Source organism: Cyclopterus lumpus, chromosome 3, assembly GCF_009769545.1.
Source record: "Cyclopterus lumpus isolate fCycLum1 chromosome 3, fCycLum1.pri, whole genome shotgun sequence".
NCBI lineage: Eukaryota > Metazoa > Chordata > Actinopteri > Perciformes > Cyclopteridae > Cyclopterus > Cyclopterus lumpus.
In genome coordinates this window covers 17,744,205-17,846,666 of record NC_046968.1, presented here as the reverse complement: position 1 = coordinate 17,846,666, position 102,462 = coordinate 17,744,205, and the positions used below count along the sequence as shown (strand labels likewise).

Sequence of the window (102,462 nt, the reverse complement as noted above, 5' to 3'; positions counted from 1 at the left end):
CATTATGTGTAGGCCATTCCAACAGAGATACTAGCCAGTTTATTTTTACGTTTTGTGGATATTAACTTTGCATTTTAAATGAAAAAAGTTTAAAAGCCAGAAACTGGAACACATTCAGGACTGTTTTATGCTGTGCTAACACCTGATGGCCCACCAAATTGCCTTGGCTAGAATAAAACATATTTGAGGTTGTTGACCAGAAGACGACCAGGTAAACCTATAAGTGACTGCTGCACCTTCATTTGACACTTTAAAATGCCAACACTGTTATTATTGTGAATTATATTTGCTTCAATCAAAGTGCCGATACTCTATCAGATCTGTCAGGATACATTGTGTTAAAAAAACAAAAACACGGTAGGATAGGTTAACAATAACTGACACTTTCAGTAACTGGATTGTTACAGACTTCATTTTCCTTTCATCGGTGTTCGTTTGTCTCTTCATGTTCCCTCTCAATCCCCAAATGGTAAAACTTGTCAACCTGCTTCAACAAAACAAATGGGTTGATCCACTCGAACCTGACCCAAACCGTCATTTAGGTTCAGTCTTCTGCACTTTTGATGATTATCTTTTAAGCTAAAAAGTTGACCTGATTGATTTCTGAAAAGGCTTTCTTTCATAAATCCATGCTATCCAAGATATTTAACAGACACATTGTTATTAATGATTCATTACTTATAATTGATTTCTGCTTCTTTATTATTACAAAATATTTTATTGTATTATATTTGTGTACACTTTATGTTTTACAATATTTTTCTTTTAGCTTGTTCTCTTGTGTCTCAGCCCGGCTTTTGAAAAAAAAACAGAGATACCATTGTATCTCTGTTTTTTTTATTGTTAGTTTAGACGTGAGGATTTAGGTCCTCTGTTTCTGTGTGGTCAGTCAGGCAATAACATACCAGTGGGGGCCCCCGCACACACACACACACACACACACACACACACACACACACACACCTACACACACCTACACACACACACACGCACACACACACACACACACACACAGATAAGATCATCCATCATATAAACTTTACAGGCCAACGTGACAAATGCTTCCATACCAGCTCGTTCTGCACAGACCCCACACCTTCATCTATCTACTCTTAAAGTCCAGCTGAAATTAAAATGTTTTTTATGAAATGTCTATGCTCACAGTTGGCTCTCTTGTGAATATTGCTGGTATATGCACATTCTGTAACTGGGTCCTGTGTGTTTACACTGTATAAGCAAGTGCAAAAGAGTTCCCAGAAAGAAAGTCGGACTAAAAATAAAGATGATACTCCAGGGTTGCATCATCTTTTCGATAATATAAGTAAGGTTTTGGGGACCCAGATCTACGCAACAAAATAAATAAATAAAGTTGGTCAACTGGAAGAATAACTCTTGATGAAATGAAGTATACCCGTTTGCTCTGCCTCTGTAATACCACCACTACCAAAACACTGTGACATTACTTGTAAACTACAGTAACCAGAGCATTTTCTTTATTGCCTTGCTTTCTCCTTGGAGGTCCAGCTGTCACTCAAACATGCAGAGCAGTAACATAAGGGTTTACTTTGCTTTCATGCTTCCTACCAGTTTGTTGTATTATCGTTAACATGAGAAAGACAAAAAGACACATTTTAGTGTCATTCATTTATTAAGCATTTCAAGTGTTCAATCTCTGCACACAGGGAATCATTAGTGATACTAAGAAGGACTGATGTATCATATTTTTTTGAGTACAGTTCAGGAGTTCAATTACAGTTCCCAATATTATTCTGGAACTAATAGCAGCTCAGCCGTGGTCATTTTATTCTGCAGCGATTTTTGCCAAAGAGCTCTAATTGTTCTCACAGCATATTAATCTCCCAAAACGTAACAGTACAACTGTATCACATATTATCACTTCAAGCTATTACAAGACTGTAAAAGTGTTACTCCAAAAAAGGACACAGATTAGTCCATTTACTGACAATGAAGCCGAAGCCTAATTCTAAATATCACCATCTCCTATTATCTGTATTTCTACTATTAACTTCTTGGATGTTAACTGCAAAACGGTACACAATGCAGTAGTTTATAGTGTATGATAACATACTTGACTTGTTTGTAGCAGATGAGTAACTGTGCTCTGATGAGGTGACTCAGCTGCCACATTGAGAGGGACTTATCAACATGGAAGATGATAATGGTGCTAACATAGATGTCATAGAGATGCTAACGATGAAGATTCTTGTTTGTCTTTGTCTCAAATTACCCCAATTATTTAATGGAGATATGAAATAAATGATAATTGTCCATTCTATTTCTAATGCTCCAATCACAGCAATTAAATAATTATGCACTTCTAGTCACAGTACTAATGTAGAGTTTGACTTATAGGTCACACATTTTAAATCTATTGATAAGAATTTGCTGCATAGCTGTCACTGTTGATGGAACCTTTATCTTGTCAAATCGTGAGAGAAGCAGCACGAGTCTCTGCTCTAAGCCGGCTTTAAACCTCCTCATGCATTAACCAACGAGCTGCAGCCTTGTGCACGCTGAGGAGCACCGTCAGTAGACGCTGGTGCCAACTGCGTATTTACACATTCTGATCCAGTCAGTCCATGGACTCATTCATTCATAAGGGCTGAATCAGGTTTGCCCTGGTCCAGCCCCTAGATATGCTGCTATAGGCTTATAGGCTGCTGGGGGATGTTTTTAGGAGACACTGAGCACCTATCTCCTCTTCTCTCTCTCTTTATGGATGAATTTACATCTCTTTATTGCACATTACTAACTCTACTTCCTCCCCGGAGTCTTTATGACTCCACGTCTCATAGGGTCCATTGGACCTGGCTGTGTCTGATGCCTCCTGCCATGGCCCTACTGATACACCCCCCCCCCCCCCCCCCCCCCCCATTCCCTCTCTTCCTCCTTCTGTTTCATGGATTGTGGAGGTCTGGATCGTGGTCCATGCCTACTACTCATTATTCATACATTTCTGTCATATTCATTGAATGTGTTGTAACTCTGTAACTCTGTTCATTCTGTACACATGACATCTATTGCTTCTGTCCATCCGGGGAGAGGGATCCTCCTCTGTTGCTCTCCTGAAGGTTTCTTCTTTTTTTTTCCCCCGTGAAAGGTTTTTTTTCTATTATTTGGGAGTTTTTCCTGATCCGATGTGAGGTCCTGGGACAGGGATGTCGTAAGTGTACAGATTGTAAAGCCCTCTGAGACAAATTTGTAATTTGTGATATTGGGCTATATAAAATAAACTGAATTGAATTGAATTCATTCATGCACATATATCACTTGTTCGTACTGTTTCATTACGTCTTCATTACAGGCCGTAAACATTTCTCTGCCTCCACAACACCTTTTACAAAGGTCAAAGCCAAATCTAGAGAAAGAAAGAAAGAGATGCATGGAGGACAGAAAAGGATAGAGAGATAATTAGATAATAGGCTCATTAGCATCATACATTTAACAAAGCATCCGCATACCTGAATTGACCTTTGGATCTGAGTTTTATTAAAGGTGTAGTGTGTAGCATTTGGGGGAATCCATTGGCAGAAATGTAATATCACATTCGAAAGTAGGTTTTATTTAGTGTATAATTACCTGAAAAATCCCCTGTTTTTGTTACCTGAGATAGGGCAGAGGAAGGGGTAGATGACCTTCAGGATTAGACCACATTTAATTAACCTTACATTTAAACACAGGTGAAAGCAGATCATATGCAGATTTAAGTGTAATCACCCAGAAAGCAAATACATTGAAATCTACCCAGATATGTGTGTGTGGGGGGAGGTGAGGCAGGGTGTAGGAATTATGTATAATTAATGAGCTAATTATGTCATCACATATTACACAAGTTAGCACACACACAAAACACACAACATGGGGGAAACCAATGCACACATACTGTACAACAACACACCCACACAGAAATATTCAGAGACACACCTCCACGCTCTACCAGGGCGGCCTACAGTCAGATATTGTGTTCAGACTGGACGTGCCACCTTTAATCTTTTTGTTCTGGAGTAATTGCACCTTTACTGCACAGGCTGCATGGATTTAAGACACTCCACACATTTGCAAAATATAGATCATAAGTTGTATGTTTCTACCACTTATCTGTCACTTTAAGCTATTTCAACTCGCTAGCTAACTTTTCATGAGCTTTCAAATATGATCCATGTTCAGGTGTTGCAAATGGCTCAGGTTGATGGGAGGCAGTTTGCAGTCAGTTTACAGCAGCTAGGTTTATTTAATTATTTTCTTTGTGACAATTGATACCTGGAATTCATCCAAATATTGCAGATTTTTAAGCCAATCCCAACAAGTTGGAAAAGGAAAATATGAAGCATGTGTTTCCACCGTTTAGTGTTTTCCAATTACTTTTCTGTGAAGCATAGTATTTCATGTCTCCTTTACTCATATCTATCATATCTATTTGACTTTGATGAAGGACGCTGACTCCTTTGTCCATGGCTACACTTTTAATCTTTTTCTCTGGAGTTTTCTGGTGAAGTCGATGTATCTGGTTCAACCTTTGCTGCATTGTATATTCATATTGAAGACAAATTGCTAAAAGAAAAATAGACTGATTAATTATTTTAATTTTTTTATTCTTTAGTATTATTTGTATTAAAGTGCATATAGTTCTACCTCTTCACATTTATTTACCACCACCACCATGAATAGTTGGTCGCTGAGCAGCTCCACCAGTAGAGGTGGAGGCTGACATAATCTTTCAAGGGATCTGGATAGAAGTTATAAAAGGAGAGGGAGGTTTTTGTCAGGCAAGGTCACAGGTCTTTCTTCTTCTTCACTGTTATTGCCAAACACTACAGATTTACTGCTTCAGTATTCATGAACTGTTTGTAGCATGATCCTTGATCTTTGCCATGCATCTGACCCAGTAATCACTGTTTCACAGACACTGCACTCTATGTGATGCTGAAAATGGGATTCAATTTATGAAACTGATGTGCGATAACAATCCTGTGATGACATTTTAATGGAATTCTACACTGTAATCCATGCAACCTTCACCCCACCTCTTATAAATACAATCAGCAACAACTATATTGTTTTATAAAACTAAGCTGAGGACTTATTTTATATTAAACTACATCAACACCATAAAGCCACATTCTGCACTGAAGCAAATGATCAGACATGAAACTCAGTATATTAACACAATCCTAATGTGTTTCGGTTGTTTAAAAGAATTATGCTTTCAGTAGCTTCATGAGCACAGAAAGAAGTTTACTCAACCGGGACATTTTATTAATGACTTGTGCAGACTCTTTTGAGACCTCAAAGACAACAACTTTGCCTTTGCAGTCATAGCAACACAACATTTACCCTTAAGTATATCACACCGGTGAAATTGTATTTTCAAATCAACTCTAATACAGCATGAGGCATTTACGATGGTAAATAACATTCATAAAACGAATGAACAAAAGCAAAAACATAATGCTTTAACAAGTGTGCAGCTGTTGCTTTCAAACTTCAACAAAGATAGATGAACAGTTTTGTCTGTCCTTGTGTAAAATGATCATACACTGTGTAATGAATCCCACTTTTCACCGTCTTTATTTCATGTTTCATTCAACGTTAACACCTGCAAAGACAATAGAACATTCAAGCTGCTTTTGGTGTTGTATATGACTACAGTTACAATCAGCACAATTAGCCAACATTCTCCTGCAATTGAGAACTGCTTTCTTTCTGGTTGCACTGTTGACACAAAGAACTCTGGTGGAGAGTGAGGGCTAAAAAAGCACTTTAAATTCCCAAAACAAGACAAAGGCAGCTGGACATATCTCATCAATGTGTATTCTGTCTGTCAAGTGAAATGTGTTTATGATCTGTTTTGTTGTACGGTGTACTTTCCATCCATCCATCCATCCATTTTCAATACCGCTTATCCTCATTAGGGTCGCGGGGGCGCTGGAGCCTATCCCAGCTGACATAGGGCGAAGGCAGGGGACACCCTGGACAGGCCGCCAGTCCATCGAGGGCACATGTAGTGACATACAACCATTCACTCTCACATTCACACCTATGGGCAATTTAGAGATCAATTAACCTGCAGCATGTCTTTGGACTGTGGGAGGAAGCCGGAGAGCCCGGAGAGAACCCACGCTGCCACAATTTCAGATTGTGGGTCACACTTTGGTCCAAACTGAAACATCTCTATAACTATAAAACTATTGGATGGATTACCATGAAATGTTTCACAGATAGTCTTGGTGCCCTGAGGATGAAGCCATACGGTTTTAGTGATCGACCAGACTTTTCCTCTACGAGAGGAAACAATGACCTATTTGTGCTTTTGAGTGAAATGCCTCCACAACTATTACATGTATCCCCAGGAAATGTGGTAAACACATAAATAATATATCATCACTTTGTTTGTTCTTTTAGATTCGGACCATTATTTCGTTTCTCTAGGTGAGCTATTCATTTTTAAGCTCATTGATTCATGTTAATTTACGAGTAACCCAAACAGAGTAGAGATAATGTCACCTGAGGCTAAATTTCATAAAAAGAAAAAAGCACACACTCTTTATTTGCGGTCTCACCAGAAAACTGCTTGAATCCAGATCTATAAAACTACTTTTCAGTGTCCCTTACTGCATGACAATTATTATTATTTCAATTATTGTGCGTACATAAGAGGAAAAAACTGAGATGGTGTACGGACAATAGATTATTAAGTGTTAACGACATGTTTACATGTTAAGTAAAGTAATATCTCTCATGTTATCTGGATGATTAAATCTTTGTTGTGCTGTTGTGGTTGGTTCTATTCATGTTGTTAGTTTATTGAGAGTTGTCATCAGTGTTAAATGCCAGCATCGGATTAGACTGATTACCAGACTAATACATTAATTTCACATAATACTGGCTGTCATGGTGTGGTCATTTGGTTGACATATTTAAAACAGTGCGTCTGCACTGATGAATAAATATCTAATTTCTAAGCAGTCAGTATATGAATGTGGCATATAGGTGTAGACACACATCTCCATCAGTGTTCCTGCTGCTGTCTACACTAACTGATTAACTTGGTTTGTTATGTTGTGCACAGCTAAATGTCAGCACCAGACACAGGGCTATCCAGACTAATAAATGACCAGCACCCTCCCACACATAATTGGACACAGTATCAGTGTGGGTGTTTGTGTGTCTACAAAGTGGCACAAAATAAAAGAATATATCTGTTTAGGCAAAATTATATTAATAGATTTAATAATAAGCCAAATTCTGATTTCCTACAAGAAAAATATGCAAAATGGTGAATGGAAATGTATACGCAATGGATCCACTAGACCTGAGCAGGGTTTCTCTTAATAATGAACTTTTTTTGAATTTATGAAGAAAAAAAAGTCCTTCCTTTAGCTAAATTGATTAGAACAAGATCTATCGTTCTTTTATGTCCTCATTAGCTCATATTGAACTTATCAGACACACACTAATAGCAGAATATCTATGTTATAGGCAGTTAAATGGAATTTAAATGCACATGAACAACTTGCTTAGATTTAAGGAGGGGTTGATGCAGCCAAATGGGTAAAAGGAACTTTAAAAAAAAAAAGATGATCTTTTTGACAAACATCAAACGTTTAATGGAAGCTTTCACAGTCTTCAAAATATATTGCAGTGATGTGTTTTTGACCCATTTCAGGGTGTCTACTGATAACTACTGAGCTCATGCTCAATTTTAATGTGTAAAATATGGTGTTAAGTGCTTCACTCCTATTCAATTGGCTCTGATTTCAAATGAGCTTATTGGCATTACAATTAATTGTGTAGTTATGCTCGGACCATTAACTTCATGCAAGCACTCCGTCAGTCCATTAGTAGAGCTGGAATGGGTGGGAGAACAATGTGTGTGTGTGTGTGTGTGTGTGTATGGCTTGTGTGACAGTTATGGTTTCTCTGTGTATGCTGGGTTAACTATTGACAGTGATGATAAATGACACTGCTGGAGCTGCTGTCCTCTCCAGACTCCAAGTGCTGCAGTGCTGAGAAAAAGCTAAGAGTTTGAACTCTTCTCCAGATTAGTTTGTTTATATGTATTTGCTGATGTACCTTTTGCTTCCAGCACTTTTCTATGAGATAACTATTGAGTTTTAGAGAGATAAATAAAATCAAACAGGAACAAATTATCAAACTAGACCTAAAAATTCAACTAGACCTAAAAATCACCTAGCTGTCACCTTCTGTCAGTCATATAGTCATATAAGACAGTATCTCCTCTGCTGCCTGGACATCTGTCTGCTCATGTGTTTCAGGGTGAACAGCTGAATAGGAGAAGTGAAAGTCAAAGGATCGACAGATTGAGTGAAATGGGAAGAGATGAGAGCCAGTCACACACATCCACTTAGACTCACATGCAGGAGAGACAGAAAGGGGAACAAACACCGTCAGCGGCGGCCTATACTGTGGTAGATGCAGTGAAGAAAAATAATGCAGGAGAAAAGACAACTGTGATATATATATTTTTTTCCAACACTAATGAAAGCTACTTCTGCGTAAGAATGTAAATGCATACAAATAGAAAAACATTTCCTTTAAAAAAACAAAACATAGATTGACTATATTTGACTGATTTTGTGCAGTGTGAGAGACCGATGATGGTTTAGTGATGAAAGTATCTTGGTTTTCACCTCCAAGTGTTGCTTGACCTAATTGGACTTATTTTTGTTTTTTTCAATGATGCTTCATCTACAGATTTTAAAATTAGGTGATTGGAATGACAGACAAAACAAACTACACATTAGTCCTGTCCAGTATAATAGGAATAATAATAGATATTGGATGATGCAGCTCACAATTTACCTCCACTGCCAACATTAGCGCTAATGCATGAAATAGTGAGCCTCTTATGTAGTGAGGTAGAGGTGGGGTGGTGTTGCTGGTGGATGGGTGTTCGGCATGTCAGACTCTAACCTTAACAAGTTTAGATGTCTTAACAGACAATATATCAAGACACATCTGGTCTCCTTAGGAGGCGTTAAACCAGGCAGGGTGATCTATGGTTTAGGATGTTGATTTATCAGATGCAATACACTGGAAATATAAGTAACACAGGTGTTGGTGGAGTGTGGCAGTATTAGATAAATACTGGAAGATTTCAGAATGGTGTCAAACGCACTGTATTTGAGGATCTGTTACATCTCATGTCTGCACACTCCCCACCATAGCGCCAGAGCTCCCACTCACTTTCCACACAGGCTTCTCCAATGTGTAAAGAAGAACCACAGCTAAGTCATGCTGAGATGACACTCAGATAAATCCTGTGAACAATAAGCAAATGTTTTGCAAGTTAATGCTTCTTAAGGAATCAAATTCTGCATAATGGATTCATTATTGATTAGTCATTTAAGTTAACGTAAACTAATAATTACATTTTGTTCTGATTTAAACTCTGACAAATGTCTGGAGTACATATTTCATTTGTATATTTTTTTGCGGGATTTGTTTATTCTTAAACTAATGTTTTCTATTTCCCAACCTTTGTCTTTCTTTTTAAGTCACTTGCCATCACTGAAATATGTTCCTCTTAAAAACAAGAGCAGATTTATAGACACCATGTGAACAAATGAATTCCCTTTCTCTAATGTTTCATCTATGTTGTAATTTTACTTCTACCTTTCACAAACAAATTTGAATACTGTATATTGCATGAAATATTTGGATTATGTTTGTGACTCAGGGTGAAGCATGCTCTAGAAAATACACAGTGGGATACCGTATCAGCCATCATTTATTTAACAGCTCCCCAACCCCCAAATATCCCTTTACAGAATGATCCATTCAGTGCTACAGTCAATTAAAAGATCAAGCACCAACCAGCAATAAATCATTTTATTTTCCACTCGTAACCAGCTAAAACCACTTGACAACACACTTCTTTCAATACATGTGGTTTTGTGCAACTCAATGAGATGACACTAACTTTTTAAACAGATGATGCAAATTCCCAGTAAGGCCATCCACGTACTGAATGTATGCACTCGTAGAAAGTACATGACACACAATGTGCACACAGTACATGGAATACATAGGAGTGGTGTGCCGAAGGTCCTCGCAACTACAAAATAAGATAACTTTGGATGTTCATCTGTGTATCATCTTATTCCTTTAAATTGACAGCACCGCAGAGTCTTGTGATTGTAGCTTATAGAAATAATAGTTAGAGAAAGGTCATCATTACAATCATTCAAATATTCTTTATGTCATGTAATATGTTAGCATTCATCTTATAAATCAACATAAAACTGATCATTTTGATATGTATTATTTGATATATATATTTGACTCAGGCTCTGCATGCAGGTCAGCCTCTTTCCCCTTCATGTTCTCAATTCTACCTGTAAGTTGACTGAAGATGAAGATGAAATATATTTTGGAGGTTAAGTTAAGCCTTTTCAGAAGAACATTAGGGACAATACTTGATGGACACATCATGAAGGTTCAGTTTGTTCTTGTGGTCATAATGTGCAGGGCACTGTTTCAAAGTACCAGTCCTATAAACAAATAAGGCTAAAATGGCCAGCTTCAGATGAGATAAATAGTGTATCAGCCTACAATATCTTGCATTTTAGTTGTTGACAATAGTAGTGGTTTGATGACAGGAGCTGCTTCACCGGTGGTTGGACAGAGCAATATTTCAATTGGTGGCAAAAAACAAGTAATGAATGAACACAGGTATAAACGTATACAACAAAGTCAGTGCTGTATATTGTGGTTGTGTGATTGAACTGAACAGACCAATTTTATGTAATATTCTAAAAAAAGAAGCAAAAGTGGTTGTATTGGTTTCTGCGTTTATCCCTGAGACTCTCTTGAGCACAATACAGCTAAAATATATATATAAATGAGCCATAATTTTCCATTCGTACACTGTATGTTAACACAGTAATTAATAATTAATACATCAATGGGCCCTACAAACATGTTTGTGTTGGATACATCCAAGTATACAGTAAAATTGAAGGAACACAAGATGCCCTTCTAGTCAAAGGTAGTCTCCTACAGTGGCTGCAGCAGTATCTGGATCAACTTTTAATCAACTGTGAGTGTTGACTGGAGTCCATTTGCTGCTTATTGTTTGTAATCTCCATCAGATCTCCGGCATACACCTGAACCATTTTGCCACATGGCCCTGCCTCTTGGCAACTCTTTCATTCTCATTTGAGTTCAGTAGGTCCATGTAGTGACCGTACTCACTGATGGCATCTTGAACACGAGTCATGTACAGCCAGCTGATTATCACACCAAAGAACTGGAAAAAAAGAGAAAGGGAAGCTCAGTATAAGAAGGCGGGTCACCATTGAGTGCTTCTCATTCACTTAAATAAACAGCATCTGCACAACCATTAAAAAAACAGCGTTTTGTATTCATATTGAAAATAATATTTATATTCCTAGAATAGATCCATCAAATCACATTTTGTAAATATACTGTGAAATATATCATATACCTGACTTTTTGCCAGCTGTTCAATTAAAATGTTTTCACCATTAAAGGAGAGCATATTATTATCCATAAAAGACCGAAAATTAAAAGAAAAAAAACGTTCTGATGAATGTTGACTTCATTGGTGAGTGTGAGTGTGTGTGTGTGTGTGTGTGTGTACCTGAGGCAGTAAGATCCCCAATAGCAGTCCAGCCATGATCTTGTAGTTGTCCGTCAGCCAGATGAAGAAAGCATCAGTGCAGCCTCGGATATGGATGATTTTGATCAAGTCCAAACGCTGCGAGACACAAATAGCTTGTTACTGTAATTAGTTTTCAGTTAGTTAATACACTTGGTTATTAAGTTGCATTGCAAGTTTAGTCAATTATATGCATCCAAGACCAGCACCACATCATTCAACATTGTGACTAATAATCTTACATTTCAAAATAAACATGTCATGATTCACTTTATAAAATAACTGAAGATGATCTCTACAATATCCTGGACCTGTAGGGCCACTAAATATAAAAAACTGACATTAAAGAAGTCATGAAAGTCAATCTTTGAGATCTTACCTCATATTCCAACACCTTGTACCCACACATAGTGTTGGCCACTTCATTAGGCTGGAGAGAAGAGATGAAGTTAAGAGGTAGAAACAGTATGTTAGATACACACAGAAGTCTGTGAAGAGGAATCCACAACAGATAGAAAAAGGCAAGTTTGTAGACAACCTTTAACATTAGTGATAAAAACATAAAAAAGACCCACAATTACACACTTGGTAACTACCTCATGCACACACTAAAGACAGTCCTGAACCACAAGACTGCTGAAGACGTCACCAGAGACGCAAGTGTGTGTGTGTGTGTGGGGGACATTGAACTGCACATTGACCACAAAACATTTTATTGTAATGTGTGTGTGTGTGTGTACAAACTAAAATGTGTAAATGCGAGCATGTCCCTCATGACTGAGCTTGTGGTTTTCCATATTCAAATATTCAGATGGATTCATATATTCAAATGAGATGAGACAAACTGCCAATCTCTCGTGGCCGTCTGGCAGAGGAAGAAAAGGGCTGCTAAAATGTGAATGTTGACTTTTTAAGCTAGTTTGTGTGAGAAGAAACACGATGCTCGATCAGGTTGGAGGTAATTGCGGCTTTGTGTTAATATGAACATACAGGCCTGCAATCAAAGATACATCCATCCATCCATTTTTACCTTACATTTGAACCAAATAGATTACATTCCAGGAAATGGCAAAATTATATCCAACTGAGTTCTTTGTTATAATGTATATTGTAATGCCTCTAGAGTTTCCCTGATGATATCTCTTCCGGTTAATGTCGCCTGGTACTTAACACGTCCAAGAATTATTCTAAATGCATCTCAATAACTGTACTTCTAGTTTGTTTCTAGGGCAACAGTTCTCAATCTGACAATCTGAGCTTTTATCACCTGCCATGTGTCGTCTCTGGCACACTTTTCTTATTCTTCATTTAAACACATGTCAAATTGAATTAATTAATTCTTAAAAGAGCCTAATCATATTGATGATAATGACAGACCATAAACCATAGTGACAGTGGCTTCAGCTGTTGCCGAGCATCGTCTTTTAACAGTTCTGGAAAGAAAATACACAATTCTGAATACAGCAACAAACCAAATTGAGAATAAATCAATTATTATTTTATAATTCTATCATATATAATAGACGAGTATAAAGCAGCAGTAGTTTTATGAGTCCAGTAATGAGACGCAGTCCATCAAACTGTTGTCTATCTCAGTAAAAAGTGTGTTTGTTCTCTCTTTCCTTGTAAACTCTCGGGAGTGTAGGTGTAGAAATTATACGGTGCACACATGCTGTTTTGTGCAGGAGAAAATTGCCTGCTCGCCTGTCTGGCATGAAAAAGGCTTAATCACCATTATAAAAGGTAATGAGAAGTATTTTAAAACATAACTCCACACTATTACAGCTATTATTGTAACGATATACAAACTGTTCAGGGATTCACCATAAATAGAGAGTCACAAACAAGAGAATGTTTGCTGTTGGCAATCAGTTCTAGGTAATGTTAAAGATGATAGGATCTAACGCTGATCTTCGAAACTAATTAACACTGAGGGGTCTTTCTCAGCTCAGGGTGGTACTGCCAGTTATAGTTAGCAGGGATTGAAAGGAAATTCTGATGTTTCCAGCATTTAACATACTAGAACATTTTATGGTACGCACATTTTTAAAGCAATGGCGAACCTCAGATACATTTTGTGCGTCCCCTGAACGTGACATGAAATGCATGCAGAATATCTTAGCAACAAGTGGCACTTATTGCATTACTCATTCTGTCATCAATGCTAGTGCTGTGAGCTAACAGGAGTGATTTTGATGTACAACTCAGTTTAAAGTGAACATGAGATGGAAAAAGCCACCACGGGAAAAAAAAGGGGATTTCAGGAACAATTATAAATCTTTTAGCTGCTGGGAAAATCTTAAAGTTGAAAAAGTAAATTATTGGTTTTGGAAGTACTTTGTTTTATTAGGTATATTCTTCCTGTATGGCCAGTCCTATCTCTATCAGATGCTAGCTCCCTGAAATGGCCCATAATGAGATGAGGACAGTGCCTGTAAACCATTTGAGCTTATGACGGAACTGCTTTTTGTTTTATATTTTGTGGTGGTGTATGTTATATACAGAACAAAATCAGACAGAAACAAACTGCAATACATCTTTCTTTGAGAAGAATTTCTACAACTTCATGAAATATGCCACAAACTAATTTTCAACGCATACAAATCATGGCACCGGTGACCGTATTAGGAGCAGTAGTGCACAGGGGTAGAAATGGTGGTAATATTACCTGATGCAACAGGAAACCCATAACAGACCGCCAGTATAACAGTTTATACGGCACTAAAAGTAATGAAAAAAAACTATACCCACCTTAGTAGTAATGCAGCAGGTATATGGGACACCGCAGGCCGATGGACTAGTTGCAGAACAGTTGTGGTACATGTTGACCGACCAGTCTGTATACTCTTGACCTCCACAACACTTAAACTGCCACAGATAAGAAAGATGGCGGAAATTGGAAGGAGGAGGAAAGACAAAAAGCAAGCGATTAGGAGAGTGATGGGAGAGGATATCAGTAGAATAAGAGATAAAGAGAGTGGCATAGATGAGGGAGAGAAAAAAACAATTAAAAAAGTAAACAACTTGATAAACAACCTTTTCTCTGACGCTTGTAATGCCACAAACATTTTGGGATGAAATGAGCCATAATTAACAACAATTTGCATGTAATTATGGGACTGTTTTATATATGCATGTCTCTCTATTTTTCTAACTTTGCCACAATAAGTGTAAAGCTGGTAGTAGGGCTTGGCAATATAGTTGAAATTAATATTATGATACTATAAATTTTTTTTATATTATATCACAATATTATGTTAACTTTTTTCTGATGTCTCAATCAATCACAAACCAGAGTTAAAACTCTGAACCATCAATGTGGACGACATAAACAAAAATACATAAAAAAAAAAGATTACATAGAAATAAATCAATGCCGTTGCAATTCAAGAACCTAAAGCTCTATTTGTCCTCTCACTCACGTTAGAAATTATTATTATTAATTAAAATCAAAAAATTCATATTGTGACATCTTTCTTCTAAAAAGCCTCTGCTACCTATCCAGTCAGTGTCTGACAGCAGCCGCCTCACAGACTGAACTGTTTTCTCCTGAATCGTTAACACTTACATGCTCATAATAGTGTGACACCAATTCAGCCATTACTAATAAACCCTGAAGAAAAGAAAATATTATTACTTAACGGGGACAAAACCAACAAGCTTTGATAATAAATCTAGAGCACATTAATAATTGGTTTTGGCTGAGACCTCTTAAGTCAGATTGATATAAGGCTTCAAAAATCTTCCTTATCAGAGTGTTACATGGTTTGAAGGGTGTTTAGGCGACCCCACTGCAGGGCATCCACGCTGATGAAAATATTCATTTAATAACCAACAAAATATAACATTATCATCGCAGCAGAAGAAAAGGTGTAACAAATAATGAAAAGTGTATTTTCTAGCATAGATATGACCAAATGTGTGAGGACTAAATGCTTTACAAAATTGTAATAAAAGAATTGACTACCCCAGTTGTTTGCACACAAAATGGATTACATCAAGTCCTGTAATGCCTCCATTCAGTAAATTATATTTGAGTGATACTTTCACCTGGTAGCTGTGGCTGCACAGATACCCTCAGAGCGTTAACACACCTGAAACCACACTAGCTCTGCTTTGTAGTCAGTAAGACAAATAGTTTATTGGGGAGTCAGAAAGACAGTAAGAGAGAGAACAAATAGGACAAAAGGTCAGACAGTAAGAGAGGAGACAAGAGATGAAGAGACAGATTGAATAAATGAATACATATGAAGCTGCTCTTTGCCAGGAAGTGTGATCAGCATGCTGACATTATACAAGTGTGCCAGGAAGTTACTCCCTCTTCTCGTTGGCGTGGCTCCACAGAGCGCCAATTATCCAGCAGCGGGTCAAGGGTCACAGGAAGGCAAAGCAATTGTGATGTGATTAATGTCTGCAAGTGTCAGGTTTAAGTTAACTTCTGGCTGAGTAACGAGTTTAGTAAATACATTCCAAAAGCTTCTGCAGGAAATCTTTGGGAACATTGTTCAGGAGGTTTTGTGTCTTCACGAGACAAACCGAAGAGAGGAAGAGACTATAGCGACTCTCTTCGTCACTTTCAGATTCATGACTGGATCACACATCAATTTGTTTACTGTAGTTACAGTATAATACAACACAAATTATACAAATAACATGCTTTGTATTCATCTCCGTCTCAATCAAATACTCTCTGTTCAATCCCAATCTGGTGTCATGATGAACCCCACTTTATTCTTCATTTTCCGGTAGTTTTCTAGTTTTTCACTGTTGGATGGCAATTACTCTGAGACAGTAATGAGAGTCAGTTGTGTCTGAAGCAGTGACTAACTGCCTACCTGACTGATGAAGGTGGTTCACTGGCTGACTGAGTGACTAACTGGGTGGCTAATTGAACAGCTGCTCAAAGTGTGGGTGCTCACTGCATTCAATTGCATTTAATTAATACTATGATGGCATCCATGCAGAAATGTGCCAGATTGGCACTGCAGTGCTCAATAAGAACAAATATAGCATATATGCACTTTTGCCTGTCATGGTTCTCAGTTAAAATTAAACTCCACTATAGCCACTATATACATTTTGTTTTTAATCAGACACCTGAATATTTCTTCAACTAAGTACAAAACACATGCAACAGACATAACCACCACACAAGGAATGCTAACTCAAGTCACTTGATACCTTCAACCCCAAGAACAAAATCTCCTTAAATGCATGTTACCATTCAATAATAGCTTGGAACTCACTACCTCCTCATTTAAAAGGCTCACCTCAGGCCACTGACCAGATGACTAGAGCTCCATAATGCACCATGTATATGGTTGGTTCTGATACTACACATCCTAGTCTCTGACTGTACTGGCTGTATTTTAACTATTGTGACTGTACTGTTTTAACTGTTTTACGTCATGTATTGTATTTTTTAAGTTTAGTCCTTTCTGTGGACCCCAGAAAGATTAGCAGCCACCAAGGCGTCAGCCAATGTGAATCCATGAAATAAACAATAAACATTCATATCATGATTGCACAGATGGCATTGTGTTGTTAAACAAATTAAAGTTTGTTGTTTGATAGTCTGGACTCCTTACTCACGACTGACCTTCCATTCTTAGCTAAATACTTGATAGTCATGGACGTCTTGATGTGAACCACAAAATTCTGATGCGATGGCTGTGACAACACAGCACGCTGTGACTGCAGTGTGAACTCTGAGACATTTGAGCTGTGTGGTGTTTATGTGGTGGCTTTCTTGAGTTGCTTGGATTCCCTCTGATGAAAATGGCAGCTTCTTGCTATAACACTGCAGCACCTAATATTATTACTCTTTTGATTAATGTGAGCAGTTTATGCAAATTGTGAAAGCAAAAATGGCCTTCACTCTCTTTCCCGGTGTTCAAGACACATCTATTAGTAGTAAATGTCACATTTACATTAGAATACGCAACAGAAAGGTCAGCTTGAAATTCACTTTATACAGGATATAATAGGACCTGCCACGAAACCATACATTTATGTAATTGCTCTAGGATGAGATGTTTGCTATTTAGAGCTTAGCAATTGTACTACTGGAACAAAGAGCTTAACAACTGAAAATCACCGTGGGTTTATATGTCTGTTATACATCTGAACGCATCTGAAGGCAGAAGGTTTCAAACGTGCTCAGAAAGGCTCCACTCGAAGGCGATCATAAATTCTAAAGATTGGTGAGATGAACACACTCTCTCAATCAGTCGCTCCTCAGAGGCATTCATGTTGCGATTCAAGTGATGAAATTATTGGGAAAAATACAACAAGTTTAAATCCTGCCTACTTTCCCCTTCTGCACACCTGGCTAACTCCTGCATTAGGACGAGGTGCTTGTCAGATTGTCAATTAAGGAAAGTTTCACGCTCCAGGTTGCTTGATTGGCATTTTGTTGAGACCAATATCAATGAGACGTAATGGATGATAACACTCATCCTCTGAGTCATTTGTTTTTTTTCTGTCTGCATCTGTTTGTTTTCCTAAATGAAGTGAAATCGACACAAGAGGAGAACTGGCTGGATGAGAAATGCTTTGTTGACAAGTGGAGCGATTGCAGAAGTAGAGGCTAACTGACCCAGGTTCAGTTAAAGCCTGCGTCCTTTTCTTGTTAGTGGCAACCAAGGTATGTTGTAGCATATTAGAAGCTGTTATAGCCAAAAGGCTTAGTAGCAATTACATTACATTACATGCCATTTAGCTGACGCTTTTATCCAAAACGACTTACAATAAGTGCATTAAACCATGAGTCAAAACTCAGAACAACAAGAATCAAGCAAGTACAATTTCTTCAATAAAGTTAAACTACAAAGTGCTATCAGTAAGAGCCATTTAAGTGCTACTAAAGTGCTACTACGGCGCTGCCTTCCCTATTCAAGGTATAGTCGAAAAATATGTGTTTTTAGTTTGCAACGGAAGATGTAGAGACTTTCTGCTGTCCTGATGTCAATGGGGAGCACGTTCCACCATTGAGGAGCCAGGACAGTGAACCGTCGTGACTTCGTAGAGTGTTTAGCTCGAAGTGACGGAGCTACAAGCCGATTGGCAGAAGCAGAGTGAAGTGAACGGGCTGGGGTGTACGGTTTGACCATGTCCTGGATGTAGACCGGACCCGATCTGTTCGCAGCACGGTACGCAAGTACCAATGTTTTGAAGCGGATGCGGGCGGCCACCGCTAACCAGTGAAGGTCGTGGAGGAGCGGAGTAGTGTGGGTACATTTCGGGAGGTTGAAGACCAGTCGAGCAGCTGCATTCTGGATGAGCTGCAGAGGTCGAATGGCATTAGCAGGTAGACCTGCCAGGAGGGAGTTACAGTAGTCTAGCCGTGAGATGACCAGAGCCTGGACCAGAACCTGTGCCGCATTCTGAGAGAGAAGAGGTCGTATTCTCCTGATGTTGTACAGCATGTACCTACAGGACCGTGTTATTGCGGTAATGTTGGCAGTCAGGGAGAGTTGACTGTCGAGTGTCACACCGAGGTCCCTGGCAGTCGGATTCGGGGCCAACACTGAGTTGTTGAAGTTAAGTTACAGAAATTGTCAAACTTAGCCCCTTCCAAATTCTCATTGGTCGAACAATTGCTGTTTTTTCAATAGATTAGTAATATTAGGAGAAAAGCACTATTTAATCTGTTATATCGACCAATCAGTTTAAGATTCTGTAGAATTTTGTCCACGTCCTCCAGGAAAACACTTAAAACTCTCCTATTATGCGAGACATTTAAGTGTTTTTTTAAGCTGGTTGGCTTTCCTTAAACTGGAGCCAACCAGCAGCTTTACACCGTGACAGGAAAAATATACTCTGAAAAAAGATTCACGTTGCTGCTGCCAAATGGTTTTCTACCATCACTGCGGCACTGTTTGTTGGGCTATACCCAAAGCTGTCAATTGAACCCTGGTGCAGACCAAACAACCAAACCCAGACTGCTTAAAAAGGTGGGTCTCTGGTGTGGTCTGTTTGTGGTGTGAAAGTAATGTCTATTAAATCTATATTACATCTCAAAAACACATACATAGAATCTGTAGACAAAATGTTGGTATCGCAAGCATTTTGGGTTTCCGTTTGTATTGACTAATCATGTTCGAGCAGGCTTTGGTTCACTGCAGGTAATTAGGAGAGCAAAGAGGCAAAGGGCATTTGTCTGACGGTGATTTAGCTTTTTATTAGTTTAATATTGGCTTGTAAACTGGCTTATTTGTGAAACTTCTGGTTGTACATGCTGTCTCTCAACTCCAGTCTTGCATCCTCCCAGAGGATTTTCTGTTGTCCGACCAATAGCCGATAGCTTTCAAGATTGTGTGTGAAAGCAAACGAACCAAGAATTTTATCAGATAATTAATTTTTCAAAAGCTGAATTACTAATAATTCAATCTGCTGATCATGAAATATGTTACGGAAGCAATCGTATAATTGATCTATATAAATGGCCATGTATATACCATTTGGTAACCCATACGCATTATGACAAATTTAAAAAGCTCACATGAAAGAAAATATCCAGTGACATAACCTTACCCTCTTCTGGACAAAGTCCATGATGTTTTTGAAGTCCAGGTCATCATAGTAGTTCACTATGCCTTTTCGGATGTTCTTGTTTAGCAAACCCAAAGTCTGTAAGAGGGAGAAACAAACAAAAGAGACAGTTTGTGTGTGTTAATGGGATAAAGGATGTCATGTTACCACATTTGTTTCGTTTCCACAACACAGCTGATCTTAAATCAATGCATCCGAAAGGCAGCTCTGCAGAGGAAATGCTGTCACAGTCAAGGTGACTGATCCACTGAACTGGAATATTAAAATATGACCGTTTGACAGCTCACATCTGTCAGTCACAATCTGGTGCAGCAGGGTCACGTCAGGTTAATGCATTAGTCTTTTTGGACACTACAATAAATATTTGAAACTCCACTAAGTATGTTCATGAAGAGCTTTTCTTTTAGGGAACTAATCGTTTCTTCCACTAATTCTACTTCACTCTTTGTTTGGGATACATTAGTCTTATTTATACTTCATAAAGAGGGGTTGGGCTATTTACTCCAGTCAGGCCCGTCGATGCTCCGTCATTTCTCTCTTTTAACAACCATAAAGGCTTGAGACTTCTCCCCTTACGAGAATCTCAGAGATTAAAAATAAATTAATTGAAAGGCTCAGTGCCTTTCAATTAATTTATTTTCCTCGTTCCCTGAACATATCAGGTCTCACAGTGTATAGGGCCAAGGCCGCCATATTTAAATCACATTACAATAATTCCTTTTGAGAACTGGACCATTACTAAATAACGCGCTACGAGCTCATATGTCATTAGAATTGTGAACGTGTTCATGAAAATGAGGTGTCGGAGACAAACAGCCATCTTTCATAAATTCTACTTCTTGAGGAAATAACTGAAATCTTATTCAAATGCACTGCAATAACTTTCTTATCTCAATGTAAATGAGATTAAAAAGAACAGTAAAATAAAGAAACTCAGATTGTAATATATTTGAAAATAATTGCCATTAACACACTGAAATGTACAATCATTATGTAGATTTTTTTTTTTTTACAAACTGGCATGGACATTAAAATGCACCACACAATATTATTGAAAAAAGTCATGTAAATGAGATGATTGAGAGCATTAAAAAGTGGAAACAAGACTCAACCGTTTCCCCACAGAGCCACATTAAGATATTCACCATTGGCAAGAAGACAGATAATAAATGTAATGAACATCTCAGTAGTGGACTGTCATAATTATACCCATTCAGGTCTGTAATCATGGATCATGATCACATGGTCACATGATCACATTAGCACTTCCTCAACTCTCAAGAGGTTTTTTTTAACTCAGTTAACTCGATCTACATGTAAATGAGATGCAATTATGTTCACTACTTCTTCAAATTACTTTCATAAAATCCCACAAATTCAATTACCTGATTTCCCTTCCTATAAATAATCTACATAAGTAGGTCAGCACATTGTAGGCACAGTAAGTATTTCTTACGTGCTTGCTAATGTTTATGGCAGCTGATGATAAACATATAATACTGAAATGGTGTATTGAGAATTTTGGTGGCAAAGTTTGAAGTAAATGACAGTAAGTTAGAGTCTGTATCACTCATGTTTGTTGTTTTTTGCTTTTCAATAAAAGTTTAATTATATTATATTATATTATATTATTATAATGAGAATATTTAGACGTGGAAGATGGTCATTTTAAAACGTTGAATGAATTAATAACGTCCGGTCTTTACATGTCAGGTCTCTAGGTCACGTTGAAGTCTATCCTTCTTGGCTATTTTTCTACAAGGCATTTTTCATGACTGCAACCAGAGGAAGCTGCTCGTCTAGTCACCACTTCATAAAAACAACCGATCACGCGGTTTATGAATGCATGGAAACGTTATTGGATTTTATTGCAGGGAGAGAAAATTTGATAAAAAAACTAGACAGAGATAGTCAGTAATACATTGGGAGAAACAAAGAAAGGATATAAGAAAAAGGTATTAGAAGTGAAATAGAGAAAGAGAAGAAAGGAAGATACAGAAACACCAAAACAAGTCAGGGAAGCAGAACGTTTCATCAGCATACTGATATCATTAAAATGATAATCATATCTCCTATTTAAACAGATCAATTCTGATTATACTGTCCCTGGGCAATTCCTGACTAGAAATTTCAATGTGGTCTCAGTGAAGTCTCCTTTTAATAACAGATATTATAGGATATAAATTAATTAACCTGCATTGTTTCTGCATTTGGTTTTGATGAATAAAAATCATCTTGACATTACATTACTGTATCATGGCTCATTTATTAGTATTACATTGTGCAGTTAAAAGATGCATGCAGTGTTTGGTGCATGTCAATCATACCAAGGTCAACCAAAAGCTATATTAAACAATTAAAATCCAATTAATTTCATCTTGGTTTGTATTATTTCCTCATGATAAACGTTCTTTCAATAACAGTTTATTGCTGCATGAAGTGTTGGTTGTTAACCAGTTCCCCCACTCTGCGTTTCTAAATGTCAGGTTATTGATCAACACCGTGGACGGCTCACCTGATGGCGGAACCCCAGTGACAATATTCCTCCAAGCAGCTCCAGGATCAGACACACAGCCAGAGTGTACATGAACTGTCACCAAACGGACAAGAGAAAGGAAGAGTCATTATACACTTACGCACTTCCAATTTCAATAATCATTTTTTGATCAGTTATTAAAGTAATCAACAATTTTAGATACAATGAAATCAGGTTTTTCACTACTGCCACAAACAGCTGTATTTGTTTAGTCCTGCATAGTCGTGCTCCCATGCACAATGTTAACTGCTGTTTAACATGACATTACTGTTGGAGGCAAAAAATAAACAAGCTATACCTGTAAAAACAATTAATAATCATATTAACCTGTGTACCATCAAAATGCACTTCAGGATATTATTGAAGGAAATCATTTAAGACACGCCATAATTATGTTTAATGGTCATGATTATCATTAAAGTTGAATTAATGCCTCATGTGTGTTTGCCTCCGCCAACCAGTCATGTTGCTGTCTACATCCATGTCTGTCCAAAATGTGTGCACTTCATCATTTTATCTTATAAGACATTTGTGTGACGTTGTCATAATTTGCATGTGAATGATTGAGTTACAAACGTGTTTCGTGAGGTCACAGTGACCTTCGACCACCAAATTCTAATCAGTTCGACCTTGAGTGCAAGTGGATGTTGTTCCAAATTTGAAGAAATTTGCTCAAGGCTTTTTGAGATATCACGTTCACTAGAGTGGGCGAACGGACAACATGAAGAAATAATGTCTCGGCCCACAGCTGTCGTGGAGGCATAAAAAAAGACAAATTGCCAAGTTTATGTACCTAAAATCACAAACGCAAAGACAAAAAAAGACAACGTTTTTAGAGTAGATTATTTTTAGAAGAGAAATCAGGTAATGGTTTCTTGTTATGATCCTCTAACACACATAACTGCATGAACTTGCTTTATATTTGCATCTAAACGAGTAGCTGCTAAACATCATAGCTGCTAAATATGGTATGTGCCTGCTGTGGCTGGAATTAGTATAGCTAGTAGTTCAATCATGCTGTATTACCAACAACAAGCATCACTGATTATCATTTATATTCAAACGAGGAGGAATGCCACTTATAGTGCACCTAACACCATTTACGGTCTAACTACAGGAACAGAGCAGAACTCACTGTAGAACCCCAGTCACACTCAACGTCCCTAACATTTCAGAAAAATGCATCAACATGAGACTTGGGTCCATGAGCACATCACCCTGTTTACCAGTTGGCTGCACCTAATGCCCACATCTCTCACCTGAAAACATATTAAATCTCAATAAAAGTGACATATTAACAGCTTTTAGCTTGGCTCAAAATCTCACAAGCTAACGCTGCATACTCTAATACTGCTAATGAAGTATACATTTGGCCATTTCTCATGTCCACAGAATCCACATATTATGCTTTTTGAATGCATTACATACTTTTACACAATTAAAGCATGCATTGTTCTCAAAGTGTTATAAAACAAAGAATAAAAGCATCCAGGCAGCAACTTTACTTTAAAAAAAAAGAAGATAAAATACTTGGTTCTCAGTACACCACTCACCACTTTCAGGAGGGTTAGATTATCCCTCAGTGAACCCAAGACTCCAATGAGTGAAACAATAAACATGATGATTCCCAGGAGGATCAGGATTATAGCGGGGGCCAAAAACACTCCCTCCAACGTCTTGTAGCGTTGTCTCTCCACCTCAGCATAGATGCCAATGCCCAGGATAAAGCCACCTATCAACTGGAAACAAAACAAAAAGCAGTAAGGATGGGTTACTCGTCATCAGCTTGAACAAGTAGTCATCCGATTAATATAATTTCAGCCGATTTAAATATGACTAAAGGAAGAAAACACTCTTTATGATTTACTTTGATTAGATGCTACTTTTACAGCTGGGGATGTGAGTAGTGTGTATAAAGAACCCATGGCAGTTCTTGAAATAGTTATAAAATGGTATTTATTGGTTTTGTGTACAATGACACTAACTGTCGCTCTTACAATACCTTACGAAACGAAAGTTAGTCTCAGGCAAAAAACAGTTAGGTTTAGGAAAACCGTCATGAACGTTCGGTTTAGGCCTTTGAGCCTGCAACTAAAAACATCTAAACTCTCTACACCACAACCATGGAGCTACATACGTATTTAACTAACTGAAGGATATATCACATCAAAACTCATTTACATAGAAATTAAAATAGTTAATTTGATCCTTCCTCAAAAGGTCAGTTTAATTAGATTAGAATAAACCTTCATTTAAGGACCACCGAATGTAATAATTGTGTCGCACTGACCTTGTTAACACTAACAAGACAGATTGAGACAGAGGCTTGATTCTCCAGTCAAATAAAAACTATCCAGTTCAGTGTTTTGTGTCTTCCTTGCCCCATCTCCAGTGTGACATTAGCATACATCAAAGCATCTGGATGCAGATAATTATGCCACGGCAACTTCACAGCCTACGAGGGACATCATGAGAGTCCGTAAAAGCTTAAAAGGGGCAGTTATGCCACATTACAGCCCCAATATTATCACTGTGAACAGAATTGCTTTTTACTAAAGACAATAGATTAGATGATGATTGCATCATTGATAAAACATCAATCTGCAGCAAGTGACATGCTGTCTGCTAAAATGCTGTTGAGTCCTATGTGAAGCCCTTTATCAACAGACGCTGCAATCATACACTCAAGTTTCCGCTTGCTTCATTGACTATCGTGGATGATGACTGTGTTACTATTCTTGATCTGAACGGAGTCACGAGGGCCGAAATGTTAACTGTCAAAAAAGAAAGATTCTGGAGAAGAAGGATGTTTGTGAAAGCTTTGTCTTCTACCTGTTAATATATACTATACATTTAAATAAAAACTGAATAGATGACAACAAAGTAAAATGACTAAGTGTTTTCCTACAATGAGCTCCGGGCAAATCTAAATTTAAAAAGGCCAATTACATTACACAGATTCAATTACAGCCAAATGGCACATGAGCCAATGTAGGACTGTAATGTGATCAGACAGCCAAACACCAATGACCCATTTATAGCACTGCAACTTAAATTATCCTTGTATCCAGAGAGGGGCGAGAAACTCTTAAATTTGAAACATCCGCCTTTCATTTACAAACACACGTCTAAAAATGCACCTGTAAGCTGTTAAACACAATACATCACTCACACACGATAACAGGAAAAAACACTTTATTCAAATGAAAACTGGTATCTAACAAATTCCGACTTATGATAATATTTTAAGCACAAAAGTAGAATTGGCATTCTAAAATGTGCTAATTAACATTAGCAAACACGTTGGTGAAGAAGAGGAGAGGAGGAAGGAGAGGTGTTTATACATTTGTAGTCATCTGAAAGTTCTGAAGGTCCAGGCTCTGTTTATAATCCACCATAATGTATTTTCCTTACATGTCCCTGCTTGCTGTCTGTTATGAAATCTCGCTGCTGGCTCACTTAAATTCAGCCAAGGGGGGGACTTTGAGCCATAAACAAAGCCACTTTAAATTTCTGCAGATGACTGTGACAATATCAGGGCATCAGGCCAAGGTTAAGTTGTATTATATAACCGACTACACTCTCCTACAACAATGCCACAGTGCCATTAGTGAGCTCGACTCACTTCTATGGGGCATACAGTCGGTGGTGCTGATACTCAGATGAAGCTCTGAAAGCAACCAGGCTAAAACCAGGCTAAAAGCTGCAGACATGAGACAAACATCTGGACACATGACCCCTAATGGGAGGGGGGGGGGGGGGTTAAGACAGAAAATAGACACGGTTGTCTCAATACATGTTGTAGGACAACAATGCATCTTGGACTTCTCTGAAGACAAACACTGTGATTTTCACATGAAGCAAACAAGGACATGTCATTTGTAATGATTCTCTCACACAACTGTTTTTTTTCAGTCAGTAAGGTGCAATTACAACTGTTGAGCAGGAAAAAGTCTGACTTTAAAACATGACCGTTGAAATATTAATTTGAGTGTTTCATGCTTTGTTTTAGTTTTGGTTTTAGTCTTTGTTAGCTGCACAACCTTTGATCGTTCAGTATAAGGCTGGATTTGATGAAGTCATTGACCTTTTACAACGTATATTTCACACAGTGAACAATAAAAAACTCCTGTATTGTTCCTTCAATATATGCAGTTTTGCTTGGCTGTTTGTCATTTAATAATAAAAAAGTCGAAAAGCATGACAGTAAGAGCTAATTATACTCTTACATATGACTTTTTAGGTAGTTTAAAAAATCTGTTGATTAATGAGAAAGCAAAGGTCTGAGGTTGAAACCATGTCACGAAAACGTGTATGGTAGAAGTACTGTGTGTGCATATTACAGAACTTGGCCACTGCTGTCCATAAAACTGCCTGCTGTATCGGCATTTGTTGTTTTCATCACTAATAACAAGACAAGTGGGAACAACATGCAGTCAATTAAAAATAAGTTTCAATTACTATCAACACTTGTTTCATCAAACATTATGGCACAAAGCTGTTGATGTTGATGTTGATTTTAATAAAAGAGCAACAGCTTTTAATGCAGTGTGTATATTTGGTACTGTCAACGTTTCCTGGAGGAATATGACCCAGAATACTCTTTATTCTTGACTGTATCACGCTTAGATTAGCCACATTCCTCAGAGACGGCGTCTGGTGAGAATATCTCTCTACCATCATGACTGAATCAACAAGCTGTGTGAGCAAAGTAAATATAAACTTGTTAATCTGATTCACCTTTCCTATCAAGGCGGCATTCATTCTCCATAATAAACCCATTACTGACTCCATCTGCCTCCCCATCCCACTCTCTGGCCCCCTTTCTGTCCATGAATAAACGTTTCAGAAATGTACCATGGAGAAAACTAATAACTGATTTTCTTTCTATAGTAAGTGTTATGTCACTCAGCCATCTGTCTGCGCAAATATACAATCTGTCAGGTTTTGTATGACAGATGCAGGGTTTGGATGTCGCACAGAAACCTTTATTTCTTTAAAAAAAACGTTGAAACACATCATCATAAGAAGGCTGCCATCCTGATGAAAACATCCACATCGGATTTAAAAACATTACCCCTATTAATTGTCAACAATCTTGTTATCAGAAATAAACTTTAGAAATTCTGGAAACAAGAGAACTAATATTAGCCAATCAAAGGCAGAGTAAGGCTGGTCTATGCAGTTATGGGAAATAAAATAAATCAAACTACTGTAAACTACAGGCCACGCAACTACTAACAGCTGTGAAATAGTTCATTAAGCATGCAGATGAGAGGGCACAAGTACAGTGTACTCCTGCCATGGTCGAGATTAAAGTGCAGTTCTATAAAAATATTTAATTAGTATTTGAACAGGAGCCATTTCACTCGAGACACTTTCCTTTTTCCATTTTGTTCTCCCCTTTTCCCCATTAAACTGTCCATCTGGCAGATTTAAAAGAAAAACTCCTTTTGATCTTAATTAATACAAACCCTTTACTTTGGGAGTGTAACTGTACTTAGATTTAAAGATCAAGCATCTATTGGCAGAAATGAAATAAAATATTAATAAGTACATTTTCTTCATTGAATAACCATATGAAAGTAAGAACATTATGTTTTTGTTACCTTAGATTGAGCTGTTTATACATAGGGAGTGAGTCCTCTTCACTGAGTCCGCCATGTGTTTACAGAAACCCATGTCAGATAAGCACAACATCAGCTCTAGCAGGAGCTTTTCGCATTTTTAAATTCAGCCACTGAAGTTTGCCACAATGCACCTTTAATCATAGTAATTGTATTACTTTTTTTTTATCGCTTTGAATGTAAACCACACACTGTTCAAGTCTGATGTGTTAATGTTGTGTCTTTAAAGAAAAAGAAAGAGGAAGCCAATTAAATATTTCAAAATGTAAGTGAATATTCTGAATATCCTCAATTTGATGCCAACATGCGGATTATGTTACTTGGTAAACTGAAAAATAGACCTACAATTACTAAACCAACTCTGTCATTTAGAGCAATTGAATACTGTGATGTCACTTTCTTAAATGTTGTGAAAACATTAGTGCCTGTCAGTCATCTGGTGACTCTCACGTGACTCATGTCTGACCACAGCAGGACACGACTAAATGTGCGCAAGCGGCTTGTTGAATCTCCCAGAAAAGAAGCCTGCATACAGCCTATACTGTTCCTCTTTATCGGCTCCCTCGTTGTGTTTACCAAGTGCAGATCGGGCAGGCAAGAGCAGGGTAAAGGTGCACAGAGGAGGGCGTGGCCACATGGTAGCAGACAAACGGCTATCCAACCCAAAGCCTGTGGAATAACTCCAGAGGTACCTGTCGCTTTAAAACGGTTGATCACAACGATTTGAAAATGGGATACGTTGGGAAATGTTGAACACCGATCCCTCTCTAGCAAGAAACACCATTTATTAGTATTCCTCTCCATGGAAGTGAAACCAGTTGAACCAAACACACACCCCGTCTGTCTGCGCACGGGATATGTGTGCAAACACAGCGCACTCCTCTTCAACAAATGATTAGAATTATGTTACTCACCCACCAGATGATGGAATAAGCGAACAGGATAAATTTGAGGAAAATGTATGAGCATCGATGACAGTATCGGACATCGTCGTTGTCGGACATCGTGTCTGTCTGAGGACAGTTGATTCCTGCGATGTTTACAACTCACTTCCGCCTTGTCATCGTCACCACACCTGCACGAGGGACAGATGGATGGGAGGTTTCTGGGATAAAGTGAATTGGAAATGATATCTAGGGGAGTGTTACGCCGTTAAAACATGTATATGTTCACTGAGATTGCGAATGATCGATGAGTTTGATAAAATATAATTGTTTTTTGACCGCCAAACCACACAATGTATCTGAATGCTTCAGGGGGGTATCCAATAATGATGGGCTCATTGCACTTCCTCCTCCTTTCCTTTATTTAAAAAAAGAAAATCTCACTAAATGTTGGTTATAAACCCCCTTTTTTAAAGTGGTTTGACACGGAAGATAGTTTAAAACAGTACAACAACACTATGCAACACTGACTTCCCCCCTACAGGCAGTAATGTCCACAATGCCAGCAGGAATTACCTATTGTATTGATCTGTGAATTCAGGAATTTGTCAAAGAAATTATAAATAATAAGCACAAAAAGGCTGCCCTTTGTACACATATATACCAAGTTGTGATAATGTGTATATGTATACAACTACCAACTGACTTGCATTGCTAATGAATGTGAGACAATGATATATCAATTTAAAGCTGGCTCTCAAAGATAGGTTGTCTGTGGCCAACCATCGCTCATGTTTTCAGTGCTTTAGGCACAATTGTCTCTGGTCGCCTTTATCAGCAGCCATTCAGCCAATAAAGTGTGTTGAGACAAGGGAGCTGTCTGTGTGTTCAGTCAAGTAAATCATTATTTGCACCCTGTTAGTTTAGGCTATTATCTATCTTATCTTATTCATCACCTCAACCTTTCCTTCCATTCTTGCTTCACCAAAAGACCTTTGGCTGACAAAGTAAAGCAAACCTAAACATTTTCAGAGATGTAGCTCAGGTGCAACATTTAACAGAAGATGAGAGGAAGTGTCTTTGTTTGAGCTATCAGGGTAGTGTTTCATCCCGTCCTCATTAATGTTACAGTCACTACTGTTATTCATCCCTTACAGTACCTCAGGCTTAGATTCACTCAGGAGTATATGTACACTTACACTGCTAAACACTTTTCATTCCCCTGCCTGCATGTGCCCTTCAACATGCCCTTGAGGCTCTGCTGGCCAGGAAGGATTTTTGAGCATGTGAAAGTACACACATGCAGTGCATACTGTACACACAAAACAGAGAAAAGAACTGTGAGTTCAGCTGAAGTCAGCAGGCTTTACATCTATCTGTTCTTCATGTGCAAACACAACACACAGATTATTTTTCCCTGAGAGGGAGGAAGAGTCACAGAAAGCAGGATAGAGGAGAGCCGCAAAAAGAGCACAAATGTGAGGAGGAATGTCACACAACCAAATGCTAGTTGCTGAGAATAAAAGCAACAGAAAGCACAAGAAGATATAACAGTAAGACACAGAATAGAATACGGAATAGAAGCCATGGCATATCAAAAGTAGGACATTTGCTTATCACAGAGTGTATTGAACACACAAATAAGGCTACTGCCACACATCACTGCTATGGTACGTTATAGATATGTAAACATTGTCTAAGTACAGCAAGTGTACATGCGAGTGCACTGAGTGGGGACTAATGATGATACTGAGTTAAAAAGTACATATTAATAATGTATATCTCTTTTTAAACACACATGCATTAATGCAACACAGGAGTTTCAAGAAATACCAGGACAATGTCATCACTAGTGCTCTATGCCCACTAAAATGTTAACGCTTATATTTATTTTCACAGTTTTAAACCAGCAGAACATAAACACTGACTCATTCGATCACTAGGGAGACATTTAAGAGTTTTGTCATGTTTCAGATGCCACAGCTCTAACAAAAAGTAGAAAGCAGCATTTCTTTCGAAATGTGTGACCGTTAATAACTGCAAACACAGAGCTGTACTTTAAAAGTACTTTGGAATTATCGATCCCATTTTCAACTCTGTAAGTTCATCTCTGATCTCAACTTGTGAGGAGTACTTCACAGTAATCCAGATATCAACAAGATCCCTCGAGGGAGCACCTCCTTGCTCCATAGCATGTATTGGCCATCCATGCCTTCAATTGATGCCACTCCTCCTCTTTCTGTTTCAATATTTTTATTTGTTATTTTCTCAAAGACAATAGATTGAGGAAATCAGAGTGTAGAACAACAGAGAAGTTGATTTATTCTGCTTTTCAATCATACTCTCTCTCTCTCTCTCTCTCTCTCTCTCTCTCTCTCTCTCTCTCTCGTTGTTGCAGCTCTACGCGCACAGTCGCGTGCCTGCCTGTCAGTGCGTCCCTCAGCAGCTTGTAGCGTAATCAGCTAGTTACACATTCCAGGAGAGAGGGAAAGAGTGTGTGCATGTGTGTGTCAGACGTCTTGATGGATTATTGGATGTACCTGATTGTCCATTACGCACGAGTCTAATTTACGGACCTTGTTTACTATGGATTGGACAAACTGATGTTAAAACTGACAACTCAACCGCGTAATCAGAGAGGTAAACCAGATGAAAGTAATATATATTTAGTCTTATAATTTGTGCAGAACAAGTGATGAATTCATGCTTGGACTGCAGCAATGCATGAATTCATCACTTGTGGCTGTTGCGCCGATATGCTGCGGTCAAAGAAAATGTCTGTGAGCCAAATGCCCAGAATGCACGTTGGCGGATGAATGTATTTGTAGTAACAGTTAAACATATTTAACACATTAAAACATCGACGCATCGATGTTTAGAGGGTCAAAATACTTGAATTAAATATGATTAAATATCTTGAAATATCTATTAATACATATCTATAAATACAGTATCTTAAAATCAAAGGGAAATTACAGCTATTATTGTACAACAGCAAGTTATATTTGAGATGACACGAGAAGAACATGAGACGGTAGCATATTACACAAGGCTAAATGACCTCCTGTAAATCTCTCAGTGTGCCCCATTACGCATGACGCACCTACAGTTAAACATAACGTTTCTGTCACCAGAAGAGGGAGAAGAATGGACGCCGCGGGTCTGATTCAACACATTGAACGAGACATGGAGGCCACTTCTTTGCCGTATTCATTGACCACCGACTGGCTGGAGGACGGGAACGAGACAATTGGGAATCAGTTCCAGCAGCCGGACTGGCAGGTGGAGAATAAAGATCAGAGATGAAACCTTGAGGCATTTTGGGAATACTTTATCCAAAATGTTTTACATATCTGACAAAAAAAGTATTTTGAGGCAGAATGTTAGGCTATCTGTTCATTTTTAAATTGTTTACTATACATTTTTATTGTTCTGCTTCCATTTGAATTGCTCACTGTAGCGACACACTGTATATTTTGTGTGTTTTTTTACAATCCTTTCTTCTTCTTTTCCCTATCTCTCCTCTCCTCTCCTCTCGTCTCCTCTCCTCTCCTCTCCTCTCCTCTCCTCTCCTCTCCTCTCTCAGGTGGCTCTGTGGGCTATAGCCTACTCCCTCATCATCCTGGTGTCCATCACTGGCAATGTAACAGTGATCTGGATTATTCTTGCTCACAGACGCATGAGGACCGTTACCAACTACTTCATCGTAAACCTGGCCTTCTCTGACGTTTCTATGGCAACTTTCAACACTCTTTTTAACTTTGTCTATGCGATTCACAATGACTGGTACTTTGGCCTCGGCTACTGCCGATTTCAGAACTTCTTCCCCATCACGGCAATGTTTTCATCAATATACTCGATGGCAGCCATCGCAGTGGACAGGTAAGAAAGCTCTCTTACAAAACATGCTAAGACCACATCAATTTTATTTTGAACATTTTAACGTAATGTTTCTCAAAGTTGAATTACAGTTAAGTATATGCTCTCATCCAAACTGACAAAAATGAACCTGAGCACCTCAGAAACTTTATGGATTTTAATTATGGTGAATAAATGTGCTTAACATACTGGTTGAAAAACTATGTGTACAACCATATTTTGGTCTTTTAATGGCACAGGATGGCCTAGTACAATATTTTTCATCAGTTAATTCTTCACTGCAGTTTTCCAGAGCCTCTTTTTCAGTCAGGGGTTTGTCATTTGAGGTCATTATACGGATATCACTCGATATCAGAAGCAGCAGGAACGTTTAACCCAGTTCAAAGGAAAATACTGCATGAAGGAGAAATTGGTCAACAAGCAGCAGAGATACATATGTCATTAATGCCTACTGGAGCATGATCAATCTGTTAAGTCTTTAGTCATACATACATAATATACGCTGGGATCAGACCAGTTGTTACATCTACTTATAGATCAATAATTTCTCCTCAGTACTCTCCAATTTCTAAAATGGTCAGCCTTTGTGGTTTTATTCAGGCATTTTCTTTGCTGTCAACAGCTGCAGCAGCAAGCAGAAAACACTTAATTACATGTTTAACATATTAACCGTGGAACATAATCTACACAAGATGATAAATGTGTTACCTTTACAGGTGGGTTTGACATGACTTGTGAAAACCAAAAGTGAACGGAAAATAAAAATGAAGGTTTTCCCTTTTCATTCATGCTCCACTGACTGCAACACATTAAAATAAAAATATATTAATTAAATTGTATATTTTAATGCGAGATCACGCAGTTTTGATCTATAAAGCAAAGAAATAGGGGAAATAGCAGAAACCATTTAAATAAATATACACTGTTGGTCCTGAATAATTCAAAGCGATCAATCATTTGATTATGATAGTAATCCAACTGAGTAATATTGTTAAGCAAATTAATACAACTGTACTGCACTTGCCATGGCTGTCAGTGGCAGACTGGGTTGATACACCAGAGTGCACTGTTTCTCTTCAATATGGTATGTTTTGCATCTTCATGCAAAGGTTCTTGTTCTAGCACATCAGATCTGCAAATACACACAGTAGCTTTCATCTGTGTTCAGTGAAATTGCATACTCACAGTTAATACATCTCTGTTTCATTATTCAATCAGTCAGGTCAGGTAAAAAAACATTCTTTTAAATCTATAAAATCATTACAACAGATATACATACATACGGTATATTTTAAGCTTGATGATAAATGGCAATTATCATACTGTTTGTCTGTATATTTAGTTTTTGTCACACAGACATGCAGGGAGTAATAAAATATTGTGATTTTAACCAGACCTCTCTTTCATTAAGCTGATCACCTGTGCTAAAGTTGACAGAATCAGTGTAGTCATTTTAATAACATTTCACTCAGAGACATGGCTTAAATGTTTAAGTAAAAGCACTAATTGATTTAAAGGGGATGGAGCCTTTATTCATTCTAATTCTTTTTAAATTACAGGATATTCAGATCATAAAGCTTTTTAGGTTAAGAATAACATGTTGTCACGATGATGGATGACAAGGAAAGGCAACACGTGGAAGAACACATTTTCTCGTTCAAACTATTATTTAATATAAATTCGGTGTATTGATAAATCATTTTGTGAGAGAACTTAATTACCTTGAGTGACGAGATGTACAATCATTATCAATTGATAGATGAGTGGGTGGATTTTCTAATCAAATTAAATCTTTAGTTTGAACAATCTGTGGCACAGATTCCCACCCACAGAAGATCCTTCATAACGTTACTCTGAGAGTTAAACATCAGATTTATGTGTAAAAGATGGATATGCATGAATAAACCTTTTTATGTTCTTCCAGGTACATGGCCATCATCCACCCTCTGAAGCCCCGCCTCTCGTCCACCTCTACAAAGGTTGTAATTGCCCTGATTTGGATTGTAGCAATATTACTGGCTTTCCCTCAGTGCTACTACAGCGTGACAATATTTTACTACCCCAGAACCGTGTGCATGGTCGACTGGCCGGACGACTATGGAGGAACACATCAACTTAGGTGAAAGAACAACATTGATGATAAAAAACACAGACAGTGGCATTTACAACAAATCAGATCTGTCATATAAAACAACACAAAGATAGTGTCTGTATGATTGATACACTCAATGCTAAGGGATTTATATGGGGATGCAAATCAGTACACAAGAAGTTATTATAAAATATTGGCCTGTGAGCATTATGTGCATGGTGCAGACAGATGGTTTGTCTTCGTACCTTCTGTATGAAAAACATCTGGACCAAAATGTATTTACTCATGACTTACCAGCAGTTGTAATCACAGGCTTTGTTATATCAAGCAGAGGAACCCTGCAAAGAAATGTGAGCTTAACTAACTTCACATCACCTGAAACCATTAAACAATCAGCTTCACTTTCTCTCCCTCTGCAGTTACCAGTTTGCAGTGATATTGCTGATCTACCTGTTCCCTCTACTGGTGATGCTGGTCACCTACAGTTTTGTTGGCCAATCGCTGTGGGGTGGGCACATCCCTGGAGAGGCGACAGACCATTACCACAGCCAGATAACAGCCAAGAGAAAGGTCGCACACTTGTAATCGTCTACTGTTGTAAACTATAAGTCCGGGCTTTTGACGTGTCACCACATTATTCTCAAAATGCTCAGATCACCTGGGCTAAGTTTGTCATCGCTGGACTGAACTAGGAATTTAAAATATGGCAACATTGACTTTCTTCTCGCTGTGATTTTTCATAGGTGGTGAAGATGATGGTTGTTGTTGTGGTGACCTTTGCCCTTTGCTGGTTGCCCTACCACATCTACTTCATATTAGGATCATTTAACAGAGACATTTATAAACAACATTACATCCAACAGGTTAGCAGCTGCTCTTATGTCTGTCATTAATTATTTTTAGTCTGATGTATTTATTTACTGGGGCATCATGTTTACTTTCTTTTTCAGGTGTATCTGACCATATTCTGGTTGGCGATGAGTTCGACTATGTACAATCCCATCATCTATTGCTGTCTAAACCAAAGGTAAAATATATATTCACACACAGAAGCTCCTCAGGTTCCAGTATCCTAAGAAAAAAAGGCAGAAAATCAATTTTCCTCCCTTTCTGAAGGTTTCGTGCTGGTTTCCGTCACGCGTTTGTGTGGTGTCCCTTCATCAAAGTGTCGGAGGAGGACAGAATGGAGCTGCAGCACACCAACACCTTCAGAGTCACCATGACACGCAGCCACCGCAAAGACAGTACATACAGACACTCCTCCATCAAAACAAACAACACCTTCAACGCAAACGTGGCTGTCAACACTGAGCTAAACACAGAGAGAGATCCTTGCATGCAGCTAAAAAAACAGATACCAACAAAAACATAAAGCGTACACAACACACATGCAGAGAGGAGGCCGAACAACACAAAATCCCCAGCTGCCAAACTTGTGGAGCACAACCCGTGACTACTGAATCAAATCATGAAGAGAACATCGATGAGAAGGTAACAGGGTTTTTCTATAGCAACAGAGATGATAATAAATACTGCAACCAATAAAGACAGACGAGAGCCTGCCGACTGAGATGAGCAAACTATGGTAAAATTCATCATCGTGGAAGACCTTATAATGAAGAGTTGTTCATTGGACCTGACTTGGGACCAATAGGGTTCTTTGTTAAAGAGGAATGGTCATATGAGCATGTTGAAATATAGGTATATATGAAGTAACAACACCTGCGTAATGGACACCAAGATAGGCTTATTGTTGCATTAATAGGAAAGTCTGTAGATAACTCCCTCCATCATTCATGACTTTCTCTGAAGCTCATTCTCCTTCCTTGTCCCTCTATCAGCTACACTCTTTCTGCTATCACTGACTTTTTCTCTATTTTTGAGAAAAAGTTTGAGTATCTTTGTGTAGTTACTGGTTTTCAACAGCATGGAATGGATGAGCAATCCACTGGCATCAGCACCAAGCCTTAATAATGTTGTTTTAGTGTGTTTAGTCTTTTTATTTACTTTAATAATGTTGTTTTAGTGTGTTTAGTCTTTTTATTGCCACAGACAAGGGACTTTAAAGATAATGCATTTTTATTATAGGGACCATTTCTATTTAATTAATTCATAATCATATATATATACCTGTATATATATTCAGCATTCAAAATTAACAAGTGATGGGATCAACCGTTTTGATGACCTTTGGTGAAAGAAAAACTTGCTGCTTTTAGACCGGAAAGTCAACTTACAGTTTAATTACATCCTCATCTAATAGCTACATAATTAGCTATTTATAGCTATGGAGTATAGATGTACTCAACATTTGAACATCTAAACACAAGATAGAACTTCCTGTGTCAAAGTATAATCTAAATCAAATCTACGTTTATTGTCACACGTGTACACAGCACAGCAAAGTAAAATATAGCCTCTGCATTTAACTCCTCCTGGTATTAGGAACAGTGGGCAGCTACTATACAGCACCCTGAATAAACAAAGACTCAGTACCAGTAAGGGAACCACATCCTGTGTCCAAAATACATACAATACCAACTGATTATTATCCATTTTAGAAGGAACATTGGCCTTCAATCTCACTTATTTCATAGACTTTGCTGGATCTCCCTCATCATTAGTTATATGATGAGCACGTACCTGTTACTGTGCAGCACTATTATTTTTACAAATCTGTCACATGGTGTGCATTTAATCAGCATGTTGCTCATATATTGTGAGTTCATTGGATCATACAACTGTATTTATTATTATCAGTGCACAGTAGAGCCCAGATTAAAAAGTCAAAGTGCTGCCACTTAGAAGAATGTGATGTAAAATGTAATCTATTGAGTATATCAATGTAAAACATGCAGATGAAGTGGAAATGGAAATATGGGACTTATCAAGTAGGAAAATGATGCTGTAAATACTGTAGCCTGTTAGCTGTGACATTTTGCGAATGTAGAAAAAAACCTTTGATTCCTTGTCACAACTTTTAACTTTAAACAGTGACAAAGTGAAACATCTGTATTGGTTTTTCACACAAACATGCAGGGTAGTTGTTTGTGGCTTAAATCAATGTTATTATTAACAAATGTGACAGTATAAGTATGTGTTGTCAGTTGTCTTCATAGCAGGTTTGGAGCTAGTTTAGATTTATTAAGCATGACCTCTGAACACACCAATAACACAATTAAACATAATCTGCAAAAAAACACAACTCTGGATTGACACAGGTTTGTCTTTATTAAGTGACTGATTGATTGACAGTGTTGGACAGATACAGTCTGGGTTTTGTGAACAGAAGCAGAGTTTAAAGTGTCTGTGTGATGTGGGGCTGTCTTTTAGACATGTATACTACTTTGGAGAACATCTGAAGGCAGAGTAGTTCAGGACCTGCAGTAGAGGCTAGCCCTCTTCCTCATGGCAGTAATGAGTAGTACGTAGGAATGGAAATTAATATATATTTCTACTGTAATAGTTTTGGACTGGTATTAATATGTCAAAAGCCAGAATGTAACTGTGGTTAACAAATATGGCTGTAAAATGTAGCATCTCACATCACAATAATTAAAAAGGTCAACCTCTACAATGAAAAAATGCTTTATTTCCAAAAATCTTTAAATTCCCCTTAATAGTAGTTTCAGCTACTGTAATATTATTCTTATTCCAAGTTCAGTCTTTGTTGTTCCAATGGCATCTATGTTAGCACCACATTCCTGTATGATGGCTGTTGCTAAGTAACTTGTAAGTCTCACTGTGATGAGGGTACCCAGAACATCTTAAGACGACGACAACAACAACTTATCAATAGTTGTGATAGAACCAACAACATGATTTCTACTTAGTATACAAGTGCGCATTAGATTATAGGATTGCTGTCATAATTTTGTCCAAATCTGTACATTTAGCAAGCATGTGACGGCTGATGTCCCTCTTGTCACCTGTCTGCCCTGACGTGGTTTAATAAATCCTTCACTACAGAACAGGTGATGGCTGTTGGGGCTTTAAAAGATGGCTTCCACTGTGAGCCTCATTATTGCAACAGCAATATTTTTCAACATCGCCCAATACAAAAATAAAATAAATAGCAACAATCTATGTATAGCATATTGTATCATATCTGGGTAAGATATTACACATTTTAAAGCAAAAATATTCCCTTTCATCTCATTACACATTCATATTTAACCGCGTATCCCTTTTACATCTTAATGTAAAGACAGTCAGTATCTAAAGCTGTGTTTTTATGTCCCTGCATTTACTGAACATGTTGCAAGGAAAATATTTCACTGCAAAGCTTTTGGAAATTGTCTTTCAACTATTGTACTTGGTACATTGTAACAGACTGCAATTATCAGAGGACTCCTCCGTATGACGATGATAAACATTCTCATGTGTGGAACGTGTGTCTTATCTATAGAGATAAGTTTAACCTAACTACAAACAATCTTTAGAGTCTGGGTATTGTTACATGGGTTATTATAAGATAATCTAACTACAACATAGTGCCAGACTCTGCTACCTAACACAGCAGAGAAAGCGATCTTCTTCTCTCTGGATCATGTAGACGGGCTAAAGCAGCTAGAGGAGCGTTATACGTTGACAGGACAGGTTGGAGGGGAGGAGACAAGGGGAGGAGGCAAGGGAAACTCAGAAAAGTGGGGAGATAACAGCAAGACAGAAGAGATATTTTCTATTTATTGTTTAGCTCCTGTCTCAGGCGGCAGCCCACCGCTGTGATGAGGGCGGCCCCTTTCCCACTGCCGTCCTCTGACAGCAGGAAGTTGACGTTACACTGAGGAGCCAGTTCCTTTACTGTCTGGTGCATGAACTTAGAGAAACTAGACGGAGACAAAAGATTTGACAACATGTTAAACAGTGAAGTGATGAAGATCGTACAAAATAGGAAAAAACAGAGCAGTGAGAGCAGCATGTTACATGTTTGACAAGGTAAACAACAACTTGCAGGTTCCAGAAAGCGACAGACTTTTCTAGTTGTTAGCCTCACATGTATGATATTGCCAGTGATGGTAAAATGATAGGATTGGACATTTTATGTATATTTATGGCCTCCTATCTCTGTTTCTTAGACACTTGAGTGGCCAGTGAATAGTTTTCTCTGCTTCACTCACTGTGGATGTAGTTTGTAGAGTGTCCCGTCCACCCCTACAGTGATGTTCAGATGGTCCAGTCCTCGGTTCTCTCTGATCTTATCGACCACAGCCGCCATTCCTGCCCCACACAGCTGAGCTGCACGACGTGACACTGCCCCACATACCTGTACAACAATGAAAACCATTATCGAGACTAAAACACTTAACAGACTGTACCTGAAACAGTTTGCACGGCCAGAAAATATCATATCCCTCCACAAACATTGGAAATAAATCTTAACGTCTGTTTTCTGCTGACACTTGTATGGTCACATATGCCTGCGTGATAACAATGTATAGTTCCTTTCCTTCACAATGTCCACTGTCTACACTCAGTTTCCAGTTTATTAAGTACACCTAGCTAAAACAAATGCAGTCTAATAAAACATTAATGCAATAAATCATACTTTCATAAAGGATGTTGTGTTTATTTGTGTTGAAACTGTATTAGAAAGTTGTTGATTTAACTGTATGGGCAGTTTATAGATAGCTACAGTATGTGTAACCAATAAACTCAACTGGGTGTTTATTCTCTTCATAATCCATCTGAGGTGCAATATGGGTCATGAGTTTGTGATGATAACTTGAAACTAATTAGATATTAAACATGCTTGCGTGCTATTGTTTTGAAATTTGAAAAACACATAATATAATGGATAGTTATGCGCACACATATGTATCTCGCTATAGCGTACCTCTTTAACTATGATACTGTCCTCACAGGTGCTGTCCAGCCCTAAGTGTTGCAGGATGGATCTCACTTGCAGTAAAGCCAATCTGTCACTGGAGAAAGACGACATAAAGACTGAGCCATTAGCAAAAGAGAAGTTTAACTCAATTCAAGAACAACTTTAAAAAGGAAAAGAACATGAGTATCCAAACAGTGAAATAAGAAAAGATAATTAGTTGCAGATGGTGTTTTACAAACTGTGCTAATGAGCTGCAATCGACTGGGACAGCTTTTTGCCTCCTTGAGTAGGCACAAATAATGTGCTCATTATTCTTACCTCTCTATATGTGAGAGGAACTTTGTCTCGAAGATGCCTCTGGTCTTCAGTGTTTCAGAAATCTGTCCTCTGAACAGGAATCCCCGTTTGGTCATATCTATTAGGATGTTTCGCACAATTTCACCAAGATACATGCCGCTGCACATTTTCTCATATCTGTTAAAACACATGCAAGCACAAGACATGCACATGAATCCACAGATATTGGAAGTTATTTATGAGTCAAGGATATAAAGGGTTTCTGTCGTATTAAAGATGGACGTGTGTGTGTGTGTGTGTGTGTGTGTGTGGGGGGGATTTGAACCTTTGTTTGCCAGAATTGAGGGAGAAGTCATCCACAGCGCGATCATACTCGGTCCTAATGTCGTCAAGACATCCGTTGTCTCCGAAAGCCCCCCACTCCATGTTGACACACATCTGGCCCTCATCTCCATCTATCATCTCAATGTTCCTCATCTCCTCCATGTAACATGCATTGCTGCCAGTGCCTATAAACCAGAGAAATGTTAGCAATCAGCAAACTGAATATTTATCAAAAAAGAGTGAATATAAAAAAGGTAAACTAACCAGCAATGAGTCCAATCTCACAGGTGGGTTCTTCGTAGGCACAGGTAATCATGGTTCCCACTGTGTCATTCACTATGGCCACAACATCCAGGTCAAATTCCTAAAGAAGCAACACATGATATGACAGAATTCCACAGTCCACACATGTTGAACTGAATGATGCTGCTCCTCATATCCTACCTCTCTCCTCTTGATGGCCTCCCTCAACAGACCAACCACATCTTCTCCTTCACAGTCTGTCGCCTTGAAGCCCTTGGTCCATGTCACCAGGATGCCCTACACACACACACACACACACACACACACACACACACACACACACACACACACACACACACACACACACACACACACACACACACACACACACACACACACACACACACACACACACACACACACACACACACACACACACACACACACACACACACACACACACACACACACACACACACACACACACACACACACACACACTGCATTAGTTTCAAGAATGTCACGGTCTGCTCAGGGCTCATAAAACTCTACTTTTGGGCTCATGAAACACAGTGGTGCTAACTGCTTCAAAACAAAACAGTGGTTTGGACTTTCCTCTTGGCGCTGGTAATATGAGTGTTTAACATTTTGCAGACACAGCTGATTGATGAAAGAGGCAGTTCAGCATATCAGAGAGGAAAGAAGAGCTGTACACTCACAGCATCCAGGCTGGTCTGTCGGCAGGGGAACGAGAAGGTGAAGCCCAGAGGAAGACGAGTGTTCTTCATTCCCATGTAGTCCAGGAAGTCACTTATGCACTGCACAATGTGATCAAACAACTGGAAGAAAGATATGACAATATATGAAACTACAGTATTTATTTATTCAAAATACTTCTGCTCCATTTTTCCAGTGATTATTATTTTACTGATAAAGTCCGATAATGATTACTCGCCAGATTAATCAGATTAGATCGGTCTGGAAATACAGTAGCAACACAGATTATTAAACCTATAAATAAAAAAACTAATAATCCCTTTTGTGGTTTTGTTGGATTTTATAAACACATTAATTAAATGTTGCATGTGGATGCTGCCTTGTACTTTACATATTTTATTAATTATACAGAGCTGTTATATAATTTGACTAGTCTGCAGTACAGACCCGTGAATGGCAAAGGTGGAATTAAATCTGTTGTTTACGTGTTTCATTTACGTAACCAGGCCAGTTAATGCATATATCCAGAGTAGTTGTTATCACAGACAAAATGCTGAATGACACGTTTTCCAACAGTCCTTTCACACCGACCATTATTATTAAGCAGGTAATCAACATAGATAAGAAAAGTGCTGCTCCCCTGATCAGTATGGATTAAGCCTTTTAGGCATATTGTACTTCTGATCACACCCCGATCAGTTACGTCACAGAAGATATTTTACCCTAGACAGCGAATGCATAAATTATGTTATGAGATCACAGCCATATGCTTGACCTTGATGCATTGCGAAATAATGTGTCCTCTTCATAGAATATAGTGGATCTTATCTGACAACACTACCATCTAGAGGACACTATATCATGCAATGTATAGTAGTACATAGTGAACAGTTTTGGATGCATCATTGCAGAGGTCAAATGTAGACTAAACTTGACAAAATCAAAAAAGACTTGACACTTTAACACCCATAAATTGTGACTTCACTTGGAGTTGAGCCTTTTGACTTGACAATACTTAAAACCTTCCCCCAAGCCCAAAGATTAAAAAGTATGTTATTTAAATAGTGCCACACATCAATTAGTAGACCTTAATAATAACCCAGATCCATTTTCAACAACGTCCAATCAAGATGCAGGAGAGAACCATGAAATAACGAACATTACCTGAAAGAGCAACAGGTGATTTTTCAGCATGATGTCAAAGTTTAGGACTTTGGACTTGACTCGGAACTTTAGGCCTGGGCAATAATTAAATAATATATTGTGTTTATATATCAATATATATTATGATACAATTGCGAATTGATTAAAACAAGCACACACTTACTCAAATTTCGTACTTTTCAAGAATTAATTCGCACAACGTAAATAAATACGGATTACCATGTGGTTATTTCATATAGAATATTAATTTATTTAAAGCATTACCAGAAAACATGCATATTTTGAGATATTCTTATCAAGATTTTGGCCATATCACCCAGCCTTATGGTTGGGATACCTTAGGGGTAAGAGAAACACATGGAGGAGTGAGATGAGGATGAAAAGGCCAAAAGGTGACGTACAGGATTAGCCTCAACTGGTGAACAAGTTCAAGTCTACGTTTTAAAGATTGTCAACTCAGTGCTAATCACGAAAAGTCTTTCTCTGACCTATCGACCTTCTTCTCTGCGTCCATCCTATCCACTTAGCACTGAGCGTCACAACCCTGACCTCCTCCCGAACGCTGATCTTTACAGTACCAACAAGCCAACAGGAGGTTGAGGTTAAGTTCAAAGTCCCCCCCACCCCCCATTGAACACAGATCAACGGATGAGATGACCGATGGATCTCACCTCCTCTCCTGTGCCCTGCATCACTTCTTGAGGAATTGAGTAGATCTTGTTGTGCATCTCCACTGTTCTCCTCTTGCCAGAGCGAATCTTGACTAAAAGAACCCTGAAGTTGGTTCCTCCCAAATCCAAAGCCAGGAAATCGCCATGTTCTGAAAAAAGAAGCAGGCAGACAAACGGATACATAAATTAAACAGGAACCAGAGATATGCCTTGTACAATGATACAAAAGTATAGCTTAGGATGTCAATGTGAAAATCCAAATTCTTGTCTGCATTTGAGAGGCCTTTTCCATACGAGTCCTATGCTAAAACTTTCAATAGCGTTCCCTGCTTAGTTTGTTTGTTTGTTCATCCTCTAGAATGTTACTATTGTTGTTATTGTTGGCCAGGTTTGTATTCTATTAAAAACAAAATAGAAAGCTCAGGTTTTGAATGGGCCAATAGTTTGCATGTATGTATGTATGAATGAATGAATGTCTTTATATGCTTCTGTATGTGTGTGCGTGTGTCACCTGAGCCATCAGGAGTGCTGTGTACAAAAGTTGGCAGCATTTTGACAGTAGCTGCTTCCTGAGTGCTCTTTGAAAGGCCATTTTGGATCTCTATCCTCATTCTCTTCTTTACCTGGAGGAATTTAGGAATATCTTGAATAGTAATATAACACACAGTGAATGGTGCACACAAACAAACACATACAAATACAAACACTACTTTATCCCTCTGTCCTCACCTCCAGCAGTTGTTCAATCGTTAGGCGGAATTCGGACAACGTTTGGGCAATTTCTCGTGAGTGTTCAGCGAGTCGGGAGGCCACAGCTGTCACCATCGCTGCTCCTTTTGCACTGCCGCTCTCTGACAGGAGGAATCGAATATCAGCGTCTGGTACTAAACGACGGACTGTCTTATGAAGACGACGTGCATATCTGAAATACATATAAGAGAGTTTACTTAGGAGAGAACATTTTAAAATCAGAAATGGTTAGAACCTCCAAATGCAACTCCCCTTGACATCAAAAAAGTAATACAACATAAATGTAAATATCTTTAATCAGAATGTTACTCACTGTGGGTGCATCTTGTATAGCGAGCCATCGATCCCCACAGTGGTTCGGAGACGTGCCACGCTTTTGTTCTCCTTTAGCCTCAGCAGGATGCCTGCCAGCACGGCAGATATCAGGTTGGCAGAGCGGAAAGACACAATGGCACAAACCTGGAGGAGAGAAAGTCATCAGCCAGCAAACCAAACTTAATGTACTGCAGAATAAGAATATTTTACCCCTTTTCCGATACTGCAACATAGATCTGAGATACATGTTGACAAAATATATGGCAATATAAATTGACATTATCGTGTTTGCAATTACAAAAATAGAAATGCAGAAATACACAAATACTGTGTAATTCCGTCTTCCTATTTACTTTAAAATAGTTTGTTTGATAACTACATTAATCGGCATCTCTGAAAAGAGGGATTCACAAGATTCAAATGCTATTTCAGCAACAATACACACATGCTGCACAGCGATGCAGTCGTCGTTTGAGGGCTCCACTCCAAGTCTGATTAAAGTCTCTCTGGCCTTGTTCAACCCCTCCTTACTCCTAAACAGGAAAGACACATAATAAATGATGGGCTGGAAATATATATAATTTAAAGTGTTGTGGTGTAGTTTTATCTAATCTACTCAGTTAAGAAGATGCATGTTGTTTACATGTAGTGTGACTTACTTCTCTATGGCTGAGATGTGTTTGGTCTCAAACTTCCCCTTAGTAAGAAGCTCGGGGGTGATCTTTCCCTCGAACAGCATGCCTTCTCTGGCCATCTTCACCAGGATGAGACGAACCAGCTCCCCCATGTACATGCCACTGACCATCTTTTCAAATCTATATGGTGAGAGAAAAAAAATTAAAGGTGGGTAAAACAAACTCTCAAAAATGCTCTCAAAAACGTTTTGGATTTATTTTGGTAACCTAATTACCAATTAATTACTGTTTCTAATAGTTAAAGATGCCACTAGATGGGTTTTTAGCAACTGAACCTTTTCTACCCATTGCAATTTCATAAAAATAATTTAATATGCTGATTCAGATGCTGCTATTCTCATGGTGAGGCTGTTCAGACTTTGGCTCCCGGGGGGGCATTTACACTGAGGAATATGGGGTTCAGTATCTTGCCGGAGGATATTTTTGACATGTAGACTGCAGGGGCCATGGATCAAAAGCACCAACCTTCCTAGTGGACAACCACTCTACCTCCTGAGTTATGTTACATTTTTGGTAACCCTTAAACTGCATGTGGCCCCATCAGTGGAAACAGCTGATGGAGTTACTGACAGCTAATCATCTGCCAGTTCTGTGGTTCCTTCGCAGCTTAAAAAGATGAACATGAATAAGACTGGAATAAAAACTGTCACTGTAATAGTTGTGGTTTGACATACAGCTGTTGGCCGGGGTTGAGAGAGCCTCGGTCTATCTCTCTGTCAAACTCTGTCCTGATGTCCTCCAGCCTGCCGTCGTCTCCGAAGGCTCCCCACTCAGTGTTCACACACATCCTTCCCTCGTCTCCCTCCACCAGGTCAATGTGACGCAGCTCCTCCATGTAGCACGCATTGGTACCCGTACCTAATCAAAGAGAAATACATACATCCTGACAGTTTAATCTCATCTATATTCTGGAGCACTGAATTCCATTTTACTTGAACAATGCCAAATACACTCTTGACTATTGTATTGCACATTGTTGTCGTACCGATGATAATGCCAACTTCACAGCGCTGGTCATCGAAACCACAGGTCATCATTGTTCCCACAGTGTCGTTCACTACTGCCATGATGTCAGCTTCATAGTCCTGAAACAAATGAAATCATCTGTGCCATTCTGCATCCCAGTTTGAATTAAATAAGTTGATAACTTTGTCAAATGAGACAAAAGATAAGACTCACTCCTCGCTTCTTAATAGCTTTGTTGAGCAGTTTGACAACATCCATTCCCTCCACTCCGCTGGCCTTGAAACGCTTTGACCATGTGATCAGAATGCCCTGAAAACAATAGAGAGACAGAAGTGAGAAAAGGAAAGAGACAGACGTGGTACTTAATGGAGACTTGGTTTTGTTGGTCAGAGCCTGGAATACACACTATTGTGGATCAGGCCTCCATTACAACTGTGGCAACTTAGAATGCTAATAGTCTGCATGGCAATTGTCACATATTTGACTAAAAGATGATAATATTATTATTAATAATAATAATAATAATAATACATGGTAAGTATTTGTTTCACCTCATCTAGTTTAGTCTGCTGGCAGGGGAAGGAGAAGGTTAACCCAACCGGGAGTTTCTTGTCTTTGATCTTGTGTTTTTCCATGAAGTCACCGAGACACTCTGCAACATGGTCGAACAGCTGAATCACAGGTAGAGAGAGGGAGAGGTTGTCTCAGGTTGAGCTGGAGTGTGTGAGTGTGTGTGTGTGTGTCTGTGTATTTCAGTATAAACCTACTCTTGTTCCGCTGCCGTGAATGATGTCTTCTGGTGTGTCATAGATCTGACTCTCCATCTGAACAGTTTGTTTCTTCTCATGACTCACTCTGACGCGGAGGATCCTGAAGTTACTGCCACCCAAATCCAACGCAATGAAGTCTCCCTTCTCTGTAGAGTCAGAAAACATGGGAAGATGAGAAGAGGAAAGATAGAGAGAGAGTGTGTGTGTGTGTGTGTGTGTGTGTGTGTGTGTGTATGTGTGTGTGTGTGTGTGTGTGAGACCAATTTAATTTTGTAGTTAGGAACATAAGAAAGGGTTGTTGACATTCACTTATGAACACACATTTAAAACAGCCAGAGACTGGGAGACATGAATTATCAGTACTTCTCCCTTCTGTTAGCTTGGCAAACAAAATACAGCTCTCACTATTACTCTTCAATAAAACAACGTCACACATTGTATGGTCTATAAGCAACACAGGGAAGAAGCAATGTATGGAAAGATAAAGCTGTTTCAGAAGTTATGTCTTGTCTTCGGGCTAAAGCCTTCACCTACCAACTCGTACAAATACAATATAGAAGAGAGTAAATACGAAGAAACTAAGGTTTGCAGTGTCTGTATTATTATATGCATGTATTTTGTGTTTATCTTTGTATGCTGGTGTGTATACCATTTGTTTGCATATACATATATATATATATATATATATATATATATACTGTACATCATTTTATTGTTGATCATTATGATTTATTTTATTCTAGGATATTTTATTAACATTGTACTACTTGTAAAGCCCTTTGCAGTGCATTTGAATTCTTAGAAAGGTGCTATATAAATAATGATGATCCGTATAGTTGTTGGTTAATGAGTTATATAATGATTCAATGTTTCATGGCAGCCATTTCACCTGGTCAAGAACTTATCCAAACAAGTTTTTCTGACCAAAAAAAGATAGTGTGTACTAACTAGTGTGTTAAAATAAATATGTTTGAAAGTGGTGTGGTGGCAGAGAGAAACCTCTGTTGTGTAGCAAGGATGCAGTGTTGCTCTTAATGGTGTCAGTACCCTGTGATTAGTTCAATCCTATGAAATGCTGGTGTATAGGTGTATATGTAGTCCGCGTCACTTGGCAGTCAGAAGTGAAGGTAGTTTAATCTTCCTGTCTGAATTGGGAACATAATTGGTCTGAAACTGTCTGATAGAGACAAACTGTTTCACTGCTTTTCATACCTCATTATAGTAATGTGCCCCTTGACAAGAGATGATAAAGCAGGCAGTAACTCATTGCATATACAGCCTGTTTCCTTCTTATTACCGTGTATCCATCCAATTCTTATTCCTTGATGATCCAGTAACAAATCAAACTGTAACTCAAGTAGAGCCATTTAGAAGGTATTAGATTACCTAAACATCAGATCATTCTTGGTGTTGCTGCAGCCGAGAGAGTTCAGAGTAGAGAACCCATTTATTTGACTATACCTTGAATAGGGAGGGTAGAGCCGTAGTAGCACTTAAATGTCCCTTACCGATAGCACTTTGTTGTTTAGCACTTTAGTAGCACTTAAATGGCACTTACGGATAGTACTTTGTAGTTTAACGTTATTGAAGAAATTGTACTTGCTTGATTCTTGTTGTTCTGAGTTTGGACTCATGGTTTAATGCACTTATTGTAAGTCGCTTTGGATAAAAGCATCAGCTAAATGACATGTAATGTAATGTAATGTAATTTGTGCATCAACCAATTTACAAGTAGTGCAGTCTAAACGTGATTTTCTAAAATTGTTGGAAATGATGATTGTAAACAGTAATTACAAATGTAGATATGCCACAGTATGTTGATTCTGAGTAAATGTTCTAATAGTATCAGAAACATTTAAACTTAAACCAACAGTGCTTTTTCACATTACTGCAATCGTGTCGTCCCACAACTTTTTGTGCAGATCAGAATGCAAGGTCAGCTCAATGGTGCCGACGGTGTATTAGTATACATTTCCAGCTTTGATGTAGAATTACACATACTGATATTCACAGATGAACTCTGTGTGACTAGACACATACTAGTTAAACAGGTGTAGCTGGTTGACCAGTGGGGTCAACTCTTTTCTATTTAGAGATCAATGTCTTGCATGCCTATGTTCTGACCATCTCTATATGGACTTATGTTTTGTATGCCTGTGCTCAGCATCTCTCCCTGAAATGCAAATAACTGACCTCTAGGTTAAAACCTAAGTTTAAGCTGGTTAACATCCATACAGGGACATAAAGATGACACCCACGTATGTCTCACCCCCACTTCGATGTGGCGGGTTAGGGTATAAAGGTATTGTGGTTTCTTCAGAGAGTTGATGAAATTCTGCAGTCCAGTAAACTGTGCTTTTCCTCCCATGATTCATGCTCAATAAAGAATTTTACTAAATTGATCTTTGACTCCAACCTCATCTGTGACCGGTCTGTTTAACGAAAATCAACTACCACAGTTTCAAGCAATTGTGTTGAATTATTTTCTTCTAATTTTAAATGATCTTCTGGTCAGGAGCAGTGAGGACAGAGCAATGGAATAACACTGCCAATGCTATTTTCCACGGATGTTCATTGATATCTGTGCACATTTGACAGGATAGTTGATAATGAAACATGTTGTCGTGGATCACAGTAAGAAGATGCCGAGACATTTCCTGTCTTTATCAGCGATGTCAGTTGAACAGAACCCAGACTAATTCCTGCTTCCTCTGCTCTTTTTAATTTACGCTAACACTGATGAGAGGTATGAGGATTAAGTGGGAATAAGCTACCAGTAAGAATACATTTTTCCCCGTATCATTTGTATTTCTTGAAAAAAAAAAATACATATACACAATGATTCAAAATTATTTTGTAATATAATTCAGACTTAACGTATCATGTTCAACCGTTTGAACCATTAAGACTTTGATTTTATTGTCAATTTCTTCTCTAACAATGGCAGCAGGATTAGTGCTGAGCTATGTGTGTTTGTGTGTGTGTGTCTGTGTGTGTGTGCACTCTCACGTTGTGGACGAAAGTAGATACAAGTTTTTGTTCCAACCTTTGTTTGGAGCTTTGCCCCCATTATTATTCATCTTACTAAGATAATACAATCTGTACCTCAGTCTAAGTAGACTGACACTTTCTTCCCAAAGTACAAGAAATGAACAAATCCATCTGAGTTACAAGGGCACAACGTCTGCAGTAAATCAGGATTAGACAGCATGCCGCAGTCAATGACATAATAGGCTCGTTCAAGATGAGCTGCTTCTCGCATGAAGGAGCAGGCGGCAGCAGCAGGGGGTGTAAAGAAAAAGAAAATAAACTGCGGTCAAGTTGGACAGTTTTTAGCTACCTTCAAAGAATAAACAGGAAGTTGAGGAAACAGTTACATCATGTTAAATCTGACTTGTAGGCCATTTGTAATTAGCAAACCTCGTTGGGATTTATTCATACATTTGTAAATGTACATTTATGTGGAAATGTGCTCATATCTGGCATTGTGTTCTATCCGTTTTTTTTTTGTCTGCCTGTGAAACTCTTTGCTGCTAGTTTGGATATGCGTTGTATAAATAAGCTTTATTATTAGCAATCACACAAGATATGTCTTTAGATTAAATCTTCATTGCACAACATGCGATTAACAGCCAACAATCTAACGTTGAGTATTACAATTCCACAGAAAAATAGGACAAATCTAAGTTGCCTGATCGGCAACAGACAGGCGTTTCCCATCATGCCTTGGGTCATGCAGTTGGTGGAGATCAACTGCGGCGCCTGGTTTTAAAAACTGCAGCAGCCTCGCTCTCATGTTCATGACGTCAGAGGATATCGGGATCAAGTCGGACACAAATCTAACCGGCATGCATTGTGCGGTGATCGCCAGTGATTTCTTCGTATTGGAATGTGCAGCCTTACCTTTTGTTGTCACTCATTCATACAGAGATAAAATAGCCAAACTTGCTTTGATACTGATTTCATATAAGTGCTTGACTTGATGGAGTTCAGATAATCCAACCATGGTTAAAATGTGGGTTGGAGTTACTAACCTGAGCCATCAGGGATTGACTGCACAAAGGTTGGCAGCATTTTCAACACGGCAGTGGGATTGGTGTCCCGGCCCAGTCCTTTGACCAGCTCCCTCCGAAACCGCTGCGTGATTTCCTTTAACGTCTCATCAGAGAAACGCATGGAGTACAGGTACTTATCGATCTGAAAATAATCAGACAAAATAATAGAGCCATTAATCTTTCTAATCTTAAAAAAAATTCTCAGAAATATGTGACCACAGCAATACTGTAATTAATATCAATCTATACACACATCACTATCCCCTTTGGTAATGACAGTCTTTATTATCTGTAACTATGATGATGCAGAAAATAGAGTACAACCAACTGTTTATAGTCATCTATGACGATAATCCACTCCCTGAACTAATTGATCCCAGCTTTGCTTAACAGGAATGAACCAGAGCCACAACACAACATAAGTATATTTATATAGCTGTGAAACTCTGGGCAGTTCTTTGATTCATACTGTGGTGATATTGCACAGTCAATATCTAATGAAAAGCATAGCTTCATCAATGTGACACACGGCGAGTCCAGAAAGTACAGGATACTCCCTCGGTGCTGTTATCAAGGCCTCCTTGTGACTTTATTATGGGTATGACAATGATGAGGCCAATAGAAACAAAATAGGTGTGCCTTAAAGTTATCAGCAGCACTTCTAGCACATACATCTTGCTCACTCTGTAAACTGTCTGGCCTTTCAGGAACAGGATGTTAAACAATCCAGGTGAAATCCATTGTTGCATCACACTCTAAAATGAAGCAAAGACCTACTTTATCACACAGAGAGTCACTCTGGTCAAATGCCATGTTCATTACAACTTGCTTTGTAAAATGACAGTGTAGTAACTGGATTATTATCAGTTTCCTAACAATGACTACCAGAATATGTGAGATATATTAAATAATAGTTCACACAAACATGCTCACATGACTCATTAGTCACACACAACCAATGTTTGTATGCATCTGTGATAACTATGTGATCATTTACTAGTATAACATTGTAGATAGGAATGTTATAACTTCCTGTTTTAGTAATCACAGATGCATCACATTAATTTCCTATACAGCTCTGGTCTTTGGTAACTGGTTCAGGAAAATGCCAGTTTGGGTGTGAGTGTACTTAACATCGGCTGACCATAGAAATAGATGCCATTAAGAAAATGTGTGCCGACACTAAAGAAAAAAGTGTTTTCGACAAAGATTACCATCAGCAGATTTCACTGATCATAAAATCAAATTTGGATTTTGTTGTCAGAAAATGAACACAAAAGATATCTATTCAAAATAAAAATGAAAAAGGCAATGACATATACTCAGTTTTTTCTGCCGTTGTAAGGGGTACATTTTGCTTTCATCATACATTAAATAGGATCTAACATGGAGAAAGACCTTATTGATCTGCTGTTCAACCATGCAGTCGCACTGTCCAACTGCTAATGTGTTACATTCCCTATATTCTGGCTAAATGTGGAGTCTGCGTCTGGGATGAAAGCTCATTAGTCCTCTTGTCACATAGGAGCCCACAGCTGACTAAATGTAAGCTATCACCTTGATAGAATCAGTAAAATACATTGTAAACCTGCTGGACAGGTCCACAACCCGAGTTAAGGTCCAATTGGTGGTTTGAAGAGATATTTTACCAGCACTGACATGTTGGTGCTTAACAACGCCTCACCCTCATGACACAACAGCGTGCCCTTAGCATCTGATTATTCAATTACACCATAAAAACACCTTTCTCCATTCTTTCTTTCGCGATGCATAGAAATACAGCACCTTCATCCTGTCACTACCACACACTAAATGCATTCAGAATGTGATAGTATTTAGGAGAACTATTCTGATAAAAATTTAGAATGGATTTTGGTAGAAAATATACCATTTGTAATATATACATATATGCACGACAAACAAACAGATTTGAATAATTGTATCCATTTTAAAAACGGCTTCCGTCTTGTAAAATACTGGATGAATAGAGATTATGTTTTAAAGTATGCTGCGTTGTCCTTATGTGACACTGTGCCCCTATGGTAAGGCACCAAACAGGTTAACACTGCAAACACAGAGCCGGTTGCATTTGTATATGCAGTTTTGCATGTGGTCTGTTTGACCCAGGTCAGCTATCCAACCTGAGGAAATGAAAGCCGAGTAGAGTAGGAGTTGGAGCTACTGTACTACAAATATCTGCAGTGTCCACATCAAACTTCTCATGGATGGGTTTCAAGTGATAACAATTTTAACTTATGGCCAAATAAGGAATACAGTAAATAAGAAAGCTCTGGCTTTTCTCCCAAGTTTGCATTGTCCTGAACTGACACACATTACCACCTCTATTTATTTGTGATAATCAAGTTGGATATGCATCCCTATAATGTGAAATGGTTTCCAGTACTGGGGATTCCATTGGGAATCAATACTCTCGTCTGCAGCTCTGTGCAGTCTGTACTTGTGGTTGAGTTCATCCAACTCCCTCCAATCCCTATGTGTTCAATGATGTGTCTGAGAAGCAGACAAACACTGAGGCCTCGGGTCAGGAGAGACTATCATCTAAGGTAACCGCACCCTAAATTCATTCTGGAAAATGTTTTTCTTCACGTCTCAAATGTGTCAACATTAAATTGATAATCACTGAAATAGTAAAATAGAAAGCTTTTTTAAATTACCGGTAAACTTGCATTTCCAAACTTTATCTTTCCCATCATTATGGTTCATCACACATGACCCCACTGCTTTCACACATCAATGTCTGTTTATGGGTGCTACTACATTACATTTCATTGAGCTGATGCTTTTATCCAAAGCGACTTACAATCATACACCGTAGACACAGCTCCGAGGAACAATTCAGGGTTAAGTGTCTTGCTCAAGAACACATTGACTAGAGCTAGCACAGCTGGGGGTTGAACCAGCGATCCTCTGATTGAAAGACAGACCTGCTAACCACTGACCCACAGACGCCCTACACCCTATGCAAAAAATTGTATGAAGCCTTTTGTATTTCCAGAAAGAACTGCGAGAAATCTGATCAATGTGGCTGGAGACTACAAGATTGAGAATAAAAAGACACCTGGAGGTGTGGAGTTAGAAAAGCTGTAGTCCACTCTACCTCATGTTTGAGGCTAAAAGCTACATTAGCCACTAGTAGCACATCGCACCTGAATCTCCAACTGAACTGTCTGCAGTTAAAGTTGCATTGTGGGTATATAAGAAGTAAAAATGCATGATATAAAAAAAAAGACGACAACTCATTCATTTCAATTGTCCCTGAACGACTCCTTACTTGTCGAAGGCGACTCATAGCTAATTTTTCTAACAGTGCTAACTACAGCAAAAGTGGTGACAGAGCCAACAGTGCTTCCCTGAGGAGGAACCAGAGGAAGGGTGCTACACCTCAACAACCACGCTGTTGGTTGGGACGGCATTATCAGTTGAAACAGCCGTATGATAGCAGTGCAGAGCTGCGGCCAAGAGCTAACCAGTGGAGCACGCTCACATGCACTTAAAGCAAGATCGGCTGTAGCTCATGGGGATGAGGTGGTTGTCCCGTAACCAGAAGGTACCCGGTTCGATCCCCGCTCCCCCCATTAGTTGCATGTCGAAGTGTCCTTGAGCAAGACCCTGAACCCCCAGTTGCTCCCCGGGCGCTTTCACAGCAGCCCACTGCTCCTTAATAATTAAGGATGGGTTAAATGCAGAGGACAAATTTCATATATATGTAAAAATGTAATATGACAATAAAATACGGTTTAAGTTTAAGTTTAAAGAGCAGCCGGCCCGGCTATGTCAAGCAGGCACGGGTAAACTCATACCAACAAACTCAGAGGGAGAGCGACTTCATTCTCTGCTCAGGTAGACATCACTCCACTAGTCTTTACATAACAAATAGATTATACAGCGCCTTCAAGTAAAGTTAGCCAAGTGCTCGCTAACATGCAAGTCATGAAATTTGATGCGTTGATAAATAGCATATAAAGGCTTGATGATTTAAATGTAGCCTGTAGAAAGTACTTCATTCTGATTAACCATATAGAAACAGATTTTCACCTGTGAATGAATACATTACGCATGGAAGTTTAGGGCAGGCCATGTGCTAGATGTAAATAGATCAGTTCAGATTATTTAAGCAGCCAACCCATTCTGCTCATGCCAACTGTGACTACACTACCGCTGCTACGCATTAGTCCTAATAGATATATTCCCATCACCACTTGGTACGTTGAATTCTGAATGTGTTCTTAATCAGCTAATTGAATGAGAATGCATTTGTAGCTCGTCTACTTAAATTACAAAGTGTTACTAGCTGACCAAGGGGGCTGGGTTACAAAGGGGCAGATTAAAAGCAGGCATTGTCCATGATTCTCCACATGAAACTACGAAAAAAACACTGAACTCTGACTCAATTCTTGCTGCAAGATAAAAAATTAGCATCTATGACTCAGCACCCTTCAGCCTAAAACCATGCCGAAGCATTTTATTAAAAGCAAGGCATCATCCGATCTCACCGCTTGGATCTCTGCTGTGGATTCTTAAACATCACATGAATACAGAAAATACTGTGCACATGTATGAATCATCTTTATCAGATTTGAGAGGTTTTTTAACCAAAATAGGAGCTTCCACTTTTTCCATTAATGTTGAGGAGTGACATTTCCTGATAAGTTGAAATGAGGCCTGTGTGGTATGCAAGTCTACACATGAATCTGTAAATGCCATGTTTTCCCCTCAACACACATCTTTCTGACTCCGCCTGAAGCTATGATCACACACTCTCTCTCTCTCTCTCTCTCTCTCTCTCTCTTTTCTTCTTCTCCCTTTCTTGTTTGTTTGCACTCCTCCTCTCAACAATGCCTTGCTCTCCTAGTCACTGTGAGGTGGTTTAAGGAAGCACTGAAACCTGACTCCATTGTGTACGTACAATGTTGTGCACACATCCTTGCCATGTGGAAAAATACCGTCCCTTACGCTGCCCTCTCCTGTACGCAGGCACACACACACCTTTGGATGCCCGCTAACAGCACACCGTGTATCAAGAGTACAGTCAAGGACACTGCAGTGGATTGAGTAAAGTGGGGACGCACTCAGCTGATTGCAGCTACACAGTTTGTCTGAAACCACATTAAGGAATTAATTATGTGTAAACTTTCACTTGTGGTTGCTTAAATTCTGTGTGTATGTTTCACAATTTCACAACTAGAGAAGTTGACGTCGAGGTCCCACACATGAGGCGGGGTCATACATTTCCTTTGAAAAGCTACACGATAGCTACACACCTGGCACTGTGTGTGTGTGTGTGTGTGTGTGTGTGTGTGTGTGTGTGTATGTATAAGCCTTCCTCCTGTCATCTATGATCACATGGTTCAAAGCTGGCCTATTTTAGGGAGGCAGTGAGAGGAAGAGAGTAAAGAGGGAGGTAGATGTGTTGTATTGCGTCAGAACCTGGCTGCTGATAAATGTCTTTTACCTTTACAGATTTTAATTTGGCACATCTGGGAATGACAGCTTTGTCTATCACCTTGTGTGAATAAAGATTTAACCAGACTGCGAAAAGTGGCTCCAGACAGAGAAGGAAATGAAGGAAGGAGGCTGTGAACTCTTTCCATTGAAACAGGGTAAAGATCAGCGTTTGAACCAGAATCTACAGTTGGTGATGATGTGTGACATCATCAGTGAGCGATGTTAAAGGGACCCTGCACCATGTTGATGTGGAGACATGGCTTTAGAATAAATACACATTTAAACACAAAGTGAACAGGATATTACAATTAGTGAGGAGAAATAAGATCACAAAAATGCATCTGACAGTAGTTTAACTTCCTCTGACACAGTTATACTTTATGGGACACCATTTGTTTACAGGATGGAGCTGTGTTGCCTGGGAACAATACCTAATGGCACATTCAATCAAAGACTACTGTGAACTGTTGTGGTCCGAGTGACCACGACCACACACACACACACACACACACACACACACACACACACACACACACACACACACACACACACACACACACACACACACACACACACACACACACACACACACACACACACACACACACACACACACACACACACACACACACACACACACACACACACACACACACACACACACACACACACACACACACACACACACACACACACACACACACACACACACACACACACACACACACACACACACACACACACACACACACACACACACACACACACACACACACACACACACACACACACACACACACACACACACACACACACACACACACACACACACACACACACACACACACACACACACACACACACACACACACACACACACACACACACACACACACACACACACGAGAAGTTATGAAAGACACACATTCATGGCGCTCATGTCTCTTCTCCTCTTTCACCTTGAAATCTACTTTAAAACCTACCAAAAGAAGCCACAATAATCAACTTTGGGGACTTTATTATGTGTACTCAAATCAATCTTTTCTCTTTCTTTTAGGGTAAACACATACGTGCACGTATCATTTTAACCAGCAAATTAAAGAAACTCGGTGACCCCTAAAACAACTTTGCTCTTTCTTGTAACCTCTACCTTCTATTCTCTCTGCTCATCTGTCCTTTCATTATTGCCTCTATCTTCGCCACATCTCTCAAAAAATTACGTTCCGGAACAACCTGTAAGTCATGTCTCACGACACAAACACACCCCTGTGCAGTTTGACACGTCTCACTGAGGAGCCAGGTAAATTGAAATCTTACAATAAAAATTGTGAAATGACCACTGCCCTTCACTCACAACATGCTCTATGTTTTATTCACTTCCTTAAAGACAATTATCACATACAAACTTCCTGATGTGCACTTCTTTGAGCAAAGTTATGATGTCAGTATGAGTCAACTCAATGACCTCTACAAACATGCTCTCCTCTTCTCTCAACCTCAGCTTCTTCCCCCTATCAGTCTTCCTCATACAAACATGATTTTAAAAAATGGAGCCAGAAGAACCAGAAAGCACTCACCTTTTTAACCTGATCATCCTTGAGTTCAGTGAAGTAATAGGCTAGTAGCTGGGCCGCAATCATCCTGGTCCTATTTCTCTCTCACACACACATGCAGACTCACTCAAAGAAACACTCTCTCTCGCTCTGTCTCACACACGGCCACCTACAGTTATATGGGAAAAAATCCTAAAAATAAAAGGTAAAACAAAGCAACTCAAGTTCTGCCTTGGCTATAGATTGTACATACAATCTCTCACGCGTCGCGAGAGATATACAAATATCCTTAGTACAATCCGGTGTGGTTTAAAATAGACAGAGCTTCTTCATGCGGCTAAGACTCTTCTTCTTTCTCTGAGCATGTGAGTGAAGCCAGGAAGCATGATCGAGACCGCAAGTTTAGCTGCAGGAGGCAGTGTGAGAGTGAGAGAGAGAGAGAGAGAGCGAGAGAGAGAAACTGGGCGGGCCATAACATGAGCTCTGCCCACTATCTCTGAGCTCATTGGTTACAGACTGCGAGTGGCCGTTTCTGTGATTGGCTGGCCAGCTGACGCCTTGGAGGCAAACTCTATGGCGGAGGAGGAAGAAAGAAAAAGAGAGGGACTGCCTAGAGAGGGGAGGGACAGAGGGAGAAAGAGGGAAGGAAGGCGAGGAGAGAATTTGGGTTTACTGTTTCAAGGAAGTGATAAAGTTACAGACCATCCAGCGTGTGTTACTGATAACATGACTCACACAGTCATAATAGTAGTCAAAACACTTGATAGCTTTTCACTGAAGAGTCATTCTGCTTGGAAGAGGAGGGGCCGTTAGATGATAGGTGAAAGAAAAGGTGTTATACACAGCACTGGTACAGTTGTGGAGCGTAACAGTGGGGAGGTCAGGGAGCATCTTGGTGCTCTTGCAGTGCTTGGGATTCTCGATGATTCTCTTAGCCTTATTCTTGCAGCTGTAAACATCAAATGTTAGGTGCTGTTCCCATACCAGGCATTGATGTTCCCCGCCAGGGTGCGCTCGATTGCGCAGGTGTATTTGAGGGACACCTGCAATTTCCTCAAGCATCTGGGGTGAAACAGTCTCTGCCTTGCCTATCTCACCACTGAGTCATTGAAGCCGTCCACCCTCTCCACCAAGCACTCGTTGATATTAAGTTGGGCGTAGTTCCTCCCCTGGTTGTTGTGCTGATACCAGTGGGTCAGGTTCTCCTCTTCCTTCAAGAAGGCTTGTTCTTTGTTATCTGTGATCAGGCCCAACACAGTTTTGTTATCAGCAAACTTGATGAAAGTCGAAAGTGGCTACATAGCAGGGGGCTCAAAACGCAGCCCTGGAGTGCTCCGGTGTAAACCAACGTTGTCAGTTTTTTGTGTCAAAAGTCCTTTTCCGTTTTAATAATTCAAATGTATTTTGGTCCCTGGAGTTCATGAAATCTGCTCCGAAACATTTATGATATACAGTAGTTAAGTCATTTGTCTCAGTCAAAGTATTAATCATAACAGTCCTAGTGCACTTTCATTTTCACACATAACAATTATCCACCTGTTAACATGTCTGTAAAGATCACAGGAGCCAACAAACCAGCTACATTTACAGTACAGAACGATATATACAAGCTATCATTTGCATCCTGCTCCAGCTAATGGCTCACACAAAGCAGTGCAGAGAAATAGCTTTTAATAAGTACGGTGGATGTCTGTGGCGATAAGTTACATCAACATTTACAAGCTCTACAGTTGAAGTTCACCTACACATTTGTACTTTGCCTCCTCCGTCTGCATCATCCATTTCCAGAGTATTTTTCTAGCTTTCTTCTACACACTCATTACATATAGTTACATTAGTGTTAGTCACTCCAGATTACTATATTATCTGGATTAATTAAATTACCTTCATTGATAAAGGTTTTCCATGATCGAGTGGAGCCAGCATCCAACTCTTGTTGTGGTGTCTCATTTTCCCACGGTCCACTCCATATAGAGGTTCAAATCTTTGGTCTTTGAAGACAATAAATGGGTGTAAAATAAAAATGAAAGTCTGAGCTCCCTGAAAACAAACTGAGTGTAAACAAGTACAATCCCAAAAGAAAAGGACTTGAGTCCGATCTTGTGTAGGTCCTGAAGTACCAGAATCTCAACTTTTCTGTGTTTGTGTGTGCTCGTGTGTGTCAAAGGTCTTATTGTTAGCATACAGGGCGAAGAGACAAACCCACATACACACAGAGTCTTGAACACACACACACAAATAAAGAAAGAAAGTGAATGTATAGGAGGTCTCGCACACCTTGCTCCCCGAGGAATGCTCATTCAGGAAGACTGAAAGATGAATTTGAGGTTATTCTACTTTAAATAAAAGCTCAAATTAAAAAAGGATATACGGTATTTGTGAAAAGTTAACACAAGAGAAGAGGGAGTTTGTATAGAAGGAAAGGGTGAAAAGAGATAGAAAGAAACATTAAAGGAGACAGAGGATAGTGACAAGAGTGTCGGCTCCTGTGTCAGTCACTTCACTCTGCCGTACTTCACAAACTGCAGATTCAGCAGCCCAGCTGTGTTTGCTGCATTGAAGCTGCAGAGTAAGTGCATGTGTGGTTTAACTGTGAAGCTACTAGGTCATTACTAGGACAGTAAGGGATTACCATGCTCTGTGTGTGCGTGTGTGTGTGTGTGTGTGTGTGTGTCGTAGCAGCCCTCAACTGGTATCATTGTAACATGTTAATCCCTGACAGATTAGCTTCTGTTTCACTCCTGTTAGCACGCATCCTTTTCCATTTCCTTCCTCCTTTCAATTTGTTTTCATCCTTCCTTCATAGTTTCTTTCGAGTTGCATTGGTTTTGCTTTGCCTTATCTTCTGTATTCCTGGCACTCTGCTGCTTTCTTCGTGTCTTCTTTTTCAACACATCATCTAACCTGTCATGAATGGATTATCATAAATACACTAATCATTGGATTGGATTTTATCCAGTATGCCATTTTGTCAAATTAGTAGTTGGAGATTATAACGCAACACAATACACAACTAATTTCCTAGTGGCCTTAACTATTACACTAACAAAGACATACTATAGGCCTGACCTTATAAGTCAGGTCCTTTGAGTGAAAGTTTATCAGCGATACTGAAAACACGTCTTCAGTTGAGTTGTTGCATCACTTTTCTAAAACATTTCTCCATGTTTCTGTCTGTGTTGCTATTTCAGCATTTGCCATGCAGACAGATCAAATAAAGACACAGGCGAAATGGGCCAGGATCCAGTTAGACAGATAAAGCAGACAGACAGTATGGCCACCAGGCACAGATGCACAGTAAGACAGAGAGACAGACAGGCGATCACAAGGACAGAGAGTCAATCCAGAATGACCGAACAGAGCGCTGGTTGTTTTGATATTTTTGGGAAATGTGGTCAGCAGCATTCCAATCCTCCTTCCGCCCTTCATCAATACTGAAATAGTGCTGACTAACGCAGACACGCAGGCAGGCAGACGCACGCACACACACACACACACACACAACATGCACACACACACGCACAGCATTCTCTAAATAGATTGACATTTAATATATAACAATAATTGAGTTGATTGATCAAGTTAGTGTGAAAGAATCAACTGGTTCAAAGAATTTAAGAATGTATTAACCAAATTCCTGCAGTTTATCACATCATCTAATGTAATAAACACTTCAGAGTAGATTAGGTGTGTGCGTGTGTGTCTGTGAGTGTGTGTGCGTGCGTGCGTGCGTGCGTGCGTGCGTGCGCGTGTGTGTGTGTCAGAGGTGAAGAGACTGTTCAGTTCTTCAGAGTATCACACCACATGTACAGATCACATTTTGACAACTGAAACTTATTATCAGTCTTATGTTGCCGTTACAGTGGTGAACATTATGTTCGTATCCCTTTTTTAATCTCAGATAAAGTGTTAACCTTGAGTAAAAGCAGGGTGTGATTTTATATATGAGCATTCGTTCTCTTTTAAAATGAAGTCCTCAGTCCTGGTATCAAAGGAAGAGAGTCTAATCAGTCCCTAACACTGGCCGTGCTGATTTGGTGATTATTGGAAAGTAGAGGGCTTTGGTTTGGCTTGATGCTCTCAAATACCAAAAATGGCTCAAGAACCAAATATTTTAGGTGGGCCAGTCACACATTTGTTTTTCAATTTAGATATGGTCCATTGCTATTACAGAGCTCACAATAAAACAAGGGCTGTTCTAGTGACAAGTACACATTTTTTGGTTGACAAGCTTTGTTGTGATTTTCTAAAAAACTGTTCATTGTAATTTAATTCTTTAAAAATTAAGAACCAGATTTGAATCGCTGGTAGCAGTGCTTCCATTTTTCTTCTCAATCTTTCAGCACAAATGTCTGTTTTCGTGGGTGGGAAGTCTGTGATGGCTCATGCAGTAAAAACCTGCATGTGTTATGCCCGCCAGGTGATGCTCCTTGCTGTTGAGTCAAAAGAAGTTGTTGGAGAAACTTTCTTTTCAGTTACATCTCCAGCTCCTGTCTGGCCACAGCTGTAATAAGGGCAGCACCCTTCCCGCTGCCTTCTGATGGCAGGAAGGTCATGTCACACTGAGGAGCCAAAACTTTGGCAGTCTCTTGGAGGATGCCGGAGAAACTAGAAACAGCAATGGAAAAAGAAAAAACTATTTAGAAGAGGACTTTTTTAAATAAATAATTCAATAATTATTGTTTTGTTCCTGTAGCGCACCACACCTATTAGAAATATAAATAACTCACTGTGGATGTAGTTTGTAGAGTTTCCCGTCCACCCCTACAGTGATGTTCAGATGGTCCAGTCCTCGGTTCTCTCTGATCTTATCGACCACAGCCGCCATTCCTGCCCCACACAGCTGAGCGGCACGACGTGACACTGCCCCACATACCTGTATAACAATGAAAACCATTATCGAGACAAAAAACACTAAACTGACTGTTGGTGCCACAGTTTGCTGAGCCAGACAATATCATATTGCTTCTGAACCATTAAAAATAAATCTTACTCAATCCTAAAATTATGTTGCAACAGAAAACATGGTTTCTTGAGTCTAAAATGTGTAATTCTTAACCGCTCTCTGGCATTTGAAACATAAAAGAGTCAGGCCAAAGAGTTGCAAAAGATGATATTATCTTTATAATTTTCTTACTTCTAACCGTTGTTTCCGAGGTAAGTTTAACTTACCATTCATGATGGATGCATTGCATTTAGGTCATTAGTTGCAGGATCCTAGATGCTGGCTTAACAAAGAATATTAAATGGAAGAGAGGGATGAAACCTGTGTTTCTCCTAAAATGACTGTCGTAGGAAGTAGACAACATGTGTCCAGTAAATACTTCATAGTAGTGAGTGAGTTAATCGATTTAGACTTAAGTCTTGTAAGAGGAAGTCTGACCGAGGGGGGCTACTAGAGAAGTGAAATAGTATTATTAATGTAAACATATCAAAGATATTTGATTTAAATATATATATATATATATATATATATATATATATATATATATATATATATGTGTTTGTGCTGAACGACCATCAGTTACAGTATAACAAAGAATATGTCCTTATTGTTGCAGTTAACTTTAAATAAAAGTCTGAAACTACACTGAAACAGCTATTCATTAACAACCATGATAAAGTGTTACTCATTAGTTTTTGGTTTTCTACCTCTTTGACAATAATGCTGTCATCACAGGTGCAGTCAAGCCCCAGCTGTTGGAGAATAGATCTGACCTGCAGTAGAGCCAGGCGGTCACTAGGGGGAGACAGCACTGTTACATACGTTACAGTAAAATACAACCCAAATTTACAGTCATACACACTTCTTTTTTTTAAGTATAAAAGTATGTATATGAATACAAACACATGTTCTCCTACCTCTCTATTTGTGACAGGTATTTGGTTTGGAATATTCCAGGTGTTTTTAAAGCTTCAGTGACGTGGCCTCTAAAGAGCAAACCTCCTTTGGTTAAATCCAATAATACCTGACGAACAACTTCTCCTAAATACATCCCACTCGTCAGCTTTTCAAACCTGCATAATCACGAAGACAGAAATCGTGAGATCCACATGAACCATGTGACCACCTCATCGAGTTTCCAACAGGTTCAATTGAAAACACACAGAATCATTGAAGCATGAGACGCATACATATTCACAAAATGAGTAATATAGGGCCTAACACATGGGCACACAACCACATTAACAGAAACATTTACATTTTTTTTACATTTACAGGTATGAGAATGTGCTCGTATATATATATATATTATGTATATATAAGACATACATAAGTTACTGTCCTGAAATCCTGTGACACACACATGCTGATCAAACAATAATAAATCAAATGAAATATGTGTACATTTGATGACCAAGCATAGAGCATCAACAGGTCAACGCACGCACGCATGCACGGTGAGTGTTTCTAACCTTTGTTTTTCAGGGTGCAGTGAGTTTTTGTCAACCTCAATGTCGTACGATGTGATGATGTCATCAAGAGAGCCATCGTCCCCCAATCCCCCCCATTCTGTGTTTATACACATCTTTGGTATCTCCTTTCTCTCTCTTTCTCTCCCATCATCCTGCTGACAGCAGAAACCAATGAGGAGGTTAAATATGTGGGTTATCATCTAAAGAATAATTTAACATCACTACAGCTCACTGACAAACTAAACACGATGAGTGTTTATAAGACTTCTTCTACCTTATCCTCCTCTTGAGGCGCCCACTCCACTCTTTCCATTTTTCCTGTCTTTTCTTTGTTCTTCTCAATGTTCTTGAGCTCCTCCATGTAACACACATTAGTGCCAGTTCCTGTGAAACAGAGTCACGTAGTTTGTATTATCCAAAACTTTACAATTACAATATTCAGAAAATGTTGGTCATGTCAGTAGCTTGTGTTTGGAAACACAATCCAGTGTGCTTAGAAATACACACAAACGTGCATTTGTATTACAGTACTATCTTAACAATTATACCTACAAGACTGACCAGAATCATAAACATAATTAGAGTCTTAACTGGAATAAAAACACAGAGGTTACTGACAACTAGTCAAAATACCATCACTTTGTAAACAATGTAAACACTCTGAAGGTTGCCTACCAGCAATCAGTCCAATTTCACACAGAGGGTCTTCATAGGCACAGCTCATCATGGTCGCCACTGTGTCATTGACAACTGCTGCGATGTCCAAGTCAAACTCCTATAGGTACAAAAATACAGGTGTATACACAAACACACACATGCAGTATACAGGGACTTTCATTTAGTAAATGACTCAGCATCCATTAAATGTACTGCAAGACTGGGTCGGGACCCACAGATGGCCGCAGGAGGTTTTATTATGGTCGCCAAATAAATTAGAAATATTTCTTCCAAGGCCTTTTGTTTAACATGTATATCTGCAGTACAACTTTGAGCCAGATGAGGAAGCCTGAATGTTGCGACCCGGATAAGCTGAAGCTTATGGATGGATGGATGGTTGATTTTCTACTTACGTTGCGTCTCTTGATGGCTTCCCTTAGCATGCTGACAACATCATGTCCTTCACAGTCTGTGGCTTTGAAGCCTTTGGTCCAGCTCACCAATGTGCCCTAAGGAACATACAAAGGTTGAAAAAGGTTACAAAATGGATATTTCTCCTTTTAGTGTCTGTTTACTTGTGTATCTTTCAGAAAACAAAAACAGATTTGAAAAGCTATTAAATGACTCTTATGTCCGCACTGACCGTGTCAATAGCTGTCTGCTCGCAGGGGAAAGAGAAGATGAAGCATGCAGGAAGACGAGCATTCTTCATCCCCATGTAGTCCAGGAAGTCACTTAGACACTGCGCTATAAGATCAAACAACTAGAGATGGACAGAGAAAGATTTTTTTAAATTAAAAACTATTGTAGACTTTTCATGTAAAAAAAAAAAAGTAAGATGTGTGAAATTGTGTGAAATGTGTTTCTTTGCACAGTAATTCAAACTTTTTCTCATCATCTGTAGTACACTAGCCACACCCCAGTTTCATGGTATCCATCTACCAGTCCTTCTGTCTGGATTAGTTAATACTAACACAACAACATGTCCTACCTCCTCTCCACTTCCCTGCATTATCTCCAGTGGTATGGGGTAGATCTTGTGGTAAAGTTGTGAGGTCTGTTGCAGACCTCGTTTAAAATTCACCAGCAACGCTCTGAAGTTTGTTGCTCCCAGATCCAAGGAAAGGTACTTTCCATGCTCTGAAAAACAAATCAAAAATTAGCTTACTGATGATCTGGTTTTACATGATTTGGATAAATTGTTTCATTGGCAATTAAAGTCAAAAACTTTAAACAACTTTGAATTGTTCATTGTGTGTTTAATTTTGGGTTCTGACCGGTGCCATCAGGTGTACGGTAAACAAAAGAAGGCAGCATCTTAATAGCAGAGGGGCCTTTGCTCTTCAGCCCTGCTTCAAGCCCCATCCTCATCCTGGTCTTCACCAACTGGAGCTGCTCTTGGCTCAGTCTGAAGGGTGACAGCATCTCATCCACCTACGATACATGGAAGAGATATTTTATATTACCAGATATGATAGCAGTAATTAGGATTAAATGTGTACACTCGCAAAGACACAAAATGCATACACTATGGAAAACACACACAACATCCGAACCTGTAGCCTTCGGGATGCCAGTCGTTGGGCGACTGCTGAAACCAAAGCAGCTCCTTTGCTGCTGCCGCTGTCTGAGAGGACAAACCTGACATGGCACTCGGGGAGTAGGCGCCGCACTACTTCATGGAGGCGTTTAGGATACCTGAAATGGAAGGAGTCTAATGTTTCATCACTCCTGGTAATCTGTAGCAGCTGCAATGGCATCACTACTATTGTATATTCACAATGTAAAAGTCTGGCAAGTTTATTATTATCTGAGGATCATGCAATCCATCGAGTGAGTGAGTGAGTGTGCACCTCTGTGTCTGTTCACGGCTCATCTTGCATTCTGCTGCAGCAAACTGAATAATATTTTGGCGGCCCAGTTATGGCTCAATGCTCAATGACTTCTCCTGGATATGGTGACTCAGACTTTTTCAAAACAGTATTGAGCTTGTGATAACAAGGCTGTGTGCATCTATAACCACCCTATCAGCTACTCTGCACCCACAATGGGGGGTTAACAGATTGTGGTGTGTTTGGCTAAAAGGATAATTTAAGGTACTCCATAATGTGCACACAGACAATTTTGGTGAATATTTCAAAAATAACCTACTGTGGATGCATCTTGTACACAGTTCCATCCACACCGACAGTGATCCTCAATGTCCTCAAATTCCTGTTTTGCTTAATTCGAGTCAAGATGGCAGCCAGTGCTGCAGCCACCAGATTTGAGGACCTGAAGGACACTATGGTGCTGACATGTTGAACAGCAACACAGTCATCAGATGTTGGCGTCAAATCAAGATCCATGAGAATGTTTCTGGTGTTCGTCAGATCATTTTTGTACCTGAATTAGACAGAGGTGAATGTAATCTTGTGGTTTTACACAGAGAGAGTGTGACACAGACAGGCAGACAGACTGAAAGATAACTCACTCCTCCATGGCCGCTACATGTTCAGTGGTTATTGTCCCTTTAGTCCTCAGGGCATCAGACACATGTCCATTAAACAGCAGTCTGAGTTTAGCCATCTTTAATACAACCAGCCTCACTAACTCACCCAGATACATCCCACTGACCATCTTTTCTAGACTACAAGTAGGAAAAAAGAAACAGAGGGGTTTAAGGTTGATATGGTGTCAATCATGCTGTGTCATATAACATGTCATATCATGAGAAAAGGCAACGCTGCTCTTCTAACATTTGTTTTCCAGGGTTGTTGGAGGCCGCGTCCACATCCCTGTCAAACTCAGTGATGAAATCTTTCAGCGCCCCGTCGTCTCCGAAGGCTCCCCACTCAGTGTTCACACACATCCTGCCCTCGTCTCCCTCCACCAGGTCGACGTGACGCAGCTCCTCCATGTAGCACGCATTGGTGCCAGTACCTAAACACACAAACAAACAAGACATCCATGTTCATGCTATTCAAACAAACCTGCTCTGGTTACTTTACATACAGAACAAGACGTTAAACCTAATCTAACTTTAAAATGAAATCCTAATTTAACTATTATGTAGAGTACACAACCATTCACACAAAACAATCTGTCCCTCTCACATGCATTAATACAGTGATACACTAGAGGGAGCTGCAGTTTACCTACTGGTGAGACCATGTTTTGAAACACATTTCATCATAGCAGGCCCAAATATGTTAACTGTGCAACCTAAATATGCATTCTAATGCTTAGGTCTTTAAGAATATCTCAGCTAAAAAGGTATTACAACTGGTATTTGCTTGGACTGCATTAATTTGTCAAGTGTTGCTTTTTCTGTCCACCCGTGTACAGTACAGACACAGAGAGCATACTTATGGAAGACAAAACTGACACAAAGATAAAACATTACAATGGCTGTTTATCTGGCGCGCACGCACGCACGCACGCACGCACGCACGCACGCACGCACGCACGCACGCACGCACACACACACACACACACACACACACACACACACACACACACACACACACACACACACACACACACACACACACACACACACACACACACACACACACACACACACACACACACACACACACACACACACACACACACACACACACACACACACTTGTTTGAGTGTAAGGAGTTGGAGATAAAGCCTGTAACAATTAGATACAATATACTTATGGTAATTGTTTGTGCAAAAGTCAGATTTAGGAGGCGGTGGATCATTTACATGACATTTAATTTCTTAGTATCACGGTTACCGTCAATACCGGTTTATTCCAACAACCTTGAGTGACTTGTATGAATCTGATGATATCTACTGTAAATATGAATGTACTCACCAACGATGAGTCCGACTTCACAGTACTGGTCATCAACACCGCAGGTCATCATAGTTGCTACAGTGTCATTAACCATGGCTAATACCTCTACATCCATACCCTGCAGGGTGAGGGAATCATAAGGTAACATCAACAACAATATACCTAATGAAGTGCTTCAGAAGAAGTGCAGTCACATCTAAATGATGAAAGTGGGTAAGCTATTCAGAAGAATGAGCTTCTCATCAAAAGTCATGTCTTAGTACCTTTAATGGCCTGTCTAATACATGAAAAAAAGTTTATGGGTCATGTACAGATGTATACTGTCGTGAATACAGGCGTCCTACCCCAGTTCTGTCGATAGCCCCTCTGAGGGCCTGGACCACATCTTTACCCTGAAGGCCTCGAGCCCGAAAGTTTTTACTCCAGTTTAACAATAACCCCTACAGAGGATATACTGATAGTTAAAAAGTAACAAACTGCAGGTGCAGATCATGAAAACCAGATGGATGTTGAGTGTCATTACCTGATTTAAGGTGGATTGTTCACAGGGGAATGAGAAGGTGAAGGCTAAAGGATGTTTCTTCTCCAAACTGATGTTCTTCTCATGCAGGAAGTCCTTCAGAGACTCTGACACATGGTCAAATAGCTACAGACAGAGTCAGACCGAGAGGGAGAGAAGACAAGAAGGTGGTTGAAAATGTTGTTGCTGCTCCCATCCTTGTCCAAAACTCTACACATTTATGTAGCCTTTTCACTTGAATTCTGCATTTTACTGTCCATGTTTCCCGTACCTCTGTTCCACTCCCGATGTGTAGCTCCTTGGGTATGGGATAGGTCTTCTCCACCATCTCCACTCCTCCCCTCTTAATGCCCATGCCCTCTCTCACTTTAACTTGCAGCACCTTAAACCTGGATCCTCCAAGATCCAACACCATAAACTGCCCTTTCTCTGCAGCAGTGGAGGAGAGATGCAAAAATATGTGATCTGTACTGTGTGTATGTATTATATGTTCCTCCGGGAATGCATTGACCTAAAAAATATCTTGAAAAAGTATGAAAACCATTGATTTAATTTACCCGATCCATCAGGAGTGGAGCGGACGTGTGTTGGCAGCATCTTCACCGCTGCTGCAGCATTGCTTTCCACCGAAAGCCCTTTCTTCATTTCAGCCTGGAATCGTGCTGAGATATCACTTAACTGGTCGTCATGGAGATGCATGGCGACCAGACACCTGTCCACCTAAATAATTAAAGGTGAAACAGAGCCAACAGAAGCAAAGAGAAACGATGCAGATTTATTCTTTGTTTTCTATCTTGCCGACAAAGTAATAAACAAAGTTCACACTTACTCAATCTTATTTATTAAACCCTCACATTTTGGATACATTTGTGAAGTTCTTGATAGGGCGAGTTATCCATTATAAGCAAATACACTGGTTTCTTTTATCCTGAGGGTTTGTAAATAGCATTTATAATGTCACCAGTTTTGTTGCAGCATGTGTTCAACAAAAAAAATAACACTGGTATCAAAAGCTTAAAGGTCAATTTGTGGTGAACGGTGACTTAATCCAAGGAGTGAACGTGGAGGAGGAGACTGTGGACTTTTTTGCCACACATGGTGTGAGAATAAACCCTTTCACGCTCAGTCTCACTCTGCATACTCAGCCAATCTATAACTGTTTGGTCATGTTAAGGGTGTAAAGTCACTCTGGCCATGCAGCTGGCTGCATTTCACAGTTTTTGTGTGCGAGTGTGGATGTGTGCAGTGTTCCATATGAGTGTCAATATTTTGTCCCTGAGTGTGTTGATCCCATGTGCACTTAGAGAGGAGTATAGCGACACTGCCAGGGAAAGATGTTAATCATTGCTCAGGAGAGATTAATGGTGACACATTAACGAATGATATCAGCACCATGATCATCTTATTACAGAGCAGGCTGCTGCCTTTTCTTTTGAATAAGATCATGAATATCATGTCTTTATTTAGTAAATGTTCCTATACTGAATGGTGCAGCACTATATTGGTGCAATAAGTTATAAGTACACGGTTTACTTTTCTAAATAACAAAACTGAAGTCTAATAAATCTTTTGGTTGAACTTGCCAACTGTCCATTTACAATGTTTTTCAGTAATTATGTCAGATGAATCAAGGCCAAACATACTTTTTTTGCATGGCAGTTTAGCAAATTCTGTATATTAAAAAAGGTTTGGTTATGTTTAAAATGGCATTTCAGTTTGAACATAGATGACAGCGATCAGTCAATCTCATAATACCTCATCTGCAGTAGTAGTCTCTCTAATGTGAGAATTACTGCTGCTGGAACAAAAGGGTAGTTTAAGTCATGGTGGAGCTCTTACCATCTTGGTGGGATCCTCCTGGAGTTTGGAGAAGAAGGAGGCAATGACATGAACCACAAACATCTTGATTTGCAAAACAAACCACCATGAAAACTCTTCCAGTTGGTTTGTTAATAAAATAAAAGAGGAAAATACATTTTGCATGTGCAACTACTGAAATACAGAAAGTCTGTTTCTTCCCTCCTGGTAGTCTTGTTTTGTACCACTGTGCAAAGAACCACCACTCTAACTCAATGATTAACAACAAGCCAAACCCCTTGATCCCTTGAGCCCATCATTTCCTCCAATCTCTCTGTCTCTCCGCCCAACCTAATCTTTTTTGTTGTCGTTTCAGTTGTTTCTGGTGACCAACAATAAACCTTTACTCAAGATCTGCAGAAACCGCAGGTCAACAAAATATTAGCAAAGAACGTACTCTGCAAAAGGTCAAGGAAATGAGTGACATTTTTCTTTTGTGATGCATCGTTGATGACTATGAAATAATTGTATCTATAAATTCATTTCACTTAGTTTATCATGCGTTTGTATCATTTAGTTACTCGCCGGTGTGAGCTGTATAATACAAAATAAATCAAGGCGGTTTAAAACATACATTTAGTACATTTTTAATCAACTAACATCTTTCCCTTAAAAATACAAGTAAACATGAAAAAATATGGCAATTCAGCTGTATATATAGACACCAACAGGGATGCACTTAATTATATGTATATAAAACGTTGACTAAAACTGCAGTCCATGTCAGATTACTTTCACTAACAGTAATTGCCTAACAAAGATGGATACATGTTCGTGCTTTTTCTGAGGATTTACATTTGAGTCCACTGAGCAAGATGAAAGCAAACTGATTCCTGACCTGTATAACACACACAAACAGTGCATGTTAAAGTGTGTCCTGGTCACAGAGTGGGTTGGGGGTTAGGGCACTGAAACATTGTGTGGACCAAAATGTTGCTAGTCAGTCTACAAGACAACGGCGGGCATGTGGGTCAGGCAGGATGTCCCACAACAATGGGTCTATTTTTTGTCAGCCAAATCCAAGTGAGGGCAGTAAAGTTTGTTGTTGGGCTAATTTGACAGATTTAAATTATTTTAATAGTGATTCTGTGAGTCCTTTAATCCATGTCCAATGACATATCAGTCATTAATCTCAAGTGTTGACCACGTGCATTTCATTCATTTCTTCTTCTTTTTTCTTTTCCCTTTATTGTTATTATTGTGAGGTTCTGTATCAAGAGCGCTCTGATTGATGAATTCCAGCTTTTGATCTTTAGACCACTCCTTCTGAAGCTGCTGGAGCAAATCCGGAGTCAACAGCCCGTCTCTCACCAGGCGACTAGCTAGAGAGCTGTCCATCTCTCCTGAGCCTCTTTGTGCCCTTTGACCTCTGCTGTTGGTCAAATGATTACTGCTGGCACTAGCATTATTACCACCTGCTTGTCCACCCCTGCTGCCTTGTGTCTGTAGTGGGTCAGTGGCTCTGATGAGACGGGTGATATTTCGAACGCCCTGTTGTATGATATCATCAAGTTCCTGCTGGGTTTCCCGAACCAAGGCCGTGTCTGGGAACATGTCCATGAAACGGTAGCTGCAGAGACAGACAAAAATACAATGTTATACTGTAAAGACGACGAAATATGATCACGATAATTAGCTCTGTTTCATCAATCAAGGTCAAGTTAAATTCACTGCACCATGTTTTCGCACACAACCAATAGATGATTACGTCAAACAACAACTTCCCATCATAAAACATGGTAGAAGAAAATGTTAAAAACATAACGTTACCTTAACCAGAGGTACAGATCTAACACATCATGAACAGCTTCCAAGTGAACCAGGTCTTTTATGTTTTTGGGTGCAGACAGAGGCCAGCTGACATGGCGACCTACCCAGTCAAATGTCAGGGGTTCGTCTCGACTGAACTGACGGGCAAACTAAAAGAGAAACAGCCAGATTCAAATTAATGCAACAAAGCTGCAAGTACCACTCTACAAGCAAGAAAGAGCTTTCTTTGCACACATTACCAACACGAATATTAGAAGTTACAGCTTGACCCTAAATCGCAACGGTAACAGTAACTTAATTCTGGAGATAATCTTATTTATCAGTATGACAGAGGCATAAAGTCAGAGCGCAAATGTAAAGTAGCTATAAAAGTGTTTATCATTCCTTGGACTTGAACAATGAAACACATAATCAGATTCAGTTGTCTGATAAACAGAAACATCTCAAAAGTAAAAAAGAATCTCTGCAAACTGATCTAAATAGCTACATATCAAGAAATTTACCAAAAAACACAAGTATATCTGATTGATGATTATAAATCAAATGTTTTGTTTGATATTTCACGATGTAAGTCTCATCTGACCCCAAAAACCCATTGCCATTACTATTAAATCATTTGTACTTTCCACTTCGTGTTGCCTCTGCTCATCAACCCAACCATATCTTCCTAAATGTACAGGGTTCATACACATTCTTATCAATTAACTTCCAACACTCTTCCGTGCATTTCAGGCAAATTTCCAGGACCACACATTCTCTGAAACGTATGTGTAGTCCTGAAAAATGTTAAATCAAAAGGTTGGAGTTTAACGTTATTCCATGCAGAGAACAATGTCAAGTGATTGATCTGCCTAAACATTAGAATATTGTGAAACCATTTACATTTTTCTCAGTCAAGCTTAACTGAAGCACATACTCTTTCATCTCATGCCTTCTTCCCATCCTTACCTTTAGGAAGGAGGTGCATACAAAAGGTTGTTTCTTGTTGATGGGTGCAGTGCAGAAAACGTAGCGGGACCTCAGGTTTAGTGGAATATGCTGAATCATATCAGCCAGAAACTTGAAGTCGTCAATGTTGCAGACAAAAAACATACCGTCCACCTGAGAGAGGCTGACAAATATGTCCTGAAATAGGGGTCACACAATTTGTCAGAATGAGAAGATGAGGCCACAGCGTGCATGTAATAAACCAAACTAGATACTTTTTAGAGTGCAACTTCACCTGGACTTGAGCGTCTTTAACGGTCAGAATTTAGCAGCATCTTATTTGCATTCTTAATGACCATGTACATCTCTTCATGTGCAGCCCTGTTTTGATCCGGTTCTCCCGGAGGGATAATGTGCCATGTCGCTCAAAGCATTCATCATTTCAAAATGGCTTCAGGAAGATGTTACTTTACCGTCTTATATCTCAACCAAACTTCAGGACTAGGAAGTTCACACAATAACGACAGTTCATTATTAATTAATTAATTAATTAATTAATACAGCGACCGTTCGAATGAGCACCTCAAATAAATCAGGCTGTTCTGAGGAACAAATCCCACCCAGAGAGGAATATTTATTTGACAGAAAAAGTCTGAGTAGGTAAGAGAATAAGTGGATGAATAGATGGCTATACTCACGACAAGGTTTGACAGTGTAGCATCAGGTAAATGATAGGCAAACATCTCTATCTGCTCTGCTGTAGGATGGAGACCTGCAGTCTGAGACAGAGGAGGAGAGATAAATAACACTAATTTAAATACTTAAGTTTTCCTCCATATTCTACTGATACTTTTACCTAAGAGTGTGCGTTCGATTGTATGCTTGTGTATACATGATCACCTCTATGGGGTCTACAGAGTGGCTGAGTATTTCCTTCAGAACAGGCAGATCATCTCGGTGCATGGTGGTACCTTCTCCCTCTGTAAACTTGGAGGCGTACCTGATGATGTGACAGAGGAGATGGGTTTTAGAAACTGACTTGAAAGAAACTAAATTGCTTGTTATCAGCCCTGACAGTGATGCTGGTATTGACTTGACTGTGTGTGTGTGTGTGTGTGTGTGTGTGTGTGTCAACTTGTGAAAATAAGACTGACCTCCCTGCGCGGCCAGATATCTGCAGCGCTTGTGATGTGCTGATGGTCTCCATCTGTTTTTCCCCTTTCTCATTAACATTAGGCTTTATCAGACTGTTGAAGATTATACGTTTTATACTCCTTTAGAGAGAAACAAAGAAAAGCCAACAAATTAATAAATCGTGAGCCGAGTTGATGGAATCAATACATTTTATTAATCATGACGCCACTATTACAGTGGCTTCATAAAGCTTAAAGTCTCATTAAAGTCCCGATGTGTAGGATTAAATCATTTGACTTTAGCAGCTCCTAGTGGTGGATGCTGAACATAACAACAAACAATATAATAACTGACTTAAATGTTTCCCAATGATGATTTTAGATCAATATAAATATACAACATGCAGGTTGATATGACATCTGCATAGAATGTGGCATACAGAAAGCTTGAAATATATATATATCATTGGAGTACAGTTTGCATGATGTACTTACAGGTTAAGGCCCATGCCAATAGCATCTGTAGCAACCAGTATCTTACAGGGGTCATCAGGGTCATTGAACTTCTTGGCCTGTGACAGCTTGGTGCCTGTCAAGAACAGAACAACCAAGCTCGGTCTCCGTTTTAAAAGTCTGGAGCACTACTCTTTGTATGATTCTCCATCATACAAAAGGCTCAAACAATAGTTTCTTTGCTTATTTGTTGATGTTTTTGGACAACAGCTGAGTTTATAAGCCAATAAACATGTTTAAAAAATGAACCTACTGTTGATTACTAAGAGTTAATTTACACATGACCTACTCTTTCTTTAATAAACATGCAGACACTTAATGGATAAAAACACAGAGAGGCGGATTTAAAAAAAATCTTAATCTTTTCAAAGACTGGGGACTCCATTGACATATTAGGTATTTTCCTTTCACACAAACATACATTTATCTTAACATCCTTTTAAAAAACTTACCTGGTGGTAAACTCCCATAAATTACAGCACATTCCAGTCCTCTGGCCTCAATCTGTCTGCTTATGGAGTAAATGTCATTTTTACTGAAGCAAACGATGCAATCTCCTGGTCTCAAGTTATCTAATGACTCCACGGCTTGATCCAAAATTTTGAATGGAGTTAACCGCTGGTAGGTGTTGACCTTATTAAGAGAGAGGGAGGAGTGGAGGGGCACAAACACAATGATTAAAACACCCAAACACAATGATTAAAAGAAACAAGTGAATAACATCATTGACTCTTCTCTTCCTGCTGCACATATTACAGCCTCACCTCCATCTCCTCTCCAGTGGTGTACATCAGCTCTCTGATAAAGTCAATGGCTGCGGGTTCACCGCACACATGGATCTCCTCTGCGCAGAGACCTAAACAAATACAAAGATGTCAGCCGCCGAAGTTGAACACATCAATAAATGGTCAAACTAAAAAAAGGGGACAAAAAGATGCAAAATATGCATACATTAGGTTTGTTAGAGGTGTGCTTGTACATATTTTGTTTGTGCGTTTGTGTCAAAAAAGAGATTCAGATTATTTTTCATTGATTCGTTATCATGTATGTGTTTATTGTAATTGCAAATATTCTGTGTGAGCTTTATAGACTGAATGGTAAAGGAAGGTTTTAGATAATACTCATTTGTTCAGTCTTAGGCTAGTGTATTTGAATAACTGTTTTTGAATGCGTGTGTTACAAACCCAGCAGTGCTCTGGTCCAGGCCCAGCCTCTGGAAGGATCTCTGATCATTTGTATTTCATCGATTACAGCCACCTCATCTGAAGACATACAAAAAGAAAAACAAACCCGGGCTTAATGGTTTCGGTGATGCAATCTTTTTGTTTATCAACACAACAATTATTTACATCAGTTCCTAAACTTCAGCATTTCCTGACCAAACAGTGGGTTCTAGTGGCCAAGCAACAATATCAGTAGGTGTGCTTGTGGCTTAAAATGTCTGCTACCTCAAATATTTCATGAACAAATAAATAAATATTACTGCATTCATTTAAGGATAGTGGTTCATTCTAATTAATTTAATTCAAAAGAAATCACAACTTGCACATTTGTCCTATGCAAAGGATTCATTCCATCTTATTTCTTCAGTTTAAGAGAGAAGAGAGTCCACCTCTTAGAAAGAAACACCAGTTATACATTTAGCTGATGCAACCTGATAAGATCCAATTCAATGTGATGTCCAATAGAGGGGTGTTGAGTTTTCTTGTTATATTAATGCTATTAAACAGAAATGTTTGAACGTGTTGGTTTACTTACAAGGTGTGTTGACACTACACATCTCAATGGTACAGGCCACATGACCAGATGCTCGACCGTCTGAGTCCATGAAGGTCCTCTCCTCTCCAGTAACCAAGTCACATGGCACACCCTGGAAATACAACCACAGGACAATAGTCAACAGTACGGTGAGCAAGAGATGAACAATGTCATCTTAAAAACACATACATATAATAGACAGTGAGATAAAAGACATTTGTCGTTGTCAGATTTAATACTTTTTTCCACTTGTGTAGTAGTACTCCAAGACCTTTAAATGATAAAAGACGACAAACACGTACAGCATTGTTGCTCTTTTCAAAGATCTCGTGGGCCAGTAATTTCAGGGGGCCACAGTAGACTCCCGACTTAGCAGCCAGGTAGCGCTGGATGGCGTGGTAGGTTTTCCCACTGTTAGTGGGACCAGCATGGAAAATCACCTTCCTTTGGATGGCACGAGCCTCAGGGTACCTGAAGAACACACACACCAACACATACATAATGTAACCACAAAGTAATATTGTACATATTACTACACAGGAGTAGACTATTTCTGTGACATTCATATAGAGACACAGACAGGCTCTATGATACGTACCAGTTAGCAGGGACTCTGAGGTCTGAGATCTTTCTCAGGTCATCCATACAGTCCAGCATAGGAAAGATTATCTTGGCATGACGCATAAAGTACGGGTAGATGTCATCAACATGACCTGTATAACAGCAGACGTTAACATTGTTTATTGTTTGAATTTAATAAAATGTATTAATGTGATCTCTTGACACAATTCCATCTTGAGGTTAAATTAAAAATTAAAAAAAACCTGCTCCAGAGCAGATGTCACTAAGGATGATGTGCAGATCAGCGGGGAGTGATGTAACTTCCAGGACAAACTTCCTGAAGCTAATGAAGGCCTGGTGGAACAGACGAGCTGCGCACACACATATAGACATGATTAGACACAGCGACAGTCTGGTTATAACTCTATGCTATGGTGACACAACTGCCTTTCAGCTTTATTTATTTATTTTTTCAGTGAATGTACGTCTTAACTTTTCTGGTTCTCTCCCCATGTATGTGTGATCATATTTTGAATACTGATTGATGCTTTGAATTTATTTATAATGGAATGTGAACAAATATCTTTACATACAGTTTCTATGGAAAAATAATCTGGAAAATGGTCTACATTTCTACAGAGCTTTTATCCAAAACAATCTGCCTCTAATTAAACAGACATTTTTTTTGTTTAAATCAGAAACATTTACAATATATTGTCAATTCTAAAATAAATAGTATATTTATTTCTCACCATCCAGGCCATGGTCTGATGCCATCTTCTGCATCTCCTTCTTCTTATAAAACCGATTCAGAACTTTCAACAATTCACCTGAAGCAGAGAAACAATCAGAACATAAGTTTTAAGTCTATTAACAGTGAGACAATTATACACACACTGCGTTTAAAATACTGTCCATTTGAGAGATCTCAGATAGTGTTGACACACAGAAAAGCAACAGCACACGTTAATTACCACCTCGTTGTCTGAATTGCTGAATAATTCCACTTACACTAAAAAGTCAAGACCTGCTCAAGTAGTTAGATTGACTCACTTTTATGAAGTGGTTGCGTCAGCTCCAGTCCCACACTCCCATCTCCCGAGCAGTCCGTCTTCAGAGAGATGGGGACAAACAGAGACGTGTCTGGAGGTTTTTGAGAAGAGCTGTTGGATGAAACGTGGATGCTGCAAACCACCGAGCCCGCCTGACGTTGTTTGTGTAAGAAACCAGACCCAGAAGACGCATGACAGGTGCCAGCAGTGGTGCTTGTAGTCCGGGTCCTAATGTGGCGTTGAAGTCGAGAAAACAAATACATACACCGGTTTACTGACATCGCTGCGAGTAGTTTGTACACCCAGGTGTTGGCTCCTCCTGCGGGCTGCGTACGAAGCGTGTGCTACTGTAGCTCCATGCTGCTCAGCAGGTCTACATGTGTGAATTACACAGCACCAACTTCACCAGAGGACGGTCAACAAAACTCTCTTCCTGCTAATACAACGTGGAACAGGACCAGTCGCTGTATAGCTGTCTACACAAGTGCCTGTGTTGATATTGAGCAATAACATACTTATTATTCAAAACATATTGACAGTTACTCGTTAAAATGATTCAGAGTTATTCGATAAAATAGTATGAGCGAACATTTTTATTTTTAGGATACGGTGTAGCAAAGTAAAACACAATATAAACAGGCATAAAAGGACTTCACTATAACTGAACCCGAAGATCGTAAATACAACACTGCAGATTCTTCGCTGTCTAACAAATGTCCCGTTTACAGCGTCTCTTTGAATACTTATCACCTGCCTTGAGTAAAACGATCTTTGAAGGTTGTTAATGACTTGCGTTCACTTGGTTGAATTCTTCAGAAAGGACTTTATATTTGTTGTTTCCACAATTGAAAGGATGCATACTAGTAGACCAGTATGTCTGGTAAATTAGATAAGGCTTGTTAATAAAAAGCCATGATGAAAATGAGTGTCTATCATTCCATATATTTCTCTCTACTATAATTAAAAACAAAGGAATATAAAAGTTGTTATTTTCTAAATGCATCTTTTGCTTTTGTCTATTAGCAGGCCCGTGGCAAGAATTAGAGGTAATGCCTAAATACACCCCAACACCTGCCCCCAGAGAACATTGCTTAGTACGTAGTCATAGTTTTTATATGGGCAATGTATTTTAATATCTAGCAAGCAATTAAAGTCTCTCTGAAACCTCTCATATACTTTCACCAGATGGAAATCAATTAAAAAAGCCTTAAGCAGACAAATGTAAATGATCGTATTGAATGTGTGTGACTTTTACATTACATTACATTACATGACATTTAGCTGACGCTTTTATCCAAAGCGACTTACAATAAGTGCATTAAACCATGAGTCCAAACTCAGAACAACAAGAATCAAGCAAGTACAATTTCTTCAATAACGTTAAACTACAGAGTACTATCCGTAAGTGCCATTTAAGTGCTACTAAAGTGCTAAACAACAAAGTGCTATCGGTAAGGGACATTTAAGTTCTACTACGGCTCTACCTTCCCTATTCAAGGTATAGTTGAAAAAGATGTGTTTTTAGTTTGCGACGGAAGATGTAGAGACTTTCTGCTGTCCTGATGTCAATGGGGAGCTCGTTCCACCAATGAGGAGCCAGCACAGCAAAAAGTCGTGATTGTGTTGAGTGTTTAGCTCGCAGTGATGGAGCTACAAGCCGATTGGCAGAAGCCGAGCGAAGTGAACGGGCTGGGGTGTACGGTTTGACCATGTCCTGGATATAGACTGGACCAGATCTGTTTGCAGCACAGTACGCAAGTACCAATGTTTTGAAGCGGATGCGGGCGGCCACTGCTAACCAGTGAAGGTCGTGGAGGAGCGGAGTAGTGTGGGTACATTTCGGGAGGTTGAAGACCAGTCGAGCAGCTGCATTCTGGATGAGCTGCAGAGGTCGAATGGCATTAGCAGGTAGACCTGCCAAGAGGGAGTTGCAATAGTCCAGCCGTGAGATGACCAGAGCCTGGACCAGAACCTGTGCCGCCTTCTGAGTGAGAAGGGGTCGTATTCTCCTGATGTTGTACAGCATGTACCAGCATGTAGGACTTGAAAGACTTAGTTGAAAGCAATTGGTATTTTCCACACAGACTTCTTGTTGGATGAATGAACTATTTGCCCAAAACATGAGATGTATTAGTTTACAAAAAAGAACTGAAATCTTATGACTATAAGTTATTTTCAAGAACGAGTGTTGTTGGAAAGATATTCTGTATAAATTTGCTTTATTCACGATTCATTTTGGCTATATATATTTGGGTTTGGTGTATACACACACACACATATCTCACACACACACACACATGCGCACACACACACACACAATGATGGCATGATTAGACATTGTGTAAAGATTAACATGCAGTAGATAAGACAGGGGCAGAGTTTTGGCCTTTTAGTGTTTCTTCATTACCTTGGAAGGTATTTAAAGTACACCAAACAAACCCTACCTGTACAGTGTTTAGAAAGACAACATGTATCAGACAGAAAGACAGCGTTACCTGCAAATAAATTACACTGTTCCCAAACCAAAGAAAACCATATTGCAAAGGAACATATACATCTGCACTGTAGATCCGAATGTTCAGAGGTTTATGAAATGAAACATATAACATGACTTGTTCGGGTACTTCTTAGCCAGTCCAATAAAAACAAGTAGTGATGTATAAATGTCGGTATAATTTCAAATATAGACACAGGAGATCTCTGAGGTGAAGTTGTCCTTGAGTGATGTTTAGTTCCAGCTTTCATGCCCCTTTGAAACAAAGTTAAGCATCGAAGGGCAAAGTGCAAAACTGGCCACAGAGTGTAAAGACAAATTCAACCAAACTGTGTGAGCGTGTCTTTAAAGCAGGACCTAAACTGCCGGTCTGAGCGTCACAGTGGAATATTGTTGCATTCTACAGTATATTGATACAGCATCCCTTCCAGCACTAACAATAGCAGACGTGAGCCATTTTTTAAACATTAGTATTCTACTTATACCACACCGACAGGCTGAAAAATGCTGCAACATGACAGAAAAAAAATTAATTACAAATAAAGTGAAACTGAATGTGAATCTACAGTCTGCAGATCATGGCTAGCGTCATTTAATTCTTTCTATTGAATCATTAAAAATAAGAGAAACCGCTACTCATGTGACGGACATACATTTTCAGGTGCAAGAAGCCGGACAACTGACTACATTTTCAACTTTTTTTAGCTTAGAATTTACGATAAAGTAGAAAACCAACTGATGCGAGTCAACTGATAGAGATGAGGGTTCAGTTAACCCAAAAAAACATATTTCTTCCCCAAAAATGCATCTTATTTTAGCCAGAAAGATTTAATGTGTCCAAGTTTTGTAATCTCGCTCTACAATTTCATCCTCCACCCCAATAAAATGGAGGTCAAAGAAACAAAATGTGTGGTTTGCAAGGCAATGAAATCTAACATTAGGTTAATCCAGATAATGTCATAAATAAACAGCACTTTAAAGATCAAACAAAAAGGCGTGAGGCCTGAGAGTGAATCTCCAAATCAGTTTGGAGGCAATCCTGTAGTAACCAGACAGACCTTATCAGTGAAAACTGCATCAAATATTCATCTTAACATGAGACTAAAAAGTAATATTGAGCTCAAGAATCTTGAACAAGCCGTGGATTTGAATGCATGATGCTTTCAGACCTACAACAATTAGTTCATTTGTAAATCGACTAAAAACCCATTTTGATGGTGGATGAATTGCTTCATTAGTTCAGGCTTCTCCAATGTGAGCATTTGCTGTGTTTCTCTCTGTTAATTAATTGCAAAATGAATACATTTGGACTTTTTGTCAGACAAAAAGACGACATTTGTAGATGCCACCTCAGCCGCTGGGTTCAGCGTGATGGACACATTTCACGATTTTTTCTGACATTTTACAGACTAAAATAATTAAATCAAGAATGTGCCGAATAATGGAGGCTTTAAATTTATATTTAGTTAAATTATTTTATAAAATAAAGATCATGCCCATCTTGAATCAAACATCGCTTGAATGAAATGTGGTCAAAAACTGAAAACATGGAAGAGTGGAAAATGTTTTCATTTCCACAAAACAGACACATTTGAAAATTAAATGTAAGATTCAATTTATGTTAAAATGGATATTTGTTGCACCACACAGACATTTGCATGGAAGAAGCAGCCAGTGAGCTGTTACAACACACTTAACTGAGAAACTCTTTTCATTTCCCACCTAGATGGCTGAACGAGAACACAGCTGACTGTTGACTCATCGCTTAGCCTCTCGTCTCCTTCGTTCAGGCCGCTCCACACATGACTTGAATACTTTAAATCACCGGCTATCCCATTCAGACTTTTTAAATTTTGTAACAGGGGTTCAGGATGCCAGAGAAAGTCCAGGATAAGTGCGGTCCAAATATGCAAACAAAAGAAGCTCTTGCTGCAGAACAAAGGGATAAGTGGTGAGGTGGTCGTCTGTGGCCATCTCCTCTTTTCCGTCTTTGCTCTTGTCTTTTTATGCCTTCAGCAAACAGACTGTACGGCTTCACTTGTGTGTGCATGTTTTCACTCTGAGACCCGAAGATCAAACAGACTGCCTCCCTGTTCCTAACTTGGGTTGGTTTGATTTGCGCTCTTACCTTGACATTGAGCTTTCAGCCTTCATGGATCCTATGCTTGTTTGCTGTATGCGAGTGTGTTTCAGTCCTGGGGGAGAGAGTGAAGTTGGTCGGGCCGCTTACATCTGAAGCTGTGGAGGAGTGACGGGCATGTCTGAATGTATGTTACGTGTATTCATGTGTACATTTCTCAGTCCAGGGAGATAGTGGGGCAGCCCTCACACCTCTGGCTGTTCAGCAGTGAAGAGTTGGTGTGTTTCTGTGTGTATTTTCAGTTCATAGCCTTGCAATCACATCTCTGGCTGCTCTTCTTTCACTGGCTGGGTTCGGGGCTCAGGCGACTCGTAGCGCTGAAAGTTTATTTTCCTTATTTTCTCTGGAGCTTTTCTCCACAAAACAATCTCCTAAACACAGAGGCAGAAGAATGAATTAACAAACATGTGTATTACTTACAATGATCCAAATTAAAAAATCAAAAGCCTGAAATGCATTTCCTTCATCATATTGAATATTGAGAAATCTGCATTGATTACATCCGTGTTGACTTGGTAGTTGTGGTCTTCTTAACTGCCTTTATTGGCAATTGCTACGCTTCTTGGGAGAATGTTACTACAAATTTGTAGTAAAGCACAAAGACATTACTGATACAAGTAATAAAATACACAAAAGTAGTCAAGAAGACAATGTACACCTGTGTAGGTAAGATTAAATCCATCCAAATATAATTTCAAAATACAAATTCTGCTGGTTTATAAAATATAGCCTGTCTCCATAAACAAAAAGATTTAATTCATGCAGAATGTCCTTTCTTTCTATAATCGACAGCTGTAATTTAAACTTTAAAGAAGAAAGACACAACTTTGTATAAAGCTCTTTTCTTTTGCGTGCAAGTATGTTACCTGTTGTTTAAAGTATCTCCTGTCCTCTTCATCTACCAGCACCAGATTAAGGAAGTAGCGTACAGAGAACTTCTTGTTGACATCCCTCATGGTGGGTGTCAGGTCATATCCTGTAAGGACACAGAAGATGTGATACGCTGTCGCTCAATCATTAGGTAGAAATAGGAAAAAAACAACTTACCTGCCAGGAACAGTCTGATGGGAATTGATTCTCCTTTAACTGGAGCTCCATCCATGATTTCATACTTTGCAACCGTCTCCGTCTCTGTGGTAGTACTGGGACCTAAATCATAGGACAGAAATGTCAATAAGTGATCAAATATGGAAAATAGATCAGAGCTGACAGACGTTTCTGTTCTTATTGGGACCTAATTAACTAACTACAGATTTTACAGGTAGAGGGGATGAACGCCAACGTTAGCACAGAGTCATGCTGCTGTCCATTCGCATGTACCCACCATGTGTCAGATCTGTGTTGGTTTCAGGTCACATGCACACACACACGCACATGCACGGTATCCCTGGACTCTTACCTATGCCAGTTATCTCCTTCTTGATGAGCTGTAGCTCCATGTGTTGGATCTTGATCCTGACCAGCAGGAAGTAGATCTTCCCAACAATCACGTCCTTGAGGTGGTATCTAACAAAGAGACACATCAAGAGAAGCTGCTCAAACTGACATGAACACGGGTTGTATTTGGGTTTGTGCTTTGCTGAGGAGGCAATAGAGTTTTCACCAGAAAAACTACATTGGTCTTACTTGGATTTATTGTATTCAAACTCAATGTGCAGACAGTCTTCTATGCCGACCTCCATCTTGATCGAGTTGTTGACGTCTGGGTAGGTGGCCAACTGGTGGACAATCAGCTCGTATTCCTTCACCAAGTCAGACAGGCGACGCACTATTGTCACCCTGAGGAAATACCTGTGAGAAGAACATGTCGTCATCTAAATATAATTCCCCACTGTATCAATCTGTGCAAGTTATTATTCATATTTCATGTACTGTTTTCAGAGTTGGGCTCTTTCTGAGAAATATTACTAACAATATAAGGGATGCAACTAAACATTTTGATCAATTAGTTAAATAAATTTTGATTAACTGATCATGAACGTTTTCAGAAGTTAAAATCACATATTACAGTGTTGATTTCAGCACTACCGATACCAATATCAGCAATGTATGTATCAATCCCTGTAACTATCCCCCTACAGTGGTGTAACAGCACAAGATGAACTAGAGAAAAAGCCATACTATTAAACGTGGATACTAGATGCTGAAGTTCCCGACTCATCATCAGCATTACATCGGTGTCATAAATACATCCCATGTGATTCTTATAAGAGAACCTGCCATTTGCCTGATGTCAAACTGTGGAATAAACATACCGTAGCCTGACATTCGCTCCAGTATAGGACTCATAGGGCTTCTCCACCTGCATGAACTCAAAATCGTAGCTCCTGTTCTGGGTGAGTTCTCCAGGTAGAGCCAACTCTTTCACCAAGTCCACAAATTCATGAGTGTTGCTCTTATCAGAGAACAACTCTGAAATACAGCAGAGTGGATTTAGAGTGATAGCGTATAATTCAAGACAATTTAAACACACTACATGTATACACAAGTTTACTTTTGATCACAAGCTCTTAAAAACACACTGCTGTCATCGTCATCATCATCACCACCACCCTCCTCCTCCTCCAGCAAACACAGTTGTAGGAGGGTTTAGCTCTATACTGGCTGCACATGACAACCACATGCTCTGCTAAACCTTTTAGCCACATGACAAGTACTTTTTTCTAGCTATAAAGCAATGCATTCATGGCAATAAATTAAACGATGAAAGAGTTGGGTACGCTCATTAAAAGCTCCACACAGTGTACTTTAATCACACTCACCTATCTGTCCAACAAACTCGATGCGGATGCCCTGATGCTCCAGACGTTTTCCTCCCTGCTTCACATTTAGATTTACCTGGGGAGAACATTTCCAAGTTGATCAAGTGTCATATGAACCAAAAGATATGTTGTCACAAAGACACATTACCAATTTATCAATACATTTGACTCTTATAGAAAGAAAACTAGCATATCCCTTGTTAGTACAGATATCAGCTGATACATGTGTGTCTCCTAAACATAGATGCTCTGCTTCAGGTCAGAGAAAATCTTTCAAACACATCAATAGAGCCATAATTTCCCTCTAGGCTCAGGTAAAGACAGGATCCCAGAATAGACTGTGGCGTTGGCGAGAAGTCCATTATCTGCCTACGGAGAACTGTTAACTAATAAATAAAAGACAGCAAATGTAAATAATGCTTTGTGTAGGAATGCCTTATGGTTGAGCTCTGAATCCCACTGTATAAATAATGTAAACTCAGTTTACCTTGCCAGACACAGACTCTCCGTCGTAGAACAGGTAGTGTTTCTCCACTTTCCCATCTTCTGTCTTCAACTCGGCTGTCTTTCTGTTCTCTGCATCATTCAGCAGTACGTCTATCTCACATACCGGCCCAAACAAACCTCCTAGGAAACTCTGCAAACACAATGAACGACATAGAAAACTGTATTACACATAAAAACAAACAAACAGTTTAAGAAATGCGTCATATATATAAGTCAACTTGTTAAAAGTTGACTAACTGGTGGGAAAAAAAGGCAAATTCAGAGCAAAGACTGAAATACAATTTCACAATTTTCCATCCGACATTATAGATGATTGTGACAGGACTGAGGATGCATTCTAGTTTACAGGCACTTTAGACCGATGAAGCCAAGGATATTGGAGGTTGTTAACAAACATCTCTAGGGACTCGGATAACAGACAATGCAAAGTATCTATCTGCAATAATCACAAACACACACACACCAAGTTATCATCTGTACATTTGTGCCTGTGAATGTGACTGACAATCGCAGTCTGAGGTTGTAAGCATTTCAATCCCACACAGCTACTCCCTATCTGTTGTTGCCACACTAACTCAATCACTTATCACCGGCTGCACAGACACATTATTTTCTTCTGAGCTGGCAAAGAGTCACAAAAACATGCAGCAAATCTGGAGGAATCAGCCCAATCATCAAGATGTCTGGACAGGGTGTGATGCTTTCAATCCACTGTATCCCCTAAAAAGATGCATAGATGACGTAGAAGGAGCTCTTAAAATCAACCTCATGAGCTACACGGGAGCAAACGACATGGTAAACATTAATGTAATGTAAAGTAAACACAGCAACAGTGCATCAAAGCCGCTGGGTGTCAACTTGCAATTCCTAAACTGATTGAATCAATAAGCGATCCTCACTTTTCCATCGAGCATTTGCTTTAAACCATTAACGTCAAATCAGAGTTGTTGCAGCAGTTCAACACGCTTGTGTCACAATCTCACACCCCGCCGACAAACCAGCAACGTTAGCTCACGCGAACATTTCTCTCGGCTGTAGTTACCAAACAATAAAGCTGCTCTAGTTACATTGCTAACCAACACGTTTAAACGCTAGTTGCTGTCATCCTGAACCAAAGCTGTCGGGCCGTTTGCTAACTCACTCAAACATCGGCGAGGAAGCGAAGACGGCCTCGAACCGAGGCTCACTCGACCAGCCCCGGCTAGTTAGCTTTCCTGCCCGTTTAGACATAAAATAGCTACTTTTCGATGAGCATGGCGGGTCTGTGTAACTGCTGCTATTTTATGGTTCATTCGCCCAGTTCGTTTTAGTGGAGTCCGAACAGCTGACGCCCTTCTTTACACTCACCATCTCGGCCGTCTGACAGTCTGACAGATAGTTGAAGCTAACAGCTAGCCTCGCTCCGTGTAGCCAGTGAAGCAGGAGGTAGAACCACTGCTCTCCGTCATGTGACCCGTCATGTGTGATCAGGGGGGCTACTCACATTATATTATTATATTAGTAAGACAAGGTATTCAGTGAGCAGACATCAACTTACTTAATTACTTTGTTCATCTCATTACTTCATAATGTGAACTCATAATGTGATGTTGCTTTATTATAGTGGGATCTGCATAATTACATTTGGCAATATAGCCCCTTTAATCAGAGCCTGACCGACCTTAAGGCCAACATGAATATCAATATTCGAGAAAACATATTGCCTGATGTAAACACACACGTTTTTGACAGGGGCCCCTTCAATTTGATAATAAAAACAATTGCGACTAAAATATGTACAGAGTGCTTATCAGTGCTCACTGGTGCACACAATAATCACTATTACAATATTGGAGTGGCTCACATTGTCTGGTCATGCTGTTTAAACAACCTCTCACGTTGAAATGGCTTCCCACTAAATATACTTTTAGTGCTTTGATTCTGTTGTTAAATTCGGAATTTTTTAAAGAAACTTAAACACTTAAACTTTTCAGTTGTTTTTACTTCATGCTGCTTTTGTCATAAAGGTTTAATGTATATTCTCATATTCATCCTTTTATCTATCATTAATAATAATAATAATAATAATAATAATAACCTATAATGCTTTTTTATTCTTTTTTAGGATTTGTAATGCATCACATACATATTCTCTTTATAAAATGTCTCATTACCGTTGTCAATATAAAAGTCAAAAGTGAACTCTGTTGACCCAAAAACTACCCAAACTACCCAACTGACTGGAGTTAGTTTATTAAACAGTTAACAGAGCAGATATCAGGACAGTTTTGATAAAGTCTAGTGAAAACACAATTGATACTGTTACAAATACAAATTAGCCAACGGACAGCATGTTAAAATGCATGCATGTGCATAATACATATTTTGAATATGTTTCAGCTCAAAGGGGTTTTCATGAGGGGTTTGGGTCAAAAGACTCTCATGTTCAACTTTGCAGACCAGAAGTTCCTAGAAAATGTTGCATAGGCCTCCTGGGTCAATTGCCACAACATTTGAAACAAAGGGATCAAATAACATGAATACACTTTTTATGTGTATTATGACAAAAACTGGTTGGAACCAGAGCTGCACAGTGTGAGTAATGCATGGATAAAGGCAGATGTTGCCTTTATCCACACATGCCTTTATTGCACTGGTATTGCAATTATTTAAAATTTTAAGTAAAAAAACACAATAAAAAAACAAATGAGTAAAAAAGCACATTCCAACTTACACATTGTTTCCACAAGAAAGCACAAATAGACACTGCCAACTTGATATACATTAAAGTGTGTAAATGTCTCATTTATGCAGACCTTAGCACTATGAATATAACATATATATTAGCCCTTTGTCAATCTCTGAGCAACTATGTTTGTCCACCACCAGGTGGTGATGCAATATTAGGTTTACTATTTGAACAGACAATGTGGAAATAAAGCAGATGCTAGCCATATGTATGTTCTTAAAGTGTGCGGGTGTACACAGGCTACAGCTGCAGAAGGTGGTCTTCTCTCAGCTCCTGCTCTGCTGGTTTTGCCTCAGCAAACAGAGACCTCCTTGGGAACAACCGCCTCATGCCCCTCATGTTCCCATCTACAAGTGGAAAAACAAGGACAGATCAGACTACATGGAGCAAAAGAAGGCGGACCTTAAAAACTATTGAATCCTTGCAACTCAAGATCTTTTTCCAAAAAGTTACCTTTGTATAGCTCCTCATCTTTCTCTGCCCAGGACTCACCGGAGCCTGTCTCCCCCAAGGCCCCGTCCGCCATGATTGTATCTGCAGAGCCTTCATAACCTCCGGAACCATCTGTCTCTACAGGTGACTCCCCCTCTTCACTCTTCATTGGCTTTTCATCCTCGTACATCTCTAATTCCACTTCCTCCTCCCCTGGTGGACCCTCAGCCTCCACAGGCTCGGCCTCGCTGAAAAACAACAATGACAGATATTGAAAAAGGTTGATGGAGTTTGGCAGGTCTGTTTTTAGAAGTCTGTCCAACGTCATCATATCAGTAAATATAATATTCTGTTCATGTAAACACATCATCAATTACATTTTCACTACATATCAAACAACACAAAAGTAACACAACTTTACAAATTAAACATTAGACACTATACATTTTAAAGACATATAAAATACTTTAAATAAAAAAAGATACTGTGATAAAGACTGATAAAAAAAAACTACTTAAAAACTATAAAGGTTTTAACTCATTAATTCTCCTTTAACAGCAATCTATACGTATGCTTGATTGACATCTGCTTGTAGCTTACATGAAGTTTGGTGACACCATTTAATGCCTTTCGTCGCACTAGTGCTTGCTCATGAGAAATGTTGGGTCTCTGTAAATTATACGTACGACGGTAACTTCTCTTGAAATTTGGCGCTACATCAATAAAGTGTACTTGTCTTGACTAACTTCGACAAATAGAGGTATATTTAGCCAAAATAAGTAGGGTCTTTAATATGTTTTATGGATTAAACATCAAAACACATCAAGACCCAATACTCAAAGCCTCATAACTTGCAACTGTTGATGGTTTTAAGGAACAAATAAAGTTTAAAAGTTTGATGCTGTTCCTTTTTGGAAGAGCATCAACTTGAAATAAACCAGTCAAAGTAAAACATTTACAGTTTCCAGTTGAATTACTATATTCCGTTTACATGTAATCTGGTACTTTTTACACATGAATATCAGACTAGTGTGGCACGTATAGTGATAAAAAACAATAGACCAGAAGCAGCAGCCCACCAGACGTCACAGCCCACTTCCTCTCAACACTTCCCTCTGACTTCCTGTTCAAGGCGAGCTGCAAAAGGGAGGGCTGCTGCTGATGTCCTAGTACAAGCTGATGTAGGAGGCCAGATAAGACTCAGGCTAACAACACACAACATCCTTAAGAATAATCTTAATTTCCAAAGTTACCCATTATCATTCACTCTGTATCATTTCCACTTGCTACCTTCTGTCGTCTATACTCATTGCCTTTTTTGCCTTTAAGTCTCCGATCCGAAACAATTACAGAATTGTTGATAGAAGTGTAACAATCAAGTCAGTCTCAGTTGGACTTGTAATTATACCAGGTATCATATGAAGGGATAGCTCAGCAGAGTCACACACACAGACAGCAGTCATCTGATTTAATCTATTCGAAAAACAAGGTGTGATTTCAACAACATTGTAGCTGCTGCAGATGAATAACACAGAATATGCAGTTTTCATTTTTTAAAGTTTCCTCTTTTTTTTTCTTACATTTGGTCATTAACTGATTGATATCACATGAACCCTAAAAGAAGAAACTGAGGTCTTGGACCGAGATTGAGACACAGACTTCCTCAGCAGTCATACACATTAAAACACCATATGTGCTAAACACACACACATACACACACACACAAACCAGTATAACACACAATAAGTTCGTATGTATTTCTAGTTTTTGGCATACATGTATTTAACCTTTAATTAAATTAAAATATTGTTTCTATTGTACACTTTTTCATGACGTGTTTATACCACACATAAACGGGAAGTGAAACAAAGCTGTCCATCGATGAACACCTCCTGCTTTAAATCATGTATACTTCTGTACTCTGTGACAATTTTAAATTGAACATTAACTCTTAAGGTCTTTCTTACTGCAGATCTAACCACTGGCCTCTTTATCCCTCCACGTTCTATTTTGGCTTTCCTTGGCCACCTACCTCACACTGATATGTTCTCAAACACACACACACAAAAGACATGCAGACACACCAATAGACAGAGCTTGTGTTGTTGGAGCTTTGTTAGCCGAGATAACAGATCCGATGCAGCATCAGCATTTCAATACTTGAAGTCAGTATGCTAAATAAACCATCACATCCCAAGCTTGCACACTCAAAAAGAGATACACACACACACACACTCACACATGAATACTTACAGATACTGTGCAGTTGAAGCAGGCAGTTTGGCTGGTAGGTCTGCACTCCATGCCATTTTTGGACTTTGTTGGGTCACACAGTTGGCCTGGTCGCCCTCAGGGTTACATTTCACAAACTTATACACAGCGGTTCTTGGTGCTCCTAGAGAGAGGGTTTTAATGTTCAATTTATGTTTTTTATGCAACATTTTATGCAACAATTTCCTTTCGTCAAAGTGCTCCTCTTGGGTAACATCTGGTTGCTCATCTGGATCGGTTCAGTGTGACAATTAGAGTTGACTAGTTCCATGTTTGTTTCAGGAGATTACAACATTGTTCTACAACAGAGTAAAGTGACGGTTGGCCTAATGGGCTTCAGTGAGGTTCATTTTCTTCGGAAGTGTGTAAGAACAAGAAGTACCAGCACCACAGCTTTTTCTCTCAACACATTGCCGCAAGTTGATCAAGAAGATAATCTAATGCTAAAACATTATTATTTTCCATCAATATCATCAGTAAAGAAATTAGCCAACAGCTATCAAGTGTTTCATTGCTAATCATCTGATCGGGGCACCTTGACTGTTTGATGACTGGTGTTGAGCATATATTTTTGGACTTTATTTCCTGTTTTGCCCACACTGTTGGGCTCTTGGCATTGACACAATTCATAAATGATGTAGATATTCATTCAATTAAAATGAAAACCATTAAAAAGTTAGTGTGATATTCCTGCATCACTCTGATACTACTACCAAAGTAACTACCACCACCATCCATCAGGCTTTTGATATCTGAAAGTTGTATTAATGTCATTTACTTGGAAATGTGGGTGCTCTTAGATGGGTGTGTGACAAGTAGTTTTGAAACTCGTGACAGTAATACTATGAAAAGATGATAATCTGTAGGTGTTGGTGTCAAGTGTGCATGTTGTGTGACACCTATAAGAAAATACGATAATTTTTATCATTTCATTTTTAACCCTGATTCTACTGACTAAATAGATTATTTAGGTCTATAGTAATTGGCAGAATCCAACAATCACAAGAAGCCGAAGCAACAGGTATTTTTCTTTCCTTTCAGCATCTCATTAGTGGTTTACAAAATAGATGTAAAACACATGTCCCCAGAGTGGCCGAATACTTGGGATATTGTACATACTTAAGTATAGCCTATAGTACTACTTTATTTAAAATGAATGAGTAGAATCAGATATAATAAAATATAAGGATATTTAAAGGATCTTTAAGTTTCATTTATAGAGTTTCACCATGCACTACTTGTGTCATGGAAATGAGAGTCCAAAAAGTCCCTATTGCTACATCTCCACAGTGTTCAACAACTCTGAAAATGAAACTTCTTTACTCTTTCTTAATATGAGCTCGATCAGGCAACGAGCTCCCACCGTTTTTCCCTCACGAACCTCAACATGCTGACACCAGTTCCTCATCATCACATGTCAAGGTAAGAAACCAACAGTTTGGAGTCTTTAGAGTGTTTTTTTCTGCCTCCGCCATCATCTCAGGACACAGAAACCTGACGTTGACACATGAGTCATGACTTACGGTAACTCCGTTATGCTGACACAGTGAATCAAATACTTGGAACTGTTCCACATTGTACTCGTCAATCAACGACCCCTGACGGCCGCCGGACCCCAGTTTGGACCACTCACTGCTCTGATAGTGTGAGGATGTTGACCTGCGTTACAACCTGTCCGCGTGAAGTCGACATGCCGTCTTCCTGCGACCTGTACCTCCGTCACAAGAGTCACAAAGAAGTTCACAATAACATATCAACTTACCCTGTCCGTTATGTAAGGCGAGGCAGGAGATAGCGAAGAACAGGCTTAGTTTCATCTTCGTGTCTTTCCTAAGAAAATATAAAGGCGTTCCTTCACAAGTTGACGCTTCTTGTGCTCGTGGTGAAGATTTAAGTGTGAACTGTAAACTCACGAGAACCAAACTCCCCCTAAAAGAGCTCAGCCCATTGAGTGCGTCATGGTTTCCTGAAGTCTTCTCGTGAAGTAGAAGAAGAGGCTGAACATCCTCAGTGGAAACTTTTGCATTAGCAGCCTCAAATATATCAGATATCAGATCGGAGTTTGCGTAACTTCACACCTCGGAAATACGAGAAGATGCAATCTGTGAAACTGCTAATAACGATCGAGAGGAGGAAGGGACACTTTGTCTTAATTGGCTGCGCACTCGTTTTGTAGGGAGATAAGAAAACGAAAACTTCTACTTTTTTAAATGCATGCAATTCAATTTCTTCTTCTAGCTCTCTTCAGTTCATGCAACAAGCAATTTGGAATATTCTCGTGTGTGTCTGTGTGTGTGTGTGTGTGTGTGTGTACGTGTGTGTGTGTGTGAGAGAGAGAGAGAGGGGGGGGGGGGGGGGGGCGGGGGGGTATACTTTACTTGCAGTTCTAACCACCTTAAATTAGCTTTCTTCTGTTTTCCCAAGTCTAAAGAGAACTAGTGAACTACAATCATGCAACAGCAATACAACCGCATCAACTTCTGTGGGTAACACAAAGAAAATAAATGATGCGGTAATGGAGTCAAATCTGGAGTCACAGCAGGCTTAAACCGCTGTTGGTTAAAACAGACAAAGCCCAAACTCCACAGCAACGGACCAATCTCCTGTGCTACCGCAGCAGCTGCCGCTACAGTCAGTGTCCTGTGTGTGTACTTGTTCATGGTGTAATATATTTTACTTTAGTGCACACTTTCATGTGTCTGCTCCTGGTTTTCCATTATGTATTTGTATTACTCAACATGTCTGCATGTTTGTTGGTGATTGAATCAAGTGCATTTATGCAATTCTGGACTTAATTACAATTTTGAGGTATCTACTTATTCACATTTCTACTACCTTATATTGTACTATAAATGCACTTTTTACACCACCACTATGCATTTATTTGCCAGCTAGAGATATATCAATTTCTTTGCAAAAAAAATATTTTACATATGACACATACTCTCTGTTCATAAAATATGTGAAGATTAAACTGCCTAGTGTATAAATCAGTTAAATTAGCTCCCACTCGACTACATTAAAATGTTACTTATTCTTGGAATGCTTTGTATTCCAATAATATACAGATAATGAACATAACACTCTGAACCGGGCCATATGCATGATGAGTAGTTTAGTTTTGATACCTTAAATACATGTTTCTGCAAATATGTATATGCACTTTTGGGACTTACATGTATTTGTATACCTTGAAATATAAGATCGGCACGTTTACTTCATCACTCTCATGCATTGTGTTTATCTGTGTCTTCCTGTGACGTTAGAGTGCTGATAAACACAAGTTGAGACATTTCAAGTTTTGAACACCTGGTATCCCCCAGGGCCTCAGGCAGATGAACCGTATTTATCAGATCAACTCAATGATGACTCAGAAGTTATACTCAGGACACGACTGGTTGGAGCTGGAAGAGGACGTTGAACAACTCATGTTGCAAGCATGTGATGTAATGTGCATGTGATTTTAAGGGTGTGTCAATGATGGTTAGATATACAAATAATATAGTGTGTTGTTAGTTTCACAGATGACACCAGGGAATAAAACCTTGGATCAGGACACTCAGAAATCCACTGTTGGCACTAATGAGCAGCTAGTTATCTACTGTCAAATTCTAGAAGATTAAGGGGGTTGGGCTTTCTTTTAGTTGGTCAAATAAAACCAAGGTATTTGAAAAAGTAAACAATATTTTCAATTAGCTTGTGACCTGTTCAGTATGTTGCATAAACGTGGGTTGTGGCTGGCTGTTGTATGGCATATCATGAAGAGAGTTATGTGATCACAAAGAACATGGATAGACAACAAAACAAACAAAGGGATGGTTATATTAGTTCAAAGTGTTAAAGAGAAACTTGAACATATCTTGAACTGCTATGACATCATCATAAGAAAAACAAATCCTCTTTGTACACAGTAATAGGTTCCACACATATATTATGTATTTTCTGTATCTGCACCCTAAAAAATGTGACCAATGGTAACTTAATAAAATTATGGCAACAAAGTGACAATTAATATAATTAATAAAAAGTATTAAATGGATTAATTAAATATAAACAAAAAAAAAGATGTAAATTATAATAAAGGCAACAGTTAAAATGTGTTAGATTGAGTAATAGATCGCCAAATTATGAGTTATATAGACCAACAATATTTAGTAAATACAAATCAATTTCACAAGGAAAATGATTTATGTTTACTTAAAATATCATCATAAGTAATTTACATGTATTGAATATTTCAGTGAAATTGTTTTACATTTACTGAATATTTGGGTACAATGTATTTACATTTACTGAATATTTGGGTGAAATTGATCTACATTTACTGAATGACATTACATAAATTATATTAAATCTATTCAATAATATTACTTGTCACTTTGTTGCCATAATTTTTCTATGTCTAAATTACTCAATACTATGCCATCTTCGTGCCACAGTAAACTTAACTTAAGCCAACAGATACATACAAAGTACAGCAGGTAAACATTTGTTTGTGCAAATTTGTTACATTTATATAAAATTCTTCATGTGCAAACTTCTCTATAAATACACACAATATGCAATTCCGGCTTAGTTAAAACACTACACGAACAGCTGCTTGTGCATCAAATAACATGGCACAACTACACTTCTCACTGGGATCCTTAAAAAAATAATAAACTCAAGCATTGAATGAGTTGAACTTAAGAACGGGTGAGTTTTGAACAGTGACATATAAATTGTGCAGCAAGGGTCCATTCTATTAGGTTAACAGTTTGTTCTTGAGGCTGTTTACTTTCAGGGACAGCTTTGCACAGTCCAGTATATCGGAGCTCCTTGGGATAGGCAAGGTTGACTGCATACACCAACCCAACCAGCATGCAGCAAGCCCTCGGAATGTTATCCAGAGCAGTCACAACTTTTAGTCCCTCTAAAACGATACCGACATCCTCTGAACCCTCCACCGTATAGATTTGTATATTTTGCGTGGCAAGGTCCTGCGCCACACTGTCTTCATCAGCATCCTGAAATAGCAAGAAGATTGTGTATTACGGACTGTACATCCAAAAGATAAGGTCCTAATTGAACATCTACCAAATTGCTTCCAACCCCTTAGAATCAAGAACACCTGTAGCTGTCATAACTGTTGCACATAATGCACACCATTTACATAAGTGTTTGAGATGTTTTGCAAAAGTGTTTTGTTAAAAAGTGTATAATCATTTCACCAACAAATTAAAACATTTCAATGACCAAAGAAATGATCTGTGATGAGTCACATTTGTAAATATCTGTACTTTTAAAAAAATTTTTAATCGAGCACGTGTATTGACAAATATCGTATTTTGAACTAACAGGCTGGTCATATGAATGGATTATTTTCAATGAAACTGTAAAAACCCAGTAGCTTCTGCCACAAATTACTGGGATAAAAAAAAGGTATGATTGTATTTTGTGATTTGACCATCCCAATACATAAAAGGTAGAAGAGATGAGAAATAACCACTTTCTTTATATTTCAACATGTACTTCAACTTACATCATATTCTTTTAAGAGTTGATCCGTGGATTCCCCAAGGTACGCCATCAAACACTGAATGACGGTATCTCTGGTTGCGTGGATGCTCGGGTTGCTTGGATCCTAAAATGACAAAAATAAACATGAGTAACGATCATCCACTGATCTTAACTAGTTAACTTGTATTACTGTTAAAAAAACTAACTTGATGTGCTGTCTCAGGGTCCAGCCCAATGAATCACTTACTGTCATTATTCCACAGAACCCAGGAAGTCAATCACAAAACCACAACATTTTGCAACTTGCTTTTTGTATGATCAAGACATACCATGTTAGTCAGTGAGCTCTCTGTGTAATGTAATACAATTCACGTAAATAGTCTCACAGGTGTGGAAAATTATGACAAACCATGTGTCATCATAACTTAGTTGTATGTGTATGATACATTTGTGTGTGATACATTTATAGATCATACACTGTGTGTGGAATTTGGTATCACAGCATATTGTGTATTGATATACATACCTTTTGATGAATTTCAGTTAAAGATTGTTGATGCACCCGGGGAAAAAATACCTATTAGATTCATACAAGCACACACAACACATGAAACATTAACACTACACAAATATTAAAAGTTAACATGTGCCTGTACAGTATGATTAACATCTGAGGATTACAGACTTACCAACATTGGCACTCAGGTACCAGACAACATTTTAAGAGTTATATTGTGAGAATAAGCAGATGAAGTATAACAACTATAGCATTGTAACATAAGATTTACATGCGTATCACTGTAGTTGCAAACAGTCCGCAGCGTGCTCTAAATTACTGACCTCAAAACAGCATTCACATAGGCAGTTTGGTGTAACATCAACTATCAGCACGAGCAGAGACCACTCATTGAAACTTCACTACACATGGCGATCTGAATCTCCTGCTGCGGCCTCTCAGTACCATGAAGGAGACGTGACTGCGTGACTACTAACGACGGTGAACTTGGGATAGTCAGAGCGTGCACAAAACACAGTAACAGCCTGGAGCTGAATATCACGTCAGGTTAAAAAAAGAAGAAGGGAAATAGCAGTCTTTGTTCATTTATTTCACTAACTATTCTCCAGAAATGTACCTTGCCATTAAAGCTGCATGGTCTAACCCGGCTGCTTTTAACAGTTAGGTTAACATTACTTGACAAAACAAAATGCAGTGATATTAATATAATTCGTGTGCCTCATTACTAACCTTTGTGAGCAATGTCTGTTCCTACAATTGCATTAACCTTAATGCGCTCTCTTCGCTAGCTAGCTAGGTTAGCTTGTTGCAGCGGTGGAGGGGTGGAAACCACCAAACTCGGTCTGAGCTGGTATCTCAAAAAAGCATAATATATATGGGATAATGAGGAAAGTCATTAAATTGTGGCATTGAATTGACAACTTGTTCAGTCCTTTAGCGGCGTAAAGACAACGTAGACCAGCTTTTTTTTTAAATCACTAACATAAGCTTATGACTTAAGTTAAATAAAGTTACAGCACAGTAAAGTTTGTTAATTCTCAGTAGCGCAAAACACTGTTCAACTGCTGCAACAACTTGGTTATAACTTCTTCGTTAACTAACTATAATTAGGTCTTACCTTTGGGAAAACAGCAGCCCTTCAACACGTGGCAGAAGATGTGCGTGTGGCGCAGAATGCGTGAGTCAGAAGTGGAAGTTGATTAAAAACAAGGACCTCCAAATGAGTAAAATTAATCAATTTCCTGCATCTTTGACTTTACTGATGAAATATAATTAAAGTTTACTCAGTGATTCACAGCTGATTTTATTCATTCACAATTAAGTAAAATGTAATTAATAATCAAACGACATTTCTTAAACTCAGCTCAATGTAATTAAAAACGGTACATAGTCATTTTTATTATGTAAAAGTTACTATTATTTATTTAGGAGATATTAAGTCATTCAAATCCCAGTTTTTACAGTGTGCTTCTTGCAACCCTTCATTGAAAATGTCACTTTTATATTGAATGAAATATTAAAACCCTTTTCTTTTAAAGCTGGACCATAACATTATGTTGAAAATTCAAATGTATTTAACTTAATGTCACACTCATCTTTCTGTTGCATGACACGTGGACACATTTGGTCTAAACTACATTTAAATGTAAAACAGATTTAAGGTTTTAGCAGTTTGACATTTATATTGATGCACCTGCTGAAGGCTTTTCAGGATTACGTCCACGAACACTTGAAATGGAGTAATTGTTTATGACTGTTGGTTTAATCCGTTATTTAATGAATGATGGGAGGAACTGAGCTGATAACTTCTGTGGTTTTGTGGTAAATGTCACATTAGTAGTTTAATATTACATGACGCCATCTCACTGATCTTGACAGTGATGATTATCACATGTTGTCATGACAACCCAATGTTTATTCATGGTACAGAAGCTGAACGAACACTCAGTTAGCATTACTTTAAGAGAGAAGAATGAAAGCCGTTCAAACTTAGATTATCATCTTTAATAAATATTTGAGTAATTCTCTATTGTCTCGTTTAAAAGAATCCCCTCTTCTTTTACAATTGATTTCTTTCCTTGTGCTGGTTGTGTGGAACCTGAAGGAGCTGTTCAACCTGCATGCGCGCACACACACACACACACACACACAGACCAAGAGGTTAGACTAAACCAAAAAAAGGCCATCCAAACATCATAAACCACAGTTTATACAAACTGTTGTGTTGTATTGTGTGTGTGTGTGTGTGTGTGTGTGTGTGTGTGTGTGTGTGTGTGTGTGTGTGTGCGTGTGTGTGTGTGTCTGTGTGTGGAGGTGTGGCTGGACAGGCTAGTGTGTCATTTCCTGAAGGAAAATGATAGTGACTGTTACCACTTCCTGCATCATCGTACCAATGTGTCAGCTGAAACAAACAGTTCTCTTTCTCCCCGTGGGTATTCTTTCCTTCAAGTTTGACACGAGGAGGGAACAGAAGGGGGAGGAAGAAGACCACAACAGCAGTCAATGAGAGGAAAGCAGTATTCAGCCCACAGAACCATCTGTGGTGTGCAAGAACTCAACAAACATTTGCCAGAATGCTGACAGTAGCATGCACACACGCACACGCACGTATACTGTAACATATTTATGAGCACATGTTGTACCCACTTCCACAAGCTTCTCTTCTTGTCTCTTCTCTACAATATTCAAGCATAAACAATCACTAATATCTGAACTATCATGTTTGATACATGCTTGTGTTTCCATACAGCAGCCAGTAAGTCACTGCATCTATTAGGAGTCAGCTTTCATAGACAGCTTGGTTTCCACTCCGACCCATGTCGCATTATGTTGTCTGAGTTTATGGCAGTAGAGGCAGTACTTTTTTCCCACATATACGCAAACACAACAGGGTCCTTTCTCAAGACTGCAGCAGACCAAAGTGACACGGAAAACACAAAACCTGTCTGGACTCTACGGAGAGCGCTGTGAGTGTATTTCACATGCAGGTCACATTCAAGTTCATAGGGAAAGAAAAAAGCTCTACAAATGGCAGCAAGCCAACCGCTTTGCAACTTTTATTTTTAGTGGGAACTGTGAAG

At 39.1% G+C, this 102,462-nt stretch overlaps 7 protein-coding genes across 10 annotated transcripts; 1 reads left to right on the top strand and 6 right to left on the bottom strand.

Annotated features, from left to right (window-relative positions):
- Positions 1-10,645: 10,645 nt before the first annotated feature.
- Positions 10,646-29,446, bottom strand: tspan15 (tetraspanin 15). Of its 2 annotated transcripts, none has more exons than XM_034529400.1 (8): positions 29,296-29,446; positions 24,308-24,493; positions 22,734-22,808; positions 20,201-20,296; positions 14,417-14,533; positions 12,045-12,095; positions 11,648-11,764; positions 10,646-11,293 (listed from the first exon to the last, which is right to left on the bottom strand). In XM_034529400.1, exons 1-8 carry the CDS (start codon positions 29,383-29,385, stop codon positions 11,132-11,134), a joined length of 894 nt encoding a protein of 297 aa, XP_034385291.1. In that variant the 5' UTR covers positions 29,386-29,446; the 3' UTR covers positions 10,646-11,131. The 2 variants fall into 2 exon arrangements, with proteins under 2 accessions (XP_034385291.1, XP_034385292.1); XM_034529401.1 differs by having other exon boundaries at positions 29,300-29,443.
- Positions 29,447-31,868: 2,422 nt separating this feature from the next.
- tacr2 (tachykinin receptor 2) lies at positions 31,869-36,608 on the top strand. The gene is made up of 8 exons (XM_034526926.1): positions 31,869-31,905; positions 32,405-32,547; positions 32,852-33,147; positions 35,069-35,263; positions 35,656-35,806; positions 35,980-36,099; positions 36,187-36,263; positions 36,353-36,608. The coding sequence occupies exons 1-8, from the start codon at positions 31,869-31,871 to the stop codon at positions 36,606-36,608; spliced, it is 1,275 nt and encodes a 424-aa protein (XP_034382817.1).
- A 1,836-nt stretch (positions 36,609-38,444) lies between these two features.
- LOC117747721 (hexokinase-1-like) lies at positions 38,445-59,488 on the bottom strand. Its single transcript, XM_034557151.1, has 21 exons — positions 59,077-59,488; positions 52,013-52,175; positions 47,976-48,124; positions 47,760-47,879; positions 47,422-47,517; positions 47,228-47,327; positions 46,917-47,100; positions 46,207-46,362; positions 45,993-46,080; positions 45,546-45,691; positions 45,212-45,404; positions 44,994-45,105; positions 44,483-44,631; positions 42,650-42,769; positions 42,132-42,227; positions 41,952-42,051; positions 41,689-41,872; positions 41,385-41,540; positions 41,073-41,160; positions 40,357-40,502; positions 38,445-40,065 (listed from the first exon to the last, which is right to left on the bottom strand). Exons 1-21 carry the CDS (start codon positions 59,137-59,139, stop codon positions 39,918-39,920), a joined length of 2,757 nt encoding a protein of 918 aa, XP_034413042.1. The 5' UTR covers positions 59,140-59,488; the 3' UTR covers positions 38,445-39,917.
- Positions 59,489-63,297: 3,809 nt separating this feature from the next.
- Positions 63,298-72,495, bottom strand: LOC117747706 (hexokinase HKDC1-like). Of its 3 annotated transcripts, XM_034557128.1 has the most exons (22): positions 72,436-72,495; positions 72,301-72,318; positions 71,019-71,181; positions 70,733-70,890; positions 70,465-70,587; positions 70,286-70,381; positions 69,960-70,059; positions 68,865-69,048; positions 68,600-68,755; positions 68,278-68,511; positions 67,683-67,824; positions 67,404-67,560; positions 67,118-67,266; positions 66,770-66,889; positions 66,540-66,635; positions 66,145-66,244; positions 65,744-65,853; positions 65,470-65,621; positions 64,915-65,070; positions 64,705-64,792; positions 63,783-63,928; positions 63,298-63,660 (listed from the first exon to the last, which is right to left on the bottom strand). In XM_034557128.1, exons 1-22 carry the CDS (start codon positions 72,442-72,444, stop codon positions 63,528-63,530), a joined length of 2,790 nt encoding a protein of 929 aa, XP_034413019.1. In that variant the 5' UTR covers positions 72,445-72,495; the 3' UTR covers positions 63,298-63,527. The 3 variants fall into 3 exon arrangements, with proteins under 3 accessions (XP_034413019.1, XP_034413012.1, XP_034413029.1); XM_034557121.1 differs by lacking the exon at positions 72,436-72,495 and having other exon boundaries at positions 65,470-65,624; positions 72,301-72,363; XM_034557138.1 differs by lacking the exon at positions 72,436-72,495 and having other exon boundaries at positions 65,470-65,582; positions 65,774-65,853; positions 72,301-72,363.
- Positions 72,496-72,880: 385 nt separating this feature from the next.
- Positions 72,881-80,518, bottom strand: supv3l1 (SUV3-like helicase). Its single transcript, XM_034529500.1, has 16 exons — positions 80,034-80,518; positions 79,733-79,810; positions 79,244-79,351; positions 79,018-79,132; positions 78,722-78,890; positions 78,420-78,531; positions 77,846-77,923; positions 77,426-77,517; positions 77,114-77,294; positions 76,644-76,737; positions 76,170-76,289; positions 75,916-76,015; positions 75,714-75,794; positions 75,037-75,213; positions 74,089-74,237; positions 72,881-73,888 (listed from the first exon to the last, which is right to left on the bottom strand). The coding sequence occupies exons 1-16, from the start codon at positions 80,311-80,313 to the stop codon at positions 73,477-73,479; spliced, it is 2,346 nt and encodes a 781-aa protein (XP_034385391.1). The 5' UTR covers positions 80,314-80,518; the 3' UTR covers positions 72,881-73,476.
- A 2,083-nt stretch (positions 80,519-82,601) lies between these two features.
- Positions 82,602-89,403, bottom strand: vps26a (VPS26, retromer complex component A). The gene is made up of 9 exons (XM_034557296.1): positions 89,283-89,403; positions 87,916-88,065; positions 87,429-87,504; positions 86,922-87,078; positions 86,293-86,457; positions 86,066-86,172; positions 85,714-85,815; positions 85,533-85,642; positions 82,602-85,037 (listed from the first exon to the last, which is right to left on the bottom strand). The coding sequence occupies exons 1-9, from the start codon at positions 89,283-89,285 to the stop codon at positions 84,924-84,926; spliced, it is 984 nt and encodes a 327-aa protein (XP_034413187.1). The 5' UTR covers positions 89,286-89,403; the 3' UTR covers positions 82,602-84,923.
- A 747-nt stretch (positions 89,404-90,150) lies between these two features.
- On the bottom strand, positions 90,151-95,372 carry srgn (serglycin). Its single transcript, XM_034557306.1, has 4 exons — positions 95,129-95,372; positions 93,349-93,490; positions 91,117-91,343; positions 90,151-91,010 (listed from the first exon to the last, which is right to left on the bottom strand). The coding sequence occupies exons 1-4, from the start codon at positions 95,181-95,183 to the stop codon at positions 90,904-90,906; spliced, it is 531 nt and encodes a 176-aa protein (XP_034413197.1). The 5' UTR covers positions 95,184-95,372; the 3' UTR covers positions 90,151-90,903.
- Positions 95,373-102,462: the final 7,090 nt, after the last annotated feature.

What these genes read in the sequence shown, in the direction of transcription:
- tspan15 (XM_034529400.1), bottom strand. Translation starts at nt 29,385, where the DNA reads ATGTCCGACAACGACGATGTCCGATACTGTCATCGATGCTCATACATT. An exon ending in ACAAGGTGTTGGAATATGAG is followed by an intron (nt 11,765 to 12,044) that starts GTAAGATCTCAA and finishes TGTGTCTCGCAG; the next exon opens with CGTTTGGACTTGATCAAAAT. An exon ending in TGGGGATCTTACTGCCTCAG is followed by an intron (nt 11,294 to 11,647) that starts GTACACACACAC and finishes CTTTTTTTCCAG; the next exon opens with TTCTTTGGTGTGATAATCAG.
- tacr2 (XM_034526926.1), top strand. Translation starts at nt 31,869, where the DNA reads ATGTTAAAACTGACAACTCAACCGCGTAATCAGAGAG. An exon ending in TCCAGCAGCCGGACTGGCAG is followed by an intron (nt 32,548 to 32,851) that starts GTGGAGAATAAA and finishes CTCCTCTCTCAG; the next exon opens with GTGGCTCTGTGGGCTATAGC. An exon ending in TATTGCTGTCTAAACCAAAG is followed by an intron (nt 36,264 to 36,352) that starts GTAAAATATATA and finishes CCCTTTCTGAAG; the next exon opens with GTTTCGTGCTGGTTTCCGTC.
- LOC117747721 (XM_034557151.1), bottom strand. Translation starts at nt 59,139, where the DNA reads ATGATTGCGGCCCAGCTACTAGCCTATTACTTCACTGAACTCAAGGAT. An exon ending in GTCAATCCCTGATGGCTCAG is followed by an intron (nt 48,125 to 52,012) that starts GTTAGTAACTCC and finishes CTGACTCTACAG; the next exon opens with AGAAGGGAGACTTCATTGCG. An exon ending in CTCAACCCCGGCCAACAGCT is followed by an intron (nt 46,363 to 46,916) that starts GTATGTCAAACC and finishes CTCACCATATAG; the next exon opens with ATTTGAAAAGATGGTCAGTG.
- LOC117747706 (XM_034557121.1), bottom strand. Translation starts at nt 72,363, where the DNA reads ATGTTTGTGGTTCATGTCATTGCCTCCTTCTTCTCCAAACTCCAGGAG. An exon ending in TGGCATCCCGAAGGCTACAG is followed by an intron (nt 67,561 to 67,682) that starts GTTCGGATGTTG and finishes CATGTATCGTAG; the next exon opens with GTGGATGAGATGCTGTCACC. An exon ending in CTCTACAAACTACATCCACA is followed by an intron (nt 63,661 to 63,782) that starts GTGAGTTATTTA and finishes TGCTGTTTCTAG; the next exon opens with TTTCTCCGGCATCCTCCAAG.
- supv3l1 (XM_034529500.1), bottom strand. Translation starts at nt 80,313, where the DNA reads ATGTCAGTAAACCGGTGTATGTATTTGTTTTCTCGACTTCAACGCCAC. An exon ending in CTACACTGTCAAACCTTGTC is followed by an intron (nt 75,214 to 75,713) that starts GTGAGTATAGCC and finishes CCCCTATTTCAG; the next exon opens with GACATATTTGTCAGCCTCTC. An exon ending in GATCTGTACCTCTGGTTAAG is followed by an intron (nt 73,889 to 74,088) that starts GTAACGTTATGT and finishes CTGTCTCTGCAG; the next exon opens with CTACCGTTTCATGGACATGT.
- vps26a (XM_034557296.1), bottom strand. An exon ending in CGAGTTTGTTGGACAGATAG is followed by an intron (nt 87,079 to 87,428) that starts GTGAGTGTGATT and finishes GCTGTATTTCAG; the next exon opens with AGTTGTTCTCTGATAAGAGC. An exon ending in CATCAGACTGTTCCTGGCAG is followed by an intron (nt 85,643 to 85,713) that starts GTAAGTTGTTTT and finishes GTGTCCTTACAG; the next exon opens with GATATGACCTGACACCCACC.
- srgn (XM_034557306.1), bottom strand. Translation starts at nt 95,183, where the DNA reads ATGAAACTAAGCCTGTTCTTCGCTATCTCCTGCCTCGCCTTACATAAC. An exon ending in CGCCTTACATAACGGACAGG is followed by an intron (nt 93,491 to 95,128) that starts GTAAGTTGATAT and finishes CCCTCTCTCTAG; the next exon opens with GAGCACCAAGAACCGCTGTG. An exon ending in AGATGAGGAGCTATACAAAG is followed by an intron (nt 91,011 to 91,116) that starts GTAACTTTTTGG and finishes TTCCACTTGTAG; the next exon opens with ATGGGAACATGAGGGGCATG.